Here is a 114,519-nt window from a genome sequence, read left to right as displayed (position 1 = left end):
GTTGCTGGAGTCTGTTCCTCAGGTAAAGAAGGAAAGTGGAATGTGCCCTGGGCTGTGCAGGGTCCTGGGTGGGCGGAGAGAAGCCTGTCACTGCCCCTGCTGCTGGCTGGCTGGCTGCCTCAGAAGCGATTAGCCCTGAAACAGCATGAGCCTGTGTAATTGAGGGCCTGCCCAGAGCCAGAGCAGCTGGAGCAGGAGGGGGAGGCTGGGAGGCCGCTGGCTTCCTCCTCCCTTCTTGTCAGCTGCTCTCCCTCACCCCAGCCTCTTTCAGCAAGCAGGTCTGCACCTGGCCCTGGGCCTCCCAGCAGGTGCCCCGGGAAGAAGCTCTCCTCATCCCTCCCCACTTCCCATTGGCCAAGCCCTCTCCTGGTCAAGACCCAAGGCCCTTCAGTTTAGAAGACACCCCTTGCCAATTCATCCTGGCCTCTTACATGTCACAGAATTGAATGCTGGAGCCCAGTGAGGGTGGGAGGTGGTGAGTCCAGGGCTCCCCCACCCATGGTGGGCCTTGGCTGCCCAAGGATCCCCCTTTACAAGGGTGAGAGGAACTCACTTTTTAAGTAGGTGAATAATAACACACCTGAGCTGTGTCTTGTCTTTGTTTCAACAAGGAAGCAGGATTAAAAGATCTTTCTAGAAGGTCTTTCAGAGGCAAGAACTGCCTATCCCGTCTGCCAGGACTTAGGACTCCATATTTACTCGTTGAATTTGTCATTTAATAGAATCCTTCAGTTCACTTTCTTGTCTCCTGTTTTTCTTAGTGTGTGCTGAGGCTTAGCTCTAAGAATATTACTAAATTGAAGTTCCTAGCAGCCTCTCCATGGTTTATTTTTGAAACAAGGTCTTGCTCTATCATCCAGGCTGCAGTGACCTCCTGGGCTTAAGTGATCCTCCCACCCTCGCCTCATGAGTAGCTGGGACTACAGGCACGTGCCACCTGTAGATGGGGTTTCATCATGCTGCGCAGGCTGGTCCTGAACTCCTGGGCTCAAAGTCCTGGGATTACAGGCGTGAGCCACCGCGCCCAACCCACAATTTATTTTTTAAACAACTTCCCTCTGGTTTCTTAGTTTCTCAGAAATTTCTCTTTCAAATATTTATGAAGAGAAAATAATCTTAAAACAGTAAGCCCTTAATACTTCTTCTTATCTGAAAAGAAAATCATTTTCATTAAAAAAAATTTGGAAAATAAATAAAAACAGGAAGAAGTAAAAAGCCCACTCATAATCTACCAAATATTCAGTTTCACCAAATATTTGCTGCATGCCTGAGACATATGTAGATATTTTAATACATATCTATGCATATTTGTGTGTTCTTTTCAGGTCTTTTTAAAATGGTATTTTTGAATTGATTTCACATGGATGATTTGGGCTTTTTAAAATTTTTTATTTTTATTTTTTGAGATGGAGTCTCACTCTGTTGCCCAGGCTGGAGTGCAGTGGTGCAATCTTGGCTCACTGTAACCTTTGCCTCCCAGGTTCAAGTGATTCTCCTGCCTCAGCTTCCCAAGTAGCTGGAATTACAGGCGCATGACACCCACATCTGGCTAATTTTTTGTATTTTTAGTAGAGACGGGGGTTTCACCATGTTGGTCAGGCTGGTCTCGAACTCCTGACCTCAGCTGATCCACCCATCTCAGCCTCCCAAAGTGCTGGGATTACAGGTGTGAACCACCGTGCATGACCCTGGCCTGTTTTAAAAATTATTTTAACATACGTCTTTCCACATGTCATTAAAATACTCTGCAAATATGAATGTGAACTACTGTGCACCACCCCCTGGTGAGCCTCCCGTGGTTTATGATTACAGCTCTCCTCTGTTAAGAATAACTGTGGCCTAATGTGACCAACAATGTGCACTCTGGGTTTGACTTTTGGTTCCACCACTTTCAGGCTGTGTGATCTTAGGCAAGTTACTTCCCCTGTCTGTGCCTCCAGGTCCTCACCCATTTCATGGGGATAATAATAGCACTTTTCTCATGGGTTGATTTTGGATTCAGTCGGCCACTGGATATAAAGCACTAAGCAAGAACTCAGTAAATATTAGCTATTATTATCTTTGCATAAATCTCTCCAGATTATTCCCTTAGTGTAGATGCCCTGAGTGAAATCACCAGGTCCAAGGTAGAATTTTTTTACTGTTCTTGATAGAAATGAATCAAAGTATGTGAGCCGAAATAAAAAGTCATTTCTTCACCCTCGACCTTGCCTGCACCTTGCATGCCAGCCCGTCACCTCCTCTCCTCTTTTGGAGCCCCATGCCCCGCCCTTCCTCTCGACCTGCTCTGTGTGCCTGTGTGTGTGAAGGAGCCCACATCTTCTTTCTGGTCAGCGGCCAGATCTTACATGGAATCGGGGGCTGGGGGAAAGAGGGTGGGTGGCAGAGGGAGTAAATAAAACAGGCAACCCAACCTGTCTCCTTCCAATGTTTGGGGCCTGTCCTGAGTGAAGTCGACACTGAGGGACTGTCCCTCATCTGTCCCGAAAGCTTTCGGACTGGGAAGCATGAGGGCCGTGTGCCAGGCCACATCTCACATGCCCTGCATGGGGTCACCTCTCCATGCCCACTCCTGGGGGAGTGGAGGAGAGTAACTGGGGAGCTATCTGGGCCCCCAGGCTGGGGTAGAGGATGGGTAAGGGTGTTTGGTTGGGTGACAATAATCCTGATTTCTAAACCCTGCATCAGAACATTTACCATATCAAAGTATTGCCTCACTTATGAATGTATTCATATGAAATTCCAATAAAGGCCTAAGCATTAACTCAGATTTAATCCAATGTTTGACAAATCACTTTATTTTCAAAATGAGAGTGAAATTGCCCAAATTAGGATGCCCTGAACAACCTGGGGTGGGTGGTCTCTGCAGCTGGACCTGAAGTGGGCAGCCTGCAGGTCTAGAGATGGGGACCATCCAAATGCCTTGATTTTGTGCGCATACCTGTCTTCTCCTGGCAGACCCTCAATGCCACCCCACCCCCAGGGCAACACAGGAGAGCTGAAAGAAAATCTTTGAGGGCTGCAAAAAAAAAAAAAAAGTTGAAGTTGACAAATGTTTAATGAAATGCCTTCAGAAAGTTGCATGTCAACTTTAATATTTGTTAAGTCACATGTCATTGTATTTGAAAACAATTTGTAAGTTGGATTTTTGACAAGAGTTCCAGAATATGCAATATGATTAAACAGAAATCATAGCCAATAGTAAATTAAATGAGTTACTCAGAGTCAAGTAATTTCAAAAGCAAATTTATAAAAACCCCTTTAAAGCAAAGCAGAGTTCTATTTAATGAGGGGTGTGGGTGCATTTTAAATGCAAGTGAGGGTGGGGCCTCCAAGAATCAGATGCAGGGTCTATAAAGGACTTACTTAAAATGGCTCAGCCCCGCAGTCCCACTCTGGGCCAGGGGGTTGGCTCAGTTGTTGGTCTTGCCGTCACCTTCAGCCCCTCCTGCCTCCCTAAATAGTCTGGGCAGATTTGGAGCAGCTACTGCTGCCACTGGCATCTTCCCTGAATCTGTGCAATGGATACGCACAGCTGGAATTTCTGTCTCCCCTTTGCAGATGAGAGACTGACCTGGGTTTAAACCTGAGTGTTCTGTTTATTATTTGGGCAAGTCAGCCCTCCTCCCTGACTTCCCAGGCTTGGAGGAGATATGCAAAGGGGAGTGGCTACCAATCCATTACCAGCCTGGGTCCCAAGCCACAGCTGGGGTATGCTGGTGTGTCTACTATGCATTTGCCATGGGGGGGTAAAATACCTATGAGCACCTGGCATTGGGCTGAGCTCTTTGTAAGTGTGAATGTACTTCCAGCTCCTAGGACTCTGCATGATCTCTATCACCATATTCCCGCACGTCAACAGGGAGAATGAGGTTTGGGAGGTTATGTAACTCATCCAGGATGACTCAGCTAATGAGTGCCAGAGCTGGGATGTGACCTGAGAACTGTCAGGCTGCAAAGTCTTTGTTCCTCCTACTCTATCATGGTCCCTGGGATATGTGTCTGGTTGAGGGGGTCCCTCTAGGGGTGGGGTGCTTAGGGAAGGGACAGGGTCAGGCTCTGATGAGCAGACGGATCAGTGCGGGTGAGTCTGGAGGCAGAAGGGTCATGGAGGAGGCTCCTGCCACATCCCGGGTGTGATTGACAAGGACCTGGCTGGTGGCAGTGTGGGTGGAGAGGAGCTTTTGTGGGGAGGCTGTTAAGACCAGTAGTTAAGACAGAGGCGGTAGAGGTGGCCACAGGATTGTGATTGGCTGGCACAGCCTGGTAAGAGACGGAGAATATGAATACTCTGAGGCAGCTGCTAGCCTGACCCCTCCCGGTTACCTTATACCCATCCCAGTCCATACACGGCCAGGGAGACACTGGGCTTGTGATCCCTGGGGGTGTCTATCCCATGGCACAGCTGTCACTTATTAGCCATAAGATCCTGAAAAATTTCTAGGAACTCCGAGCTTTAGTTCTCTGATCTATCAAATGAGGATATCAGAGTCCATGTGTATTGGTTTGCCATGGAGATTTTTTTTTTTTTTTTTTTTTTTTGAGACGGAGTCTTGCTCTGTCGCCCAGGCTGGAATGCAGTGGCCAGATCTCAGCTCACTGCAAGCTCCGCCTCCCGGGTTTACGCCATTCTCCTGCCTCAGCCTCCCGAGTAGCTGGGACTACAGGTGCCCGCCACCTCGCCCGGCTAGTTTTTTGTATTTTTAGTAGAGACGGGGTTTCACCAGGTTAGCCAGGATGGTCTCGATCTCCTGACCTCGTGATCCGCCCGTCTTGGCCTCCCAAAGTGCTGGGATTACAGGCTTGAGCCACCGCGCCCGGCCTGCCATGGAGATTAAATGCTGTTTATAAGGCTGAGTTCAAGGACAGGGAACTTGAACAACTATGGAGCTAGGACAGAAACTCCACTGGGGGGACAGAGAAGGGTGGGCTAATTCCTTTTTGGAGAAAATAGCAATAATACCATGCTTGCTTTGTGCTTTATAATTTTCCATATTTAGTTTTTGCAACAGCCTTTTGAGTTGGTCAAGAGTGTGTTTATTCCTCCCAGCAGCCTCAAATCCTTTTGGAACCAGGTGTGAGCTAAACAGAAGCCATAAAATGTTACAAGTCCATAATGGATAATGGTACCAAAAGTCAAAGAGTCCCATACTTTGCCTGGTCACGGGGATAGGAGGTGGAGAGTGGAGTGAGGTCCTGGCACCGGACTCCCAGCCCAGTGCTCTTATCTTTGTGCTCCCTTTGGGACCTGCTGGAGCTTTGAGTCAGAGCCTGGCCAGGGGCCTTAACTGGGGGTGGGAGGATGACTCCAGGTGACCGTGAAGCTGAGGTGGGGATGGCGAGGGTGGAACAGGGTGTGAGGTCTGGGCCTTGATGGGGTCACTAAGACTTTTGTTTTGTTGTTGTTGTTTTGAGATGGAGTTTCACTCTTGTTGCCCAGGCTGGAGTGCAATGGTGCGATCTCTGCTCACTGCAACCTCCACCTCCCGGGTTCAAGCGATTCTCCTGCCTCAGCCTCCCAGGTAGCTGGGATTACAGGCATGTGCCACCACACTGGGCTAATTTGGTATTTTTAGTAGAGATGAGATTTCTCCATGTTGGTCAGGCTGGTCTTGAACTCCCAACCTCAGGTTGATCCTCCTGCCTCAGCCTCCCAAAGTGCTGGGATTGCAGGCATGAGCCACCGCACCTGGCCAAGACTTTCAAAGGCAAGTGCCCATGTGTCTCTTTATTTATTTATTTATGTTTTTATTTTTTGAGACGGAGTCTCACTCTTGTCATCCAGGCTGGAGTGCAGTGGCATGATCTCAGCTTACTGCAACCTCTGCCGCCCGGATTCAAGTGATTCTCCTGCTTCAGCCTCCCACGTAGCTGGGATTACAGGTGCCCACCACCACACTTGGCTAATTTTTGTATTTTTAGTAGAGATAGGGTTTCACCATGTTGGCCAGGCTGGTCTCGAACTCCTGACCTCAAGTGATTTCACCCGCCTTGGCCTCCCAAAGTGCTGGGATTATAGGCATGAGCCACTGCGCCTGGCCCCATGTGTGTCCCTTTACCTCCGCTGAGCTCCCTCCTCTCTGCTCCTCCTACCGCCTTGGGCCTGTGCACCTTCTGGGAGAGCCCCTGCTGGCTCTGAATCTCAGTGCCCCTCCTGGGCAGCTGTGGAGGCTCGGCGCCCTGCCCTCATCTCAGCCTCTCTCGCACCTGCCCCTGCTCTTCTGCTCCTGGCCCCATCAGCTAACTCCCATTTACCTCATTTCTTTTCCTGAGTAACTGTTCTTTTTTAACTCTCACAGCAGCACTGTGCAGTATGTATTAGCGTTATCCGTATTTCACAGATGGTTATCCTAATGCACAAAGAAATTAAGTAATCGGCTCTGGTCACTCAGCGGGCATGAGGTAGAGCCAGGACTCAGCCCCAGGCCCATCCAGTTCCAGACTCCAAGCGGAACCATTATGGCATATCGTCTCCAGAGGACTGCCAACCTCCAGCATCCTGCACGACCAAGCTGTCTCAGAGCATCGGAATCCCACATCACCTGAGACACAGCAGCATCCAGCCAGGATGCGGCTGAGATGAGCGGCCTTCAGGTTCTGTCACAGGGTAGCAGGGGGACCCGGGACAATACCCAGCGGCCCACCAACTGCTCCCTTGTGGGGGAATATTTCTTGCCTCGTAGCGTGGGTGAGCCTGTTCTAGCTGGTCCTCCTGCCTTCCTGATGGCTTCCTCACTGCCTCCCTCTCTCTACCCACCTCTTCCTTCTCCCCAGCAGGCCAGGAGGCCAATACCTGCTGCAGGTGCCTGGCCTGTTGCAGCTGCCTGGCCTGTTGCAGCTCTTTCCTCAGAGCCTGGAGTCAGGATGGAAGTTGGTTGGGAGAGAAGCAGGTGCTGGGGCGAGGTGGAAGGAGGAGGTGAGAGAGGAGGAGAGGCTCCTCCACGGTGTTCATCGAAGGCCGTGGGTGGACAGATGCAAGATGGACCAGCAGCTGGTGTTCAGGAGGCCACAGGGCAGGCCCTCGCTCTGTTCTCTCATGCAAATATGACTGCCCATAGAAACAAATTCCTCTAACCCAGCACACAGGAGCTGATAAGCTACTTATCAGCTTACGATAAAGACTCAAACAACAAGCACAGGGTTTTTTTAAAAAGTCAACCAGAAGTGACTTGATGAGCAGTATGTTGGAAATGGGGTTTTGAAGAGTCTTGGTCAGCCCTGGGCCTCCTTCTCCTCTGCACCCATGTGCACTTGAGCAGAGCCCTGCTGGCCCAGAAAGTGCCTTTATTGGTTTAGAAAAAGATGTCCCTTCATTGGGTAGACACAGCCTCCTGATGGGGAGCACAGCTTGGCCAGCAGAGCACAGGCTGGCTTGCAGTCCATGATCCCCCCACCGCCCCCAGAGGCGTAACCCACCTGACATCTGTGTCAGCCTGGCTGGGGGTCCCTGGAGCGCCCACAGCCTGAGGGTGCACATGTAGCTGCATTCTCACTGATGCCACTAGTTCTTGTGCCTACTCTTGGAGGATGTCACCTAGCCAGGTCTGAACGTTCCAGGCAGCATCCTACATGAGTTTGTAAATCAGCTGAAGTTCCAGCAGCCCCAGCTCCACCCCAATTGTGTCCTGCAGCTGAATACGGCTCAGTGCCCACAGAGCTGCCTAGGCGCCTCGGGTTGCCACGGGAGTGTGCATATTCATGCCTCAGTGTTCCCAGAGTGGTCGGCCATGGGGGCCACAGGCCCCACCCTGAAGAATCCCAGTGTATGGCTCTCTCCTTTCCCTCTGTCACATCCTCTCCCCGTGCACCAGATACCTTGCTGGGCTGCTTGAGCCCTGGGGTCATGCACAAACCCAGAGCTGAAACACCCTCCTGCACCTTTGTGTGAGTTAGGAAAAGGTGAGCCTTCTGGGCAGATATACCCCTGAAAGCTCAAAGAACGAAGGGCATCTTTTGGTAAACAAGAGTGTCTCTCTCTCCAGGTGACTGCAGCTGTGCAGTGTGAGTTCTTGGGTGAGCAGAGTGTAGGCTGGGTTTCAGCTCCTGCTTGCCCCTTGGCTGGTAGTCCTTGTGCAGTACCCAATTTGTCCACAGGGTGGCGGTACCCCCTGAGAACAGCTTCTCCTGCCTGAGGTTGGGTTCTGGGAATGGATGGGCTGCAGCACCCTCTCTAGGCACCCATGCCCACTAACTTGGCAGCGGGCACACCTGGGGCCCCACCCACCAGCGCGGTGGGCAGGCTGGTTCATGACCCCTCCAGTGAGAGCTATGGCTTAGGTTCACGCCAGGATCCCCACTAGGAGAGCTGCACTGCCACTAGCTGAGGCAGACCCCCTTTCTGCAGGGCAAGGCTGGAGCCACATGCACACACTGGCTTTTTGGCTGTCCTGTCCTAAGCCCCCACACCACCCGCATTATCTCGTGACCACATTTTTTCCTCCAGATACGTGGGCCACATGTGTTTAGGCCGTATCTTCTTCACATCGGCAAAACCTAATGGGATTTCCAGACTCTTCCTGCTCTTCAAGTGGAATGCCTCTGAATTTCTAGATGATGTCTGCAGGCGTGTTTGTTTTTGTTTTTCGAGACTGGGTCTTGCTCTCTAGCCCAGGCTGGCATGATCTTGGCTCACTGCAACCTCCATCTTTGGTCTTAAGCAATCCTTCCACCTCATCCTCCCAGGTAGCTGGGACTATAGGCACACACCACTACACCCAGCTAATTTTTGTACTTTTTATAGAGATGAGGTCTCATTATGTTGCCCAGCCTGGTCTTGAACTCCTGGCCTCAAGCAATCCACACACCTTGGTCTCCCAAAGTGCTGGGATTACAGGCATGAGCCACCATGCCTGGCCTTTCTGGGGGTGTTTATTTCATCTCTGAGTGGATTTTCTGGTAACCCTTAGAGCTTTGAGGAAGGCCTAATTGCCACCCTCATAGCCTGGTCACACCCCAGGAGATAAAGCTCCAAAAGGAGATAAAGCTCCTTGCTAAGAGCCCTGGCAGAGGCTTACATGGGCTGTGGGTAGTCAGGGCAGGGAGGAAGCTCTAGGGTCTGGGGCACTTAAATAAGTCTCCAAGGAGGAGATGGGCTTTGACCAGATGGTAAGGATGGGGAAAGCCTGCATGGAGGAGGAGGAGGGAGGAAGGCATTTGGGGACTGTGTTGGGGGCATCTTCGCATCCTGCTCTGGTGTGGGGTCAGTGCTCCAAAGGCCCACGGTAGAAGAGGATGGCACTGCCCTTCACCCTCAGACTAGTGTCTCCCTGAAATCGAAACCAGATGATCTTGCCTTCTTCAGAGAGAGAGAGAGAGAGAGAGAGAGAGAGAGAGATAGAGAGAGAGAGAGAGAGAGAGAGGCTCTGCTGGCACGGGAAGCTTGTCCCATGACACTTAGTCCAATAATTGTTCCCAGTGTGTGCTTAGCCCTGGGAACTCTGCTGATCTTGGATAAGGACACAGGGCCATAGCAGAGCCCAGGAAGGACACTTGGGGCTCAGAGGTTAGGTTCTTGGTATTAAGGTGAGAGACAAAAAGATGGTCCTCTGACTGAGGAGATTTGCCCTAAAGAGGATGACCAGGAGCTCACTGTGTGGCAGGGGATAGAAAAGAAGATTTGCTGGCCTCTTACGGAGTTAGGGTTGGGGTTGGCATGGGCTACTAGAGGGGAGGCGATGGGGCCAATAGAGAGGGACAGGCCTGCAGAAAGCGCTTTTCTATCCAAGCTATAGGCCTTGGGTTTCTCAGTCTCACCCACCCTATCCACATAAGCCTCAGCACAACTTTACACCCACTAGGATGACTACAATAGATAAGAATGGAAAATCAGTGTTGCAAGGATGTGGGGAAATTGGAACCCTCATAATTGCTCGTGGAAATGTACAGTGGTGCAGCCACTATGAAAAACAATTTGATGGCTCTTCAAAATGTTAGACATATAATTGCCACATGACCCAGCAATTCCCCTCCCAGGTATATTCCCCAAAGAAGTGAAAACTGGTACTTCAAAAATATGTGTACACTCTCTGGGCATGGTGGCTCACGCCTGTAATCCCAGCACTTTGGGAAGCCGACCGAGGCAGGCGGATCACCTGAGGTCAGGAGTTCGAGACCAGCCTGACCAACATGGTGAAACCCCGTCTCTACTAAAACAATACAAAATTAGCCGGATTACATACCTGTAATCCTAGCTACTCAGGAGGCTGAGACAGGAGAATCGCTTGAACCCCTGAGGCGGAGGTTGCAGTGAGCCGAGAATGTGCCACTGCACTTCAGCCTGGGTGGCAGAGTGAGACTCTGTCTAAATAAATAAATAAATAAATAAATGTTTTATACACACACACTCTCATGTGTACAGCAGTAATATTCACAATAGCCAAAAGGTGAAAATAGTCCAAATGTACATCAACAAATTAATGGATAAACAACATGTGTTATATCCATATAATGAAATATCATTCAGCCATAAAAGGGACAAAGTACTGATGCTTCCATTCAGTGGGTGAACCTGGAAACATTATACTGAGCAGTAATAGCCAGACAAGACACAAAGATCACGTGCTGTATGACTGTATCTATATGGAATAGCCAGAATAAGGATATCTGTAGAGTCATCTACAGACTGGTGGTTTCCAGAGACTGGGGAAGTGGGATGATGGGGAGCAACTGCTTAATGGGTATGGGGTGTCTTTTGGGGGTGATAAAAATGTTTTGAAACTAGATAGAGGTGGTGGTTGCCCAACATTGTGAATGTACTAATTGCCACGGAATTGTTCACTCTAAAATTGTTCGTCTTAAATTATGTGAATTTCACTTCAATGTAAAAAAAAGAGAGAGAGAAAAACCAGCCTCAGTGTTCTTACTAGTAAAAAGAGGCCAATAACACTACTTATTTCATGGAGAGGGAGTAAGGAATAAAATAATAGGCGCAAAGTGGCCAGCATTCAGCTATTGAATAAAGGGTAGCCAATGTTCTCTGAATGCTACTCTCTGGGGTTGCAACAAGGGGTGCTCCAAATCTCTTTCTTGGCCCCTGGGAGACGTGGCTTAAGTTCCTGCGCAAAGAACCGAAAAGCCCAAAGAGCTGTAGCTGCGAGGTAGAGGGCTGTGCCTCTACTGTGGTCAGAGCCGTGCCCCTTACAGGTGGGTAGCGCTGAGAGCAGAGCAGCGCCCGCGGGACTGGCCTGGGGATCCCGCAGGCGGGAGGGACCCCGCGGGCATTTCCCTACCTGGGAGGTGCACGGTTGGCCACCAGGGCGCGCTGCTGGACTCTCCCGTCTCAGAAATCGGACGGAGGTTTAGGCCTCAGAGTCACTTAAACTTGTAACCCTACCAGTAGCCGTGGAGTCTAGTAAATGTGGGGTCTGCCCGGGTTCGCTAGTCATCCCATGATGCTGAGGGGCAGACATGGGGCCCATTGGCCACAGGAGACCTCCAGGCTTCTCTCCCACTCTTCTCCTGCCTGCACCCCCTCTCGGGGAGAGGCTGCACCTCCTGCTTGGGATCAGCCACCCCCAAATACTGCATCAATGGCCCGTGCCTCTGCCTGCGGGGCTGGGCCAGCGCGGGAGAGGCAGGCAGAGGAGCTGGGGATCTGCGGTATGTCCTGACCCCACACACTTTGTGTGTGCCATAAAGCCACAGCCTTTCCTTCCCACTCAGCTCGTCTGCATGAGAAAGCATCACATCTGCTTTCTGTTTGATCCGGCAGTTCTCAGCCAGGCCGGAGGCAGCCTGGAATCCCAGATCGTCCACCGACACCCCTAGTTTCCCTCGCCGCTCCTCTGGAGGACATCCCTAACCCCTGATGCTGCACCACAGACAGAACTGATAGAATCCCACCACCACCAAGATTGCTACCTGGTTGTCCCCAACCCCAGGTCAGACCCCTGCATGCATCTATGGCCCAGCTCCCGTTTTCTGGGGCCATCTTTAAAACCTACTTTGCATTCCTGCCAGATCCAACTCATCGCCTCCCCCTCTTGACCTCATTCTCTCTGTGCACTTTCTTGTATTTAGGGAAACAGCAACAGTAAACCCCAAAGACTCATTACAGGGAGCTTTTTTTTTTTTTTGCAGCCAATGATGTTTGTGTTCCCCAGTGCACTGCTCTGCAGCTTTCCCACGCAGTCGGGCTCAGGTCTCTCCCCCACATGTCTGCTGCCTTGTTTACTCCCCGCTTAGCATGTGTTTATAGGATCTACATTACACTGCAATATTCCAGCCTTGTGAACTAGCATTTCTTGCTGATAATGAAAACAAAAGACAGAAAGAATTCTAAGAAATGCCTACTGAGCTTGGCACGTGAGGGCCTCTCGGCTTAGTGCAAGTTTGTCTACTCTCAGCCCCCACGGTGTCTGGAGAGTCTTGGATGGTTGTTGGCTCTTGGGGTCCTGTGGTTTCACCCTGCAGCCTTTTGTAGACAGTGTGGTGTCCTGGGTAGACCCATGCCTTGTGGTTGACTGGACTAGTTAGATACAACTTGGTGACTTGCTAGCTGTGTGTCGTTGGGCAAGTTACTTAATTTTCCTGAGACTCAGTTTTCTCATCCATAAAATGAGGGAAGAAAGAAATAATTCGAAGAGATGTTTTGAGAATTTGGTGAAGAGGTATATACAGTAGACATGTCATAGACACTCAATAAGTATTGGCTGGGGTTATTAGCAAAAGTGAATAAGCCCCTTCTTTAAAGGGAACATAGCTTTTTTCTAAACACCACTGTCATAGTTAAATTGGTGATCAAGAAGTTATGTTCCTGAAGACACCCAGGAGCAGAGGCCAGGGAGAAGGATGTTCCAGGGTGCAGGGGAGACCTGGACTGCCACTTGCATTTAGGGATGACCTGCACTTTCAGACGAACTCTTTTCTACCTCTGCTGGTTTGAGGTGCAGTTGGGCCCCCTGTCTGAGTAGGGTGAGGTGGCTGGCAGAGAGCTGGATGCCCCTTCCAATGGCTGGCCAAAGGTAGCAGAGGTAGGGATTGTTCTCCAAGGAATTAAGTAAAAGGCCTGCAGCCAAGTGTGAGATCAAATCTCAGAAAATATCAGTACTGGGCTGGGCATGGTGGGACTGTGCCCAGTCTTAGCTGGACAGTTTTTAAACTTTCTATTCTCTGGGTTTTTTTTTTTTTTTTTGAGAAAACAAGAAAAGATTGCTTACTCTAATTAAATATAATAATGAGAATAGATGGTTAATTGTACTGGATACACTAATGCAGAGAGATACAGGTATGTGTACAGAATAAGGTATGATTTTCTATTTATTTAGAAAAGTTACTACAGTTTAGTCAAAAGATACATTTAATATACACATATTTTATTCAATTATATTTTAAACCTATAGTTAAAAGCTTTAAAATAACTTTTGCTATTGAGTTGTGGGAGTTCTATATGTATTTTGGATGTTAGTTAACCTCTTCTCAGATATGTGGTTTGCAAATATTTTCTCCGATTCCATAGACTGCCTTTTCACTGTTGTTTCTTTTGCTGTGCAGGTTTTTAGTTTAATGTGATTCCATTTGTCTATTTTTGCTTTTGTTGCCTGTGCTTTTGGTATCATATACAAGAAATCATCGTTTAGACCAATGTCATGAAGACTTTCTCCTACGTTTTCTTCTAGGAGTCTTATAGGTTTAGGTGTTATATTTAAATCTTTAATCCATTGTGAGCCCATTTTTGAGTATGGTGTAAGACAAGGGTCCAATTTTATTCTTTTGTATGTGGATATTCAGTTTTCCCAAAACCATTTGTTAAAGAGGCCGTCATTTTCCCATTGTGTATTCTTGGCACCCTGTTGAAGATCAGTTGATTATACGCACATAGGTTATTTCTGGGCTCTCTGTTTTGTTCCACTGGTCTTTGTGTCTGTTTACATGACAGTACCATACTGTTTTAATTACTATAGCTTTGTAATATATTTTGAAATCAGGAAGTTGATGCCTCCAGCTTTGTTCTTCTTTCTCAAGATTGTGTTGGTTATTTGGGATCTTTTGTGGTTCCATATTAATTTTAGGATTTTTTTTCCTATTTCTGTAAAAAAAATAACATTAGAGGCTGGGTGAGGTGGCTCATGCCTATAATTCCAGCACTTTGGGAGGCCCAGATGGGCAGATCACCTGAGGTCAGGAGTTTGAGACCAACCTGGCCAACAAGGTGAAACCTGTCTCTACTAAAAATACAAAAATTAGCCAGGCATGGTGGCGGGTGCCTATAATTCCAGCTACTCTGGAGGCTGAGGCAGGAGAATCGCTTGAACCCAGAAGGCAGAGGTTGCAGTGAGCCAAGATCGCATCACTGCACTCCAGCCTGGGCAACAGAGCAAGACTCTGTCTCAAAAAAAAAAAAAAGCCATTAGATTTTGATAGGGATCACATTGAATCTGTAGATCATTTAAAGCAGCATGAACATGAACATTTAAACAACATTATTAGATCTTTCAATCTATAAACATGGGATGTCTTTCCATCTACTTATGTCGTCTTTGATTTCCTTCATCAATATTACGTAGTTTTCTTTGATTTCTTTCATCAATGTTATGTACAAGTCTTTCATCTCCTTGGTTGAGTTTATTCCTAACTATTTTATTCTTCTTAGTGCTACTGCAGATGGGATTGTTTTTTGTAATTTTCTTTTGGATACTTTGTTGTTAGTGTACCAAAACATAACTAACTTTTGTATGTTGATCTTGTATCCTGCAATTTTATGGAATTTGTGTATTCATTGTAATAGTTTTTTTGTATGGAATCTTTAGGGTTTTCTACATATAAGATTATGTCATCTGCAAACAGAGAAAGTGTTACTGAATCGTTTCCAATTTGTATGACTTTTAAATTTCTTTTCCTTGCCTAATTGCTCTGTTAGGACTTCCAGTACTATGTTGACTAGAAGTGGCAAGAGCAGGTATCCTTTGCTTTGTTCCTGACCTTACAGACAAAGCTTTCAGTTTTTCATTGTTGAGTATAATGTTAGCTGTGAGCTTGTCATATATGGTCTTTATTTTGTCAAGGCATATTCCTTTTATACCTAGTTTGTTGAGAGTTTTTACTATGAAAAGATGTTGAATTTTGTCAAATGCTTTTTCTGCATCTATTGAGATGATCATTTGATGTTTATCCTTCATTTTGTTAACGTGGTGTGTTACAATTAATTGTTTTACATATGATGAGCCATCCTTGCAAAGGATTTGAATAGACATTTCTCGAAAGAAAGCATGCAAATGGCCAACAGGTATATGAAAAGATGCTCAACATCACTAATCATAAGGGAAATGCAAATCAAAACCACAATGAAATACCACTTCACACCTGTTAGAGTGGCTATTGTCCAAAAAAAAGGTAAAAAAAGCAAGACAAACTCCAAACCAGTAACAAGTGCTGTTGAGGAGACATTGGAACTCTTGTACACGGTTGGTGGGAATGTAAAATTGTGCAACCACTATGGAAAACAGTATAGAGGTTCATAAAATAATTAAAAATAGAACTACTAAATGATCTAGCAATCCCACTTCTGGGTATACATCCAAAAGAATTGAAGGATCCCAAAGAGATATTAGCAGTCCTTTGTTCATTGTAGCACCATTCACAATATCCAAGACATGAAAACGACCTCAATATTCATCAACAGATGAATGAATAAAGAAAATTTGGTATGTACATTCAGTGAAATATTAATCAATCTTAAAAAGAAGGAAATTCTGCAATAGATAACACTATGGATGAACCTGGATGACATTATGCTAAGAGAAATTAGCTCATCACAGAAGAACAAATACTGCATGATTCCACTGACATGGGGTATCCAAAATAGGCCAACTCATAGAAACAAAGTAGAATGACTGTTTTCAGGGGATTGGGAGAGGAGGAAATTAAAACCAATCCAACTGTCCATAGACAGTTTTTTTTTTTTTTTTTTTTTGAGACAGAGTCTTGCTCTGTTGCCCAGGCTGGAGTGCAGTGGCACAATCTCGGCTCACTGCAAGCTCTGCCTCCCGGGTTCACACTATTCTCCTGCCTCAGCCTCCCTAGTAGCTGGGACTACAGGTGCCCGCCACCACGCCCGGCTAATTTTTCATGTTTTTAGTAGAGACGGGGTTTCACTGTGTTAGCCAGGATCGTCTCAATCTCCTGACCTCATGATCCGCTTGCCTCGGCCTCCCGAAGTGCTGGGATTACAGGCGTGAGCCACTGCGCCCGGCCATAGACAGTTTTTGTTTTTTGAAACAAACTTAAAGCTTGAATCTCACCAGATCCAGATAATGACATAGCAGGCCTCGCAAAAGGTATCAAAGAACGGAAACTCAACAGATCACCACATCCAGGCAATGAGATGCCAGGCCCCTCATTTGTCATAATTGCTTCCTTAGCCCTCCAGAATTCCTGTTTCCCATATATAGTTACATTTTTTCTCTGCTATATAAACCCCTAATTTTAGCCAGTCAGGGACATGGATTTGAGACTGATCTCTCATCTCCTCTACTGCAGCAATTAAAGCCTTCTTACTTGGCAGTAATCATCTCAGTTGTTGGCTATCTGTGCAGCAAACAGCAGGACTCAGACTGAATCCCTGGTGTTTCGGTAACGAAATGAAGAGTTGCTATTCAAGAGGTATAAAGTTTCAGTTATACAACATATTCTAGAGATCTGCTGTACAACACTGTGCTTACAGTTAACTATATTGTGTACCTGTGTACTTAAAAATTTGCTAAGAGAGTATGAGGCAGGGCTGGGCGCGGTGGCTCAAGCCTGTAATCCCAGCACTTTGGGAGGCCGAGACGGGCGGATCACGAGGTCAGGAGATGGAGACCATCCTGGCTAATACGGTGAAACCCCGTCTCTACTAAAAATACAAAAAACTAGCCGGGCGAGGTGGCGGGCGCCTGTAGTCCCAGCTACTCGGGAGGCTGAGGCAGGAGAATGGCGTAAACCCGGGAGGTGGAGCTTGCAGTGAGCTGAGATCCAGCCACTGCACTCCAGCCTGGGCGACAGAGCGAGACTCCCTCTCAACAAAAAAAAAAAAAAAAAAGAGAGAGAGTATGAGGCAGGAGAATAGGGTCTGGAGGCAGGGAACCTAAGGCTGATTCACACTGACTTTCTAGAACTAAATCGAAAAGAAAATCCCAACTTTCCATGCCGAAGTAACAAAAGGAGGAGAAGCTACTCCCTTTGCAAACCCCCTGCTATTGGGCTCTGCAGGTGGAAAATGGACAGTTCCTCTGATTGGTTGCAGAAAGCAACCAATCACATATTTGCATAGGAGTGTAACTTTGTAACTTCACTTCAGCCTCTGATTGTGGACCACTATTCATTTGCATGGGGTGAACACCAAGTGGCCAATGGGAAACTTCTAGGAGATATTTGGACCCCAGAAGATTCTGAATCCGAGCTCTTGAGCCCCTATGCTTGGCCTGCTCCCACCCTGTGGAGTGTACTTTCATTTTCAATAAATCTCTGCTTTTGTTGCTTCATTCTCTCCTTGCTTTGTTCTGTCCAGTTCTTTGTTCAAAATGCCAAGAACCCACTATTCACAATAGCAAAGACTTGGAACCAACTCAAATGTCCATCAACGATAGACTGGATCAAGACAATGTGGCACATATACACCATGGAATACTATGCAGCCATAAAAAAGGTTGAGTTCATGTCCTTTGCAGGGACATGGATGAAGCTGGAAGCCATCATTCTGAGCAAACTATCGCAAGGATAGAAAACCAAACACCGCATGTTCTCACTCATAGGTGGGAATGGAACAATGAGAACACTTGGTCACAGGGTGGGGAACATCACACACCAGGGCCTGTCATGGAGTAGGGGGTTGGAGGAGGGATAGCATTAGGAGATATACCTAATGTAAATGACGAGTTAATGGGCACAGCACACCAACATGGCACATGCATACATAAGTAACAAACCTGCATGTTGTGCACCTGTACCCTAGAACTTAAAGTATAACAACAACAACAAAAAAACAAAATGCCAAGAACCTGAACGCCCTCCACTGCTAAAAAGCAGATCTCATTTTAAGTGTTTTTATTACAACTTAAAAAAAGTTTTAATTTGTTACCTATTTGTATATTTATATATCTGTGTATGCCTAAATGCATACAAATAAAGGAATATTAATAGAGCCTTTATTATAATCTATTAGAAAAAAATTATGTACTAAAGGAGTAAAATTAGGATTTGGCTCTGTCATGTGAAATGACTCAGTTGTCTTACAACCAGATTACTAGAGGCTCTTTTTTTCACCAAATTATTCTGTTAACTCTCAGTGTTTTTCACATGCTCTTAAAACATCTTGTTGGAAATTCCCTTGGATAGCCCTGATCTGATTTTATTTGTTCGTATTTTAAAATGCTATCACAAACCTAAATTCACCCTTAAAGTAGAGACCACTCCAGAAAGTAAATCAGCTGCAATGACTGAAATAATTGCCCTCATCTGGGTCTGCTGGCTGGTAAAGTGTAAAAGAGTAAGCATATACACTAATGGCAGATGCACTTTTAGGGAGTCTGTGAATTGGGAATGCTTTGGAAATGAAGAGTTTTCTTTTTTTTTTTTTGAGACGGAGTCTTGCTCTGTCGCCCAGGCTGGAGTGCAGTGGCCAGATCTCAGCTCACTGCAAGCTCCGCCTCCCGGGTTTACGCCATTCTCCTGCCTCAGCCTCTAGAGTAGCTGGGACTACAGGCGCCCGCCACCTCACCCGGCTAGTTTTTGGTATTTTTTAGTAGAGACGGGGTTTCACCAGGTTAGCCAGGATGGTCTCGATCTCCTGACCTTGTGATCCGCCGTCTCGGCCTCCCAAAGTGCTGGGATTACAGGCTTGAGCCACCGCGCCCGGCCAAAATGAAGAGTTTTCTAACCTCCACAAAAACCTGCAAAAATTGGATGACGGATGAAAAATAAAACTTTCAGTTGCTTTGCTGTTACCTGAGGAAATAGCTGTAATAAAAGTAGACCACCATTCAATGCACAAAGGCCCAGAATTTCTAGTAATACTTTAGCGGACCACCATGCTAACCCAAGTAGTGTCACCAAGATCAATGCTCCTGAAAATCACACAGAAAAGAGGGGTCTTAGAGGATTCAAAGAGGCCATTTTTAACTGTCAGAGACAAACCTCTGATTCCAAAAAGTAGAAAAGTGAACAAATCTGGAAGTGGGAAAAGTTTGGGTGTTCATGGCAAAAGAGATTATTTAATGCTCTCAGGATAGCTGACACATAATGCCAAATAATTTAAAGTGGAATTTCAGAAAAATGCTTTGTGACATTACTCATAATAGCAGGGATAAACTGGCAACAATACTAAACCAACATTGGTGGGGGCAATTTTAGAGGTATTCCTAAGGATATTGTAAAAACTTGTCCTACTGCCAGCAATGTGATCCTAGTAAATGCAAAGGTGGGATATGAATAAGAACTAAAATCTCAAGGGCCCTTCAGACCTCCAATCACTTTATACGAATGCCTCCTGCAATGCACTATAAATATGTTCTGATTATTATTATTATTATTTTCTCTTTCAAGATGGATGATTAAAGCTTTTCCTTGCTGGAGAGTTATGGCTGTTATAACTGTGGCAAAAATTTCCGCTTGATTTAGTTTTCCAACCTGGAAATTTCCACTTATTTCTCTAATAACGACAACGACACTCATTTTACTGGTATTGTTACTAAGGAACTCTGTAAAGTTTGCCTTTTACCCCAAAATTTTACTGTCCTTATCATCCATGGTCCTCAGGAAAAACAGAGAGAACCAATGAAATTTGGCAGCTAAGATGAACAAACCTCCCTTAAACTCCAGTGGTCTAAAATCTTCTCTTTTCTGGCTGGAACCATGGAGGGTGTCAAAGAGAAGAAGAAGAAGGTTCCTGCTGTGCCAGAAAACCTTCAGAAAAAGAAAACGAATTTCACAGAACTGAAGATCAAGTGCCTGAGAAATAAGTTTGCCCAAAAGATGCTTCAAAAGACAAGGAGGAAGCGTATCTGTGAAAAAGTGAATAGGCAGATGTATAGAACTGAAATTCAACTAGCGAGGGGGGCAAGAAAAGCTGGCAACTTCTATGTGCCTGCAGAACCCACATTGGTGTTTGTCATCAGCATCAGAGGTATCAATGGTGTTAGCCCAAAGGTCCGAAAGGTGTTGCAGCTTTTTCGCCTTCATCAAATCTTCAATGGAACCTTTGTGAAGCTCAACAAGGCTTCAGTTAACATGCTGAGGATTGTAGAGCCACACATTGCATGGGAGTACCCAAATCTGAAGTCAGTAAATGAACTAATCTACAAGCGTGGTTATGGCAAAATCAATAAGAAGTGAATTGCTTTGACAGACAATGCTTTGATTGCTCGATCTCTTGGTAAATATGGCATCATCTGCATGGAGGATCTGATTCATGGGATCTATACTGTTGGAAAACTCTGCAAAGAAACAAATAACTTCCTGTGGCCCTTCAAATTATCTTCTCCACTAGGTAGAATGAAGGAAAAGACCACCCATTTTGTAGAAGGTGGAGATGCTGGCAACAGGGAGGACCAGATCAACAGGCTTATTAGAAGAATGAACTAAGGTGTCTTCCATGATTATTTTTCTAAGCTGGTCAGTTAATAAACAGTACCTGCTCTCAAATTGAAAAATAAAAATAAAATAAAATCTTACCTCTAGCTTCAGTGTGAGTAAGATCAACCCCTTCTGGAACCAACAGGTTACCTCGTTATGAATTAATACAAGGCCAAGCTGGGTGTGGTGGTTCGCGTTGGTAGTCTTAGCTACTCAGGAGGCTGAGGTGGGAGACTGCTTGACGCCAAGAGTTTGAGGCTGTACTGCACTATGATTGCACCTGTGAATAGCTACTGCACTCCAGCCTGGGCAACATAGTAACACCCTGTCTCTAAAAAAAAGAAAAAGAAAAATGGCCCGTCCATGTATTTGAAAATTTCACTACTAATCTTTGATTTGGTCCTATTACAATGATGATGAAATATGATTAAGAATTGCAAGGGCATCATAGAATATCTTCCACTTTATCATCAACAGATATGATCTGCATTTCCAAACCACTCACCTATGATTCACAACAAGAGATTGAGTGTTCTGGAAAAGACCTGAGATAAACTACGTTTGATCCTCGAAGAAATGGACCTTATCAGATACTGTTAACAACTGACGCAGCAGTAATACTCCAAAGTATGGATCCTTAGGTTAACTATTTCCTTGCTCAAAAGACATACAATATTTCCTCCTGACTCTGGGACGCCCATTCCACTGGAAATCTTTTTTTTTTTTTTTTTTTTTTTGAGATGGAGTCTCGCTCTGTCGCCCAGGCTGGAGTGCAGTGGCTCGATCTTGGCTCACTGCAAGCTCCGCCTCCTGGGTTCATGCCATTCTCCTGCCTCAACCTCCTGAGTAGCTGGGACTACAGGCGCCCGCCACCACGCCCGGCTAATTTTTTGTATTTTTTAGTAGAGACGGGGTTTCACCATGTTAGCCAGGATGGTCTTGATCTCCTGACCTTGTGATCCGCCCGCCTCGGCCTCCCAAAGTGCTGGGATTACAGGCGTGAGCCACCGCGCCCGGCCTCCACTGGAAATCTTCAACTGAGATTCTTAGGTATGCTGCAGAAGATGCTGACTTCAGAGGTGGATAGCTTCTGCCCAGCACTCTGGATAAGGATTAACATTCTGACCCAATATCCTTTCCTGGCTATTATTCTACTTTGAAGCCATCTAAAATATTAATGTTAGCTTCCTTATTTTTATCCTATTACTTCTTCCTTTTTTTTCTTTCTTTCTTTTTTTTTTAGAGCCAGGGTCTCACTCTGTTGCTCAGGCTGGAGTACAGTGGAGCAATCATAGCTCACTGCAACCTCAGACTCCTGGGCTCTAGTGATCCTCCCACCTCAGTTTCCCAAGTACCTGGTATGATGAGCACAAGCCACTGTACCTGGCCCTCATCCTATTACTTCTGACCTCGTATGTTCTCAGTCTACCACTTAATATAAAACAAAATTTTCTTATACTTTTTTTTTTTCCAGACCATTGCTGCCACTCTGAATCTAACAACCCCGCTGACAAAAATTTCATAGCTGTCCTTTTAAAAACTTCACTAGGCAACTCCCTTTAACTGGCTCCTTATGGTAATTATGTTTCACTCACATCATTAATCCCAACCTTCAGTCTTGCAACAATTGCACTTGGACTTCATGCCAACAAATTGCTTCTGCTGAGGCCGTTACAAGGCCAATCAATCAGGACTAGTATTGGGTTTATTCTGGCTACCATGGTTGTTTGCTTTCTTCAGAGACATCTGAGCATGCGTTGCAGAAACTATTTAATTCTACTCAAGGAATCTGTCCATCTTGAGGAACACAAAAGTGACTCATTCCTATTGTAATAAATGATACTTAATACCAGTGTAATCAGTGCTCCACTAAAATCTTATTTCTTACATGACATCAGGCTCATTCTGTCCACTGCACAGTAACTTACCCTGTGATTCCAATGAATTGTTACAGACTGCAAGATATTTAAAACTACCATCCCATCAGGAAATCATGTTTCCTTAAAAAAGATATCCAGAAATGGCCAGGCGCAGTGGCTTACACCTGTAATCCCAGCACTTTGGGAGGCCGAGGGGGGCAGATCACCTGAGGTCGGAGTTCGAGACCAGCCTGACCAACATGGAGAAACCTTGTCTCTACTAAAAATACAAAATTAGCTGGGCATGGTGGTGTGTGCCTGTAATCTCAGCTACTCGGGAGGCTGAGGCAGGAGAACTGCTTGAACACGGGAGGTGGAGGTTGTGGTGAGCCGAGATCACGCCATGGCACTCCAGCCTGGGCAACAAGAGTGAAACTCCCATCTCAAAAAAAAAAAAAAAAAAAAAAACAAAAGCTTCTAAAATGAGGAAAGCACAGGTAATCTGGTAGACCATCCAGGAAGGATAACTGATTTCTCTCATACAGGATGCAATTCCCATAGTAGGAATAAAACAAGATATATGCAGCAAAATTTGACAGAACTGAAGGGAGAAATAGACAGTTCTACATTAACAATGGGAGGCTTTAAAACCCCTCTTTCAATTATGGAAAGGCTGAGACAGAACGTAAGTAAGGAAATGCAGAATGTGAACACACAATGAACCGGTTAGATCTCACAGGCATGCAGAAAATGAACTGACAACAGCGTGCACATTCTTCCCCAGGGTACCACTTCTGCCTCCCCATCCCCGCTGCTCCCGATCCCTGTCCACAGACCCACTTCCCATGCTGGTGTGATCCTCGTGGCCACTGTGGCCCTTACTTTGGAGATCCTGCTGTTCCAGTCCTTCCCGCCTTCCGCAGAGCTGTACTCCTCCTTCTGAAGAAGGCACCTGGGGCCGGGGCCCCATCTTCCTGGCTCCTCAGAGTCCTTGCAACAGCAGGCACTGCTCTTTCCTGCACTCAACCCCTCTCCCACTCCACTGCCTCTCAGTGTGCAAAAACACTAAGAAGTGTCCCGTATTTTCAAAATCTCTCCCCTGTAGTTCCCACCTGACTTCTAGTCTTAGGTGGCCAAAGTACAATATCTTTGAAGGATTGTTTTATTCCCAGTGCCTGGAATATGGTAAGATCTCAACAACTGTTATTTCAATAAAGGAATGACCAAATGGGTGAATACTAATGTAACAATATCAGTTCTGTTTCTGTCATAATTATTATTCTCATGAGTGTTAGCTTTCTTAAAAAATCATTTTCACAATTGGACCTAGACATTTTATCTTTCCCAGCTCAAGATGGATAAACGCAGAATGACAGGCTACGCACCGTGGCTCATGCCTGTAATCCCAGCACGTTGGGAGGCAGAGGCGGGTGGATCACTTGAGACCAGGAGTTCAAGACCTGTCTGGTCAACAGGGTGAAACCCCATCTCTACAGAAAATACAAAGAAGTTAGCAGGGCGTCCTGGCGCTCACCTGTAATCCCAGCTACTCGGGAGGCTGACGCAGGAGAATCACTTGAGCCTGGGAGGCGGAGGTTGCAATGAGCCGAGATCGCACTACTGCACTCCAGCCTGGGCAACAGAGTGAGTCTCCGTTTCAAAAAAAAAAGACTCCGAATGACAAATTCTTAATGTCTTAATGTATAATGAGAAGTATAACTACTCAGAAGTCCAAGCACTTGTGTGTGCATGCTGCTATCGCCTTGCTGTAGGCAAACCTACATGGGAATCCACCTTGACACACAGGCCACTTCCTGAGGCTGGACGCAGTCTCAGAGCTGGGGAACTGGCCCAGCGCAAAAGGGTCGGGAGCATCTGGAACAGAGACTGCGCTCTACCAGCTTCAGTGACATGGCCTCCATCCACGCTCCCCAACTCAGCAGAGAGAGCACACCATCAGACTTCTAAGACTTAGTTGCCAAGAAGTGTTGAATTAAACTCTCTGAGACCTCTCTCTGGTCTGACTCTGGCAGCCTCAGTCTCCCAGAGCCTGTGGAAACTCGGCAACCGAGAGGCGGAAGGCTGGGCGACGTCCGGAGAAGAAGGAACCTGGGAAAGAACTTTTCTCTTAGGATCTGGCTTAACTCTCACGGGCTCAGCCAAGTTCCTGGGGACCCAGCAGAGGTCTGAAGCGCGGCGGGGCGGGGCGGGGCGGGGCGCCCCAGGGCGGGGCTACGGAAGCTGGCGAGGTCGAGCCCCGCCTAGGGCCTCCTGACGTTGCTCCCTGAACACTCGGAGGTAGCGGTGGATCTTACTCCTTCCAGCCAGTGAGGCTCCAGCAATCTTCTCCGTGCCTCCCCCGCGCCTGTTGGTTGGAAGTGACGACCTTGAAGATCGGCCGGTTGGAAGTGACGACCTTGAAGATCGGCGGGCGCAGCAGGGCCGAGGGGGCGGGCCTGGCGCTAGGTCCCGCCCCTGCACACTAGGAACCCCAGAGGAGGTCGCAAGTGCCCAGCTGAGGCCTGTCTGCAGAATCCACACCAACCAGCATCATGTCCATGACACTGGGGTACTGGGACATCCGTGGGGTTAGTGAGGGTCCGCTGCACGGTGGGACCGGGCGCGTGGGCGGGGAAGTGCGGAGCGGCTGGGGACCGGCTCTAGAGACGGTTCCTCTTTAGGGCTGTCTCTCACAGGAGGGCCTGTGCATGCCTCTGTGTGTGTGTGTGTGCGCGCGCGCGCGCGTGCCAGGGGTGGGGGTGGGGTGCAGTGCAGTGCAGTGTAGACTGGGGGAAGAAGAAGGGCAGGTGCGTAGGTGCGTGCAGTGTAGACTGGGGACTCGCCTGGTGCAGAGAAATTCACCAAGTCAGGGACCCGCGATCTCTGACCCGAGCTGCGGGCCATCTCTCCCAGCTGGCCCACGCCATCCGCCTGCTCCTGGAATACACAGACTCAAGCTATGAGGAAAAGAAGTACACAATGGGGGACGGTAATGGGCACCCTCGTGTCTGGGCCCTGCCCACTCACGCTGAGTTGGCACCAAGCAACCCATGGTGGCCACCTGTGGCTGACTCTGCAGGCCTACCCTGCTGGAGCTGCAGGCTGTCCCTTCCCTGAGTCCCGGTGAGAGAGCCCTCTGGCCTTGCAAGGCAGAATGCTGGGGCGGGATGCTGGGCCCCTGTCTGGGTAATTGGGATGGGTGTCCCTCAGGGCTTGCCTAAACACTGGAAGCCTTAGTCGTGTGGGGTCCAGAGCCCTCACCGGGATTCTTTCTCTCTGAACCCTGGGATGTGGGACTGAGTGGTCAGATTCTAGATCCACCTGTCTCAGGGGTCTTGCCACTGGCTCCTTGGGAGGGTCCTGGGGAAGGAGGGCTGGGCTCTGGGGAGGTTTGTTTTCACTTCATCTTCCCCACCACAGCTCCTGACTATGACAGAAGCCAGTGGCTGAATGAAAAATTCAAGCTGGGCCTGGACTTTCCCAATGTAGGTGCAGGGGAAGGGGCGGTTTTGGGGGAAAGTGCAACGTGTCTCTGACCGCATCTCCTCTCCCCAGCTTAGAGGGGTTAGGATCAGGAGTCTTCTGCCCAATTCCTGTCACTCCTGGCTGTCTACACAGCCCTTCCATGATGTTCTGTGTCCAAGTTCATTCATTCATGTGACAGTATTTCTATCTCAGGCCTGCCATGAGCAGGCACAGTGAGTGCCCAGTCTTCTCTCTTCTCATAAGTTCTTGCTTATGGGAAGGGGATGCTGGGGAGCCTGGTGGCCCAACTGAGTTTCCCCGGTTTCCCATTCATCCAGCTGCCCTACTTGATTGATGGGACTCACAGGATCACCCAGAGCAATGCCATCATGCGCTACATTGCCCGCAAGCACAACCTGTGTGAGTGTGGTTTGTTGCAGGGTGTGGGGGAAGTGGCCTCCTCCTTGGCTGGATTGGGGTGCGATGCTCAGAGTGAGTGTATTTTGTGGGTGGCAGGTGGGGAGACAGAAGAGGAGAAGATTCGTGTGGACATTTTAGAGAACCAGGCTATGGACGTCTCCAATCAGCTGGCCAGAGTCTGCTACAGCCCTGATTTTGTGAGTACCTCCCTGGTCTGGGCCAGAAGCCAGGCTTCTTGTATTCCCATCTACTCTGGTCCTATTCACAATTTGAACTCCTCACTGCTATTGGTGGGTTCCCTGTACTGTAGCAGAGTGACTGACATATCATTAAACTCTATAAATTAAAAACTTGAAATCAGTCCCCACCAATCATAGGAAGTGCGTACATCCCAAGCTAGAAATTCAGTTCCTAGACAATAAAGTCATGCATTCAGAATTCCCTTCACCTCTGACCCCTGACCTCTGCCACAGGTCATCTAACCCAGCTGGTTCACTCCATCTGCCTGTTAAGGGAATACGCAGACTCACACTATGGGGTAAAGAAGTACGTAGTGGAGAAGTAATAGCACCCTCCTCTGTGGAATTCCGTGCTATTCTTTTCCTAGTGCTTCTCCTTGACACGCCCAGGGATGAATGCATTTTCCTAATAGGCAGCTCAGTGGCGGCCAGAGGGCCTTTGTTCCTCTGTCTCCTTCCACTCAGCCGCTCAAAATCTCATCTCTCCAGAAACTACTCAATGTCCATTGTATTATTCTGCCACTCCACTAGGAGGAACTTTCAACTTCTTTGTCTGAGCTCCTTTAGTTCTTTGTATCCTTGATTCTGCTCATGTCTGGGTCCAGAGCCTGCCAGGTGCTCAGGTGCTCCTGGGCTGACCCAGAGGAGTGTGGTTGGGAGGTCAGTGGGGACAGATTCAGGGATAGTGTTGCGTTCCTCTCTGCCTTCCCATCGCCACAAAAGCCTCCAGCTACCCATTTGGAGTCTAATAAATGCTGGTATGTCCAACTGAAGCCAGTTCCAGCTGTGGGGAAGATGGCTGCTTGCTCGTGGCCAGCTGGGGCCATACGCAGAACTAGGGAGGCCGCATCTGTGCAGGGAGCTTGTGTCTGACAGTGGTGACAGCTGTTTTCTGCCTCAGGAGAAACTGAAGCCAGAATACTTGGAGGGACTTCCTACAATGATGCAGCACTTCTCACAGTTCCTGGGGAAGAGGCCATGGTTTGTTGGAGACAAGGTAATGGGGGCATGTGATGGGGACACTAGAGATTTGTCATACATCCTATGTTACGGAGATTCCAGCCCACACATTCTTGGCCTTCTGCAGATCTCCTTTGTAGATTTCCTCGCCTATGATGTCCTTGACCTCCACTGTATATTTGAGCCGAAGTGCTTGGACGCCTTCCCAAATCTGAAGGACTTCATCTCCCGATTTGAGGTGATGCCCCCATCCTCCTTTCTCTTTGATGCCCCTTGTTCCGTTACCTCCTTTGAGATGCTTTCCCAGTCCTGGAGCTACACAAAGAATAACTTGCATTTATTGAGTGCTGGCTTTATGCCAGGATCCGTGCCTAGCACATTATACCTATTGTGTGGAATTTGAACTTTACAACATTCCTACAGGGTGACAGAATTATCTTGCCCATTTTAGAGATAAGGAAACTGAGAATGAGACGGTCAGGCCTTTGCTCAGGGTCCCAGAGCCAGTGGAGGCTGTGCTGGGCTCCCTGTGAGCCTCTGGATCTATGGGCGGCAGTCAGGGCTCTCCCTTTTGTGACAAAAGAAAAAATCCTCAGGCCTCATCCAGCCTGGGTTTCACAACCCAGGACACTTTGGAAGAGGCAGAGAACTTTAGGAGCATGGATGCAGCTGGCAATAGTAGGACTGACACACGGTGGCATTGATGTCGAGTACGAAACCCACAGGCAGTATTCATAGCTACCCTCAAAAGCTATGCACGATCGGACCCCCATGTGGAAAATTCTGAGAGCCAGAGCTGAGGCTGGAGCTGGATTAGGGGACATATGTGGGTGCCCCTGTTGAAGGAGTGTGTGTTGAAGAGCTCTGTGCTGGGGCAGTGTCCTTCTTTATCTTTCTTCCTCTCTTTTTTCCCTCCAATGTTCCAAGTGTTCCCCCTGTGAGATGAGTAGCACACTGATTTTACTCCTATTCACCCACCTTCTCCTCTGCATGAGGCAGGGTGTGAGGCAGAGTGGGAGATGCATAGATGACCGCCCCATCTGGCCGGGTGCGGTGGCTCAAGCCTGTAATCCCAGCACTTTGGGAGGCTGAGACGGGCGGATCACGAGGTCAGGAGATCGAGACCATCCTGGCGAACACGGTGAAACCCCATCTCTACTAAAAATACAAAAACTAGCCGGGCGAGGCGGCGGGCGCCTGTAGTCCCAGCTACTCGGGAGGCTGAGGCAGGAGAATGGCGTAAACCCGGGAGGCGGAGCTTGCAGTGAGCTGAGATCCGGCCACTGCACTCCAGTCCGGGCGACAGAGCGAGACTCCGCCTCAAAAAAAAAAAAAAAAAAAAAAAAGATGACCGCCCCATCCTGGAAGTGAGTGCAGTGAGAGGCCTGCATGCAGAGCAGCCTGTGAGGTGTGTGTGGCACCACCTGGGTACCGGGCCCAGGGCCTGCCCCGACTCATGGGGAACCATCTCACCCGTGCTGAACTTGTTTGAGAGCAGCAAATCCTACTTTAGTACAGATTTGGGAATTTGAGGCATTAGTCCAACAAGTTTTTCAGCCTAGAATTTGTTTTCCTTTCCCACTCCCCATCAAGAGATCTGGTTACTCAGCTAGTTTCCATCAGCTCTGGCTCTGGTCCTGGCTGAGTGGCCTTGGGGTTATGTAAGAGGTGGTGGGAGGGGAGGAGAGCTGAGGGCTGCAGCATAGGGTCCACCTGGGCGTGGCCCTTTGGGAATAGGCAGCCCTGGCTCTGTCTGAATCCTTAGAAATTACACGGCCATTTCATCCTGGGAAGATTGTGCAGAGCACACCTGAGTGTCATACAGCCTGGTCTGTGGTAGCGGGGTTGGAGATGAGGTGGGTTAGGGCACAGTGGTATTTAGCTCAGGTACCAGGTGGGGAGGTTTAGACTTTCTGCTTTACAAGGAATGATTAGAGCCTGGTCTGACCTTTCTTTTGCTAGCCCAACGCACCTTGTCCACTTTCATCCAGGTTTTGCTGGCTCCTTGGGTGAGATCTGGGCCCTCTTCCAGGCTGCACGGACATTTTCAGATGTCCCCTCTGTGTGTGCAAACCTAGGCAAGCCAAGAACCTCCCTGTGAAACAGGAGAATGTTGTGCAGTCAGAGAGCAAGAGGACCTCCTGAGGGATTTGGGGGAGGATGGGAATTTGGCAGAAAGATGCCAGAACTGGAGAGAGACAGAACCAGGCTACATTGCAGCTCTGTCCCCCTTACTAGCTATTTGAATGTGAGGTAGTTGCTGAACTTCTGTTTCCCACATGAGAAATGGTGATAATAGATTCAGCCTTGCAGAATAGTCAAGTGGATTTTCGAAGCTTATGTTGTAATTGCTCTTGGATATAGACCACCCAGCACAGTGTAGAATCTTCATAAGTGGTAGCTGTTATTATGGTATGACATTATTTCAAGGAAATTGGAAGAGTTAACTCTGCAGATCTGGGGACCCTGAGAGTCTGTGTGTTGCCTCAGCACTGGAGCCCATGTGGAAAGGCTGTGGCCAGGGCCCTGACCTGCTGTGTCTGCAGTGGGGTTACCCCAGCCCTCATGGGCAGCTGACCTTGAGCTCTGGCCTTATTTTCCCCCATCTCAGGGCTTGGAGAAGATCTCTGCCTACATGAAGTCCAGCCGCTTCCTCCCAAAACCTCTGTACACAAGGGTGGCTGTCTGGGGCAACAAGTAATGCCTTGAAGGCCAGGAGGTAGGAGTGAGGAGCCCATACTCAGCCTGCTGCCCAGGCTGTGGAGTGCAGCTGGACTGTGCATCCCAGCACCTGGCTCCTCGTCCTTTTCTCCTGTTTATTCCCGTCTTTAGCCCCAAGACTTTACTGGGCTTCCTCATGCAGGCGCTTTAAAGCCTCAGCTACCCACTTTCCTTCATGAACATCTCCCTCCCAACGTTACCCTTCCCTGCACTAAAGCCAGCCTGACTTTCCTTCCTGTTAGTGGTTGTGTCTGCTTTGAGGGGCCTGCCTGGCCCCTCGCCTGTGGAGCTCAGCCCCGAGCTGTCCCCGTGCTGCATGAAAGAGCAGCATTGACTGGTTTACGGGCCCTGCTCCTGTAGCATGGCCCCTGCCTTAGGCCTACCTGATCAAAATAAAGCCTCAACCACATTTGCTACATATAGTCTTGTCTTATTTGCTCCTGGCTGCCCAGACCGTGTCTGTCACTGCTCCTGCCGAGGGACTGGCTAGTGACCCTGGCAGTAGCTGGGTTCATAGAAATTATGATGGGCTTAGTAAGGTGTTTCTAACACTTTTTTGTTTGTTTGAAACAGGGTCTCCTGCTTTCCAAGGTGAAGGGCACTGGTGGGATCATAGCTTACTGCAGCATCCAGTCCTGGGCTCAAGCAATCCTCCCACTTCAGCCTCCCAAATGGCTGAGACTATAGGTGTGCCACCATACCTGGCCGTATTTAAAAAATTTTTGTAGAGATGGTGTCTCTTTATGTTTCCCAGGTTGGTCTGGAACTCCTGAGCTCAAGCAATCCTCTTACCTTGGCATCCCAAAATGCTGGGATTGCAGGTGTGAGCCACCACGCCTGGCCCTGTTTCCAACTTCTTGATCCCTTTTCTGATCGCATTACAGCAGGAAGCCACATAAAGTGCTCTATAGAAAGGATGCCTCTTTCTGGGCCTAGATCTTCATTTATTTATATTCAGTATTATTCAGTGCTTTCCATGGTTAGGCAGAGCTAGTCTCAGTGAGTAAGTCTTAGATGCCCAGAGGTGGTGGAATTCCCATCACAGAGAACAAGGATCCTGTCTTCCACACTGTCTGACTCCATCACAGCTCTTAGATCTCTAGGAGCCAAGCTCTACCGTGAGCTGCTCCACCGGAAGGTTCTCCCAGCTCAGCAGTTCCCAAGCTGTGTTACCACGAATAGTTGTTAATTTTTTGGGTCAGGAATTCAGGTAATGCTCAGCAGGGAGAACTTACTACAAATCAACAAAGGTCTCTTCTCCAAAAACTGTACATCCAAAAATACAACCCATTAAAAGATGACTGAAAACTTGAACAGGCATTTCCCAAAAATGAATATCCAAATGGCCAATAAGCTCATGTGAAGAAGCTCAACATCATTAGACAACAGAAAGTTAAAAACCCGTAGGTCCTACTGTATCCTCACTAGAATGGCTGACATTGAAAGGACTGACAGTTGTTGGTGATTTATGGAGTAACTGGAACTGTCATGCCTTGCTGGTGGGAGAGCCACTTTGGAATACTGGCAGTGTCAACTAGAGCTAAATATGCATCTACCCAGGACCCAGAAGTCCCACCCTACAGGAATGAGTCCTAATGGATTCCAAGAGCCAGGTATAATGATGCCAAAAGCAACTTTATTTTAAATAGCCAATAACTGAAAACAATCCAAATTCCCTGAATAGAAGAATGAGCAAATGAACTGTGGTTTATGAACATAATTCCATCATTCGTATAATGGAATACTTACTCCGCTATAACGAAAGTAACCGTGCTAACGCTATGTGCAAAAACATGGATGGGCCTCACAGGCGTGTTGAGTAAAAGGATCCAGACAGGGGAAAGGACACACGATCTCATTCCACTTACACGAAAATCAGGAGAGGGAAATGAGTCCTTGGTATCACAGGTCAGGTGATGGGTGACCCTGGTGAGAACTGGAAGGTTGCCTATTGAAGGCGCCTGGTGGAGTGCTGTAAGTTTTCTCTCTTTATCTGGGAGGTGATTCCAGAAGAGTATGCAAGTGAGAAATTCCACAGGGTAGCACACTTAAGGCCTGTGCACTGTATGTACATGACACTTCAGTGAAAAGCATCCACATATGTCTTACATTATTTGTGTGCTTGTGTTTGTTTGCTTTCCTGCATAAGATGTCAACATCATGAGGGCATGTGTTTTTGTCTCTCCTTGTTCACTGATGTTACAGGTGTTTGCATATCACTTAGGACAGTCCCTGAGCATAGTAGCTTCTCACTAAATAGTTATAAACAAATTATACGCTCATCGTAGTGTGTCACTTCAAATTCTCTTAGGTTTGTATTCATGCCTACTTCTTTGGATAGGTGAGATTGATGTGCATACACACCCTTAGGTTCTACAGTTTTTTTCTCTTTAACATTTTACTTAAGAATCTGTATATGTTGGCAGTCTATATGCATGCCTATTTCTAACATTTAATGACTATCACTACTTCCTGTGGATAAATTATAGTTTGCCTAGTCATTCTTACCCTATTGGGCATGTGGATTTTTCTAATTTATTTATTTTTATAACAGGGTGATCATGTTTAAACTAATTCCTTCTCTGGTTTTTGGTTACTTTATTTGAGTTGGTCCCCCAAGGCAATTACTACAAGGCAAAAGGTGAGGATGGTGTTACGGTATTATCGTAGATAAATTGATTGCTCTCCAGAGAGAATAACTTTTTTTTTTTTTTTTTGGATATGGAGTCTCGCTCTGTCACCCAGGCTGGAGTGCAGTGGCGTGATGTCAGCTTACTGCAACCTCTACCTCCTGGGTTCCAGCAATTCTTCTGCCTCTGCCTCCTGAGTAGCTGGGATTACAGGTGCGCACCACCACGCCCAGCTAATTTTTGTATTTTTAGTAGAGATGGGGTTTCACCATATTGGCCAGGCTGGTCTCAAACTCCTGACCTCAGGTGATCTGCCTGCCTTGGCCTCCCAAAGTGCTAGGATTACAGGCGTGAGCCACCATGCCCGGCCCAGAGAGAATAACTTAATTCATGGTGCCATCTGCAAGGCACATGGATCTTTCTTTTTTTTTTTTTTTTTTTTTTTTTTTTTTTTTTTGAGACGGAGTCTTGCTCTGCCGCCCAGGCTGGAGTACAGTGGCCGGCTCTCAGCTCACTGCAAGCTCCGCCTCCCGGGTTCACGCCATTCTCCTGTCTCAGCCTCCCGAGTAGCTGGGACTACAGGCGCCCGCCTCGTCGCCCGGCTCGTTTTTTGTATTTTTTAGTAGAGACGGGGTTTCACCGTATTAGCCAGGATGGTCTCGATCTCCTGACCTCGTGATCCGCCCGTCTCGGCCTCCCAAAGTGCTGGGATTACAGGCTTGAGCCACCGCGCCCGGCCGGCACATGGATCTTTCTGCACTACCTTAGGTACTTGAGGGATCGCAGTTTCATCTTATGGTATTTTTAAAGATTTATAAGAATACCTTCAAGTTTTCTACCTTCATCTTTTTTGTTTATTGTGTGTGCATGTTTCTGCCAATGAATCACAGTCTATGAATCTACCTGTCCTTGAATCTCCTGTATAAAACTCTCTGTTTACCCATTCTCTACCTGTGGCTTAGTCAATTCCTGGAGAAAGGTTAAAGAATGATCTTGTGGCAGTCAAGGCTTTTCTCCAATAGGCACAATGTAATTAATTGTGATTCTGTTCTAGGTTTCCTGTGGCATAACGTGATGGTTAATTTTCTGCATCAACTTGACTGAGCTAAGGGATGCTCACATGGCTGGTAAAATTATTGTATTTGTGAGAGTATTTCCAGAAGAGATTCACCTTTGAATGAGAAGACTGAGCAAAGATTTCCTTCAGCAATGAAGGGGGGCATCCACTAAACTGTCAGGGCCCAGAGAGAAGAAAAAGACAGAGGAAGGGTGAATTTGATCTTTCTGACTGGGACATCCATCTCCGCCTATCCTGGGACATCCACACTCCTGGTTCTCTGGCCTTCAGACTTCATCAGGGACTAATAGCATTGCCTCCCACCCCTACCTTTGTTCTGAGGCCTTTAGACTCTGAATGATAACACTGGCTTTCCCGCTTCTCTATCCTGCAGTCAGCAGATCGTGGGACTTCTCCAGTCCAAAACTGTGTGAACCAATTCCCCTAACAGATATATACATTTATAAATACACACTTTTCCGACAGGCTTATCTTAGTCGCGTCACTTCAAATTTTGAAGAACCCTTACTGGTACACATAGCAAACAACAACAACAAATAACAACAAAAAAAAACACAAGTGGGTCACCATCATCAATGAGTAAATTTAAAAAAATCAAACAAGATAAAACGCTACAGCATATCTATTACCTGTGGGCTTCTTCTATATGGAAAGCACTGTCTGAGATGCCTTGCAGTAAACTCCAAGGAGATTTTGAGGGAAGGTATCCTCTTTTCTCCTGGTAAATTTCCCTGTTGATCATTATTTTAAAGGCTCCAAAGATCAAAACATCTGCTTGCACAATTTGCCGATTCATTTTGGGTGAGGGTCTCTGGCCGGCTTGGAAGGGTGGGTGAACAGTGGGAAGGGGGCTGCCTCTGTGGTGACTGGCATCACTCATATCTATGTCTGTGGCAGTCATCAGGTGCTTATTATATATTCAACTTTTGGCCACCCCTATGGGGGTGTTAAATGCAGGGAGAGTCCAGTCAGGTCATTGCAAATTGGCAGTGACTTTTGAGACATTTCTGTGCACGATAGGTAGATACCTTCTTTTTAAATTTGACTTTTTTTTACTTTTTTTTTTTTTTGAGACAGGGTCTCTCACTCTGTTACCCAGGCTGCAGTGCAGTGGTGTGATCACGGCTCATTGCAGCCTCGACTTCTCAGGCTCCAATGATCCTCCCGCCTCAGCTTCTCAAGTAGCTGGGACCAGAGGCAAGGGCCACCATGGCCAGCTAATTTTCGTGTATTTGGTAGACAATGTTTCAGCATGCTTCCCAGGCTGGGTAGATACCTTCCAAAAATAAGTTCAGTTCATCCTGCCTAGCCTTACCCCAGCAGCTCTGGAATAATGTGCTCAGAGCTGCAGAGGGATGCCTGCAGGATGACTGGCAGAAAGAGTCCCACACTCCCTACCCTGTACCCTGGAAGACCAGGCTGCCCAGCCTGTCCGCCTGGTAGACCGTTTCCCTGCCCAGTTCTCCTTCTGTCATTCCTGATGTGCAGCTTGATGCCTGCAGGGACTGCACTGGCTGAGATTATCTCAAGGTGCTCCCTTCTGCCACCTGGTGTTCAGGGAAGTGGGTCCTCTGGTCTTCTTCCTGCCACCAGAATTTTGAGGGCCTTGTTTCTCCCACTGCAACTTTTGACCCATTCGTGGGTTCCTTCCTTCCCTCCCTCCCTTCCTTTCTTCCTTCCCTCCCTCCCTCCCTTCCTTTCTTCCTTCCTTCCTCTCTCTCTCTTTCTTTCTTGACAGACTCTCACTCTGTCGCCTAGGCTGGAGTGCAGTGGTGCAACCTCACCTCACTGCAACCTCCGCCTCCCTGGTTCAAGCGATTCTCCTTCCTCAGCCTCCTGAGTAGCTGGGATTACAGGCACCCGCCACCAGGTCTGGCTAATTTTTTGTATTTTTAGTACAGTCGGGGTTTCACCACGTTGGCTGGGTTTTAGATGAGGGTTTCTTCACCTCAGCAGTACTGTCATTTTGGAGGGCAGAAATCTTTGTTGTGGTGCACTGTCCTGAGCTTCGCAGGGTGTTCAGCATCCTAACCAAACTCTACCCACTAGATGCCATGGGTGCTTCCCAGTGGTGACAATTAACAAAGTCTCCAGACAGACCTACATGTCCCCTGAGGGGCAAAGTTACCTCCACTTGAAGACCAGTGATGTGCTGGATGGAGACTAGTATTAAAATAATAATAGAAATCATAATGTAACTCATGTACTTAAGGTAAGTCATTTTTAATGGAACATTTATTTCAGTTAATAATATTTGTATATGTCTGTCCTGGTAGTTTTTTTTTTTTTTAGCTTTTTATTTTGATTTAATATCAGAGTTTGAAAAATTTGCAAAAGGAATTAATACAAAGACCTCTGATTCCCCCAGATTCTAACGTTTCCACATGGGCTTTCTCCTCCCTCCCCCTGAGTCTCCCAGCCCCTGCTCCCCGCCTTTCTCTCTCCCCACCCAGCAAGCTCCCTAGGAGCACAGCACCACTTATGCCAAAAGCATCATTTTCTTTTCTCTGAGGCGGCATTCCTGACGTTTGGATTTAGGCTGATAAGTGACAGTTACAATCATCCTTGCCTGTGTTGTCCTTTCCATGTTAGGTCTGTCATGCCATGTGTGGCTGCAGTTTATAACAATCTATATCATATATGCCTTTTGAAAAGTTTTGAAAACTTATCCAGTGAATCCCTGAGCACCAAATGTTCTTTTGTGTTATTTTTCTTTATTAGGCTACTATTACTTTATTCAGAATCTCTCTCTTTTTTAGAGAGCCTTTCTTTCTTGCCTAACCTAGAGTGCAGCGGCGCAATCATAACTCAGTTCAGCCTCAAACCCCTGGGCTCAAACAGTTCTCCCCCTACCACCGCCCCCGCCGCCGGGCTTCTGGGCACGTGAGCTCGCTCCTGGAACCCCTGGGGCTGGGAGGTGGGAGGGGATCCTATTCCTTCCAGCCCCGGGAGCGCGCTTCGGGTCTCCGGATTGGCGCGTTTCGGGGGCAGGGCGGGCCGAGGGGCGGGGTCGCAGCAAGGCTCCCCCTCTACCCTCTCCTGGGCCTCTCACAAAGTCTGAGCCCCGCCCGCCGAAGCTTGTCTGCAGAATCCGTAGCAACCAGCACCATGCCCATGACACTGGGGTACTGGAACATCCGCGGGGTGAGCGAGGGTCCGCTGGGCGGTGGGACGGGGGGCGCGGGGGTGGGGAAGTGTGGAGCAGCCGCGGGACGGGCTCTAGAGAAGGTTCCTTTTCAGCGCTGCCCCTCACAGGAGGGCCTGTGCTTACCGCTGTGTGTGCGTGTGGCCGGGCGGGGGTGAGGGCGGGGTGGGGGGAGGTGTGAGGCAGGAAGGGGAGGAGGCGATGGGTACGTGCAGTGTAAACTGGGGATTCCCCTTGTGCAGAGAAGTCACCAAGTCAGGGACCCTCAATCTCTGACCCGAGTTGTGGGCCATTTCTCCCAGCTGGCCCACTCCATCCGCCTGCTCCTGGAATACACAGGCTCAAGTTACGAGGAAAAGAAGTACACAATGGGGGATGGTAATGGCACCCTCGTGTCTGGGCCCTGCCCACTCACACTAGGCTGGCACCAAGCAACCGATGGTGGCCACCTGTGGCTGACTCTGCAGGCCTCCCCTGCTGGAGCTGCAGGCTGTCCCTTCCCTGAGCCCCTGTGAGGGAGCCCTCTGGCCTTGCAAGGCAGAATGCTGGGGCGGGATGCTGGGCCCCCTGTCTGGGTAACTGGGATGGGTGTCCCTCAGGGCTTGCCTAAACCCTGGAAACCTTAGTCTTGTGGGATCCAGAGCCCTCACCGGGATTCTTTCTCCCTTATCCCTGGGATGTGGAACTGAGTGGTCAGATTCTAGATCCACCTTTCTCAGGGGTCTTGCCACTGGCTCCTTGGGAGGGTCCCAGGGAAGGAGGGCTGGGCTCTGGGGAGGTTTGTTTTCACTTCATCTTCCCCACCACAGCTCCTGACTATGACAGAAGCCAGTGGCTGAATGAAAAATTCAAGCTGGGCCTGGACTTTCCCAATGTAGGTGCAGGGGAAGGGGTGGTTTTGGGGGAAAGTGCAACGTGTCTCTGACCGCATCTCCTCTCCCCAGCTTAGGGGGGTTAGGATCAGGAGTCTTCTGCCCAATTCCTGTCACTCCTGGCTGTCTACACAGCCCTCCATGATGTTCTGTATCCAAGCTCATTCGTTCATGTGACAGTATTCTTATTTCAGGCTTGCCATGAGCAGGCACAGTGAGTGCCGGGTCTCCTCTCTGCCCTTGCTTATGGGAAGGGGATGCTGGGGAGCCTGGTGGCCCAACTGAGCTTCCCCGGTTTCCCATTATCCAGCTGCCCTACTTGATTGATGGGACTCACAAGATCACCCAGAGCAACGCCATCCTGCGCTACATTGCCCGCAAGCACAACCTGTGTGAGTGTGGTTGGCTGCAGTGTGTGGGGGGAAGGTGGCCTCATCCTGGCCTTGGCTGGGCTGTGATGCTGAGAGTGAGTCTATGTTTTGTGGGTGGTAGGTGGGGAGACCGAAAAGGAGAAGATTCGGGAAGACATTTTGGAGAACCAGCTTATGGACAACCGCATGCAGCTGGCCAGACTCTGCTATGACCCAGATTTTGTGAGTCTCCCACCCCACTCCCAGTCACCCCTTTCCCTGCAGAGTTTTGATCAGGAGCCAAGACTCTGGTCCTGCCATCTACATAGGTCCTGTTTTCCATTTGAACTCTTTAGTGCTACTCATCCTTCAAGCTATTTCCTATACTGCCACCAGAGTGACTCTCAAACCCCAAAGTCATGTAAAATAAAACCTCTAAATCAATTCCCCACCAATCTACTTATAGAATCCTGACTCTCCATGTATGAATTCACTCTCTAGACAGTAATGGTTACTTCCAGAGTCCCCTCCATCTCTGACCCATGACCTCTTTCCAGATTCTCTCTCTCAGTGGTTTGGGCCATCTCTCCCACTGGTTTATATCATCTGCCTGCTTTGGAATACACAAACTATGAGGAAAACAAGTGCAAAACAAAGGAATCTAATGGCACCTGCAATTTTGGTGTCTTCTGAGTGCTCTCTTGACATACACTGAGATCAGCAAATTTTCCTAACAGGCAGCTTAGGGGCAGCCAGAGGCCCTTTTTTCCCCTCCTTTCTTCTACTCATCCTCTGAATATCTCCTCATCTTTCCAGAAACCACTCAATGGCAATTGTATTCTTCTGCTCCCCCACTAGGAGGAACTTTCTACTTCTTTCTCTGAGCTCCTTTAGTTCTTTGCATCCTTGATTCTGCTCATATCTGGGTCCAGAGCCTGCCAGGTACTCAGGTGCTCCTGGGGCTGACCCAGAGGTTGTTGGGAGGTCAGTGGGGACAGATTTAGGGACAGTGTCACATTCCGCTCTGCCATCCCATCACTTCAGGAAGACTCCAGCTACCCAGTCAGAGTCTAATAAATGCTGATGTATCCAATCGAAGCCTGGGCACTGCCCCAGTTCCAGCTGTGGGGGAGATGGCTGCTTGCCCGTGGCCAGGTGGGGCCATGCACAAACCTGGGAGGCTGCATCTGTGCAGGGAGCTTATGTCTGAGGGTGTTGACAGCTGTTTTCTGCCTCAGGAGAAACTGAAGCCAGAATACCTGGAGGGACTCCCTGAAATGCTGAAGCTCTACTCACAGTTTCTGGGGAAGCAGCCATGGTTTCTTGGGGACAAGGTAATGGGGGTATGTGATGGGGCCACTACAGATTTGCCATACTTCCTATATTATGGAGGTTTCAGCCCACATATCCTTGGCCTTATCCAGATCACCTTTGTGGATTTCATCGCTTATGATGTCCTTGAGAGAAACCAAGTATTTGAGCCCAGCTGCCTGGACGCCTTCCCAAACCTGAAGGACTTCATCTCCCGATTTGAGGTGATGCCCCTGTCCTCCTTTCTCTTTATGTCCCTTATTCCTTTCCCTCCTTTGTGGTGCTTTCCCAGTCCTGAAGCTACACAAAGAATAACTCGCATTTATGGCCATGCGCGGTGGCTCACGCCTGTAATCTCAGCACTTTGGAGGCTAAGGCAGGCAGATCACCTGTGGTCAGTAGTTTGAGACTGGCCTGCCCAAATGGTGAAACCCCATCTTTACTAAAAAAAAAAAAAAAATACAAAAATTAGCCGGGTGTGGTGGTGAGTGCCTGTAATCCCAGTTACTCAGGAGGCTGAGGCAGGAGAATCACTTAACCCAGGCGGTGGAAGGTGCAGTGAGCCAAGATTGCACCACTGCACTCCAGCCTGGATGACAGAGTGAGACTCCATTTCAAGGGGGAAAAAAAAAAAGAATAACTTGCATTTATTGAGTGCTGGCTTCATGCCACGAACTGTGCCCAGAACATTATACCTATTGTGTGGAATTTGAAATTTACAACACTCCTACACGGTGATAGAATCATCTCCCCCATTTTACAGATAAGGAAACTGAGAATGAGAGAATCAGTCCTTCCTCAGGGTCTCAGAGCCAGTGGAGACTGTGCTGGGCTCCCTGTGAGCCTCTGGATCTATGGGCAGCAGTCAGGGCTCTCCCTTTTGTGACAAAAGAAAAAGCCTCAGGCCTTGTCTAGCCTGGGTTTCACAGCCCAGGACATTTTGGAAGAGGCAGAGCACTTCAGGACCACGGATGCAGCTGGCAATAGTAGGACTGACACATAGTAGCATTGATGTTGAATAACTAAACCCACAGGCCGTATTTGTAGCTACCTCCAGAAGCTTTGCACAATCAAACCCTCATGTGGGGAATCCTGAGAGCCAGAACTGTGGCTGGAGCTGGATTAGGGTACATATGTGGGTGTCCCTGTTGAAGGAGCTTATGCTGAAATGCCTTGTGCTGGGGCACTTTCCTTCTTTACCTCTCTTCCTCTTTTTTTTTTTTTTGGAGACGGAATCTTGCTCTGTCGCCCAGGCTGGAGTGCAGTGGAGTGATCTTGGCTCACTGCAACCTCCGTCTCCTGGGTTCAAGTGATTCTCCTGCCTCAGCCTCTTGAGTAGCTGGGATTACAGGTGTGTGCCACCACGTCCAGCTAATTTTTGTATTTTTAGTAGAGATGGGGTTTCACCATGTTGGCCAGGCTTGTCTCGAACTCCTGACCTCAGGTGATCCACCTGCCGCAGCCTCCGTAAGTGCTGGGATTACAGGCATGAGCCACCGCGCCTGGCCTCTTCCTCTCTTTTTTCCATCCAACGTTCCACGTGTTCCCCCTGCAAGATGAATAGCACGCTGATTTTACTCCTATTCACTGACCTTCTCTGCATGAGGCAGGGTGTGAGGCACAGTGGGAGATGCATAGATGACTGACCCATCCTGAAAATGAGTATAATGACAGGCCTGCAGGCAGAGCAGCCTGTGAGGTGTGTGCTGAACTTGTTTGAGAGCAGCAAATCCTACATTACTACAGATTTGGGAATTTGAGGCATTAGTCCATCAGGCTTCTGAGCCTTGAATCTGTTTCCCTTTTCCACTCCCCATCAAGAGATCTGCTTGCTCAGCTAGTTCCCATCAGCTCTGGTTCTGTGGTTCTGGTCCAGGCTGAGTGGCCTTGGAGTTATATAAGAGGTGGTGGGAAGGGAGGGGTGGAGGAGAGCTGAGGGCTATGGGCTGTGATGTACCAGGGTCAAGCCTGTTGCCCAGGCTGGAGTGCAGTGGCGTGATCTCGGCTCACTGCAACCACCGCTTCCTGGGTTCAGGCAATTCTCTGCCTCAGCCTCCCGAGTAGCTGGGATTACAGTTGCCCGCCACCATGCCCGGCTAATTTTTGTATTTTTAGTAGAGATGGGGTTTCACCATGTTGGCCATGCTAGTCTTGAACTCCTGACCACAGGTGATCCACCCACCTCGGCCTCCCAAAGTGCTGGGATTACAGGTGTGAGCCACCATACCTGGTTGGATCTTTTTGAATACCTTATCTGGGCATTCAATCCCGGTAAAATTGTGCACAGCACATCTGAGTGTCATGTAACCTAATCTGCAGCAGCAGGGCTGGAGATGCCATGGGTTAGGGCACAGTGAGATTTTACTCGGGTACTAGATAGAGAACTTTGGACTTTCTGCTTTAAGGGGAATAATTATAGCCTAGTCTCGCCTTTTGTTATCTTGTGCGCTGCCACCCCACCCCGCCCCGCCACCATTCCACTTTCATCCAGGTTTTACTGAGACATTGGGTGAGTGTGTTCTGAGCCCCTTTGTTCTGCTGGAGGTCCCTTCTGTGTGTCTACACCCAGACAAGCCAAGAGCCTCCCTGTGGAAAAGGAGACTGTGTGTGCAGTCAAGGAGTGACAGGGCCGGGTGTGAGGGGTGGTGGGGCAGAAGAAGAAGAGTATTTGGCAGAAAGAGGCCAGAACTGGAGAGAGACAGAACCAGGCTACATTGTAGCCCTGTTCCCCTTACTAGATATTTAAATGTGAGGTAGTTGCTGAACTTCTGTTTCCCACATGAGAAATGGTGATAATAGATTCAGCCTTGCAGAGCAGTCAAGTGGATTTTCTAAGCTTGTGTTATAATTTCTCTTGGGTACAGAGCAGCCAGCACAGTGTAGAATCTCCATAAGTGTTAGCTGTTACTGTGGTACAACATTACTTAAAGGAAGCTGGAAGAGTTAACTCTGCAGATCTGGGGACCCTAAGAGGCTGTGTGATATCCCAGCACTTGAGCCCACGTGGAAAGGCTGTGGTCAAGGCCCTGACTTGCTGTGTCTGCAGTGGGGCTGTCCTCATGGGCAGCTGACCTTGAGCTCTGGCCTTGTTTTCCCCCGTCTCAGGGCTTGGAGAAGATCTCTGCCTACATGAAGTCCAGCCGCTTCCTCCCAAGACCTGTGTTCACAAAGATGGCTGTCTGGGGCAACAAGTAATGCCTTGAAGGCCAGGAGGTGGGAGTGAGGAGCCCATACTCAGCCCTCTGCCCAGGCTGTGGAGCGCACTGGACTCTGCATCCCAGCACCTGCCTCCCCATTCCTTTCTCCTGTTTATTCCCATCTTTACCCCCAAGACTTTATTGTCCCCTCTTCACTTCCCCTAAACCCTGTCCCATGCAGGCGCTTTAAAGCCTCAATTACCCACTTTCCTTCATGAACATCCCCCTCCCAACATTACCCTTCGCTGCACTAAAGCCAGCCTGACCTTCCTTCCTGTTAGTGGTTGTGTCTGCTTTGAGGGGCCTGCCTAGCCCCTGGCCTGTGGAGCTCAGCTCTGAGCTGTTCCCGTGCTGCATGAAAGAGCAGCATTGACTGGTTTACAGGCCCTGCTCCTGTAACATGACCCCTGCCTTAGGCCTTCCTGATGGAAGTAAAGCCTCAGCCACGTTTGTTGGGTGTCTTCTCTTATTTCCTCCTGGGCATCTACCCACACTGTCTGTCTGTCACTGCCTCTTCCAAGGGACTGGCTGGTGATCCTGGTGGTGGCCGGATTCTAAAGGAGTCTGCTGGGCATAGTAAGGCACTTGCAATTCTTGCTCCCATTTCTGACAGACTCAGAGCAGGAAGCTCCCTGAGGCTCTGTGGAAAGGATGTCTCTTTCTGGGCCTGGATCTCTCATTCATCATCCAGCCTTACTGAGTGCTTTTCATACTTACACAGAGCTTGTGTCTCATTAAATAGGACCCCAAGGGGGTGGAATCTCCATCAGAGAGGACCAGGGTCCCTTTTACCTTCTCCACTATATGACTGCATCACTTCTGTTAGGTCTCCAGGACCCAGTCTCTATTGTTTTTCTCAGATGGCTTCCAGGTACCCTCTCCAGGCTTGCTGCACAGCTGTCATCAGGACGTTCTCTCTGGGTTTACTTCCTCTCTTTCCTGTGTACCTGTGAGAGAAATGTCTTTAGTCCTTGCAAAACTGAAAGTGTCTTTACATGCTTACTGAATACTCTGGCCGATGTTTTAGTCTGTTCTCACACTGCTAATAAAGACCTACCCGAGACTGGGTAATTGATAAAGGAAAGAGGTTTAAAGGACTCACAGTTCCACAGGGCCTGGGAGGCCTCATAACTAACCATGGCAGAAGACAAATGAGGAGCAAAGTCACATTTTCCATGGCAGCAGGCAAGAGGGCCTGTGCAGGGGAACTCCCACTTATAAAACCATCAGATCTCGTGAGATTATTCACTACCATCAGGACAGTATGGGGGAAACTGCCCCCATGATTCAGTTATCTCCACCTGGCCCCCACTCTTGACACCTGGGGATTATTACAATTCAAGGTAAGATGTGGGTGGGGACACAACCAAACCATATCAGCTGGGGATAGAATTCTATGATGAAAACCTTCAGACCTCTAATAGACTTACTCACTCTTTTCTAGAATTGAGCATTTCTGGTGAGTAGGTGGATGCGTCTGCCTGCATCCTTTGATTTTTAAAAATATTATTTTTATTTTTGTTTTGAGAGGGAATCTTACTCTGTTGCCCAGGCTGGAGTGCAGTGGTGTGATCTTGGCTCACTGCGACCTCCCCTTCCCGGGTTCAAACAATTCTCCTGCCTCAGTCTCCCGAGTAGCTGGAACTACAGGTATGCACCACTGTGCCCAGATAATTTTTGTGTTTTTGGTTTAGAGACGGGTTTTCACCATGTTGGCCAGGCTGGTCTCAAACTCCTGACCTCATGATCCACCCACCTCAGCCTCCCAAAGTGCTGGAATTACATGCGTGAGCCACTGCGCCTGGCCAAATCTTTTGCTTTTTTACTTAAGCATTTTCTGCCATTCTGAGGTCTGTAATTCCAAAGACTGCGTGGGGATCTACAGGTTGTTCTCTTCCTGACTCACATCCTTGCCGGAATATTCTAAGCATAGGCTTCCTCCACCCTGACAGCAATCCCATAGCTTTATCTGCATTGCATCTTCTTGAAGTAATTTAAAATCTCACTGGAGAGTGAGCTGCTTCAGAGGAAGAATCTCATAGCTTAGCAGTTCCTAAGCTGTGATGTCAGAAATAGTTGTTGAGTCTGTAGGTCAGGTATTCATACAAGGCTCAGCAGGGAGAACTTGTTACAAATCAACAAAGGTCTCTTCTCCAAAAACTGTATATCCAAAAATACAACTAATTAACAAATGAGTCAGAATATCCAAATGTCCAATAAGCTCATGAGAAGGTGTTCAACATCATTAGACAGCAGAAAGTTAAAAACCCGTAGATCCTACTGTATCCCCACTAGAATGGCTGACATTGAAAGGACTGACAATTGTTGGTGATTTGTGGAGTAACTGGAACTGTCATGCCTTGCTGGTGGGAAAGTCACTTTGGAATACTGGCAGTGTCAGCTGGGGCTAAACATACATCTACCCAGGACCCAGAAGTCCTACCCTACAGGAATGAGTCCTAATGGATTCTCAGAACCAGGGATAATGATGTCAAAAGCAACTTTATTTTAAATAGCCAATAACTGAAAACCATCCAAATTCCATGAATAGAAGAACGAACAAATGAACTGTGGTTTATTAACATAATTCCATCATTCGTATAATGGAATACTTACTCCACTGTAATGAAAATAAACGTGCTAACGCTATGTGCAAAAACATGGATGGGCCTCACAGACGTGTTGAGTAAAAGGATCCAGACAGGAGAAAGGACACACAATCTCATTCCACTTACACAAAAATCAGGAGAGGGAAATGATTCTATGGTATCACAGGTCAGGTGATGGGTGACCCTGGTGAGAACTGGAAGGTTGCCTATTGAAGGCGCCTGGTGGAGTGCTGTAAGTTTTCTCTCTTTATCTGGGAGGTGATTCTAGAAGAGTATACAAGTGAGAAATTCCACAGGGTAGCACACTTAAGGCCTGTGCACTGTATGTACATGACACTTCAGTGAAAAGCATGCACATATGTCTTACATTATTTGTGTGCTTGTGTTTGTTGGCTTTCCCTCATAAGATGTCAACATCATGAGGGCATATGTTTTTGTCTCTTCTTGTTCACTAATGTTACAGGTGTTTGCACATCATCTAGGACCGTCCCTGAGCATAGTAGGTGCTCACTGAATAGTTAATAAATTATAGGTTCTTCTTAATGGTGTCATTTCAAATTCTCTTTAGATTTCTTTTCCTGCTTACTTTTTCAGGTGAGATTGGTGTGCATGTATAGTGTTAGAATCTACAGTTTTTTCTCTTTAACATTTTACTTTTTTTTTTTTTGAGACAGAGTCTCACTCCGTTGCCCAGGCTGGAGCGCAGTGGTACAGTCTCAGCTCACTGCAACCTCCGCTTCATGGGTTGAAGCAATTCTTGTGGCCCAGCCTACTGAGTAGCTGGGACTACAGGCATACATCACCACACCTGGCTAATTTTTGTATTTTTAGTAGAGATGAGGTTTTGCCACAATGGCCAGGCTGGTCTCGAACTCCAGGCCTCAAGTTATCTACCTGTCTCCTCTCAAAGTGCTGAGATTACAGGTGTGAGCCACTGCACCTGGTCTAACATTTTACTTAAAAATCTGTATATGGGCCAGGTGTGGTGGCTCATGCCTGTAATCCCAGAAGTTTGGGAGGCAGGCAGATCACAAGGTTAGGAAATGGAGACCATCCTGGCTAACATGGTGAAACCCCGTCTCTACTAAAAATACAAAAATTTGCTGGGCGTGGTGGCGCTTGCCTGTAGTCTCAGCTACTCAGGAGGCTGAGGCAGGAGAATCGCTTGATCCCGGGAGGCGGAGGCTGCAGTGAGCCAAGATCGTGCCACTCCTCTCCAGCCGGGGCAACAGAACAAGACTCTGTCCCAAAAAAAAAAAAAATCTGTATATGTTGGCAGTCTATATGCATGCCTACTTCTAATATTGATGGCTATCTAACATTAGTTCCTGTGGATAAACTGTAGTTTGCCTAGTCATTCTTATGCTATGGGATATGTGGATTTTTCTAACTTATGTATTTGTTTTTAGAGCAGGGTGATCATGTTTCAACAATTCCTTCCCGTTTTTGGTTACTTTGAGCAGATCCCCAGAGGCAATTACTACAAGGTAAAGGGAGAGAATGGTTTAATGGCACTATAACAGATAATTTGATTGCTCTCCAGAGAGAACAACTTAATTTATGGTGCCACCAGCAAGGTACAGGGAACTTTCTGCACTACTTTAGACACTTAGGGGATTGCAATTTCATCTTTTTTTTTTTTTTTTTAATAAGAACACCTTCAAATTTTCTGGCTGGGTGTGGTGGCTTATGCCTGTAATCCCAGCTCTTTGGGAGGCCAAGGCAGGCAGATCACTGGAGGTCAGAAGTTTGAGACCAGCTTAGCCAATATGGTGAAATCCTGTCTCTACTAAAAAATACAAAAGTTAGCCAGGCGTGGTGGTGGGCACCTGTAGTCCCAAATATTCAGGAGGCTGAGGCACAAGAATCGCTTGAACCTGGGAGGCAGAGGTTGCACTGAGCCAAGATCATGCCATTGCACATTGCACTCCAGCTTGGGTGACAGAGTGAGATTCCATCTCAAAAAAAAAAAAAAAAGAATACTTTCAGGTTTTCTACCTTCACCTTTTTTGTTTATTGGCTGTGCATGTTTCTGCCAATGAATCACACTCTATAAATCTACCTGTTCATGAATCTCCTGCAGAAAACTCTCTGTTGACCCATTCTCTGCCTGTGGCTTAGTCAACTCCTGGAGAAAGGGTAAGAATGATCTTGTGGCAGTCAAGGCTTTTTCTCCCACAGGCTCAATGTAATTAATTGTGATTTTGTTCTTGGTTTTCTGTGGCATAATATGATGGTTAATTTTCTGCATTAACTTGACCAAGCTAAGGGATACTCACATGGCTGGTAAAATTATTGTATTTGTGAGGGTGTTTCCAGAAGAGATTCGCCTTTGAATCAGAAGACTGAGCCAAGATTTCTCTTGGCAATGAAGGGGGCTTCCAAGAAACTGTCAAGGTCCAGAGAGAAGAAAAAGACAGAGGAAGGTGCATTTGATCTCTCTGACAGGGACTTCCATTTCCGTCTGTCCCGGGACATCCACACTCCTGGTTCTCTAGCCTTCAGACTTGATCAGGGTCTAACACCGTCACCTCGCACCCCACCCTTGTTCAGAGGCCTTTAGACTCACACTGAATGATACGCTGGCTTTCCTGCTTCTCTATCCTGCAGCAGATGATCATGGGACTTCATTCCAAAATTGTGTGAGCCAATTCCCATAAGAGCTACCTAAATTTATAAATAAACACCCAAATTTCCTACAGGCTTATCTTGGTGGTGTCACTTCAAATTTTGAAGAACCTTGACTATTACACATAGCAAAAAAAAAAACACAAGTGGGTCACTGTCATCAATAAGTAAGTTTTAAAAAATCAAACACAGGATAAAACACTACAACATATCTATTAGTTAGGTGTAGGGACCAGCCCCACAGGGTCAGTGGGTTTTTCTCCCCGTGTGCAGAGACGAGAGATTGTAGAAATAAAGACACAAGACAAAGGGATAAAAGAAAAGACCGCTGGGCCTGGGGGACCACTAGCACCAAGACGCGGAGACCAGTAGTGGCCCCGAATGCCAGGCTGCGCTGATATTTATTGGATATAAGACAAAGGGTAGGGTAAGGAGTGTGAGCCATCTGCAATGATAGGTAAGGTCACGTGGGTCACATGTCCACTGGACAGGGGGCCCTTCTCTATTTGGCAGCCGAGGTGGAGAGAGGGAGAGAGAAGACACCTTACACCATTATTTCTGCATATCAGAGACTTTTAGTACTTTCACTGATTTTGCTACTGCTATCTATAAGGCAGAGCCAGGTGTACAGAATGGAACATGAAAGTGGACTAAGAGTGTGACCACTGGAGCACAGCATCACAGGGAGACGGTTAGGCCTCCGGATAACCGCAGGCAGGCCTAACTGATGTCAGGTCCTCCACAAGAGGTGGAGGAGTGGAGTCTGCTCTAAACTCCCCCAGGGAAATGGAGACCCCTTCCCGGTCTGCTAAGTAACGGGTGTTTTTCCTTGGCACTGACACTACCGCTAGACCACGGTCCGCTTGGTAAGGGGCATCTTCCCAGACGCTCGCGTTACCGCTAGACCAAGGAGCCCTCTGGTGGCTCCGTATGGGCGTGACAGAGGGCTCACGCTCTTACCTTCTGGTCACCGCTCACTATGTCCCTTCAGCTCCTATCTCTGTATGGCCTGGTTTTTCCTAGGCTATGATTGTAGAGCAAGGATTATTATAATATTGGAATAAAGAGTAGTTGCTACAAACTAATGATTAATGATATTGATATATAATCATGTCTATGATCTAGATCTAGTATAACTCTTCTTGTTTTAGATATTTTATTGTACTGGAACAGCTCCTGCCCTCGGTCACTTGCCTCGGCACCCGGGTGGCTTGCTGCCCACACCTGGGTTTTTTTTTCTATATGGAAAGAACTGTCTGAGATGCCTTGCAGTAAACTCCAAGTAGATTGTGAGGGAAGATATCTTCTTTTCTCCTGGTAAATCTCTGTGTTGATGATCATTATTTTAAAGGCTCCAAAGATCAAAACATCTGCTTGCACATTTTGACGATTCGTTTTGGGTGAGGGTCTCTGGACGGCTTGGAAGGGTGGGTGAACAGTGGGAAGGGGGCTGCCTTGTGGTGACTGGCATCACTCATACCCATATCTGTGGCAGTCATCAGGTGCTTATTATATATTCGACTTTTGGTCACCCCATGGGGGTGTTAAATGCAGGGAGGCTCTAGTCAAGCCATTACAGGTTGGCAGTGACTTGTAGCAACTTTCTGCACACCTTTCTCAGTCAGGGTGGATACCTTTTAAAATAAGTTCAGTTCATCCTGCCTAGCTTTGCCCCAGCAGCCCTAGAACAATTACCCCATGGTGCTGAGCTCGGGCTGCCTGGCTCTGGAACAATGTGCTCAGAGCTGCAGGGGAGGCCTCCCGTCTGACTGCCAGAGAGAGTCCCACCACTGCCTACCCTGTATCCTGGAAGACCAGACTGCCCAGCCTGTCCACCTAGTAGACCGTTTCCCTGCCCAATTCTCCTTCTCACATTCCTGATGAGCAGCTTGATGCCTGCAGGGACTGCGCCAGCTGAGATTGTCTCTAGGTCCTCCCTTCTGCCAGCTGGTGTCCAGGGAAGTGGGTCCTTTGGCCTCCTTCCTGCCACCAGAATTTTGAGGACCTTGTTTCTCCCACTGCAGCTTTTGACCCAGTCCTGGGTCATAGACTAGGGTTTCTTAACCTCAGCCGGACAGAGATTTGGAGGGCAGAGTTCTTTGTTGTGAGGTGCTGTCCTGAGCATCGCAGGGCGCCCAGCATCCCACCCATCCTCTCCCCACTAATAGGATGGGCGCTTCCTGCTTTTTACAATGAACACAGTCTCCAGGCAGACGTACATGTCCCCTGAGGGGCAAAATCACCTTCACTTGAATCACATCCAATGGTGGCCTGGATGGACACTGGCATTAAAAACTAATAATAATTAAAAAAAGATCATAATGTAACTCATGTAGCTATGTCCTTATTGATGCAACATTTAATAATGTAAGTATTATTAATACTTATTAATGATTACATGTATATGTAATTTTTTTTACCTTTTATTTTGATCTTGTGTCAGAGTTTGAGAAATTTGTAGAAAGATTATAAACGACTCTGATTACCCTAGATACTAATGTTCCCACATGGGCTTTCTGCCCCCCAGAGTACCCTCTGCCCCTCCTTCTCCTGCCCCTGCCTTTCTGTCTCTCTCTCCCCCAGCAAGCTCCCTATGAGCACAGCTCCAGTTATAAGAAAAACACCATTTTTTCTCTGAGGTAGCATTGCTGACGTTTGGATTCAGGCTGATAAGTGACAGTGATTTATAATCATCCTTGCCTGTGTTGTCCCTCCCACGTCATATCTGTAGTTGCTGACAATCTGTGTCATCCACGCCATTTTCAAAATTTTTGAAACATATCCAGCCAAAAGCTAAGGATAAAATGCCCTTTTTTGCCATTATTTTTCTTTATTGCTCTTTTATTACCTCATTCAGAATCTTTATCTCTTAACATGTTTTGGCCTGTTTGTGTTTCTTCCACTTGGTGGTAACATCAGTTAACACAGAGTTTAGAAAAAATGTTTCCCCAATTAAAAAAAAAAATCACTTGTACTACATCTTCTTTCTTCTTTCTGATTTGTATTAACTTGTAATTTTGGCCGGGCGCGGTGACTCAAGCCTGTAATCCCAGCACTTTGGGAGGCCGAGACGGGTGGATCACGAGGTCAGGAGATCGAGACCATCCTGGCTAACACGGTGAAACCCCATCTACTAAAAAATACAAAAAACTAGCCGGGCGAGGTGGCGGGTGCCTGTAGGAGGCGGAGCTTGCAGTGAGCTGAGATCTGGCCACTGCACTCCAGCCTGGGCGACAGAGCGAGACTCCATCTCAAAAAAAAAAAAAAAACTTGTAATTTTATTTTTTGTTTTTGTTGTACTAATACTCTGATAATTAGCTAACTTTCAAGAAAATAATGTATGATGTATAACAAGCAAATTGGTTAGTTTCAATATTCTTCTTAAGGTAACTTCTTGCTTCCACTTCTTTTTCCATTTCTAACTTTGTTCCTTTTCTACTTTCTTGAAATTCTAGTTTGTTTGCCTTATTTTTGGTATAACAGGCATGTTGGAAAAATGTTTTCTCAATTCAAATTTGGTAGCATCTTGGATATGGTGATTTTTATTTTCTTCTTTTCAGATTGGAGCAAAGATTCTTTATATTTTGGATTTCCTAAGTTTACCCAAACAATATTGAAGAGACTTTAATACATTTCCATGAAGTAGGATACATTTTATTGTCTGTCAGTATTTGTTTCTAATAGATTGGTTTTCAAAATTCTGACAACGTTTTATGTAGATTTTCTGTTAATTTGCCTTCAGAATATAAGAATGTTGACAGAAGAGACAGAAGGAATTATGAAATCCAGTCCAGAGGTCCCGTTACAGGCCCTTGGTAAAATGGGACCCAGTGCATTTTGACTGTCTGGCCCAGTGCTGTTTTAAAAATTAGAACTTGTCCACATTTTGCAGTTTGGACAGCACATACAAATCCAGAAGGCCTGGCCCTGTCGGGACTGAATTTCAGTGTGGTGACAACTGGCTACAACGCCTTCCTTCAGAACACTTGCATCTTCCCTCATCCCTGCTGCTCCGGATCCCCGTCCACAGACGCACTGCCCTGCTGGTGTGATCCTCGTGGCCACTGTGGCCCTTACTTTGGAGATCCTGCTGGTCCAGCCCTTCCCGCCTTCCGCAGAGCTGTACTCCTCCTTCTGAAGAAGGCACCTGGGGCCAGGGCCCCGTCTTCCTGGCTCCTCAGAGTCCTTGCAACAGCAGGCACTGTTTCTCTCTCCTGCACTCAACCCCTCTCCCACTCCACTGCTTCTCAGTGTGCAAAAACAGTAAGAAGTGTCCCGTATTTTCAAAATCTCTCCCCTGAAGTTCCCACCTGATATGTAGTTGGAGATGGGCAAAGTACAGTGTCCTGGAAGCATTGTTTTATTCACAGTGCCTGGAATGTGGTAGGATCTCAACAACTGTTGTTTCAAGAAAGGAATGACCAAATATGTGAATACTAATGTAACAGTACCGTTCTATGTGTTTCAAAATTATTGTTCTCATGAGTGTTAGCTTTCTTAAAAAATCATTTCTTTTAGTTGGATCTAGACATTTTTTCTTTCACAGCTCAAGATGGATAAACTCAGAATCATAAACTCTTAATGCATAATGAGATATGTAACAATTCCTAGGGTCAGGCACTTGTGTCTGTGCTGGTGCTATTGCCTCAATGCAGGAAAATCTACATGAGAATTCACTTTGAGGCCAAAACTGCTTCCTAAACATGGATACCTACCAGGTATTTGAGCTGGGAGTACTGCCCAGGTCTGGATGGGTGGGGAGTGTTTGCAACAAGGACTGTGCCTTGCCATCCTCAGTGACACAGTGTCCAAGTGCCCCAACTTAGCAGACACCTGCCGACCACCTGATTTCTGTGGCCTAATAGGGATGTGATGAAATCTACCTGTGCCACTCAACCCCAATCCACACATTATCCAGGTGGTTTGAAACTTTTTTGATATACTGGGTTCATGCTCTGGAGTCCTAACAACGTTTTAGCTAATTACCAAATATATATATACACACACACACACACACACATATAGACACACACACACACATACATATATATATATAGAGAGAGAGAGAGACAGAGAGAGCGAGAGAGAGCAGTGCAATAACCTTGTCCTTTATACTGTAAAATGATTTCTCCTTAAAGGTCTATCATCTGTTTTCATATATCCATTATTATTTGTAATATCCTTTAAACAAAGCAAAGTCAACCCCAGGCCAAGCCATTGCACAACTCTTTCGAAATAGTCTCCTTTCTACCTTGAAAGAAGAAAGTTGGCAGGTTGAACAGTGTTTTTGTGGCGCTTGTACCACGGGTCACATATCACAGTGTGACTTCAAAGGCCACTGGAGCCACCGTCTCACACTGAAGAACACACATGGGTCAGGAGCCAGGTCCAGGTCCAGAATGGTGGATCTGGAGAAGTGAGGGTCCCTGCCTGTGGTTCTGTGGGGAGCCCTCAGGCTCCTCTCTGGCCACCATCCTCTCACCTCCCTCCTCAGCAGGACAGGGTTCTGGCTTCTCTGAGGGAAAGGTTCTGTGGCAAGCCAGGTCTCACTAACACAGGCCTCCATAACAACTGGCTCAGTACTGACTGAGTGATTAGATATTAAAAGTTAAGGGAAAAAAAAAAAAAAGCCAGTGCCTCTTTACAAAGGGTGGAATGTAACAAAAGCACGCCAAGAGTTTTGCTTAGGCCTTTCCTGGGCCTTAAAGCATGACAAAATAACGAATGAATTCTTAACAGGACCCATTTAAGATTAAACAAGTTTTATTGGGGGTCTGAGGGAACTCCCCACGCCTCTGTGACATAGCAGGAGATGAGATAAGGGTAATCACCCCTGGCACCTGGACTCATTTAAATAAAGTAAATAGACTGAGGCTCCAGAGTAAGGTCTCAGGACCCAGAACTTAGTTATAGATTAAAGAAGTTAATCACGGCCGGGCGCGGTGGCTCAAGCCTGTAATCCCAGCACTTTGGGAGGCCGAGACAGGCGGATCACGAGGTCAAGAGATCGAGACCATCCTGGCTAACACTGTGAAACCCCGTCTCTACTAAAAAAAAATACAAAAAACTAGCCGGGCGAGGTGGCGGGCGCCTGTAGTCCCAGCTACTTGGGAGGCTGAGGCAGGAGAATGGCGTAAACCCGGGAGGCGGACCTTGCAGTGAGCTGAGATCCGGCCACTGCACTCCAGCCCGGGCGACAGAGCGAGACTCTGTCTCAAAAAAAAAAAAAAAAAAAGAAGTTATGAATGCACACTCACTTGTAGGCATATCGCTTAGAAGGTATATATGCTCTGGAAAACTTTGTAATTTTGAATTGGTCTGCTGGTAATTTCCAGACCTGTAACCAGTTGCAGAAATAAAACCTCTCTTCCTCTCCAGTTGATCTGCATCTCATTATTGGGCCTAGAGAAATATCAGCCTGACCCTCAGTTTGGTCCTGGAAGTTCTTCCACCCTCCCTCGCCTGCCCTCTGTGGCCACTGCACTCACTGCTGCTGTTGCTGTTTTGGTCTATGTGAGGTTCACCTAGTGGACTGGCCGGACATTTCCAGGGGGCACCTCAGATACCTAACCAACTTGCTGGGTCTGATCCTTTAATTTAGATTCATAAATTGTGTCAAAATACGAAGTGGCTAATTTACATAGTACATAGTCAGACGACAAAAGGACCCAGTACCCGAGGGTCCCTAACAGAAAACACAGACCACATTTACTCTGACCCATTTCTTGGGCGTCCTTCCCATACCACTGACACTGTTCCTGTGTAGGCGGGGCTAGAGGGGCGAAAAAGCCCTCGGAGTAGCTTTCGAATCAGAGGAAGTCCTGTTCTTACAGTGACAGGGGCTGAATTAAATTCCCAGGTTAGGGCCACCACCGTTTAGTCTGACCCCAGCAGCCCGAGTCTCCCAGAGCCCGCGGGAACTCGGCAGCGGAGAGAAGGCTGAGGGATTCCGCGGTCCGGGAGGAGAGGGGAGTAGACCTTTTTGCTCCTTTAGGATCTGGCTGGTGTTTCAAGCGCACAGCCAAGTCGCTGTGGACTTAGCAAGGGCTAGATGGACTCGTGGAGCCTCAGGGTGGGTTAGGGAAGCTGGCGAGGATGATCCCCGCCTTCGGCTTCTGGGTGCCCTGACCTCGTTCCGGGAACCCTCGGGGCTGGGAGGCAGGCGGAGGGTCTTACTGATTCCAGCCCCGGGCGCCCTCTCCGGGGCCTCAGAATGGCGCGCTTCAGGGGCGTGGCGGGCCGAGGGGCGGGGTCGCAGCAAGGCCCCTCCTCTCCCCTCCCTGGGCCTCTCATAAAGTCTGAGCCCCGCTCGGCTGAGGCCTGTCTGCAGAATCCGCACCAACAGGCACCATGCCCATGATCCTGGGGTACTGGGACATCCGCGGGGTGAGCGAGGGTCCGCTGGACGGTGGGACGAGGGCTGTGGAGAAGGGAAGTGGAGGAAGGGAAGTGTGGAGCAGCTGAGGGACGGGCTCTAGAGACCGTTCCTCTTCAGGGCGGTCGCCCTCAGAAGGGCCTGTGCGTGACGCTGTGTGTGTGTTTGGCGGTGGGGGCGGGTAGAGGAGGCAACAGGTAAGTGCAGTGTACACGGGGGGCTCGCCTGGTGCAGAGAAAGTCACCAAGTCAGGGACCCACCATCTTTGACCCGAGCTGCATGCGGGCCATCTCTCCCAGCTGGCCCACGCCATCCGCCTACTCCTGGAATACACAGACTCAAACTACGAGGAAAAGAAGTACCTGATGGGACATGGTAATGGCACCTTCGTGTCCGGGCCCTGCCCACACCAGCTGAGTTGGCACCAAGCAACCCATGGTGGTCACCTGTGGCTGCCTCTGCAGGCCTCCCCTGCTGGAGCTGCAGGCTGTCCCTTCCCTGAACCTCTGTGAGGGAGCCCTCTGTCCTTGCAAGGCAGAATGCTGGGACGGAATGCTGGGCCCCCTTCCTGGGTAACTGGGATGGGTGTCCCTCAGGGCTTGCCTAAACCCTGGAAGCCTTAGTCGAGTGGGGTCCAGAGCCCTCACCGGGATTCTCTCTCCCTTATCCCTGGGATGTGGGACTGAGTGGTCAGATTCTAGATCCATCTGTCTCAGGGGTCTTGCCACTGGCTCCTTGGGAGGGTCCCAGGGAAGGAGGGCTGGGCTTTGGGGAGGTTTGTTTTCACTTCATCTTCCCCACCACAGCTCCTGACTATGACAGAAGCCAGTGGCTGAATGAAAAATTCAAGCTGGGCCTGGACTTTCCCAATGTAGGTGCAGGGGAAGGGGCGGTTTTGGGGGAAAGTGCAACGTGTCTCTGACCGCATCTCCTCTCCCCAGCTTAGAGGGGTTAGGATCAGGAGTCTTCTGCCCAATTCCTGTCACTCCTGGCTGTCTACACAGCCCTTCCATGATGTTCTGTGTCCAAGCTCATTCGTTCATGTGACAGTATTCTTATTTCAGGCCTGCCATGAGCAGGCACAGTGAGTGCCGGGTCTCCTCTCTGCCCTTGCTTATGGGAAGGGGATGCTGGGGAGCCTGGTGGCCCAACTGAGCTTCCCCGGTTTCCCATTATCCAGCTGCCCTACTTGATTGATGGGACTCACAAGATCACCCAGAGCAACGCCATCCTGCGCTACATTGCCCGCAAGCACAACCTGTGTGAGTGTGGTTGGCTGCAGTGTGTGGGGGGAAGGTGGCCTCCTCCTTGGCTGGATTGGGGTGTGATGCTCAGAGTGAGTCTGTGTTTTGTGGGTGGCAGGTGGGGAGACAGAAGAGGAGAAGATTCGTGTGGACATTTTGGAGAACCAGCTTATGGACAACCGCATGGAGCTGGCCAGACTCTGCTTTGACCCAAATTTTGTGAGTCTCCCACCCCACTCCCAGTCACCCCTTTGCCTGGCTTCTGGCCCAGACCAGAGAAGGACTGACAAAGTCAGGCCTGTAGCGGACCCCGGCCTGCTGATTGGAAATGTCTATATCCTGGTTCTCCAAAATGTCCACACGAATCATCTCCTCTTCTGAAGATTCGTGTGGACATTTTGGAGAACCAGATCATGGACAACCGGATGCAACTGGTCATGATCTGCTACAACCCAGAATTTGTGAGTCTCCCCAGTGATCTGCACCTGGCAGAGTTTGGATTTGGGGCGAGGACTCTTGCATTCCTGCACACACTGGTCTTTTCTTAAGTCCTTGGTACCACTCATCCTCCAAGGGCTTTCCCATACTATCAACAGTTATTCTCATGACTCCAATGTCAACAAAAGCAGAGGCAATTCCCACCAATCTTAGGACACGATCCAGGCATCCCAGGGTAGAAATTCAATTCCTAGATGGTAAAGTTTGTGTTCAGAATCTCCTCCATTGCCTCTGGTCTCTGTCATGAGTCATTTCTGTCAGCTGGTTCACATCACTTACCTGCTCCTAGGGTATACAGACTCAAGTACAAGATAGAGGAATGTAATGGTCCTCTTGAATTGCATCTTCTCAACACTTTCCGAGTGCTGTCATTGACATGCACAGGGATCCACACATTTTCATAAGAGACAGCTCAGAGCCAGCCAGAGGGTGGCTCTCCCTTCTTCCTTGCAACCTGAACTTCTCATCTCCCCAGAAACTATTCAATGTTCATTGTTTTCTTCTGCTACCACATTAGAATGAACTTTCTACTTCTTTCCCTGAGCTCCTGTAGTTCTTTGCATCCTTGATTCTGCCCATGTCTGGGTCCAGAGGTTACCAGGTGCTCAGGCGCTCCTGGGGCTGACCCAGAGGCCATTGGGAGGACAGTGAGGATAGATTCAGGGACAGCATCTCATTCCTCTCTGCCTTCTGATCACTTCAGATAGGATCTGGCACCCAGTCAGAGTCTAGTAACTGCTGATGTATCCAACTGAAGCCTGGGCACTGCCCCAGTTTTAGTTGTGGGGAAGATGGCTGCTTGCCCGCGGCCAGCCTGGGCCATCCACAGCCCTGGGGAGGCCATGTCTATGCATGGAGCTTTTGTCTGACGATGGTGACAGCTGTTTTCTGCCTCAGGAGAAACTGAAGCCAAAGTACTTAGAGCAACTCCCTGAAAAGCTAAAGCTCTACTCACAGTTTCTGGGGAAGCGGCCATGGTTTGCAGGAGACAAGGTAAAGGAGGAGTGCAATGGGGAATGGGATTTGTTTTCCTTCATGTGTTACAGGGTTTTCATACCACACATTCTTGGCCTTCTGCAGATCACCTTTGTGGATTTCCTCGCCTATGATGTCCTTGACATCAAGCGTATATTTGAGCCCAGCTGCCTGGACTCCTTCCCAAACCTGAAGGACTTCATCTCCCGCTTTGAGGTGATGCCCCCATCCTCCTTTCTCTTTGATGCCCCTTCTTCCGTTACCTCCTTTGAGATGCTTTCCCAGTCCTGGAGCTACACAAAGAATAACTTGCATTTATTGAGTGCTGGCTTTATGCCAGGAACCGTGCCCAGCACATTATACCTATTGTGTGGAAGTTGAACTTTATAACATCCCTACAGGGTGACAGAATTATCTTGCCTGTTTTAGAGATAAAGAAACTGAGAATGAGAGGGTCAGGCCTTTGCTCAGGGTCCCAGAGCCAGTGGAGGCTGTACTGGGCTCCCTGTGAGCCTCTGGATCTATGGGTGGCAGTCAGGGCTCTCCCTTTTGTGACAGAAGAAAAAATCCTCAGACCTCATCCAGCCTGGGTTTCACAGCTCAGGACACTTTGCAAGAGGCAGAGCACTTCAGGAGTGCGGATGCAGCTGGCAATAGTAGGACTGACACACAGTGGCACTGATGTCGAGTATGAAACCCACAGGCAGTATTCATAGCTACCCCCAGAAGCTTTGCATGGTTGGACCCCCATGTGGAAAATCCTGAGTTACGGAGCTGAGGCTGGAGCTGGATTAGGGGACATATGTGGGTGCGCCTGTTGAAGGAGTGTGTGTTGAAGTGCTCTGTGCTGGGGCAGTGTCCTTCCTTATCTTTCTTCCTCTCTTTTTTCCCTTCAATGTTCCAAGTGTTCCCCCTGTGAGATGAGTAGCACACTGATTTTACTCCTATTCACCCACCTTCTCCTCTGCATGAGGCAGGGTCTGAGGCACAGTGGGAGATGCATAGATGACCGCCCCATCCTGGAAATGAGTGCAGTGAGAGGCCTGCAGGCAGAGCAGCCTGTGAGGTGTGTGTGGCACCACTTGGGTACCAGGCCCGGGGCCTGCCCCTCACTCATGGGGAACCATCCCTCACCGGTGCTGAAGTTGTTTGAGAGCAGCAAATCCTACTTTAGTACAGATCTGGGGATTCAAGGCATTAGTCCAACAGGCTTCTGAGCCTAGAATCTGTTTCCCTTTGCCACTCCCCATCAAAAAGCCTGCTTGCTCAGCTAGTTCCCATGAGCTGTGGTTGTGGTCCAGGCTGAGCAGCCTTGAGGTTATGTAAGAGGTGGTGGGAGGGGAGCAGTGGGCAACAGCCGAGGGCTGGGGCCTGAAGCCTGCCTGACCCTGGCCCTGGTCCTGGCCCTGGCCCTTTGGGGAGAGGGAGCCCTGGATCTCTTTGAATTCTTTAGAAGTTACATGGTCGTTGATTCCTGGTAAGATTGTGTGCAGCACACCTGAGTGTCATGTGGCCTGGCTAGCAGTAGTAGGGCTGGAGATGTGGTGGGGGCACAGGGACACGGGGAGGTTTAGCTCAGGTACCAGGTGGAGAAGTTTGGACTTTGTGCTTTAAGGGGAATGGTTAGAGCCTGGTCTGGCCTTTCTTTTGCTGGTTCACCCTTGCCCTATCCAGTTCATCCAGGTTTTGCTAAGCCATTGGGTGAGATCTGGGCTCTCTTCTTGGCTGCACAGGTGTGTTCTGAACCCCTTTGTTCTGCTGGAGGTCCTTTCTGTGTGTGCAATCCTAGGCAAGCCAAGAACCTCCCTGTGAAAAAGGAGAATGTTTGCGCAGACAGGGAGTGACAGGATCTGGCATGGGGTGTGGCTGGGTGGAAGAGGAGGAGAATTTGGCAAAAACTTGCTAGAATTGAAGACAGACCCAGGCTATATTCCAGCCCTGTCCCACTTACTAGCTATTTGAGTGTGAGGAAGTTGCTGAACTTCTGTTCTTCCATATGAGAAACGGTGATAATAGAACTGACCTTGGAGAGTAGTCGAGTGGATTTTCTTTTTTTTTTTTTTGAGACGGAGTCTCGCTCTGCCGCCCAGGCTGGAGTGCTGTGGCCGGATCTCAGCTCACTGCAAGCTCCGCCTCCTGGGTTCACGCCATTCTCCTGCCTCAGCCTCCCGAGTAGCTGGGACTACAGGCGCCCGCCACCGCGCCCAGCTAGTTTTTTTTTTGTATTTTTTAGTAGAGACGGGGTTTCACCATGTTAGCCAGGATGGTCTCGATCTCCTGACCTCGTGATCCACCCGTCTCGGCCTCCCAAAGTGCTGGGATTACAGGCTTGAGCCACCACGCCCGGCCTCGAGTGGATTTTCTAAGCCTGTGTTGTAATTTCTTTTGGATGTAGAGCACCCAGCACCGTGTAGCTCTTTTGTAAATGGTAGCTGTTATTATGGTATAACATTACTTAAAGGAAGTTAGAAGAGTTAACTTAGAAGAGCTGGAGACACTAAGAGACTGTGTGATGCTCCAGCACTTGAGTCCACATGGAAAGGCTGTGGCCAGGGCCCTGACCTGCTGTGCCTGCAGCAAGGCTGCTCCAGCCCCCCTAGACAACAGACCGGGCTCTGGCCCCTTCTTCCCGCCCTCAGGGTTTGAAGAAGATCTCTGCCTACATGAAGTCCAGCCGATTCCACCGAGGTCTTTTGTTCGGAACGACAGCCACGTGGAACAGCACCTAGGGCCCCGTGATGCCAGAAGATGGGAGGGAAGAGCCGACCCTGCTGCCTGCGACCCTGGAGAACAGCCCGACTCCCTGGACCCAACTTCTTTCTTTCTTCTTCTTTCTACTCTCTTCTCTTCCCCAAGGCCTCATTGGCTTCCTTTCTTCTAACATCATCCCTCCCTGCATCAAGGCTCTTTAAAGCTTCAGCTCCCCACTGTCTTCCATCAAAGTCCCCCTCCTAACATCTTGCTTTTCCTGCACTAACGCCAACCTGACTGCTTTTCCTGTCAGTGCTTGTCTCTTCTTTGAGAAGCCAGACTGATCTCTGAGCTCCCTAGCACTGTCCTCAAAGACCATCCGCATGCCCTGCTCCCTTTGCTAGCTCCCTACCCCAGCCCTGTGTGATGCCCAGTAAAGCCTGAACCATGCCTGCCTTGTGTTGTCTTATTCCCTGAGGCTCCCTTGACTCAGGACTGTGCTCGAATTGTGAGTGGTTTTTTGTCTTCTGTTGTCCACAGCCAGAGCTTAGTGGATGGGTGTGTGTGTGTTGGGGGTGGTGGTCAGGCAGGTTCCTAAGTTTCCTTGGTAATTTCTGCCCTCTAGCTACATCCCTTTGTTCCTCAATGTGGGGATTACTACGGAAAGGTGCTCTGTGCCAAGTTCCTCACTCATTCAGCTTTCCGGTAGGCCGTCTAGAACTGGCATGGTTCAAAGAGGGGCTAGGCTGACCGGGAAGAGGGCTGGGCAGCTCCCAGGCAGACTGCCTTCTTTTACCGTGTCCTGATAGCCTTCCCTGATCTAGATCTCCTTCGTCATGATACTTCTCAATAAAACATAATCCCACCGTATTGTAACTGTGGTACTTGTTTTTCACCCAAACTCAATCATAAATTTGAAGAGAAAGCCATGTCTTATTGAACTTTTTACCTCTAGTATCAGTCACAGTTCCTGAAATATAGTAAATGTTTAAAAAATGTGAAAAATTGAAAGAGTTCCCTCAAGGGAAGATTCTGCCAACCTGTACAGTCATTATTGGGATTTAGAGCTCTGGATATAGTTGTCCTAACCTGAGAAGATACAGGATAACATTCAGAAGATTTTACATGTATGTGTCTTAGAGAATGAGCCAGTAGCTCTCTGTAACTTCAGCATTTAGTAGCTGCTAGCTGTCCTTTGAATAGCTTAACCTGAGATGGGGAAGCCTGGTTTGTTGGGTCACACAGTAGCAATCTGTGTGGTCAGCAGGTGCTGTGGGTATTTTATATGAAGTCATCTGCAAAGGAGCAGGACTCATTGGATAACCATCTGATGAGCAGGTTCCTCCAACAGTGGCTGGATAGTGGAGTAAGACCCAACCTCAAGATGTAGCCCAGAATAGGGAGATTTTGAGGAGAGTCTTGTGGGGCCGTTGTCCAGATAATCACTGCCTGCAGCTGCACTGTAAAAGGGAGAAATAAGTGTAATGTTAAGGTCATTAAGAAGTAAATGACTCATTTGTCGGACACAGTGGCTCACTCCTGTAATCAGTCCCAGCACCTTGGGAGGCCCATGCTGGTGGATCGCTTTAGTCTAGGAGTTCAAGACCAGCCTGGGCCACATGGGGAAACCCCATCTCTACAAAAAAAAAAAATACAAAAATTAGCTGGGCATGGTGGCGCTCACCCAGTTAGGAGACTGAGGTGGGAGGATTGCTTGACCCCAGGAAGTCAAGCTGCAGTTAGCCAAGATTGCACCACTGCACTCTAGCTTGGGCGACAGTGAGCCCTTGTCTCAAAAAAAAAAAAAAGAAAGAAAGAAAGAAAAAATGTGAGCAAAGTTAGAATCTTATGCAACTGGTAGGAAAAATTAAGCCGAATATTTATGAATGTTTGACTTCGATACAGAAGGGATAAAAATAAAAAGGAAAAAATAATAGAAGTTAGGAGTTAATACTGTGATAAAAGATAAGTAGATAGTATGAAAATATGAAACAAGTAAAATAAACAGACCTAGAAGAGAGGTCAGCAAACACTTTTTGCAAAGGGCTGGTAGTGAACATTTTAGGCTTTGCTGGCCAATGGGCTCTGTCATAATGACTCAGCCTTATCATAGCATAAAAGTAGCCATAGACAATACATAAATGAATGGTGGGACACTGCATTCCAATGGAACTTTATTTACAAACACAGGTGACTGCAACAACAACAAAAACCAAACAACTTGATTCAAAAGTGGGCAAAGGATTTGAATAGACATTTCTCCAGAGAAGATATAAAAATGTCCACTAAGCACTTGAAAAAATGCTTAATATCACTCATCATTAGAGAAATGCAAATCCAAACTATAACAAGATGCCACCTCACACGTGTTAGGATGGTATTCAAAAGCAGAAAATCACAAGCGCTGGTGAGAATATGGAGATATTGGTGCACTGTTGTGCACTGTCGGTGGGAATACAAAACGGTACAGCCACAGTGGAAAACAGTATGGCAGTTCCTCAAAAAAATTAAACATAAAATTACTATATGATGCAGCAATTCAATTTCTGAGTACACACCCAAAAGAACTGAAAGCAAGCTCTTAGAGAGATACTTGTACACCCATGTTCACAATAGTAGTATTCACACAGCTAAAGTGTGGAACTAATCCAAGTGTGTGGAGAAGCCTGTTATTGTGTCTATATAGAAATAAGTAGACATAAGAGACTCCATTTGGTTCTGTATTTGAGATGCTGTTAATCTGTGACCCTACCCCCAACCTTGTCCTTGCAAGAGACGTGTGCTGTGGTGACTCAAGGTTTAAAGGATTTTGGGCTGTGCAGGATGTGTCTCTGTTAAACAAGTGCCTGAAGGCAGCTTGCTGGTTAAAAATCCTGCCCATCCCTGGGCAATAGAACATCTCGGTGTAAAACCCGATTGTATGCTTTGTTTACTGAGCCAGGAGAAAACCGTCTTTAGGAATAAGGTGGGACTTGCTGGAGCAATGCTGCTAACAGGTTTATGGAGATGTTTGCATATGCATCTCAAGGCACAGCATTTTCCTTTAAACTTATTCATGTCACAGAGATTTTTGTTCATATGTCTTCCTGCTGATTTCCTCCCTACAATGATCCTATTGTCCTGCCACTCCCTTATCTTCAAGATGGTAAAGATAATTATCAATAAATACTAAGGGAACTCAGAGACCGGTGCCAGGTTCCTGCGTGGGTCCTCTGTAAGCTGAGCTCGGGTCTCCTGGGCCCACTTTTTCTTTCTCTATACTTTGTCTCTGTGTCTCATTTCTTTTCTCAAGTCTCTCGCTCCACCTAAGGAGAAGCGCCCACAGGTGTGGAGAGGCAGGCCACCCCTTCACAAGTGTGCATCAACAGATGAATGAATAAATGAAATATCATGTATACATACAAAGGAATATTATTCAGCCTTCACAAAGAAAGGAAATTCTGACATATGCTACAACATGAGTGAGCCTTCAGGACATTATGCAAGGTGAAATAAGCCAGTCACAAAAGGACAAAAACTGTGATCTCACTTATTTGAGAGAGTCAAAAAACATCTAAAGAGAAAGTAGAAAGCTGATTGTCAGTGGCTGAGAGAATAGGAAAACATTATTTTAGGTGTATAGAGTTCCAGTTTCATAAGATGAAAAGAGTTACGGAGCTAGATAGTGGGGATAGTTACATAACACTATGAATACATTTAATGTCAGTGAATTGTTAACACGGTTAAGACGGTAATTTTATGTGTATTTTACCACAATAAAAAAGAATAAAACCAAAACAGAACAAAAAACAGTAGGTGGTGGTAGTTTTCTGATTCCCGATTTAGAAGCTCAAATTAAAAGTGCATAGCTGTATTAACGGTAAGGTATTACATTTGAGATTTGAAAGGTGATTATCAAAGAAAAACACTTAATCCTTAAAAAAGAGGGAAGATGTGGTAAACAAAGAGTTGCAAATGAAAATGATTTTCTAAACATTGTGGTCAAAATTATAAAATATAAAAATACACATTTTAAAGTCAGAGACAGAAGTAGTATAACCTAGGTACCTCACACTGAGCCACCAAAAAGGATAATCTAATGGTGGCTAGAACCTAGCAGAAGTCCTGGACCGTGAGATTGTTCGGTGCCTCATGACAGTGCTCATACAGCGTTCAGTGTGTCTCCCCCTTCTATTAATAGAATAGAATCAGCAAATGAGATGCCCTGGGAGAACACAGCAGCCTGTATTGGTGGCTTCTGCATTGGTCTGTAATCATCTGTTGTTAATTACAACTTCCATGCCTTCTATGCCTCCATTACCCTGTATTAGCAGAAAAAGATGAAGCTGAAAGAGACCCCAAGACAGCAGCTTATAGGAAACAGTTGATTCTCCTTTTATGTAACAGTTCTACAGAGAAGAGTCCAGGTTGTCGGGAAGCTGTCCTGCTCCGTGAAGTTATTCAGGGACTCCAGTTCCTTCCATCTCGTGCCTCTGTCATTCCTTAGGGTGCTTCCTTATCTCCTTGGTTGGAGCTGTATTGCCCAAGCCAAGGAAGTGACTTTCCATTATGCAAGTGAGGCAGAAGTTGCCCACATCACAACCATTCACATTCGATTGCTGAGATTCAGTTGTGTGGCTACATCTAGATGCAAGGATAGATGCATATTATAATGGAACAATAGATTTTGGTAGCCAATTACATCTCTCCCACATCCCGAAAAGTAGAAATAAAGGTTAATTAGGCCAGCCGTGGTGGCTCAAGCCTGTAATCCCAGCACTTTGGGAGGCCGAGACGGGCGGATCACGAGGTCAGGAGATCGAGACCATCCTGGCTAACACGGTGAAACCCCGTCTCTACTAAAAAATACAAAAAACTAGCCAGGCGAGGTGGCGGGCGCCTGTGGTCCCAGCTGCTCGGGAGGCTGAGGCAGGAGAATGGCATAAACCCGGGAGGTGGAGCTTGCAGTGAGCTGAGATCCGGCCACAGCACTCCAGCCTGGGCGACAGAGCGGGACTCCATCTCAAAAAAAAAAAAAAAAAAAAAAAAGGTTAATTAAACCCAAGTGTAGGAGAAATCTTGGGTTTGAGCCAGTGGTTCAAAGCAGGTAGGATAGAGGCTAAGGTATTAAAGATAAGATCTTTATCTTCTGCTAGACCTGATGTGGGTGGCATATCACTTAGAGTTCCTTGTTGCTAAAACAGCAAAAGAATTTATTAGTGATATCAGGTAGCTCATTGAATCCCTGGGAGGGCCAGGGAGTTGGCCTTGGAAGCTGGGTAGCCAGAAAGTATACCTAAGCATGTGTGGGATTATTCTAGAGAAGGCACCACAGCCATTGCTGGGCACCAACACCAGAACCCCTACCCATGACATGTGGCACTGGATACCAGTCTCACCAGTGCTGTCTCCAAAATCCTGACCCCTCCATCACTGCCCTTCTCATAAGAAAACAAAGAAGCAGGGTTTGCTTCTTTAAAACTGAAGTCTTGCACCACTGTGTGCAATTCACAGAGTCTGGGGCAGAGGCCTTTGCCTCAGCCACAAGGGAGGCTGGAAGAGCAAGTGGATTAGTTAGCATTAAGTTCTGCTATATATAGCCAAATAATAGCAGTGGCTTAAATAGGACAGACATCTATTTCTCATGCAAAAAGGTGTCTTGAGAGTTAAGTGCTGGTAATGTCAGCTTCACAATGGCCGTAGTGACTTAGTTGCTTAACTTTATCTTCAGCATGTAGTTTCCCTTCTCCATGTCACCTTTTGTCCAAAGTGGTTGCTAGAGTCCAACCATCACATCTGCATTCCAAACAACAGGAGGGAAAAAGAGGAATGGGAGTTGCTCCCTCCCCTTTAAAGAAACGTCCTAGAAATAACACACCCTTTCTGCTTATGATCATTGGCTAGAACTCAGTCACATTGGAAATGACATCTTTTGCCTGGGAAGTAATGTGCCCAGGAGAAATGAAGTTTCTGTGACAAAAGAAGATAGGGAGAATGGACATTGGAAAAGTGGTCTTCTCAGGAAGACTTCTAATATGAGAAGGTGGGACTGCTAATGTGAGAAATTCCCCACCTATGGGAAGAGTGTTAAAAAGACACAGATGAGAGAGACCAAACAACAACGTATTAGTTTTCCATATGTACATGTCCATTTATTACCATAACAGTCACTACTATAAAATGCTCCTGCTTAGCATATGCAACCATGCCTTGTACAAATGAAAACGCATTCACCCACTTTCTCCCAAAACAGACACTAAGCAAAGTGTCATCTACTGCATCCACTTCCAAGTTTGGCATCTGCGGGTAATGTTCATATTGATAGTTTGAAAACAAGAGACTGAAGTGTAAAGTTAATAACCCCAAATTTGGGCAGGGTGTGGTGGTACAGGCCTGCAGTCCCAACTACTCTAGAGGTCGAGGTGGGAGGATCTGTAAACAGAAGTTTGCAGTGAGCTATGATTGCACCTGTATATACCCAGTGCACTCCAGCCCGGACCACATAGCGAGAACTCGTCTCTGGAGAAAAAAAAATAATAATGAAGGAAGAAAGAATAAAAACAAACCCAGTTCACCCTCTATAAAATAACAAATGAAATGGGAAGTGGAAAAAAGGAAAAAATTAGGTGAGCCTGTATGATACAGTAGAAAACAGGCCACACTCAGATTTGCAAATAAGGTGTTTTGCATTTATTTACAATGCTTATAGAATGCACTTCTTTGGTGAAGGGACTCTGAAGACATATTGCATAATAAGACTTATATACTAAGCATTGATATGAACAACCCAAAGCCCTGACCTCGCTCCGGGAACCCTCGGGGCTGGGAGGCAGGAGGGGATCTTAGTGATTCCAGCCCCAGGAGCGCGCTCGGGCGCCACAGACTGCCGCGTTTCGGGGGCTTGGCGGGCCGAGGGGCGAGGTCGCACCAAGGCCCCTCCTTTCCCCTCTCTGGAGCTCTTACAGTCTGTACCCCGGTTGTGGCCTGTCTGCAGAATCCGCACCAACAGGCACCATGCCCATGACCCTGGGGTACTGGGACATCTGAGGGGTGAGTGAGGGTCCCCTGGACGGTGGGACGAGGGCGCGGGGTGAGAAGTGTGGAGCAGCTGTGGGACGGGCTCTAGGGATCCTTCCTCTTCAGGGAGATCCCCCTCAGAAGGGCCTGTGCATGACGCTGTGTGTGTGTTTGGGGGTGGGGGTGGGTAGAGAAGGCGACGTGTGCGTGCAGTGTAAACTGGGGGTTTCCCTGTTGCAGACAAAGTCACCAAGTCAGGGACCCTCCATCTCTGACCCGAGCTGCGGGCTATCTCTCCCAGCTGGCCCACGCCATCCGCCTGCTCCTGGAATACACAGACTCAAGCTAAGAGGAAAGGAAGTACTCTAGGGGGGATGGTAATGGCACCTTCCTATCTGGGCTCTGCCCACTCCCGCTGAGTTGGCACCAAGCAACCCATGGTGGCCACCTGTGGCTGACTCTGCAGGCCTCTCCTGCTGGAGCTGCAGGCTGTCCCTTCCCTGAGCCCCTGTGAGGGAGCCCTCTGGCCTTGCAAGGCAGAATGCTGGGACGGGATGCTGGGCCCCCTGTCTGGGTAACTGGGATGGGTGTCCCTCAGGGCTTGCCTAAACCCTGGAAGCCTTAGTCGAGTGGGGTCCAGAGCCCTCACCGGCATTCTTTCTCTCTGAACCCTGGGATGTAGGACTGAGTGATCAGATTCTAGATCCCCTCAGGGGTCTTGCCACTGGCTCCTTGGGAGGGTCCCGGGGAAGGTGGGCTGGGCTTTGGGGAGGTTTGTTTTCACTTCATCTTCCCCACCACAGCTCCTGACTATGACAGAAGCCAGTGGCTGAATGAAAAATTCAAGCTGGGCCTGGACTTTCCCAATGTAGGTGCAGGGGAAGGGGCGGTTTGGGGGAAAGTGCAACGTGTCTCTGACCGCATCTCCTCTCCCCAGCTTAGAGGGGTTAGGATCAGGAGTCTTCTGCCCAATTCCTGTCACTCCTGGCTGTCTACACAGCCCTTCCATGATGTTCTGTGTCCAAGCTCATTCGTTCATGTGACAGTATTCTTATTTCAGGCCTGCCATGAGCAGGCACAGTGAGTGCCGGGTCTCCTCTCTGCCCTTGCTTATGGGAAGGGGATGCTGGGGAGCCTGGTGGCCCAACTGAGCTTCCCTGGTTTCCCATTATCCAGCTGCCCTACTTGATTGATGGGACTCACAAGATCACCCAGAGCAACGCCATCCTGCGCTACATTGCCCGCAAGCACAATCTGTGTGAGTGTGGTTTGTTGCAGTGTGTGGGGGAAAGGTGGCCTCCTCTTTGGCTGGATTGGGGTGCGATGCTCAGAGTGAGTCTGTGTTTTGTGGGTGGCAGGTGGGGAGACAGAAGAGGAGAAGATTCGTGTGGACATTATGGAGAACCAGACCATGGACCACCATATGCAGCTGGCCATGATCTGCCACAACCCAGAATTTGTGAGTCTCCCCAGTGATCTGCACCTGGCAGAGTTTGGATTTGGGACCAGGACTCTTGCATTCCTGCACACACTGGTCTTTTCTTAATTCCTTGGTACCACTCATCCTCCAAGTGCTTTCCCATACTATCAACCATTATCCTTACGACTCCAATGTCATGTCAACAAAAGCAGAGGCAATTCCCACCAATCTTAGGACACGATCCAGGCATCCCAGGGTAGAAATTCAACTCCTAGATGGTAAAGTTTGTGTTCAGAATTTCCTTCATTGCCTCTGGCCTCTGACTTCTGTCCTGGGTCATTTCTCTCAGCCAGTTCACATCACCTGCCTGCTCCTAGAATATACAGACTCAAGTACAAGACAGATGAATGTAATGGCACCGTTGAATTACATCTTCTCCTCCACAGCTTTCCAAGTGCTGTCATTGACATCCATAGGGATCCATGCATTTTCATAACAGGCAGCTCAGAGGCAACCAGCGGGCCTTTAATCCTCTCCCTCCTTCCTTTCAACCTGAACTTCTCATCTCCCTGGAAACTGGTCAATGTCCGTGTTTTCTCTTGCCACCCCATTAGGAGGAACTTTCTACTTCTTTCCCTGAGCTCCTTTACTTGTTTGCATCCTTGATTCTGCCTGGGATTCTGTCTGGGTCCAAAGGCTGCCAGGCGCTCGGGTGCCACTGGAGCTGACCCAGAGGTTATTGGGAGGTCAGTGATAACAGATTCAGGGATGGCATCTCACTCCTCTCTGCCTTCTGATCACTTTAGATAGGGTCTGGCACTCAGTCAGAGTCTAATAACTGCTGATGTATCCAACTGAAGCCTGGGCACTGCCCCAGTTTTAGTTTTGGGGAAGATGGCTGCTTGCCCGTAGCCAGCCTGGGCCATCCACAGCCCTGGGGAAGCCATGTCTATGCAGGGAGCTTTTGTCTGAGGGTAGTGACAGCTGTTTTCTGCCTCAGGAGAAACTGAAGTCAAAATACTTGGAGGAATTCCCTGAAAAGCTAAAGCTCTACTCACAGTTTCTGGGGAAGCAGCCATGGTTTGTAGGAGACAAGGTAAAGGAAGAGTGATATAGGGAATGAGATCTGTTTTGCTTCATGTGTTATGGAGGTTCCAGCCCACATATTCTTGGCCTTGTGCAGATCACTTTTGTAGATTTTCTCATCTATGATGTCCTTGACCTGCACCATACATTTGAGCCCAAGTGCTTGGATGCCTTCCCAAATCTGAAGGACTTCATCTCCTGATTTGAGGTGATGCCCCCATCCTTTCTCTTTGATGCCCCTTGTTCCGTTACCTCCTTTGAGATGCTTTCCCAATCCTGGAGCTACACAAAGAATAACTTGCATTTATTGAGCATTGGCTTCATACCACGAACTGTGCCCAGCACATTATACCTATTGTGTGGAATTTGAATTTTATAACATTCCAACAGGGTGACAGAATTATCTCGCCCATTTTGGAGATAAGGAAACTGAGAATGAGATGGTCAAGCATTTGCTCAGGGTCCCAGAGCCAGTGGAGGCTGTGCTGGGCACCCTGTGAGCCTCTGGATCTACGGGTGGCAGTCAGGGCTCTCCCGTATGTGACCAGAGAAAAAGCCTTAGGCTTCCCCTAGCCTGGGTTTCACAGCCCAGGACACTTTGGAAGAGGTAGAGCACTTCATGACCACGGATGGAGCTGGCAATAGTAGGACTGACACAACGGTGGCATTGATGTCTAGTGCTAAACCCACGGGCAATATTCATAGCTACCTCCAGAAGCTTTGCATGATCGGACCCCTGTGTGGGGATTCCTGAGAGCCAGGGCTGTGGCTGGAGCTGGATTAAGGTATATATGTGGGTGCTGCTGTTGAAGGAGTTTATGTTGAAATGCCTGGTGCTGGGGCGCTTTCTTACTCCACCTCTCTTCCTTTTTTTTTTTTTTTTTTTTTGAGACAGAATCTTGCTCTGTCGCCCAGGCTGGAGTACAGTGGAGTAATCTTGACTCACTGTAACCTCCGCCTCCTGGGTTCAAGTGATTCTCCTGCCTCAGCCGCCAGAGTAGCTGGGATTACAGGTGTGTGCCAGCACGTCCAGCTAATTGTTGTATTTTTAGTAGAGACGGGGTTTCACCATGTTGGCCAGGCTGGTCTCAAACTCCTGACCTCTGGTGATCTGCCCGCCTCAGCCTCCGTAAGTGCTGGGATTACAGGCATGAGCTACTCTTCTCTTTTTTCCCTCCAATGTGCCACGTGTTCCCCCGTGAGATGAGTGGCATGCTGGTTTTACTCCTGTTTACTGACCTTCTCCTCTGCCTGAGGCAGGGTGTGAGGCACAGTGGGAGATGCATAGATGACAGCCCCATCCTGGAAAAGCGTGCAGTGAGAGGCCTGCAGGCAGAGCAACCTGTGAGGTGTGTGTGGCACCAACTGGGTACTGGGCCCGGGGCCTGCCCTCACTCACGGAGAAGCATCCCTCACCCATGTTGATATTGTTTGAGAGCAGCAAATCCTACTTTAGTACAGATTTGGGAATTTGAGGCACTAGTCCAAAGGGCTTCTGAGCCTAGAATCTGTTTCCCTTTCCCACTCCCCATCAAGAGATCTGCTTGCTTAGTTAGTTCCCATCAGCTCTGGTTCTGGTCCAGGCTTAAGTGGCCTTGGAGTTAGTTATGTAAGATGTGGTGGGAAGGGAGGCGTGGAGGAGAGCTGAAGTCTCTGGCCTGTGACATGCCAAGGTGAATCAGCTTGAGAACAGGCAGTCCTGGAATTTTTTTTTTTTTTTTTGAGATTGTGTCTTGCTGTTGCCCAGGCTGGAGTGCAGTGGTGTGATCTAGGCTTACTGCAACCTCTGCCTCCCAGGTTCAAGCAATTCTCTGCCTCAGCCTCCTGAGTAACTGAGATTACAATTATCTGCCACCACATCCAGCTAATTTTTCTACTTTTAGTAGAGATGGGCTTTCACCATGTTGACCAGGCTGATCTCCAACTCCTGACCTCAGGTGATCCACCCACCTCGGCTTGCCAATGTGCTGGGATTACAGGTGTGAGCCACCATGCCTGGCTGGATCTTTTTGAATACCTTATCTGGGCATTCAATCCCGGTAAGATTGTGCACAGCACATCTGAGTGTCTTGTAGCCTGATCTGCAGCAGCAGGGCTGGAGATGCCATGGGTTAGGGCACAGTGAGAATCTGCTCAGGTATTAGATGGAGAACTTTGGACTTTCTGCTTTAAGGGGAATGATTAGAGCCTAGTCTCACCTTTCATTTTCTTATGCACTGCCATCCCCCATTCCACTTTCATCCAGGTTTTACTGAGACATTGGGTGAATGTGTTCTGAGCCCCTTTGTTCTGCTGGAGGTCCCGTCTGTGTGTCTACACCCAGACAAGCCAAGAGCCTCCCTGTGGAAAAGGAGACTGTGTGTGCAGTCAAGGAGTGACAGGGCCGGGTGTGAGGGGTGGTGGGGCAGAAGAAGAAGAGTATTTGGCAGAAAGAGGCCAGAACTGGAGAGAGACAGAACCAGGCTACATTGTAGCCCTGTTCCCCTTACTAGGTATTTAAATTTGAGGTAGTTGCTGAACTTCTGTTTCCCACATGAGAAATGGTGATAATAGATTCAGCCTTGCAGAGCAGTCAAGTGGATTTTCTAAGCTTGTGTTATAATTTCTCTTGGGTACAGAGCAGCCAGCACAGTGTAGAATCTCCATAAGTGTTAGCTGTTACTGCAGTACAGCATTACTTAAAGGAAGCTGGAAGAGTTAACTCCGCAAATCTGGGGACCCTAAGAGGCTGTGTGATGTCCCAGCACTTGAGCCCTTGTGGAAAGGCTGTGGCCAAGGTCCTGACCTGCTGTGTCTGCAGTGGGGTTGTCCTAGCCCTCATGGGCAGCCGACTTTGAGTTCTGGCCTTATTTGCCCCCCTCTCAGGGCTTGGAGAAGATCTCTGCCTACATGAAGTCCAGCCGCTTCCTCCCAAGACCTGTGTTCACAAAGATGGCTGTCTGGGGCAACAAGTAATGCCTTGAAGGCCAGGAGGTGGGAGTGAGGAGCCCATACTCAGCCTTCTGCCCAGGCTGTGGAGCGCACTGGACTCTGCATCCCAGCACCTGCCTCCCCATTCCTTTCTCCTGTTTATTCCCATCTTTACCCCTAAGACTTTATTGTCCCCTCTTCACTTCCCCTAAACCCTGTCCCATGCAGGCCCTTTAAAACCTCAGTTACCCACTTTTCTTCATGAACATCTCCCTCCCAACATTACCCTTCCTTGCACTAAAGCCAGCCTGACCTTCCTTCCTGTTAGTGGTTGTGTCTGCTTTGAGGGGCCTGCCTAGCCCCTGGCCTGTGGAGCTCAGCCCTGAGCTGTTCCCGTGCTGCATGAAAGAGCAGCATTGACTGGTTTACAGGCCCTGCTCCTGCAGCATGGCCCCTGCCTTAGGCCTACCTGATCGAAGTAAAGCCTCAATCACATTTGCTGTGTCTTGTCTTATTTGCTCCTGGCCATCTACCCACACTGTCTGTCTGTCTATCACTGCCTCTTTCAAGGGACTGGCTGGTGATCCTGGCAGTGGCCAGGTTCTAAAGGAGTCTGCTGGGCATAGTAAGGCACTTGACAACTCTTGCTCCCATTTCTAACAGACTCAGAGCAGGAAGCCCTGTGAGGCACTGTGGAAAGGATGTCTCTTTCTGGGCCTGGATCTCTCATTCATCATCCAGCCTTACTGAGTGCTTTTCATACTTACACAGAGCTTGTGTCTCATTAAATAGGACCCCAAGGGGGTGGAATCTCCATCAGAGAGGACCAGGGTCCCTTTTACCTTCTCCACTATGTGACTGCATCACTTCTGTTAGGTCTCCAGGACCCAGTCTCTATTGTTTTTCTCAGATGGCTTCCAGGTACCCTCTCCAGGCTTGCTGCACAGCTGTCATCAGGACGTTCTCTCTGGGTTTACTTCCTCTCTTTCCTGGGTACCTGTGAGAGAAATGTCTTTAGTCCTTGCACAACTGAAAGTGTCTTTACATGCTTACTGAATACTCTGGCCGATGTTTTAGTCTGTTCTCACGCTGCTAATAAAGACATACCCGAGACTGGGTAATTGATAAAGGAAAGAGGTTTAAAGGACTCACAGTTCCACAGGGCCTGGGAGGCCTCATAACTAACCATGGCAGAAGACAAATGAGGAGCAAAGTCACATTTTCCATGGCAGCAGGTAAGAGGGCCTGTGCAGGGGAACTCCCACTTATAAAACCATCAGATCTCGTGAGATTATTCACTACCATCAGGACAGTATGGGGGAAACTGCCCCCATGATTCAGTTATCTCCACCTGGCCCCCACTCTTGACACCTGGGGATTATTACAATTCAAGGTAAGATGAGGGTGGGGACACAACCAAACCATATCAGCTGGGGATAGAATTCTATGATGAAAACCTTCAGACCTCTAATAGACTTACTCACTCTTTTCTAGAATTGAGCATTTCTGGTGAGTAGGTGGATGCGTCTGACTGCATCCTTTGATTTTTTAAAGTTATTATTATTTTTATTATTTTGAGAGGGAATCTTATTCTGTTGCCCAGGCTGGAGTGCAGTGGTGTGATCTTGGCTCACTGCAACCTCCCCTTCCCGGGTTCAAATGATGCTCCTGCCTCAGCCTCCTGAGTAGCTGGAACTACAGGCATGCACCACTGTGCCCAGATAATTTTTGTATTTTTGGTTTAGAGATGGGTTTTCACCATGTTGGCCAGGCTGGTCTCAAACTCCTGACCTCATGATCCACCCACCTCAGCCTCCCAAAGTGCTGGAGTTACATGCGTGAGCCACTGTGCCTGTCCATATCTTTTGCTTTTTTACTTAAGCTTCTATTGTTTGTCATTCTGAGGTCTGTAATTCCAAAGACTGCGTGGGGATCTACAGGTTGTTCTCTTCCTGACTCACATCCTTGCCGGAACATTCTAAGCATAGGCTTCCTCCACCCTGACAGCAATCCCATAGCTTTATCTGCATTGCATCTTCCTGAAGTAATTTAAAAATCTCACTGGAGAGTGAGCTGCTTTGGAGGAAGAATCTCATAGCTTAGCAGTTCCTAAACTGTGATGCCAGAAATAGTTGTTGAGTCTGTAGGTCAGGTATTCATACAAGGCTCAGCAGGGAGAACTTGTTACAAATCAACATAGGTCTCTTCTCCAAAAACTATATATCCAAAAATAAAACAAATTAAAAAATGAGTCAGAATTTCAACAAGCGTTTCCCAGAAGTGAATATCCAAATGGCCAATAAGCTCATGAGAAGGTGTTCAACATCATTAGACAGCAGAAAGTTAAAAACCCATATATCCTACTGTATCCCCACTAGAATGGCTGACATTGAAAGGACTGACAATTGTTGGTGATTTATGGAGTAACTGGAACTGTCATGCCTTGCTGGTGGGAGAGCCACTTTGGAATACTGGCAGTGTCAACTAGAGCTAAACATACATCTACCCAGGACCCAGAAGTCCTACCCTACAGGAATGAGTCCTAATGGATTCTCAGAACCAGGGATAATGATGTCAAAAGCAACTTTATTTTAAATAGCCAATAACTGAAAACCATCCAAATTCCATGAATAGAAGAACGAACAAATGAACTGTGGTTTATTAACATAATTCCATCATTCGTATAATGGAATACTTACTCCACTGTAATGAAAATAAACGTGCTAACGCTATGTGCAAAAACATGGATGGGCCTCACAGACGTGTTGAGTAAAAGGATCCAGACAGGAGAAAGGACACACAATCTCATTCCACTTACACAAAAATCAGGAGAGGGAAATGATTCTATGGTATCACAGGTCAGGTGATGGGTGACCCTGGTGAGAACTGGAAGGTTGCCTATTGAAGGCGCCTGGTGGAGTGCTGTAAGTTTTCTCTCTTTATCTGGGAGGTGATTCTAGAAGAGTATACAAGTGAGAAATTCCACAGGGTAGCACACTTAAGGCCTGTGCACTGTATGTACATGACACTTCAGTGAAAAGCATGCACATATGTCTTACATTATTTGTGTGCTTGTGTTTGTTGGCTTTCCCTCATAAGATGTCAACATCATGAGGGCATATGTTTTTGTCTCTTCTTGTTCACTAATGTTACAGGTGTTTGCACATCATCTAGGACCGTCCCTGAGCATAGTAGGTGCTCACTGAATAGTTAATAAATTATAGGTTCTTCTTAATGGTGTCATTTCAAATTCTCTTTAGATTTCTTTTCCTGCTTACTTTTTCAGGTGAGATTGGTGTGCATGTATAGTGTTAGAATCTACAGTTTTTTCTCTTTAACATTTTACTTTTTTTTTTTTTGAGACAGAGTCTCACTCCGTTGCCCAGGCTGGAGCGCAGTGGTACAGTCTCAGCTCACTGCAACCTCCGCTTCATGGGTTGAAGCAATTCTTGTGGCCCAGCCTACTGAGTAGCTGGGACTACAGGCATACATCACCACACCTGGCTAATTTTTGTATTTTTAGTAGAGATGAGGTTTTGCCACAATGGCCAGGCTGGTCTCGAACTCCAGGCCTCAAGTTATCTACCTGTCTCCTCTCAAAGTGCTGAGATTACAGGTGTGAGCCACTGCGCCTGGTCTAACATTTTACTTAAAAATCTGTATATGGGCCAGGTGTGGTGGCTCATGCCTGTAATCCCAGAAGTTTGGGAGGCAGGCAGATCGTGAGGTTAGGAAATGGAGACCATCCTGGCTAACATGGTGAAACCCCGTCTCTACTAAAAATACAAAAATTTGCTGGGCGTGGTGGCGCTTGCCTGTAGTCCCAGCTACTCAGGAGGCTGAGGCAGAAGAATTGCTTGAACCCGGGAGGTGGAGGCTGCAGTGAGCCAAGATTGTGCCACTGCACTCCAGCCTGGGCAACAGAGCGAGACTCTGTCTCCAAAAAAAAAAAAAAAATCTGTATGTGTTGGCAGTCTGTATGCATGTCTACTTCTGATACTAAATGGCCGCCTAACATTAGTTCCTGTGGATAGTTTGCCTAATTATTCTTATGCTATGGGGTATGTGGATTTTTCTAACTTATTTATTTGTTTTTAGAGCAGGGTAATCATGTTTCAACAATTCCTTCCTGTTTTTGGTTATTTTGAGTAGATCCCCAGAGGTGATTACTACAAGGTAAAGAGTGAGAATGGTTTAATGGTACTATAACAGGTAATTTGATTGCTCTCCAGAGAGAGTAACTTAATTTATGGTGCCACCAGCAAGGTACAGGGAACTTTCTGCACTACTTTAGGGGATGGAGATTTCATCTTATGATTTTTTTTTTTTAATAAGAACACCTTCAAATTTTCTGGCTGGGTGTGGTGGCTCATGCCTGTAATCCCAGCACTTTGGGAGGCCAAGGCGGGTGGATCACTTGAGGTCAGGAGTTTGAGACCAGCCTAGTCAATGTGGTGAAATCCTGTCCCTACTAAAAATACAAAAATTAGCCAGGCGTGGTGGTGGGCCCCTGTAGTCCCAGCTATTCAGGAGGCTGAGGCACAAGAATCGCTTGAACCTGGGAGGCAGAGGTTGCACTGAGCCAAGATCATGCCATTGCACATTGCACTGAAACAGAGTGAGATTCCACCTCAAAAAAAAAAAAAAAAAAAAAGAATACCTTTAAGTTTTCTACCTTCACCTTTTGTTTACAGGTTGCACATGTTTCTGCCAATGAATCACAGTCTATGAATATACTTGTTCATGATTCTCCTGTATAGAACTCTCTGTTTACCCATTCTCTACCTGTGGCTTAGTCAACTCCTGCAGAAAGGTCAAAGAATGATCTCGTGGCAGTCAAGGCTTTTTCTCCCACAGGCACAATGTAATTAGTTGCGATTTTGTTCTTGGTTTTCTGTGGCATAATATGATGGTTAATTTTCTGCATCAACCTAAGCTAAGGGGTACTCACATGGCTGGTAAAATTATTGTATTTGTGAGGGTGTTTCCAGAAGAGATTCGCCTTTGAATCAGAAGACTGAGCCAAGATTTCTCTCGGCAATGAAGGGGGCTTCCAAGAAACTGTCAAGGTCCAGAGAGAAGAAAAAGACAGAGGAAGGTGCATTTGATCTCTCTGACAGGGACTTCCATTTCCGTCTATCCCGGGACATCCACACTCCTGGTTCTCTGGCCTTCAGACTTGATCAGGGATTAACACCATCGCCTCGCACCCCACCCTTGTTCTGAGGCCTTTAGACTCACACTGAATGATACGACTGGCTTTCCTGCTTCTCTATCCTGCAGCCAGATGATCATGGGACTTCATTCCAAAATTGTGTGAGCCAATTCCCATAAGAGATACCTAAATTTATAAATAAACACCCAAATTTCCTACAGGCTTATCTTCGTGGCATCACTTCAGATTTTGAAGAACCCTTACTAGTACACATAGCAAAAAACAAACGAACAAACAAACACAAGTGGGTCACCATCATCAATAAGTAAGTTTTAAAAAATCAAACACAGGATAAAATGCTACAGTACATCTATTACCTGGGTTTTTTTCTATATGGAAAGCACTGTCTGAGATGCCTTGCAGTAAACTCCAAGTAGATTGTGAGGGAAGATATCCTCTTTTCTCCTGGTAAATCTCTGTGTTGATGATCATTATTTTAAAGGCTCCAAAGATCAAAACATCTGCTTGCACATTTTGACGATTCGTTTTGGGTGAGGGTCTCTGGACGGCTTGGAAGGGTGGGTGAACAGTGGGAAGGGGGCTGCCTTGTGGTGACTGGCATCACTCATACCCATATCTGTGGCAGTCATCAGGTGCTTATTATATATTCGACTTTTGGTCACCCCTATGGGGGTGTTAAATGCAGGGAGGGTCTAGTCAAGCCATTACAGGTTGGCAGTGACTTGTAGCAACTTTCTGCACACCTTTCTCAGTCAGGGTGGATACCTTTTAAAATAAGTTCAGTTCATCCTGCCTAGCTTTGCCCCAGCAGCCCTAGAACAATTACCCCATGGTGCTGAGCTCGGGCTGCCTGGCTCTGGAACAATGTGCTCAGAGCTGCAGGGGAGGCCTGCCGTCTGACTGCCAGAGAGAGTCCCACCACTGCCTACTCTGTATCCTGGAAGACCAGACTGCCCAGCCTGTCCACCTAGCAGACCGTTTCCCTGCCCAATTCTCCTTTTCTCATTCCTGATGAGCAACTTGATGCCTGCAGGGACTGCACCAGCTGAGATTGTCTCTAGGTCCTCCCTTCTGCCAGCTGGTGTCCAGGGAAGTGGGTCCTTTGGCCTCCTTCCTGCCATCAGAATTTCGAGGACCTTGTTTCTCCCACTGCAGCTTTTGACCCAGTCCTGGGTCATAGACTAGGGTTTCTTAACCTCAGCCGGACAGAGATTTGGAGGGCAGAGTTCTTTGTTGTGAGGTGCTGTCCTGAGCATCGCAGGGCGCCCAGCATCCCACCCATCCTCTCCCCACTAATAGGATGGGCGCTTCCTGCTGTTTACAATGAACACAGTCTCCAGGCAGACGTACATGTCCCCTGAGGGACAAAATCACTTTCACTTGAATCACATCCAGTGGTGGCCTGGATGGACACTGGCATTAAAAATTAATAATAATTAAAAAAAGATCATAATGTAACTCATATACTTAAGTCCTTATTGATGTAACATTTAAGTTAATAATATAAGTATTATTAATAATAATATGAGTATATGTATATGTAATTTTTTTTACCTTTTATTTTGATCTAGTGTCAGAGTTTGAGAAATTTGTAGAAAGATTATAAACGACTCTGATTACCCTAGATACTAATGTTCCCACATGGGCTTTCTGCCCCCCAGAGTACCCTCTGCCCCTCCTTCTCCTGCCCCTGCCTTTCTGTCTCTCTCTCCCCCAGCAAGCTCCCTATGAGCACAGCTCCAGTTATAAGAAAAACATCATTTTCTATTCTCTGAGGCGGCATTCCTGATGTTTGGATTCAGGCTGATAAGTGATAGTGATTTTTTTTTTTTGAGACGGAGTCTCGCTCTGTCACCCAGGCTGGAGTGCTGTGGCCAGATCTCAGCTCACTGCAAGCTCCACCTCCCGGGTTCACGCCATTCTCCTGCCTCAGCCTCCCTGGTAGCTGGGACTACAGGCGCTGCCACCTCGCCCGGCTAGTTTTTTGTAGTTTTTAGTAGAGAGGGGGTTTCACCGTGTTAGCCAGGATGGTCTCGATCTCCTGACCTCGTGATCCGCCCCTCTTGGCCTCCCAAAGTGCTGGGATTACAGGCTTGAGCCACCGCGCCCGGCCATGACAGTGATTTATAATCATCCTTGCCTATGTAGTCCTTCCCACGTCACATCTGTACTGTGTCATCCACGCCATTTTCAAAATTTTTGAAAACATATCCAGCCTAAAGCTGAGGGTAAAGTGCCCTTTTGTGCTGTTATTTTTCTTTATTACGCTCTCATTACTTCATTCAGAATCTTTATCTCTTAACATGTTTTGAACTGTTTGTGTTTCTTCCGCTTGGTGGTAACATCAGTTAACACAGAGTTTAGAAAAAATGTTTCCCCAGTTTAAAAAAAATCACTTGTACTACATCTTCTTGATTAGTTCCGATTTGCATTAACTTGTCATTTTATTTTTTGTTTTTGTTGTACTAATGCTCTGTTAATTAGCTAACTTTTAAGAGAATCAACTATTATGCATAACAAGCAAATTAGATAAAGTTTCAATATTTTTTAAGGTAACTTCCTGCTTCCCCTTCTTTTTTCATCTCTAACTTTGTTCCTGTTCTACTTTCTTGAAATTCTGGTTTGTTTGCCTTATTTTCGGTATAACAGGCATGTTGGAAAAATGTTTTCTCAATTCAACTTTGGTAGCATCTTCAAATGGTGATTTTTATTTTCTTTTCAGATTGAAGAAAAGATTCTTTAATTTTGGATTTCCTACATTTACCCAAACAATATTTAAGAGACTTTTAATAAATTTCCATGAAGTATGATACATTTTCTTTTGTCTGTCAGTATTTGTTTCTAACAGATTGGTTTTTACAATTCTGACAACATTTTATGTAGATTTTCTGTTAATTTGTCTCGAGAATGTAAGAATGTTGACAGAAGAGACAGAAGGAATTATGAAATCCAGTCCAGAGGTCCCGTTACAGGCCCTTGGTAAAATGGGACCGAGTCCATTTTGACTGTCTGGCCCAGCGCTGTTTTAAAAATTAGAACTTGTCCACATTTTGCAATTCGGACAGCACATCAAATCTAGAAGACCTGGCTCTGTCAGGACTGAGTTTCTGTGTGGTGACAACTGGCTACAACCCTTTCCTTCAGAATACTTGCAGCTTCCCTCATCCCGGCTGCTCCGGATCCCCTTCTGCAGACCCACTGTCCCACCCTGAAGAACACACATGGGTCAGGAGCCAGGTCCAGGTCCAGAATGGTGGATCTGGAGAGGCGAGGGTCCCTGCCTGTGGTCCTGTGGGGAGCCACCATCCTCTGACCTCCCTCTCTGGCCACCATCCTCTGACCTCCCTCCTCAGCAGGACAGGGTTCTGGCTTCTCTGAGGGAAAGGTTCTGTGGCAAGCCAGGTCTCACTAACACAGGCCTCCATAACAACTGGCTCAGTACTGACTGAGTGGTTAAGTTAAATATGAAAAGCTAAAAAAAGCCAGTACATTTATACAAAGGCTAGAATGTAACAAAAGCCCACCAAGAGTTTTGCTTAGGCCTTTCCTGGACCTTAAAGCATGACAAAATAACGAAGGAATTCTTAACAGGATCCATTTAGGATTAAACAAGTTTTATTGGGGGTCTGAAGGAACTCCCCATACCTCCGTGATGTAGCAGGAGACAAGGTAAGGGTAATCACGTCTGCCACCTAGACCCATTTAGATAAAGTAAATAGACTGAGGCTCCAGAGTAAGGTCTCAGGACCCAGAACTTAGTTATAGATTAAAGAAGTCAATCACTTATGTCTTTAGATGAATGCACACTTACTTGTAGACATATAGCTTAGAAGGTATATATGCTCTGGAAAACTTTGTAATTTTGAGTTGGTCTGGTGGTAATTTCCAGGCCTACTCCCTGCAACTAGTTGTAGAAATAAAACCTCTCTTCCTCTACAGTTGATCTGCATCTCGTTATTGGGCCTAGAGAAATAGCAGCCTGACCCTCAGTTTGGTCCGGGAAGTTCTTCCACCCTCCCTCGCCTGCCCTCTGTGGCCACTGCACTCACTGCTGCTGTTGCTGTTTTGGTCTATATGAGGTTCACCTAGTGGACTGGCCGGACATTTCCAGGGGGCACCTCAGATACCTCTCCAACTTGCTGGGTCTGATCCTTTAATTTAGATTCATAAATTGTGCCAAAATACGAAGTGGCTAATTTACATAGTACTTAGCCAGACGACAAAAGGACTCAGTATCCGAGGGCCCCTAACAGAAAACACAGACCACATTTCCTTTACTCTGACCCATTTCTTGGGGGTCCTTCCCATACCACTGACACTGTTCCTGTGTAGGCGGGGCTAGAGGGGAGACAAAGCCCTCGGAGTAGCTTTCGAATCAGAGGAAGTCCTGCTCTTACAGTGACAGGGGCTGAATTAAATTCCCAGGTTGGGGCCACCACCTTTTAGTCTCACCCCAGCAGCCCGAGTCTCCCAGAGCCCGCGGGAACTCGGCAGCGGAGAGAAGGCTGAGGGATTCCGCGGGCCGGGAGGAGAGGGGAGTAGACCTTTTTGCTCCTTTCGGGTCTGGCTGGTGTTTCAAGCGCACAGCCAAATCGCTGTGGACTTAGCAAGGGCTGGATAGACTCGTGGAGCCTAAGGGCGGGTTGGGGAAGCTGGCGAGGATGATCCCCGCCTTCAGCTTCCGGGAGCCCTGACCTCGCTCGCAGAACCCTCGGGGCTGGGAGGAGGGCGGGGGGTCTTACTGATTCCAGCCCCGGGCGCCCTCTCCGGGGCCTCAGAATGGCGCGTTTCAGGGGCGTGGCGGGCCGAGGGGCGGGGTCGCAGCAAGGCCCCTCCTCTCCCCTCCCTGGGCCTCTCATAAAGTCTGAGCCCCGCTCGGCTGAGGCCTGTCTGCAGAATCCGCACCAACAGGCACTATGCCCATGATCCTGGGGTACTGGGACATCCGCGGGGTGAGCGAGGGTCCGCTGGACGGTGGGACGAGGGCTGTGGAGAAGGGAAGTGGAGGAAGGGAAGTGTGGAGCAGCTGAGGGACGGGCTCTAGAGACCGTTCCTCTTCAGGGCGGTCGCCCTCAGAAGGGCCTGTGCGTGACGCTGTGTGTGTGTTTGGCGGTGGGGACGGGTAGAGGAGGCAACAGGTAAGTGCAGTGTACACGGGGGCTCGCCTGGTGCAGAGAAAGTCACCAAGTCAGGGACCCACCATCTTTGACCCGAGCTGCATGCGGGCCATCTCTCCCAGCTGGCCCACGCCATCCGCCTACTCCTGGAATACACAGACTCAAACTACGAGGAAAAGAAGTACCTGATGGGACATGGTAATGGCACCTTCGTGTCCGGGCCCTGCCCACACCAGCTGAGTTGGCACCAAGCAACCCATGGTGGTCACCTGTGGCTGCCTCTGCAGGCCTCCCCTGCTGGAGCTGCAGGCTGTCCCTTCCCTGAACCTCTGTGAGGGAGCCCTCTGTCCTTGCAAGGCAGAATGCTGGGACGGAATGCTGGGCCCCCTTCCTGGGTAACTGGGATGGGTGTCCCTCAGGGCTTGCCTAAACCCTGGAAGCCTTAGTCGAGTGGGGTCCAGAGCCCTCACCGGGATTCTCTCTCCCTTATCCCTGGGATGTGGGACTGAGTGGTCAGATTCTAGATCCATCTGTCTCAGGGGTCTTGCCACTGGCTCCTTGGAGGGTCCCAGGGAAGGAGGGCTGGGCTTTGGGGAGGTTTGTTTTCACTTCATCTTCCCCACCACAGCTCCTGACTATGACAGAAGCCAGTGGCTGAATGAAAAATTCAAGCTGGGCCTGGACTTTCCAATGTAGGTGCAGGGGAAGGGGCGGTTTTGGGGGAAAGTGCAACGTGTCTCTGACCGCATCTCCTCTCCCCAGCTTAGAGGGGTTAGGATCAGGAGTCTTCTGCCCAATTCCTGTCACTCCTGGCTGTCTACACAGCCCTTCCATGATGTTCTGTGTCCAAGCTCATTCGTTCATGTGACAGTATTCTTATTTCAGGCCTGCCATGAGCAGGCACAGTGAGTGCCGGGTCTCCTCTCTGCCCTTGCTTATGGGAAGGGGATGCTGGGGAGCCTGGTGGCCCAACTGAGCTTCCCCGGTTTCCCATTATCCAGCTGCCCTACTTGATTGATGGGACTCACAAGATCACCCAGAGCAACGCCATCCTGCGCTACATTGCCCGCAAGCACAACCTGTGTGAGTGTGGTTGGCTGCAGTGTGTGGGGGGAAGGTGGCCTCCTCCTTGGCTGGATTGGGGTGTGATGCTCAGAGTGAGTCTGTGTTTTGTGGGTGGCAGGTGGGGAGACAGAAGAGGAGAAGATTCGTGTGGACATTTTGGAGAACCAGCTTATGGACAACCGCATGGAGCTGGCCAGACTCTGCTTTGACCCAAATTTTGTGAGTCTCCCACCCCACTCCCAGTCACCCCTTTCCCTGGCTTCTGGCCCAGACCAGAGAAGGACTGACAAAGTCAGGCCTGTAGCGGACCCCGGCCTGCTGATTGGAAATGTCTATATCCTGGTTCTCCAAAATGTCCACACGAATCATCTCTTCTGAAGATTCGTGTGGACATTTTGGAGAACCAGATCATGGACAACCGGATGCAACTGGTCATGATCTGCTACAGACCAGAATTTATGAGTCTCCCCAGTGATCTGCACCTGGCAGAGTTTGGATTTGGGGCCAAGACTCTTGCATTCCTGCACACACTGGTCTTTTCTTAAGTCCTTGGTACCACTCATCCTCCAAGTGCTTTCCCATACTATCAACAGTTATTCTCATGACTCCAATGTCATTGTCAACAAAAGCAGAGGCAATTTCCACCAATCTTAGGACAAGATCCAGGCATCACAGGGTAGAAATTCAATTCCTAGATGGTAAAGTTTGTGTTCAGAATCTCCTTCATTGCCTCTGGCCTCTGTCATGGGTCATTTCTGTCAGCTGGTTCACATCACTTACCTGCTCCTAGAATATACAGACTCAAGTACAAGATAGAGGAATGTAATGGTCCTCTTGAATTGCATCTTCTCAATACTTTCTGAGTGCTGTCATTGACATGCACAGGGATCCACACATTTTCATAAGAGACAGCTCAGAGCCAGCCAGAGGGTGGCTCTCCCTTCTTCCTTGCAACCTGAACTTCTCATCTCCCTGGAAACTATTCAATGTTCATTGTTTTCTTCTGCCACCGCATTAGAAGGAACTTTCTACTTCTTTCCCTGAGCTCCTGTAGTTCTTTGCATCCTTGATTCTGCCCATGTCTGGGTCCAGGGGTTACCAGGTGCTCAGGCGCTCCTGGGGCTGACCCAGAGGCCATTGGGAGGACAGTGAGGACAGATTCAGGGACAGCATCTCATTCCTCTCTGCCTTCTGATCACTTCAGATAGGGTCTGGCACCCAGTCAGAGTCCAATAAATGCTGATGTATCCAGTTGAAGCCTGGGCACTGTTCCAGTTTTATTTGTGGGGAAGATGGCTGCTTGCCCGCGGCCAGCCTGGGCCATCCACAGCCCTGGGGAGGCTATGTCTATGCAGGGAGCTTTTGTCTGAGGGTGGTGACAGCTGTTTTCTGCCTCAGGAGAAACTCAAGCCAAAATACTTGGAGGGACTCCCTGAAAAGCTGAAGCTCTACTCACAGTTTCTGGGGAAGCGGCCATGGTTTACAGGAGACAAGGTAAAGGAGGAGTGCAATGGGGAATGGGATTTGTTTTCCTTCATGTGTTACGAGGTTTTCATACCACACATTCTTGGCCTTCTGCAGATCACCTTTGTGGATTTCCTCGCCTATGATGTCCTTGACATGAAGCGTATATTTGAGCCCGGCTGCCTGGACTCCTTCCCAAACCTGAAGGACTTCATCTCCCGCTTTGAGGTGATGCCCCCATCCTCCTTTCTCTTTGATGACCCTTGTTCCATTCCCTCCTTTGAGATGCTTTCCCAGTCCTGGAGCTACACAAAGAATAACTTGCGTTTATTGAGTGCTGGCTTTGTGCCAGGAACCGTGGCCAGCACATTATACCTATTGTGTGGAATTTGAACTTTACAACATTCCTACGGGGTGACAGAATTATCTTGCCTGTTTTAGAGATAAAGAAACTGAGAATGAGAGGGTCAGGCCTTTGCTCAGGGTCCCAGAGCCAGTGGAGGCTGTACTGGGCTCCCTGTGAGCCTCTGGATCTATGGGTGGCAGTCAGGGCTCTCCCTTTTGTGACAGAAGAAAAAATCCTCAGACCTCATCCAGCCTGGGTTTCACAGCTCAGGACACTTTGCAAGAGGCAGAGCACTTCAGGAGTGCGGATGCAGCTGGCAATAGTAGGACTGACACACAGTGGCACTGATGTCGAGTATGAAACCCACAGGCAGTATTCATAGCTACCCCCAGAAGCTTTGCATGGTTGGACCCCCATGTGGAAAATCCTGAGTTACGGAGCTGAGGCTGGAGCTGGATTAGGGGACATATGTGGGTGCGCCTGTTGAAGGAGTGTGTGTTGAAGTGCTCTGTGCTGGGGCAGTGTCCTTCCTTATCTTTCTTCCTCTCTTTTTTCCCTTCAATGTTCCAAGTGTTCCCCCTGTGAGATGAGTAGCACACTGATTTTACTCCTATTCACCCACCTTCTCCTCTGCATGAGGCAGGGTCTGAGGCACAGTGGGAGATGCATAGATGACCGCCCCATCCTGGAAATGAGTGCAGTGAGAGGCCTGCAGGCAGAGCAGCCTGTGAGGTGTGTGTGGCACCACTTGGGTACCAGGCCCGGGGCCTGCCCCTCACTCATGGGGAACCATCCCTCACCGGTGCTGAAGTTGTTTGAGAGCAGCAAATCCTACTTTAGTACAGATCTGGGGATTCAAGGCATTAGTCCAACAGGCTTCTGAGCCTAGAATCTGTTTCCCTTTGCCACTCCCCATCAAAAAGCCTGCTTGCTCAGCTAGTTCCCATGAGCTGTGGTTGTGGTCCAGGCTGAGCAGCCTTGAGGTTATGTAAGAGGTGGTGGGAGGGGAGCAGTGGGCAACAGCCGAGGGCTGGGGCCTGAAGCCTGCCTGACCCTGGCCCTGGTCCTGGCCCTGGCCCTTTGGGGAGAGGGAGCCCTGGATCTCTTTGAATTCTTTAGAAGTTACATGGTCGTTGATTCCTGGTAAGATTGTGTGCAGCACACCTGAGTGTCATGTGGCCTGGCTAGCAGTAGTAGGGCTGGAGATGTGGTGGGGGCACAGGGACACGGGGAGGTTTAGCTCAGGTACCAGGTGGAGAAGTTTGGACTTTGTGCTTTAAGGGGAATGGTTAGAGCCTGGTCTGGCCTTTCTTTTGCTGGTTCACCCTTGCCCTATCCAGTTCATCCAGGTTTTGCTAAGCCATTGGGTGAGATCTGGGCTCTCTTCTTGGCTGCACAGGTGTGTTCTGAACCCCTTTGTTCTGCTGGAGGTCCTTTCTGTGTGTGCAATCCTAGGCAAGCCAAGAACCTCCCTGTGAAAAAGGAGAATGTTTGCGCAGACAGGGAGTGACAGGATCTGGCATGGGGTGTGGCTGGGTGGAAGAGGAGGAGAATTTGGCAAAAACTTGCTAGAATTGAAGACAGACCCAGGCTATATTCCAGCCCTGTCCCACTTACTAGCTATTTGAGTGTGAGGAAGTTGCTGAACTTCTGTTCTTCCATATGAGAAACGGTGATAATAGAACTGACCTTGGAGAGTAGTCGAGTGGATTTTCTTTTTTTTTTTTTTGAGACGGAGTCTCGCTCTGCCGCCCAGGCTGGAGTGCTGTGGCCGGATCTCAGCTCACTGCAAGCTCCGCCTCCTGGGTTCACGCCATTCTCCTGCCTCAGCCTCCCGAGTAGCTGGGACTACAGGCGCCCGCCACCGCGCCCAGCTAGTTTTTTTTTTGTATTTTTTAGTAGAGACGGGGTTTCACCATGTTAGCCAGGATGGTCTCGATCTCCTGACCTCGTGATCCGCCCGTCTCGGCCTCCCAAAGTGCTGGGATTACAGGCTTGAGCCACCACGCCCGGCTCGAGTGGATTTTCTAAGCCTGTGTTGTAATTTCTTTTGGATATAGAGCACCCAGCACCGTGTAGCTCTTTTGTAAATGGTAGCTGTTATTATGGTATAACATTACTTAAAGGAAGTTAGAAGAGTTAACTTAGAAGAGCTGGAGACACTAAGAGACTGTGTGATGCTCCAGCACTTGAGTCCACATGGAAAGGCTGTGGCCAGGGCCCTGACCTGCTGTGCCTGCAGCAAGGCTGCTCCAGCCCCCCTAGACAACAGACCGGGCTCTGGCCCCTTCTTCCCACCCTCAGGGTTTGAAGAAGATCTCTGCCTACATGAAGTCCAGCCGATTCCACCGAGGTCTTTTGTTCGGAACGACAGCCACGTGGAACAGCACCTAGGGCCCCGTGATGCCAGAAGATGGGAGGGAAGAGCCGACCCTGCTGCCTGCGACCCTGGAGAACAGCCCGACTCCCTGGACCCAACTTCTTTCTTTCTTCTTCTTTCTACTCTCTTCTCTTCCCCAAGGCCTCATTGGCTTCCTTTCTTCTAACATCATCCCTCCCTGCATCAAGGCTGTTTAAAGCTTCAGCTCCCCACTGTCTTCCATCAAAGTCCCCCTCCTAACATCTTGCTTTCCCTGCACTAACGCCAACCTGACTGCTTTTCCTGTCAGTGCTTGTCTCTTCTTTGAGAAGCCAGACTGATCTCTGAGCTCCCTAGCACTGTCCTCAAAGACCATCCGCATGCCCTGCTCCCTTTGCTAGCTCCCTACCCCAGCCCTGTGTGATGCCCAGTAAAGCCTGAACCATGCCTGCCTTGTGTTGTCTTATTCCCTGAGGCTCCCTTGACTCAGGACTGTGCTCGAATTGTGAGTGGTTTTTTGTCTTCTGTTGTCCACAGCCAGAGCTTAGTGGATGGGTGTGTGTGTGTTGGGGGTGGTGGTCAGGCAGGTTCCTAAGTTTCCTTGGTAATTTCTGCCCTCTAGCTACATCCCTTTGTTCCTCAATGTGGGGATTACTACGGAAAGGTGCTCTGTGCCAAGTTCCTCACTCATTCAGCTTTCCGGTAGGCCGTCTAGAACTGGCATGGTTCAAAGAGGGGCTAGGCTGACCGGGAAGAGGGCTGGGCAGCTCCCAGGCAGACTGCCTTCTTTTACCGTGTCCTGATAGCCTTCCTGATCTAGATCTCCTTCGTCATGATACTTCTCAATAAAACATAATCCCACCGTATTGTAACTGTGGTACTTGTTTTTCACCCAAACTCAATCATAAATTTGAAGAGAAAGCCATGTCTTATTGAACTTTTTACCTCTAGTATCAGTCACAGTTCCTGAAATATAGTAAATGTTTAAAAAATGTGAAAAATTGAAAGAGGTCCCTCAAGGGAAGATTCTGCCAACCTGTACAGTCATTATTGGGATTTAGAGCTCTGGATATAGTTGTCCTAACCTGAGAAGATACAGGATAACGTTCAGAAGATTTTACATATATGTGTCTTAGAGAATGAGCCAGTAGCTCTCTGTAACTTCAGCATTTAGTAGCTGCTAGCTGTCCTTTGAATAGCTTAACCTGAGATGGGGAAGCCTGGTTTGTTGGGTCACACAGTAGCAATCTGTGGTCAGCAGGTGCTGTGGGTATTTTATATGAAGTCATCTGCAAAGGAGCAGGACTCATTGGATAACCATCTGATGAGCAGGTTCCTCCAACAGTGGCTGGATAGTGGAGTAAGGCCCAACCTTAAGACGTAGCCCAGAACAGGGAGATTTTGAGGAGAGTCTTGTGGGGCCGTTGTCCAGATGATCACTGCCTGCAGCTGCACTGTAAAAGGGAGAAATAGGTGTAATGTTAAGGTCATTAAGAAGTAAATGACTCATTTGCCGGGCACAGTGGCTCACTCCTGTAATCAGTCCCAGCACTTTGGGAGGCCCATGTTGGTGGATCGCTTTAGTCTAGGCGTCCAAGACCAGCCTGGGCCACATGGGGAAACCCTATCTCTACAAAAAAGATACAAAAATTAGCTGGGCATGGTGGTGCTCACCCAGTTAGGAGACTGAGGTGGGAGGATTGCTTGACCCCAGGAAGTCAAGCTGCAGTTAGCCAAGATTGCACCACTGCACTCTAGCTTGGGCGACAGTGAGCCCTTGTCTCAAAAAAAAAAAAGAAAGAAAGAAAGAAAAAATGTGAGCAAAGTTAGAATCTTATGCAACTGGTAGGAAAAATTAAGCCGAATATTTATGAATGTTTGACTTCGATACAGAAGGGATAAAAATAAAAAGGAAAAAATAATAGAAGTTAGGAGTTAATACTGTGATAAAAGATAAGTAGATAGTATGAAAATATGAAACAAGTAAAATAAACAGACCTAGAAGAGAGGTCAGCAAACACTTTTTGCAAAGGGCTGGTAGTGAACATTTTAGGCTTTGCTGGCCAATGGGCTCTGTCATAATGACTCAGCCTTATCATAGCATAAAAGTAGCCATAGACAATACATAAATGAATGGTGGGACACTGCATTCCAATGGAACTTTATTTACAAACACAGGTGACTGCAACAACAACAAAAACCAAACAACCTGATTCAAAAGTGGGCAAAGGATTTGAATAGACATTTCTCCAGAGAAGATATAAAAATGTCCACTAAGCACATGAAAAAATGCTCAATATCACTCATCATTAGAGAAATGCAAATCGAAAGTATAACAAGATGCCACCTCACACGTGTTAGGATGGTATTCAAAAGCAGAAAATCACAAGCGCTGGTGAGAATATGGAGATATTGGTGCACTGTTGTGCACTGTCGGTGGGAATACAAAACGGTACAGCCACAGTGGAAAACAGTATGGCAGTTCCTCAAAAAAATTAAACATAAAATTACTATATGATGCAGCAATTCAATTTCTGAGTACACACCCAAAAGAACTGAAAGCAAGCTCTTAGAGAGATACTTGTACACCCATGTTCACAATAGTATTCACACAGCTGAAATGTGGAAATAATCCAAGTGTGCATCAACAGATGAACGAATAAATGAAGTATCATGTATACATACAAAGGAATATTATTCAGCCTTCACAAAGAAAGGAGATTTTGACATATGCTACAACATGAGTGAGCCTTCAGGACATTATGCAAGGTGAAATAAGCCAGTCACAAAAGGACAAAAACTGTGATCTCACTTATTTGAGAGAGTCAAAAAACATCTAAAGAGAAAGTAGAAAGCTGATTGTCAGTGGCTGAGAGAATAGGAAATAATTATTTTAGGTGTAGAGAGTTCCAGTTTCATAAGATGAAAAGAGTTACGGAGCTAGATAGTGGGGATAGTTACATAACACTATGAATACATTTAATGTCAGTGAATTATTAACACGGTTAAGACGGTAATTTTATGTGTATTTTACCACAGTAAAAAATAATAAAACCAAAACAGAACAAAAAACAGTAGGTGATAGTAGTTTTCTGATTCCCGATTTAGAAGCTCAAATTAAAAGTGCATAGCTATATTAATGGTAAGGTATTACATTTGCGATTTGAAAGGTGATTATCAAAGAAAAACACTTAATCCTTAAAAAAGAGGGAAGACGTGGTAAACAAAGAGAGTTGCAAATGAAAATGATTTTCTAAACATTGTGGTCAAAATTATAAAAGATAAAAACATACATTTCAAAGTCAGAGACATGGCCGGGCACGGTGGCTCAAGCCTGTAATCCCAGCACTTTGTTAGGCCGAGGCGGGCGGATCACGAGGTCAGGAGATCTAGACCATCCTGGTTAAAACGGTGAAACCCCGTCTCTACTAAAAATACAAAAAACTAGCCGGGTGAGGTGGCGGACGCCTGTAGTCCCAGCTACTCCGGAGGCTGAGGCAGGAGAATGGCGTAAACCCGGGAGGCGGAGCTTGCAGTGAGCTGAGATCCGGCCACTGCATTCCAGCATGGGCGACAGAGCGAGACTCCGTCTCAAAAATATATATATAAATAAATAAAGTCAGAGACAGAAGTAGTATAACCTAGGTACCTCACACTGAGCCACCAAAAAGGATAATCTAATGGTGGCTAGAACCTAGCAGAAGTCCTGGACCGTGAGATTGTTCGGTGCCTCATGACAGTGCTCATACAGCGTTCAGTGTGTCTCCCCCTTCTATTAATAGAATAGAATCAGCAAATGAGATGCCCTGGGAGAACACAGCAACCTGTATTGGTGGCTTCTGCATTGGTCTGTAATCATCTATTGTTAATTACAACTTCCATGCCTTCTATGCCTCCATTACCCTTGTATTAGCAGAAAAAGATGAAGCTGAAAGAGACCCCAAGACAGCAGCTTATAGAAAACAGTTGATTCTCCTTTTATGTAACGGTTCTACAGGGAAGAGTCCAGGTTGTCGGGAAGCTGTCCTGCTCCGTGAAGTTATTCAGGGACTCCAGTTCCTTCCATCTCGTGCCTCTGTCATTCCTTAGGGTGCTTCCTTATCTCCTTGGTTGGAGCTGTATTGCCCAAGCCAAGGAAGTGACTTTCCATTATGCAAGTGAGGCAGAAGTTGCCCGCATCACAACCATTCACATTCGATTGCTGAGATTCAGTTGTGTGGCTATATCTAGTTGCAAGGATAGATGCATATTATAATGGAACAATAGATTTTGGTAGCCAATTACATCTCTCCCACATCCAGAAAAGTAGAAATAAAGGTTAATTAAACCCAAGTGTAGGAGAAATCTTGGGCTTGAGCCAGTGGTTCAAAGCAGGTAGGATAGAGGCTAAGGTATTAAAGATAAGATCTTTATCTTCTGCTAGACCTGATGTGGGTGGCATATCGCTTAGAGTTCCTTGTTGCTAAAACAGCAAAAGAATTTATTAGTGATATCAGGTAGCTCATTGAATCCCTGGGAGGGCCAGGGAGTTGGCCTTGGAAGCTGGGTAGCCAGGAAGTACGCCTAAGCATGTGTGGGATTATTCTAGAGAAGGCACCACAGCCATTGCTGGGCACCAACACCAGAACCCCTACGCATGACATGTGGCACTGGGTACCAGTCTCACCAGTGCTGTCTCCAAAATCCTGACCCCTCCATCACTGCCCTTCTCATAAGAAAACAAAGAAGCAGGGTTTGCTTCTTTAAAACTGAAGTCTTGCACCACTGTGTGCAATTCACAGAGTCTGGGGCAGAGGCCTTTGCCTCAGCCACAAGGGAGGCTGGAAGAGCAAGTGGATTAGTTAGCATTAAGTTCTGCCATATATAGCCAAATAATAGCAGTGGCTTAAATAGGACAGACATCTATTTCTCATGCAAAAAGGTGTCTTGAGGTAGACAGTTAAGTGCTGGTAATGTCAGCTTCACAATGGCCGTAGTGACTTAGTTGCTTAACTTTATCTTCAGCATGTAGTTTCCCTTCTCCATGTCACCTTTTTGTCCAAAGTGGTTGCTAGAGTCCAACCATCACATCTGCATTCCAAACAACAGGAGGGAAAAAGAGGAATGGGAGTTGCTCCCTCCCCTTTAAAGAAACGTCCTAGAAATAACACACCCTTTCTGCTTATGATCATTGGCTAGAACTCAGTCATATTGGAAATGACATCTTTTGCCTGGGAAGTAATGTGCCCAGGAGAAATGAAGTTTCTGTGACAAAAGAAGATAGGGAGAATGGACATTGGGAAAGCAGTCTTGTACCTCACAAAGGTGGGACTTCTAATGTGAGAAATTCCCCACCTATGGGAAGGGTGTTAAAAAGACACAGATGAGAGAGACCAAACAACAACGTATTAGTTTTCCATATGTACATGTCCATTTATTACCATAACAGTAAAATGCTCCTGCTTAGCATATGCAACCATGCCTTGTACAAATGAAAACACATTCACCCACTTTCTCCCAAAACAGACACTAAGCAAAGTGTCATCTACTGCATCCACTTCCAAGTTTGGCATCTGCGGGTAATGTTCATATTGATAGTTTGAAAACGAGAGACTGAAGTGTAAAGTTAATAACCCCAAATTTGGGCAGGGTGTGGTGGTACAGGCCTGCAGTCCCAACTACTCTAGAGGTCGAGGTGGGAGGATCTGTAAACAGAAGTTTGCAGTGAGCTATGATTGCACCTGTATATACCCAGTGCACTCCAGCCCGGACCACATAGCGAGAACTCGTCTCTGGAGAAAAAAAAATAATAAAAAAGGAAGAAAGAAAGAGTAAAAACAAACCCAGTTCACCCTCTATAAAATAACAAATGAAATGGGAAGTGGAAAAAAGGGAAAAATTAGGTGAGCCTGTATGATATAGTAGAAAACAGGCGGCACTCAGATTTGCAAATAAGGTGTTTTGCATATATTTACAATGCTTATAGAATGCACTTCTTTGGTGAAGGGACTCTGAAGACATATTGCATAATAAGACTTATATACTAAGCATTGATATGAACAACCCAAAGTCACTCCTTAGATTGGCTCTTATCTCCATCCCTCTGTGATCCCACTCAGGTTTACTGTCATCCCACTGTGTTACCCTACATTCTTTTTTTTTCTTTTTTTTTTACGATGGAGTCTTGCTCTGTCACTCAGGCTGGAGTGCAGTGGCGCGAACTTGGCTCACTGCAAGCTCCGCCCCCAGGATTCTCACCATTCTCCTGCCTCAGCCTCCCGAGTAGTTGGGACTACAGGCGCCTGCCACCACACCTGGCTAATTTTTTTGTATTTTTAGTAGAGACGGGGTTTCACTATGTTAGCCAGGATGGTCTCGATCTCCTGACCTTGTGATCCACCTGCCTCGGCCTCCCAAAGTCCTGGGATTACAGGCGTGAGCCACCACGCCTGGCCTTACCCTACATTTTTTTAAGCTGATGTGGCTAGTGTGGAATGGTAAGGGAAACTCTAACTGATGACAGACACACAGAGACAGACTGGCCACTACCACATGGTAACCTGAGACTTAAAGCAGTGAGCGAGAGTGGTCCATTCTGATGGGTTCCGGAACAACTCTCCTTGTAAATGGTAATTGTCATACTCCTTGTAAACAGATCTGGTTTTCCCTAGAGGACTCCACCTTTTGGAATAGCCCCAACAAATCCTCTCAAAGCATATTCTGTCCAAAAGGCCCAATAGACACCCTACATTCCCTGCATACCTTTAGTTCTCTTCCCAGTTGAAACATTATTATTATTATTTTAGACAAGGTCTCACTCCATCGCCCAAGCTGGAGTGCAGTGGTGCAATCACGGCTCACTGCAGCCTTGACCTCCTTGGGCTCAGGTGATCCTTCCACCTCAGCCTCCTCGGTTGCTGGGACTACAGGCACATGCCACCATGCCCGGCTAATTTTTTTCCCCTGTATTTTGTAGAGATGGGGTTTTGCCATGTTGCCCAGGCTGGTCTTGAACTCCTAGGCTCAAGTGATTGGCCTGCCTCTGCCTCCCTCCACCTCACAAAGTGCTGAGATTACAGGTATGAGCCACTGCGCGTGGCCTGAAACATAATTTTGGAAAGAAGCAGATAGAGTCTTGGTCACGGTTCAAAAAGAGTATCTGTTAACATAATTGAAAGTGTTGGCCGGGCGCGGTGGCTCAAGCCTGTAATCCCAGCACTTCGGGAGGCCGAGACGGGCGGATCACGAGGTCAGGAGATCGAGACCATCCTGGCTAACACGGTGAAACCTCGTCTCTACTAAAAATACAAAAACTAGCCGGGCGAGGTGGCGGGCGCCTGTAGTGCCAGCTACTCGGGAGGCTGAGGCAGGAGAATGGCGTAAATCCGGGAGGCGGAGCTTGCAGTGAGCTGAGATCCGGCCACTGCACTCCAGCCCGGGAGACAGAGCGAGACTCAGCCTCAAAAAAAAAAAAAAAAAAGAAAGTGTTGTACCACAGAAGATAAAGTACAGGCCTATTTAATATTATAATTTTCCTTCAAACTTCCAATATAACATAAACATTATTAGCTGGCGTGTTCTATTCTTTTTCTTTCTTTTTTTTTTTTTTTTTTTTTTTTTTTTTGAGACGGAGTCTTGCTCTGTCGCCGGGGCTGGAGTGCAGTGGCCGGATCTCAGCTCACTGCAAGCTCCGCCTCCCGGGTTCACGCCATTCTCCTGCCTCAGCCTCCCGAGTAGCTGGGACTACAGACGCCCGCCACCTCGCCCGGCTAGTTTTTTGTATTTTTTAGTAGAGACGGGGTTTCACAGTGTTCGCCAGGATGGTCTCGATCTCCTGACCTCGTGATCCGCCCGTCTCGGCCTCCCAAAGTGCTGGGATTACAGGCTTGAGCCACCGCGCCCGGCTCTATTCTTTTTCTTTTGCATCATGGAAAACATCTCCTGCGAACACTAGGTTGGCCCGCTATCTCCAAGTCAGGCCACACAGCAGCACCTATTCATTTAAAATTCAATTGTACACACACCCATTTAATCTTTTCTTCCGAATTTAAGTCTCATGTGTCAGTTATCTGTAATTATTTCCATTGTAAACCCCTTAAGAACATTAAGAGCCAATTCCTGTTAGTGTTCAGAAATGTTTCATTCCAATTTGGCCTACTCAAGGAAGAAATAAGCTAGAGCATGAACTTGTAAACCCAGAAAATCTGAGAGAGGTCCAAGTTAAATCAGAAAGTTTATTTTGCCACGGTTGAGAATGTGCCCGTGACACAGCCTCAGAAAGTCCTGACAACATGTCCCCAACGTGGTTGGAGCACAGCTTGGTTTGTAAATATATGTAAAAGCTATGGCTTATCAATATATGTAAAAAGTACATTGGTTCCATCCAGAAAGGCTAGACAACTCCAAGCAGGTGGGGGCGTCCAGATCACAGGGAGGTTAGAGACAAATGGTTGCATTCTTGAATCTGCATCTATCTTGGTGAGCAGAAGGATGACTTTGAATAGAATGGAAGGCCGGTTTGTCCTAAGCAGTTTCCAGCTTGAATTTTCTTTTTAACTTACTGATTTTGGGGGTCCCAAATATTTTCCTTTCACATTTCCCTCCTTTTCTTTTAAAAAATCTTTTGGAGAAAGCATTTTAGAAGAAAACGAGTCTCTGGTCTCAGGTTTCATCTCATCTCTCGTGGCTAGGGTGGCTTATTCCTAGATGTGTAGGTCCTGAGAGTTCATTTTTAGCAGGTTGTGAGGTCTCACATCCTATGAAGAGAAAACAGTGGGGAGGAAGAGAGAAAAAGCAACAACAAACAAAAGAACAATCCTGGAAAAATCGATATAAGCCACATTACTCTGAAGTCCATACATTAGTAGGCAGACATGAAAGTGGCTTATGTATGTAAATATGTTGCTGTTATTTTTCTTCTGAAGTTTATTTTGTCTAGCTTTAGTTTGCAGAGTTTTAAGAAAGCACAGCTTAGTTTTCCATGACTCTAAATTAGAAAAAATGGGAGAAAAGAAGAAAAAAATTGAAAACATTATTTTGAAGACTTGTAGCCAAGAAAAATTAGAATTTGGTCCAAACTGTAGAAAATAATATAAATTAAAAAACATTAGGTAAGACTAAAATCTAACACTAGGTGTACTATAGTTTTTGAAACATAATTTTTCTCTCTCCAGTTTCCCATTTTCGCTAAAGACAAATCATGGTAGGACTAGTTTGCTTTATTGTACTTGGCCTAATTATTTGTAAACAGTGCAGCAAGAATAATTCTTTTTTACATAGGCTTTTTTTTTTTTTTTTCTTGAGACAGAGTTTTGATCTTGTTGCCTAGGCTGGAGTGCAATGGTGCGATCTTGGCTCACTGCAACCTCTGCCTCTTGGGTTCAAGTACCTCTCCTGCCTCAGCCTCCTGAGTACCTGGGATTATAGGTGTGCGCCACCACGCCTGGCTAATTTTGTATTTTTAGTAGAGACAGGGTTTCTCCATGTTGGTCAGGCTGGTCTCAAACTCCTGACCTCAGGTGATCCACCTGCCTTAGTCTCCCAAAGTGTTGGGATTACAGGCATGAACCACCACACCCGGCCTGCATAGGCTTTTAAATATGCATTTATGGAATATTATTCCACAGGAGTGTGAGAGGAAAATATCTTGGGTCCCCAAAATCACTAAGGAAAACTCAAGCTGGAAACTGCTTAGAGCAAGCCTGCCCCCATTCTATTCAAAGTCACCCCTCTGCTCACTGAGATAGATGCATATGTGATATGCCTCCTTTGGAAAGGCTAATCAGAAACTCAAAAGAATGTAACCATTTGTGTATCACCTATCTGTGACCTGGAAGCTCCCTCCCTGCTTCCAGTCTTCCTGTCTTTGCTTCAAATTGTCCCACCTTTCCAGACCAAACCAATGTACTTACATATATTAACTAATGTTTCATGTCTCCCTAAAATGTAGAAAATCAAGCTGTGCCCTGAACACCTGGGGCACATATTGTCAGGACATCCTGAGGCTGTGCCACCGGTACTCATCCTCAACCTTGGCAAAACAAACTTTCTAAATTAACTGAGACCTGGCTGGGCGTAGTGGCTCATGCCTGTAATCCCAACACTTTGAAAAGTTGAGGCAGGCGGATCACCTGAGATGAGGAGTTCAAGACTAGCCTGGTCAACACGGCGAAACCTCATCTCTACTAAAAATACAAAAATTAGCTGGGCCTGGTGGCAGATGCCTATAATCCCAGCTACTTGCTTGGTAGGCTGAGGCAGGAGAATCACTTGAACCCAGGAGGCGGAGATAGCAGTGAACCGAGATTGTGCCATTGCACTCCAGTCTGGACGACAGAGCAAAACTCCCTTTAAAAATAAATAAATAAATAAACAAACAAATAAAATAAATAAGTAAATAAATACATAAAGACCTGTCTCAGATTTTCTGGAACTTGTCTCACATTTTCTGGGTTCATAGGAGGACTCTTAGAAAAGACTGTTTTAAAGCTGAGTTCAGCCATGGATTTGTGACATAAAATACCTATGAATTGGGTGATCCGTTGCCCTTGAGGTTCCAAGATAAACTTGGGGCTCCTGGACCGGTCAGAAAGTGACATTCTTTACCTACCACAGGTGGACAAAGGTATGAGGCCAGTTTTCCAAGTGGCTTTATTGGCTCCATAAATCAAGTTTGATTCCTTAAAGGAAAGCACACCATTCAAGTCAAACCTTTGGTAAAATAACCAGTTTCTCCAATTGTGTCTTGTTACAAATGAAAACAGATTATTACTGTGTTGGGAGCCAAAAGCCTGAGGGTTGTGACCAACTCAGCATTCCACTGGAGGCTATATGATCAAGCAGCAAACAGTTTATTATGAATGCAGAATGTGGGCAAACTCGCATCTGCACCTGCCACCAGAAGGTATGCTGAGGGTAGTCACTCCCTGGCACCGTGCTCCTTGAGGTTGTCTGTTGGGACATCTGGAGCCTACTGTTCAAATAATGCAGTCATGCAGCCCTGCACTAAGTTAAGCAGCTGACCACAACCACCCCCTTCTCCCTATCTCCTTTAGTCAATATATATGAAGGGCTCTAGAAACTTAGTGCCCTAGTCACTAGAAACAAAGAGCCCCCGACCCCTTCTTCCAAATATACTTCTTAGTATTAGTCTTTATGCCCGCATTCATTCTCCTTTGTTCAGTCCAGCAAGGTCTGCAGCATTATTGCACTTATGCAAATAACTGTATTGCCATAAGTTAAGAATGCTCACAAATAGTTTCCAAATTGTGGAGAAGTCAGGTAGACAGAAACAAATATGTTCCAAATTTTGTTCATAGGAGTATACTAAATTGTTAAAAGCTGTCAATAGCTCAAAAGAAAAATTTCAAGACACTGAAAAACAAAACAAAGGATTAACAATGTTTAAAGCAAAGGTTAAAAAGATTACTTTAGTCTTCTTTCTTTTTTTGAGATGGAGTTATTGGCATGATCTTGGCTCACTGCAACCTCTGCCTCCCGGGTTCAAGCAATTCTCCTGCCTCAGCCTCCTGAGTAGCTGGGATTACAGGTGCCCACCACCACCATGCTTGGCTAATTTTTAAATTTTTTTAGTAGAGATGGGGTTTCGACATGTTGGCCAGGCTGGTCTTGAATTCCTGACCTCAGGTGATCCACCCACCTCGGCCTCCCAAAGTGCTGGGATTACAGGAGTGAGCCACCGTGCCTGGCCTACTTTAGTCTTCTATCAGTTCAGTTTATGCAGTTAATTCATGTTCTGCCTAGTATTAATGAATATTTTAGCTCTCCGTTAGAGTCCTAAAAGTTTTTTTTCTCTATTCTAATGTCACAATCTCCAAAGTTATCAGACACCTCCATTTAAGAACACCTGTTAGCTGATTGCTACCATCTAAAGAGGACCAAAAAAAGACTATTGTGCTTGAATGACAAAAAGTTTTAGGGCAGCCATAGTCAAAGGCACAGTTGACAAGGAAATTTGTTACCTCTGTGGCATACAATAATTTAACATAAGAATTATAATTATTACTGATAATGTACACTAAATTATATCAGAATTATAAGAGTGTCCCATAATTTTGGAACACATACCAATAACTTATTTATACAAATTCAGCTCAAAGAAAACCAAACACCATTTCATATTTGTCAATGCTTCCTGTATAATTTTTGTACCAAATAAGCCAAATTATGACATTTTTGGGCTTTAGGGAAGCTAATATCTTAAAGGATTAATTAGGTCAGAAAAAGACATAATTTATAATTTGATTTTGGAATGTTTGTCCAATATCAAAGTTTTAAAACATTTGATACCACAAAATAGGATCACAGGTTATTGTAAAATAAGTCATTCATTTAACCAAAGTGATAACTCAAGGATTTTTTTTAAAAAAAAGGTGAAAATCTTTATCCTTTGAAAGAAGAGACTTAATTTTCCAAACAATAAGCCCTAATAAAAACAGCATGAAGCCAATTACATTTGTTTTTCTAAATTTTATAAAGAATGTATAAAATTTTAATCTTGACCATAAAATATAGCTTTCATAAGCCTTTCATAGCCTTTATTAAGGTGTCAATTAATGCTTTAAGAAAATCTTGTTAATCTGACACAGGGGCCCATATACTGGTCTTGCATCAGTGTGCCTTTAACGTTAATGATTAATTTATAGAGAAATTGAATGTATTTTATCTTTCAAAATCAGCCCTTACAATGTCATGCACCTACCTCTTCCACGATAGCCCCTGGGCCTTGAGGAATTGAATAGCTGTAATTTCTGGCTGTGTGTCTTAGGAATGCAGTTTATTTTGATTTGGCATCTTCTACTGAGTCTGAAAATGAGGATTTAATTGCTGTCAGTGTTTAAGATTTAGCAGGATTTAGCAAGATTTTGTCCTTTCTAGACTCAGGAGTCAAAACCCTGTAATACAATGTCACAAGGCGTTTAAAAGCACATACAGGAAGATACATGGATGTAATAAACTAAATTTAAATTTTTTAAATCTCAGTTTTTATTCCTAAGCAAACCAAAGCTTAATAATAATATGACAACTTGATCACATAAGAGTTTTGTTTTTTTTTTTTTTTAATAAATCCTATTATTGTGACTTGCACTGACCATTCATGACATAATTGGACTTTCTGGTTTGTCTTGAACACCCCTTCTTTTTAAACAAGCAGCCATTTTATTTTAGGACTAAATTTACCATACAAGATTCTTTCTCATAAAATTATTTCTCTTTAAGCTTCCTTGCTACAAAAAAATCCTCTTTATTTTTATAACATTCTTTCTTTCTATTTCCTGGTTTCTTTTACCTTGTTTTATACATAACCATTAATAAACTTTGTTTTTGTTTGTTTTGTTTGTTTGTCTCTTGTTGCCCAGGGGCTGGAGTGCAGTGGCACAATCTTGGCTCACTGCAACTACTGCCTCCTGGGTTCAAGTGATTCACCTGCCTCAGCCTGCTGAGTAGCTGGGATTACCAATATGCACCACCACACCCAGCTAATTTTTGTATTTTTAGACAGATGGGATTTTGCCATGTTGGCCAGGCTAGTCTTGAACTCCTGACCTCAGGTGATCCACCCACTTTGGCCTCCCAAAGTGCTAGGATTACAGGCATGAGCCACTGTGCCTGGCCTAAACTTTGAATTAGACAAAACTTGTTCACCTTTTTTAAAAAAGGGATACTTTTTTGTTTTTTGCAGGAATATTTTCCTACAATATATATTTATTGTAACATACCAAAATAATGAAATATCTATTATTTAATTTAATATACCTTTAGATTCTAAGCTATGAGAAGTTTGTCTACAAGTATTTATCCCATTATGTTTACCTATTTTATGTTAATTGTTTACCAAGATTATTTATGAAAACTGTAATAGTTACCATTTAAAGTTATGAAACTGCCATTGCAAAATTAAAACTGAGACTGTGAGAAAGATAGGACCTAACTGACTCCATCTTCCTTCTAACCTCCAAGCTGTCCTTGTTCATTCCTGGACTTTGGGAAGAACTTAATTTATAGTTTGGCTTTGAAATAAAGGCGATAACAGTCCTTTCCCAAAACAAACCTCCTACTGCTTGTGGACTAGATTGCCTAAAGCCACAGGATAAAAAGTTATGGTAATCTTACTAAATTCAAGATGCAGCTATTTTCATTAAACCAATATTAATGTCTTATATATTAAAAATTACACAAGCACAGATCATTCTGTTTTGGGCTGGGTTTATAGTTTTGTAACCCCAATGCCAAATTCTGACACCGTATAGTATTTGGCAGGGGTAAGAATGAAATTGCTTGATTAATGAATGTAAACAAAAATGTACGCTGGCAATTTTTAAGACATTTCTAATATTACTTTACCCATAATTGGCTAGCTTATTTACTAAAGATTTTACTTAAGTTACCTGAACTTGAAAAAGCATTTAACAAGTCTATTCTCTTTTCCTTATAAAGTACTTAACTTAAATGCTTTTATTTTTCTTTAAGCCAGTTAACTAGAGCCTTTTATATATTTTTGGTAGTGAAGCATTGTGAACACAACACATAAATACATAGAATGTATTAGGCATGCCCATAGAAATATATTTTATAGATTCATAAAAGAAAAACGTTTTCTTTTTTCCTATTTTAGACTTTCAGATTCTTGACAAGCTGTTTCACAACCTTAGGCAATTGTCAGCTAAATAGACTTACAACTGCATATTAAAGGAAGCAACTCAGTTTGTTTATGTCATGTGCCTCTGTGTGAAGAGACCACCAAATAGGCTTTGTGTGAGCAATAAAGCTTTTTAATCACCTGGGTGCAGGTGGGCTGAGTCGTAAGAGAGTCAGCAAAGGGAGTTAGGAGTGGAGCAGTTTTATAGGATTTGTGTAGGTAGTGGAAAATTACAGTCAAAGGGGTTATTCTCTTGCTGGCAGGGTCAGGGGTCACAAGGTGCTCAGTGGAGGAGCTTCTGAGCAGGGAGAAGGAATTTCACAAGGTAATGTCATCAGTTAAGGCAGGAACCAGCCATTTTAATTTCTTTTGTGGTTCTTGAGTTGCCTCAGGCCATCTGCAGGCTTGGGCTCAGAGGCCTGACATTCCTGTCTTCTTATAAAATAGTGTTGAAGTGTTGAGCCAGCGAAAAATTTTTTGGGGGTAGTATGGAGAGATAATGGGCAATGTTTCTCAGGGCTGCTTTGAGCGGGATTAGGGGTGGCGTGGGAACGTAGAGTGGGAGAGATTAAGCTGAAGGAAGATTTTGTGGTAAGGGGCGATATTGTGGGGTTGTTAGAAGGAATATTTGTCCTATAGAATGATTGGTGATGGCCTGGATACAGTTTTATATGAATTGAGAAACTAAACGGAAGACACAAGGTCTGAATAAAGGAAGGAGAAAAACAGGTATTAAAGGACTAAGAATTGAGAGGACCCAGGATCCAATCAGAGTGCCTAAGGGATTTTAGCGTGATTATTTGCTTGGTTGGTGAGTTTTTGGGTTCTATCCTTGAGTTTTTTTATGTTGTCATACGCCAGGCTAGATTGATTTAGGTAAAAACAACACTCTTCATTTAAAAATATACAGAATCCCCTTTTTTAAGCAGTGAGTAAGTTGAGGCCTTGGTGATTTTGGAGGAAAGAGAAATGCAAAGCCAGCAATTGTTTGTTAAAGAAGGATTAGAAACAGCTAGGAGAGAGTGAGATTGATAGTGTGGTGGAGATAACTGGGGAGAGGTAAAGAGTGGCATAAGAACAGGAACAAGAATAAGAGTGAGTATAAAAGTAAAGAATAGGACTTCATCAGGGTGAAAGTATTGGAGTGTGCCTTGCAACTGAAGATCTATCTACTTCAAGAGAGACTTAAGGGTGGTGGTTTGAGGTAAAACCAGGAGATATCATTTATGATGGTTTGGAGGAAAGGTGCAAACTGGCAGCGTAAACAAGGGCAGGGCATTTACAAGTAGTTGAGAATGGTAACTATGAATTTGCGTGGAGAGAAGATAGTAGGGATGACAAGTTTTTGGGACACAGTCCAAGTTGGGCTGGTGTCTGGAATGAAACTGGGGCCTAATAAAAAGGAGCATCCATACAGGAGCTTAAATGGGCTGTACCCTGTAGCATCCTGAGGACAGGTCCGAATTCTGAGAGGGGCAAGTGGTAAAAGTATTGTCCAGTCCTTTTTAAGTTGGAAGCTGAGCTTGTTAAGGTGTGTCTTTAAAAGACCATTAGTCTGTTTTACCTTCCCTGAAGATTGAGGATGGTAAGGGGTATGAAGATTTCACTGAATACCAAGAGCCTGAGAAACTTCTTGGGTGATTTGACTAATAAAGATTGGTTTGTTACTGGACTGTTTAGAGGTGGGAAGGCCAAACCTAGGAATTATATCTGACAGATGGGAAGAAATGACTGCAGTGGCCTTCTCAGACTCTGTGGGAAAGGCCTCTACCCATTCAATGAAAGTGTCTACCCAGACCAAGAGATATTTTAGTATCCTGACTTGGGGCATGTGAGTAAAGTCAATTTGCCAGTCCTGGGCAAGGGCAAATTCTCGAGCTTGATGTGTAGGGCAGGGAGGAGTAAATTCCTGAGGAGTAGTACAATAGCAGATGGACCACTGAGAAGTGATTTTTTGAGGATAGATTTTTACGATGGAAAGGAAATGAGGGGTTTTAAGAGATGGGCTAGTGGCTTGTAACCTACATGGAAGAGGTTATGAAATGACAACAGAATAGAATGGGGCTGTGAGGCTGGAAGGAGACATTTTCCTTGGTCCAAGAACCATTTGCCTTCTGTGGGAAGAGATCGATAGGTGGAAGTTTCAGTGGGAGAGTAGGTGGGAGTGACTGATGAGAAAGAGAAAAACTGGCCATGAGGGACAGAAGTTGGGATGCTAGCTGCTTCTTTAGCTACCTTATCAGCATAAGTGCTGCCCTGAGCGATGGGATCTGATGCCTTTTGATGGCCCTTGCAGTGAATGACTCCAGCTTCCTTTGGAAGTAAAGCGGCCTTGAGTTTTGTTTTTTTTTTTTTTTTTTTAGGCGGAGTCTCGCTCTGTCGCCCGGACTGGAGTGCAGTGGCCGGATCTCAGCTCACTGCAAGCTCCGCCTCCCGGGTTTACGCCATTCTCCTGCCTCAGCCTCCCGAGTAGCTGGGACTACAGACGCCCGCCACCTCGCCCGGCTAGTTTTTTTTTTGTATTTTTTAGTAGAGACGGGGTTTCACTGTGTTAGCCAGGATGGTCTCGATCTCCTGACCTTGTGATCCGCCCGTCTCGGCCTCCCAAAGTGCTGGGATTACAGGCTTGAGCCACCGCGCCCGGCCGAGTTTTTTTTAAAGAGGTATTAATGATGGAGGACCCTTGCATAGCAAAACCTCTTTCAGCCCATGTAACAGCATGGTGGTGCAGGATATGGAAGGCATATTTAGAATCAGTATAAATATTGATGCGTAGTACCTTTGCAAGAGTGAGAGCCCAATTAAGGCAATTAGTTTGACTTGCTGAGAGATAGTGGACGGGGGCAGAGTGGTAGCCTCAAGGATAGATGTGGAAGATTCTATAGCATAGCCTGCCTTTGCTGGTGAGTGGCAATTAGGCCTAGTGTAACTGCCATCAATAAACCAAGTGTGATCAGGGTGAGGAACAGGAAAGAAGGAAATATGGGGAAATGGAGTGAATGTCAGGTAGATCAGAGAGATACAGTCATGGGGGTCAGGTGTGGTATCAGGAATAACATGGGAGCAAGCCTAAACAGTAAGGTCAAGTTGTTTGAACAGAAAGGCTACAGGGCATGGTCCTGGCTCTTGTGTAAGAATTCTGACTGCACAGCCCTGCACTTCGGCTGTGTGTAATGAGAAAGGGTTGTGATGAGTTAGGGAAAGGTAGTGTGGGAGGAGGTTCCAGGGCTGTTTTTAAGGAACAGAAAGAGGAGTGGGGAAATGATTTAGGATCTATGGGGTCAGCTAGGTTTCCTTTTGTGAGTTTATATAATGGTTTAGTCAGGATGGTAAAACTAGGTATCCAAAGGTGAAAGTACCTAACCATGCCTAGGAAGGAAAGGAGTTGTTGCTTTGTAGAAGGGGTTGGGGTTTGGGAGATTAGTTGGACACAATCAGCAGGGAGAGCACGTGTGTTTTTATGAAGAAGTATATTGAGATAGGTAATGGATGAGGAAGAAATTTAGGCTTTGGAGGGGGATGCGTGATGACCTTTTGAGAATAGATGCTGGAGGAGCAGGAGGATGTTCTGTTGGGAAGATTTGTAGGAGGGGCTATAAAGTAGAAGATTGCTAAAATATTCAATAAGATGAGAAGCAGATGGATGGAAAGAAAGTAAATAATGAGAAAGGGCTTTACTGAAGTAATGGGGGCTGTCCATGAAGGCTTGTTGTGGCAGTACAGGCCAGGTAAGTTGCTAAGACTGATGGGTGTCAGGGTCAGACTAAGTGAAAGCAAAGACAGGCTGGGATGAACGGTGTAAAGGAATAGTAAAGAAAGCATGTTTGAGATTTAGAACAGAGTAATGGGTTGTGGAGGGGTTGTGGAGGTAGGTATTGAGGCTAGGAGAGTATACGGGTTTGGCACTACAGGGTGGATAGGCAAGACAATTTGGTTGATAAGGTGCAGATCCTGAACTAACCTGTAAGACTTGTCTGGTTTTGGACAGGTAAAATGGGGGCATTGTAAAGACAGTTTATGGGCTTTAGAAGCCTATGCTGTAGCAGGCAAGTGATAACAGGCTTTAACTTTTTAAAAGCCTGCTGTGGAATGGGATATTCACGTTGAATGGGGTAAGGGTGATTAGGTTTTAATGGGATGACAAGAGGTGCATGATCAACCACCAAGGTAGGAGTAGAGGTGTCTCATACTTGTGGATTAAGGTGGGGAGATACAAGAGGAGGATGTGAAGGAGGCTTTGAGCTGGATAAAAGGGTGGCAATGAGGTGTGGTTGTAGTCTAGGAATAGTCAGGGAAGCAGATAATTTAGTTAAATGCCTAGACCTAACAAGGGAACTGGGCAGGTTGGGATAACTAAAAAGGAGTGCATAAAAGAATACTGTCTAAGTTAGCTCCAGAGTTGGGGAGTTTTAAGAGGTTTAGAAGCCTGGCCGTCAATACCTACAACAGTTATAGAGGCAAGGGAAACAGGCCCTTGAAAAGAAGGTAATGTGGAGTGGGTAGCCTCTTATTGATTAAGAAGGGGATGGACTTACCCTCCACTGTTAAAAAGTACCCAAAGTGTCCGTGATGGCCCAGCAGGCTTCCGAGGTGATTGGGCAACATGAGTCTTCAGCTGCTAAGCTGAGAAGATCTGGGTAGGAGTCAATCAGAGAGCCTTGGGCCAGAGTTCCAGGGGCTCTGGGAGTGTCTGCTAGGTGAGTTGGACAGTCCGATTTCCAGTGGGGTCCCGCACAGATGGGACATGGCTTAAGAGGAATCCCAGGTCATGTGCATTCCTTGACCCAGTGGCCAGATTTCCAGCACTTGAAGCAAGATCCTGGGGAAGGAGCTCCAGAAGGAATGCCTGACTGCTGTGGCTTAGGCGTTTTGAAGTTCTTGTGTGCTAGTGATGTGGCTGGGTTTTCTCTCACAGCAGAGACAAGTAATTGCAACTCTTCTCTATTATTGTACACATTGAAGGTGAGGTTAATTGAGTCCTATTGTGGAGTTTGAGGGCTGGAATCTAATTTTTGGAGCTTTATTTAATGTCAGGAGCAGATTGAGTAATAAAATGCATATTGAGAATAAGATGGCCTTCTGGCCCCTCTGGGGTATAGTGTCTAAGGGTTGTTGCCAAACAGGCTGTGAACTGGACTGGGCTTTTATATTTGATGAAAAAGAGCCTAAATGTTAACTGATTTGGGAGAGGTCGGATAAAGAAAAAGGAACATTAACTTTGACTATGCCTTCAACTCCAGCCACCTCTTTAAGAGGAAATTGTTGGGCGGGTGGGGGATGGCTAGTCACAGAATGAAACTGAATGGACTGGGTGTGAGGAGGGGAGGTGATAAAAGGGTTATAGGGTGGAAGAGCAGAAGCTGAGGAAGAATTGGAGCCTGATTCAGCCTGGTGGGGAACGACCTGAGGAGGAGCAGTCTGGGGATGCGGGGAGATTTGGGAAGAGTTGCATTGGGAACAGATACTAGGGAGGGACCAATGTGTAAAAGAATGCCTGGACATCAGGCACCTCAGACCATTTGCCCATTTTACGACAAGAATTATCTAGATCTTGTAGGATGGAGAAATTGAAAGTGCTGTTTTCTGACTATTTGGAACCATTGTCGAGTTTGTATTGGGGTCAAGTGGTATTGCAGAAGAAAATATGGCATTTAGGTTTTAGGTCATGTGTGAGTTGAAGAGGTTTTGAGTTTTTGAGAACACAAGCTAAGGGAGAAGAAGGAGGAATGGAGGGTGGAAGGTTGCCTATAGTGAAGGAGACAAACCTATAGAAAAGAGAGGGTAGAGACCCGGAGAGAAGGGGTGGAGGGTACTTGCCCTCCAGGGGATGTGGTGCTTGCCACCCAGGGGAGGTGGTACTTGCCACCAAGGCGAAGGCTCAAGGCAGGCATACCCGTGGTGATCAGACACCTCTGAAACATGGGTGAATAATCAGGCAGGCGTCCCTGCAGTGATTAAACACCAAGGGAAGACTGTCTTCCCGAGTCCGTGACTGGCAGCGGAGTTTTGGGTTCACAGATAAAACACATCTCCTTAGTTTACCAGAAAGGGAAAGGAACTGAAATTAAGGGAAGGGAGAGATTGAAGGGTGGTGCCAAAATTGAAAGGAGAAAGAGGTTGAAGGATAGTGAGAGAGGCTGGAGAAGAGAGTAAAAAGAGGCTGCTTACCCAATTTAAAATTGGTGAGATGTTCTTTGGGCTGGTTGGTCTGAGGAGCAGAGGTCATAGTTGGATCTTTCTCATGGAGCAAAGAACAGGAGGACAGGGGATTGATCTCCCAAGGGAGGTCCCCCGATCCAAGTCACGGCTCCAAATGTCACATGCATCCATGTGAAGAGACCACCAAATAGGCTTTGTGTGAGCAATAAAGCTTTTTAATCGCCTGGGTGCAGGTGGGCTGAGTCTGAAAAGAGAGCCAACAAAGGGAGTTAGGAGTGGGACAGTTTTATAGGATTTGGGTAGATAGTGGAAAATTACAGTCAAAGGGTGTTGTTCCCTTGTGGGCAGGGGTGGGGATCATGAGGTGCTCAGTGGGGGAGCTTCTGAGCCAGGAGAGGGAATTTCACAAGGTAATGTCATCAGTTAAGGCAGGAACCAGCCATTTTCACTTCTTTTGTGATTCTTCAGTTGCCTCAGGCCATCTGGATGTGTATGTGCAGGCTTGGGCTCAGAGGCCTGACAGTTTAGATAGCTAAATGTACATCATGTGGTACAAAGAGAATGTACGGTGAGCTAGAGGAAAATTAAAAATGGATTTATTTGCCAATTGAACATAAAATTATAGAAATTTATCATTGGATTGTCTAAGGAGACCAATTTTATTTAGATAGGAACTACCTATTTTTTTTTTTTTTAACTGGATCTCTCTGAGTTCTGGGCAGAACCCACACTGAATCCTGGGTCTCCAAAAAGGGAGAATTATTATGAGGCTAGAACATGTGATGCTTTTATAGTACACTTAAAATATTTTTTTTAATCAAAGACATGTCTAAGTGTCTAAACTACATTCTTCCTTAACTCAAGAGTAGCCTCCGTTACAGTAAATATTTTAGTTAAAAAATCAGGTGAAACAAAATTCAGTCAGCTCAGAAGAAAAAACTTTTGCTCAAAAAATACAAGGTCCTAGAAGAGAAAAACAAAACAAAAAGGCCTTTAAAATACATATATGCACTCATGCACACATACACACACATATCTTGGATGATAGCTTTTAATTAAGCTGACATTTAACCATTGAGCTCCTTTTTAAAAAAATTTTTAAATCTCATTACTATACTTCAGCTAGGACAAATTGCTGCTATTTCAGAAGTACCAAGTATCAAACCAGCAAGGGCTTGATTTAGGAACCAAATGTGTCACAGTAGAAAAAAAGAAGGCAGAGCCTTAGCTATCAAACTGCAATGTTGGGGGCAGCCAATTCTTTCAATTTGGCCTGGCTGGCAAAAAGGTGGCCTTGTTATGTAATAAAGTCCCTTTAGTAGTCAAAATAAAAAACTTTCCTCTTTTTAAATTTCCTATTATCTTTCCTGTTTTTTTGTTTCTTTTTGCTGGCCATTTTTCTACCCCCACCATATCTAACTTTTTTTTTTTTTTTTTTTTTTTTTGAGATGGAGTCTCACTCTGTTGCCAGACTGGAGTGCAGTGGCATGATCTCGGCTCACTGCAACCTCTGCCTCCCAGGTTCAAGCAATTCTCCTGCCTCAGCCTCCTGAGTAGCTAGGACTACAGGTGTGCACCACTACACCCAGGTAATTTTTGTATTTTTCGTAGAGATGGGGGGTCTCATCATGTTGGCCAGGATGGTCTTGATCTCTTGACCTTGTGATCTGCCTGCCTCAGCCTCCCAAAGTGCTAGGATTACAGGTGTGAGCCATCATGCCTGGCCCATACCACCTTTTTGTGTGTGTATGGGTATTTTAGCCACTTCGGAGGCTTGTTACCCATATTTTGGAATTTCCCTTTGGATTTGACCCAAGTCAGGATGTGTGTTGGACCCAAAATGTGCTGCTTGCAGACCTAGCTTTTCAGGGCCGTTACACCCTGAACCAGTTTGGTCTACCAAACTGTGTTGCAGCTACCTGGCACAGTGTGCCAGGGGCTCAAGGTGTGGGCAGTGTCAGCTCCTTATATGCACCTGCTGGCTGAGATTAGACCCTAAATATGTTCTCCTGAGGAGAAAACCTATTTGAAGCCACTGCAGGTCTTAGGGAGCATTCCTCCCAGATGCGCTTATGTGATCCCAGTTGCCTGAGAATGCCCCAAAAGGCTAAGGGGAGCAAGGTGCTCTTATTTTTTCAGAATGGAAGATTCCACACTCATGAGCTACAGTGTTTGGAGTTGGTCAAATCTGGTAAGGAAAGGACCGAAAGACATATGCAAAAAAAAAAAAAAAAAAACCAACAAGACAGAAACAAACAACAAAATAGTTAAGCAAAACTAACAATGATCACACAAATTATGTGATTTCTGAATGCTCTAAGTGTAAGCAGAAATTAACACCAGCTGGTTGTTAATGCTAACTTTAGTCATTTAAAAATAATTTGCCAGACAGAATCCCAAACCAGTTTCTTACCTAATGATGTGTCTCAGGCTGTAGACTGCTCTCTACAATCCTAGAAGCAGGAAAAAGACTCATCTTCCCTGTTAGAAGCTAGCTCAAACTCCATTAAGGAGTTTCCTGCCTTCCATTATCATGGAAGCAGGAAAACTTGCCTTCCTTGTTGGAAGCAAGTAAAATTCCAAAGAAAAGAGGAGTTGTACAGGAAAATAAACTTTAGATCTCGACCAAATTTTTGGAAACCAGGGATTCTCTGCAGGGGATGCCCTCGGACCTCAGCAAATTGTCCTGTTGGTTTGAGCCATAAAGTTAGCTCACGCTGGTACCAAGCACCAATAGGAGATTTGTCAAAGGTCAGGGGCATCTCCACCCAGAATCTCTTCATGGTTACCAAAATGTAAACCCAGAAAATCTGAGACAGATCTCAGTTAATTTAGAAAGTCTATTTTGCCAAGGTTGAGGGCGTGTGTCTGTGACACAGCCTCAGGAAGCCCTGATGATATGTGCCCCAGGTGGTCGGGGCACAGCTTAGTTTTACACATTTTAGGGCGACATGAGACGTTAATCAATATATGTAAGTTGTACATTGGTTCCATCCAGAAAGGTGGGGACAACTCAAAGCAGAGGGGAGGGAGTTGGGCGTTCAGGTCACAGGTAAGTGAGAGACAAATGGTTGCCTTCTTTTGAGTTTCTGATAGGCCTTTCCAAAGGAGGCAATCAGAATATGCACCTATTTCAATGAGCAGAGGGATGGCTTTGAATAGAATGGGAGGCAGGTTTACCCTAAGCAGTTTCCAGCTTGAATTTTCTTTTTAGCTTACTGATTTTGGAGGCCCAAGATATTTTCCCTTCACAAACTCATATAACCTACTCTCCAGCCTCAGTGTCTTGCTGATCCTCTGAGACCTCCCTGAACATGAGCTTCAGTTCTGACTCCAAACACTTCTACCTGAACTCTCTCCATTTTAAGAACGGGGCATTTTGTTTTTCTGAGTTCTCTCAGTCAAAACAAAGAGGAATTTTTTAAAGTTCCTTGAGGACATTAGGCACTTACGTATCAAGCAAACTCTTCTTTTTTTCTTCCAATTCTCAGTAAATGACAGGAATCAGTGCATAGTTGTGAGTGCCTACTTTGTGTCAGACTCTGTGCAAGCACTAAATATAAAATTTTGCATAAGATATAGTCTCTGCTCTCAGGCAACTTGTAATTTAGCAGCAGAGACCAACATCTAAATGAACAACGAGTTGTGTGTTAAGTCCCGATCAAGGAAAGCATTGTACCCTGTGGGAACAAAAATTTAAAATACGTGCATTTAAATTAGCCTGTGGGAGGTAGAGAAATGTTAGGCTAAACCAAATCCTAGTGGCTTAATACACGCTTTTTTCTTACTTACCCTTCATGTCGGATGTGATCAACAGGGGCCCTGCTCTTTGTAGTCTGTTAGAGACCTAGGCTGATGGAGGCTTTAACTTGGCACCTGCTCTGAGTCTAGACCACTGCGGTAGTCAGATACGGTGACTTACTCACTGGCTCTTAAAACTTCTACCTGGAAAATGTGTGTAATTTCTATTTGTGTTTAATTGGCCAAACAAGTCAGGAGACGACACTTAAGTTAAAGAGTGTCATGAAGCTTTCCCAATGGGAAAACAATCAGAAATCTTTGGTGACCATCACCACAGGGATTATCAGATGTGACTTCAAATCTGATTTGAAGGCTAAGGGAGGTGGGGGAAAAGCAAGAGGCAGAGGGGACAACATGTATTAAAGTGTGAAAATATAAAAGTGAATGTGGTGCTTTTTGGCAATTTATATTTATAAACTTATGTAACATTTATCTGTTTCAAGTGCTCTAAAATATATATATTTTTTGAGACAGAGTCTCGCTGTGTCAGCTAGGCTGGAGTGCAGTGGCATGATCTCGGCTCACAGCAATCTCTGCCTCCCAGATTCAAGTGATTCCCTTGTCTCAGCCTCCTGAGTAGCTGGGATTACAGGCATGCATCACCATGCCTAGCTAATTTTTTTATTTCTAGTAGAGATGGGGTTTTGCCATGTTGACCAGGCTGGTCTTGAACCCCTGATCTCAAGTGATCCACCTGCCTCCACCTCCCAAAGTGCTGGGATTACAGGTGTGAGCCACCACACCTGGCCCAAGTGCTCCAGAAATATTGACTTCATTCTCATTGTAGCAGGACAAGCCGCAGACAAGAACCCTTCAGGCACCAAGTTGTAGAAGGAAAAGGCTTTATTCAGTTGGGAGCATCAGCAGACTCATGTCTCCAAAAACCAAGCTCCCCGAGTGAGCAATTTCTGTCCCTTTTAAGGGTTTATGACTCTAAGGGGGTCTCTGTGAGAGGATCATGATAGATTGAACAAGTAGGGGGTATGTGACTGGGGGCTGCATGTGCCGGTAATCAGAACAGAACAGGACAGGGATTTTCACAGTGCTTTTCCATACAATGTCTGGAATCTATAGATAACAGAACCAGTTAGGTCAGGGGTTAACTACCAGGGCTGGAATGCAGTGCCGGGCTGTCTAACTACTGATTTCATTTCTGTCTTTTCTTTAA

At 46.8% G+C, this 114,519-nt stretch overlaps 3 protein-coding genes, 1 long non-coding RNA gene and 2 pseudogenes across 18 annotated transcripts; all 6 read left to right on the top strand.

The window, feature by feature from the left end:
* The first annotated feature begins 19,827 nt into the window (after positions 1 to 19,827).
* On the top strand, positions 19,828 to 20,630 carry LOC117074985 (annotated as a pseudogene). Its single transcript, XR_004433803.1, has one exon. The product of XR_004433803.1 is annotated as a 60S ribosomal protein L7-like (transcript).
* A 4,008-nt stretch (positions 20,631 to 24,638) lies between these two features.
* GSTM4 (glutathione S-transferase mu 4) lies at positions 24,639 to 34,465 on the top strand. 6 transcript variants are annotated; one of them, XM_033198816.1, is made up of 9 exons: positions 24,641 to 24,994; positions 25,320 to 25,395; positions 25,827 to 25,891; positions 26,210 to 26,291; positions 26,388 to 26,488; positions 27,432 to 27,527; positions 27,618 to 27,728; positions 30,785 to 30,898; positions 33,896 to 34,465. In XM_033198816.1, exons 1-8 carry the CDS (start codon positions 24,959 to 24,961, stop codon positions 30,896 to 30,898), a joined length of 681 nt encoding a protein of 226 aa, XP_033054707.1. In that variant the 5' UTR covers positions 24,641 to 24,958; the 3' UTR covers positions 33,896 to 34,465. The 6 variants fall into 6 exon arrangements, with proteins under 6 accessions (XP_033054711.1, XP_033054710.1, XP_033054706.1 ...); XM_033198821.1 differs by lacking the exon at positions 30,785 to 30,898 and having other exon boundaries at positions 24,642 to 24,994; XM_033198817.1 differs by lacking the exons at positions 30,785 to 30,898; positions 33,896 to 34,465 and adding an exon at positions 30,102 to 30,627 and having other exon boundaries at positions 24,645 to 24,994.
* Positions 34,466 to 36,702: 2,237 nt separating this feature from the next.
* Positions 36,703 to 52,395, top strand: LOC117075950 (glutathione S-transferase Mu 2). Of its 6 annotated transcripts, none has more exons than XM_033198813.1 (8): positions 36,703 to 37,063; positions 37,307 to 37,442; positions 37,874 to 37,938; positions 38,247 to 38,328; positions 38,429 to 38,529; positions 39,525 to 39,620; positions 39,711 to 39,821; positions 47,712 to 48,172. In XM_033198813.1, exons 1-8 carry the CDS (start codon positions 37,028 to 37,030, stop codon positions 47,964 to 47,966), a joined length of 882 nt encoding a protein of 293 aa, XP_033054704.1. In that variant the 5' UTR covers positions 36,703 to 37,027; the 3' UTR covers positions 47,967 to 48,172. The 6 variants fall into 6 exon arrangements, with proteins under 6 accessions (XP_033054704.1, XP_033054705.1, XP_033054702.1 ...); XM_033198814.1 differs by lacking the exon at positions 47,712 to 48,172 and adding an exon at positions 42,703 to 43,878 and having other exon boundaries at positions 36,708 to 37,063; positions 37,367 to 37,442; XM_033198812.1 differs by lacking the exon at positions 47,712 to 48,172 and adding an exon at positions 51,924 to 52,395 and having other exon boundaries at positions 36,894 to 37,063.
* Positions 52,396 to 55,261: 2,866 nt separating this feature from the next.
* On the top strand, positions 55,262 to 89,200 carry LOC117075953 (glutathione S-transferase Mu 5). Of its 3 annotated transcripts, none has more exons than XM_033198822.1 (8): positions 55,262 to 55,417; positions 55,706 to 55,781; positions 56,213 to 56,277; positions 56,587 to 56,668; positions 56,769 to 56,869; positions 58,046 to 58,141; positions 86,166 to 86,276; positions 88,699 to 89,200. In XM_033198822.1, the coding sequence occupies exons 1-8, from the start codon at positions 55,382 to 55,384 to the stop codon at positions 88,786 to 88,788; spliced, it is 657 nt and encodes a 218-aa protein (XP_033054713.1). In that variant the 5' UTR covers positions 55,262 to 55,381; the 3' UTR covers positions 88,789 to 89,200. The 3 variants fall into 3 exon arrangements, with proteins under 3 accessions (XP_033054713.1, XP_033054715.1, XP_033054714.1); XM_033198824.1 differs by lacking the exon at positions 86,166 to 86,276 and adding an exon at positions 58,229 to 58,339; XM_033198823.1 differs by lacking the exons at positions 86,166 to 86,276; positions 88,699 to 89,200 and adding exons at positions 58,229 to 58,339; positions 60,763 to 61,684.
* LOC117075954 lies at positions 67,808 to 74,351 on the top strand (annotated as a pseudogene). The gene is made up of 8 exons (XR_004434183.1): positions 67,808 to 67,843; positions 68,112 to 68,187; positions 68,614 to 68,678; positions 68,987 to 69,068; positions 69,169 to 69,269; positions 70,231 to 70,326; positions 70,414 to 70,524; positions 73,182 to 74,351. The product of XR_004434183.1 is annotated as a glutathione S-transferase Mu 1-like (transcript).
* LOC117075955 lies at positions 82,771 to 84,209 on the top strand. The gene is made up of 3 exons (XR_004434184.1): positions 82,771 to 83,354; positions 83,642 to 83,717; positions 84,148 to 84,209. It is a non-coding gene; the product is annotated as an uncharacterized LOC117075955 (long non-coding RNA).
* Positions 89,201 to 114,519: the final 25,319 nt, after the last annotated feature.

This window comes from Trachypithecus francoisi, unplaced genomic scaffold (assembly GCF_009764315.1).
Source record: "Trachypithecus francoisi isolate TF-2019V2 unplaced genomic scaffold, Tfra_2.0 Lachesis_group5, whole genome shotgun sequence".
NCBI lineage: Eukaryota > Metazoa > Chordata > Mammalia > Primates > Cercopithecidae > Trachypithecus > Trachypithecus francoisi.
The sequence above is the reverse complement of the archived record's forward strand: the minus strand, read 5'-3'. Positions and strand labels throughout refer to the sequence as shown.

Excerpts from the sequence above, each read along its gene's own strand:
- GSTM4 (XM_033198815.1), top strand. The coding sequence starts at position 24,959 with ATGTCCATGACACTGGGGTACTGGGACATCCGTGGG. Across the intron at positions 25,892-26,209 it reads TGGGCCTGGACTTTCCCAAT|CTGCCCTACTTGATTGATGG; the intron begins GTAGGTGCAGGG and ends CCATTCATCCAG. Across the intron at positions 26,292-26,387 it reads TGCCCGCAAGCACAACCTGT|GTGGGGAGACAGAAGAGGAG; the intron begins GTGAGTGTGGTT and ends TGTGGGTGGCAG.
- LOC117075950 (XM_033198813.1), top strand. The coding sequence starts at position 37,028 with ATGCCCATGACACTGGGGTACTGGAACATCCGCGGG. Across the intron at positions 37,064-37,306 it reads GGTACTGGAACATCCGCGGG|AGAAGTCACCAAGTCAGGGA; the intron begins GTGAGCGAGGGT and ends CCCCTTGTGCAG. Across the intron at positions 37,939-38,246 it reads TGGGCCTGGACTTTCCCAAT|CTGCCCTACTTGATTGATGG; the intron begins GTAGGTGCAGGG and ends CCCATTATCCAG.
- LOC117075953 (XM_033198822.1), top strand. The coding sequence starts at position 55,382 with ATGCCCATGATCCTGGGGTACTGGGACATCCGCGGG. Across the intron at positions 56,669-56,768 it reads TGCCCGCAAGCACAACCTGT|GTGGGGAGACAGAAGAGGAG; the intron begins GTGAGTGTGGTT and ends TGTGGGTGGCAG. Across the intron at positions 56,870-58,045 it reads TCTGCTTTGACCCAAATTTT|GAGAAACTGAAGCCAAAGTA; the intron begins GTGAGTCTCCCA and ends TTTCTGCCTCAG.